We start from the raw sequence: 128,091 nt of genomic DNA, 5'->3' as shown, positions 1-128,091 counted from the left end.
AAAAACAGACCTTTGTTTTTAGAAATTTTATTTTCATGTTTTAATTAAATTGGCAAGTTGTCTAATCATTAACCACAACCACATCATTACATTAAATGACATTACCAAGTATCCGATTACACCAAGGTAATATATTAAATCACCTCCTGTCACCACAAGGAAAAAAAGCCTGCTCATGTTAGGGAGTGCAGTAGATTTGACAAACACGCTCAAAGCCATCATCGTTAGCTGCACAAATCTTTGGCACTTAAATTACTATTTTGTCTAGTCTTCTATGTTTCTCGATGTTTGACACATGGGTGAAGATTGCTAAAACTCTGCAAGATCTTTACCACAAGGGTGGGTCACTCAATGCAAATTAACTCTTCTTCTTTCTAATAAGGCATTTTTGTCCCCAAAAATAACCCAAAACTGCTCACACATTCTGGAGAACTTCACAAAAAAATAGCCCTTTGAAAAATTCTCTACCCCCACAACCCGGAAAATGCAAAAAGAAAATCACCTGACTTGGCAACACTGCATCGTAACATGATTGCCAGGGAAATTCATTTGTTTTTTATTAACATAAAAGTTCTTACGACAACCATATAAATTGTGTCAGTTGTGCTAGAAATAGTTGGGTAAAGCCTATAAAGATGCTCATTTTCATTTGAATCAACTTAAAGTAGCTGCGTGATGACAAATATTCCTAAAAAACACTTTTTAAATCAAAAACCATATTCCTTTTGAGAAAAGTCCACCTAAGAAAATTGGGTAAAGGCAACATTCCCTCAAAATGATTTCTGTAAATGGTGCTTCTCATTAAAGCAATGTAATCCATTCAAATTATACTTCTTAAAGTGACAGCCAATAAATTTGAGTCAGTTGTACTAGGAATGGATGCATAAAGCCTTAAAACCCTGGATCTTTAGTGTGTCGACATAGTTAAGAGGAATTTCTGTTCAGTGCAAACTTATATAGCTCAATCAAAGTAGTACAGGTGCTGGTCGTAAAATTAGAATATCATGACAAAGTTGATTTATTTCAGTAATTCCATTCAAAAAGTGAAACTTGTATATTAGATTCATTCATTACACACAGACTGATGTATTTCAAATGTTTATTTCTTTTAATGTTGATGATTATAACTCACAACAAATGAAAGTCCCAAATTCAGTATCTCGAAAAATTAGAATATCAATTAAGACCAATGCAAAAAAAAGGATTTGTAGAAATGTTGGCCAACTGAAAGGTATGAACATGAAAAGTATGAGCATGTACAGCACTCAATATTTAGTTGGGGCTCCTTTGGCCTGGATTACTGCAGCAATGCGGCGTGGCATGGAGTCGATCAGTCTGTGGCACTGCTCAGGTGTTATGAGAGCCCATGTTGCTCTGATAGTGGCCTTCAGCTCTTCTGAATTGTTGGTTCTGGCGTATTGCATGTTCCTCTTCACAATACCCCATAGATTTTCTATGGGTTTAAGGTCAGGCGAGTTTGCTGGCCAATCAAGAACAGGGATACCATGGTCCTTAAACCAGGTACTGGTAGCTTTGGGACTGTGTGCAGGTGCCAGGTCCTGTTGGAAAATGAAATCTGTATCTCCATAAAGTTCGTCAGCAGCAGGAATCATGAAGTGCTCTAAAACTTCCTGGTAGACGGCCGAGTTGACCTTGGACCTCAGAAAACACAATGAACCAACACCAGCAGATGACATGGCACCCCAAACCATCACTGACTGTGGAAACTTTACACTGGAGCTCACGCAACATGGATTCTGTGCCTCTCCTCTCTTCCTCCAGACTCTGGGACCTTGATTTCCAAAGGAAATGCAAAATTTACTTTCATCAGAGAACATAACTTTGGGCCACTCAGCAGCAGTCCAGTCCTTTTTGTCTTTAGCCCAGGCAAGACGCTTCTGACGCTGTCTCTTGTTCAAGAGTGGCTTGACACAAGGAATGCGACAGCTGAAACCCATGTCTTGCATACGTCTGTGCGTGGTGGTTCTTGAAGCACTGACTCTAGCTGCAGTCCACTCTTTGTGAATCTCCCCCACATTTTTGAACGGGTTTTGGTTCACAATCCTCTCCACGGTGAGGTTATCCCTATTGCTTGTACACTTTTTTCTACCACATCTTGTCCTTCCCTTCGCCTCTCTATTAATGTGCTTGGACACAGAGCTCTGTGAACAGCCAGCCTCTTTAACAATGACCTTTTGTGCCTTGCTCTCCTTGTGCAAGGTGTCAATGGTCGTCTTTTGGACAACTGTCAAGTCAGCAGTCTTCCCCGTGATTGTGTAGCCTACAGAACTAGACTGAGAGACCATTTAAAGGCTTTTGAGTTAATTAGCTGATTAGAGTGTGGCACCAGGTGTCTTCAATATTGAACCTTTTCACAATATTCTAATTTTCCGAGATACTGAATTTGGGACTTTCATTAGTTGTCAGTTATAATCATCAAAATTAAGAGAAATAAACATTTGAAATACATCAGTCTGTGTGTAATGAATGAATCTAATATACAAGTTTCACTTTTTGAATAGAATTACTGAAATAAATCAACTTTGTCATGATATTGTAATTTTATGACCAGCACCTGTATACAAACTACATTTTTTGGCCTAACAACCATATAGATGCTGCTAAGCGTACCTCTTGGGGGTTTTCTTGAATGCATCTTGTTCATTTTTCATGTTTGCTGCCTTTCAAAAGTAAACCTAATTGTAACTTAGTTATGTGTGACTTTCCCTTTTTTGATGGTGAACATTCGTGGAAACCTTTTTTTTTTTTTTTCTTTTTCACCCCCCCCTCTTCCTCCAGGTTTGGAGTAGTGCTGCTCTATTTGGTTCTTCTTCTCAGTATTGAATATATTTATGCATGCATGTATGTTTTAATATTCCTCCCCCCTCCTAAAATTGACCTGGTGCCATTCCACGAGTTACCTACCCTGAACAGAGTGACTGATCTTTGTATTTTTTTTTTTTTGTTTGACTTGCGGACAAATATTTGTTTAATTTTGCCTGTGAAATTCCCCCAGAGAATGCCACAGAGTTCTCAAGTGATCAGAATGCCTAGAAGTGCATTCCCTAACAGTATATTTATTTACTTAGCATTTAGGTTTTACTGGACATGTGGTACTGTGGCGGTTATAGAAAGATTTCTTCATGGGTTAACTTTACCTGTATCTGTGTGTTGTTTAGACTGTAGGTCATCTGTGTTCTATAAGATGTTCAGAATAAAACTAACTTTTGACATGACCCAAAAGTAGGCATCGTGTCGGTGTAGTGGTTGGATTAAAATCTGAGTTTAGGCACTGGCTTTATAGAGTTGGCATGTTTGCCTTTCATCTGTGCTTGTGCAGGTACTCTCCTATTCTGCCACATTTGAAATATGGTGCAACTCGAGGGAGTCAGACTCTGGTCTTGGATGGCTGCAGGTTTTCATTCTAGATATTTCAGTTAATCACCAATTACTGGGTACTGTTGGTTTGACTTTGTTTTGCTCATGGAGTCCCGAATGAGGCACATTACCTGCTTTGTGAGGGAGTGTCAGTTATGGCACTACGGCCATGTGGCGTGATTCCCCGAGGGTGATCCAGCTCATGGGATCCTCATTGTTGAGGACCCAAGCAGCTGGTCCAGGCCAAGGGGTCGCCTAGATAACACCTGTCTGTGGCAGATAGAGGGTCATTTCTGGAGGGTGGGACTGGACCATGTGTCTGCCTGGGGGGTTGCCAACCGGGATGCCGAGCTGTTTCGTCATGTGGTGGGTGTGGCAACACGCTGTACCATTGCATGCTCCCAAACATGACTTGACCAATTACTGCAGCTAATTAATAATGGTAGGTCTTAATAAGATTGAGACCCCTTCATTGTTTTCTTATTTCCTTAAGCGGCAGACAAACAATAAGGAGTTACAAAGAGAGAGAACAGATGACCTGCTGTCATTATCCCATTGTCTACTACTGAATGTGTCCATCATACAAGAACTGTTTCAGTAAAGTATTTGGATAGGAAAAAATTGTTTGAGAAATGTATGCTGTGGGCCATAAAACATCTGGCTGGCAATCTCAGAAAAGAGAGAACCAACAGTTTTTTTTATTAAAAATGTCTGAGTCAGTATGATGGCGTAATCTACACGATGAAAACAAAAGAACAGTCTAAGAAACTCAGTCAAAAGGTGAGTTAAAAACACAACTCAGGGAGGGAGACAGGAAATTATCTAAGTCAGGGGTCCCCAACCACCGGTCCGCGACCCACTACTGGGCCGCAGCCGTCTGACAGCCGGGCCGTGAGAGAACTGCCGGCAACAGCGACTCACTCAGACTTTTCAGAACACTTGGCGGGCGGGGCTTTGCAGCGGCGCAGAGAGAGGAGAGAGACCGAGGTGAGAGACTATTACAACAAAGTATTGTTACGGTCCCGACAGTTTCCCCATATGACACGAGTCTATAGAAATCGCGTTACTACGAAGTACATTCAGCAGATGCTTTCATTACAACGAAGTGACCTTGAAATGCCTGAATGAATCATCCACAGAGCAGTTAGATCTGTGGTCACAGCTCAGATGTGCACGTTTGCACAACGATCCCCAAACAGAAACATTGTAAAAAAAATTCTTTCTTCGAACTTTCCTCGTACTGTTTTTTTTTTTTTTTGCTGTTTTTGTTGTCTGTGGTTTTCATTGATTCCTTTTGCTTATTGCTTGTCAACATTTGAAAAACATCCATTGGAATTTAACTCATTGTCACCCTCCTACAGAAACGGCAGACACGAAAAAAACGATAACAGTGTTAATGTTTGTGATGTGCAATCTGTTGGAATGGCAAATGCAAAGCATATGTCTTTGTTATATGCAAAAAAAGAAGAAAAATCTCAGGTTGCAAACGTATGCGAACTGCTTAATAACTTAATAATAATAAAAATGTTATGTAAATTGTGTATAAAACTGCCCCCCGCCCCCCCACCCGACCGGTCCGTGGAAAAATTTGCATCTAATAAAGTGGCCCTTGCTGTCAAAAAGGTTGGGGACCACTGATCTAAGTCACTGAATTTTCTTTGGGAGTCCAGTGAAATCGGTCATTTAGAAATGGAAAAAGTATTGCAGAGCTGACTAGAGTGGGATGTTAACAAAAGTTAAGTGATCATGCAAGATGACGACTGGTGAAGGAGGTAACCAAGAGACCTCGGTGAATTCTTAAAGAATTACAAGCTACAGTGGCTGAGACTGGAGAAATTGTACAGGCAGTTAACTATTGGCCCTGGTGCTTCACCAGTTGAAGTTTTATGGGAGAGTGGCAAAGGGAAAAAAATGTACATGACATCTTGGCAAGAGTTTGTCAGATGGCATGTGGGATTTTCTGAAGTCAACTGGAAGAAGGTTCTACGGTCCAATGAGGCCAAAATTGAACTTTTCGTTTATCAAAATAAGCACAGTGTTTCAATACTGCACACTACCAAAAAGCATGAAGCAGGCGGGCAGCATCATGTCACTGGGGATGCTTTGCTGCAGCAGACCCTGGGTGGGAGGCTTGTGAGAGTAGAGGAGGAAACAAACTATCAAACGCAGGGAAGTCCTGCAAGAAACCAGCACCTTGGGAGACGTTTTTCTTCCCAGCTAGTCAACGACCCCAAAGTTTAAAGTCACGGCTACGTAGGGATGACTTCAAAACAACAATGTTAACATCCTGGAGTGGCAAAGTCAGAGTCCAGATCTCAATCCAACTGAGAATTTGTGGCTGGACATGAAAAAAGGCTGTTCAACCATGATCACCACGACACCTGTCTGAGCTTGAGCAGTTTCACAAAGAAGTTGGGGGGGAGATGGGAAGACAGAATCCAGATGTGCAAAGCTTGACGGAGAGAGACCGGTGCACACAGACTCAAGGCTGTCATGGTTGCCATCTACTAAATACTGACTTGAAGGGTTAATACAATTAATATTGATTTTTTTTGCATATATGCAATCAATTATTTTTCTTTGTATTTGTAATTAGTTTAGACCACTTTGCAGAGATCTGTTTTCACTTTGGCATTAAAAAGCCTTTTCCTGTTGACCAGTGTCAATAAAGGCAAATGAAAGCCACAGAGATTCAATGTGTTATAACAATAAAATGGGAAAACTTCCCTTAAGGGAGTGAATACTTTAAACAGACACTGTATTTTATTGCTGCATTTTACAATTTAACGTATTCTACTTTTGTTACTAACATTAGGATTTCTAAATCGTGCCAGAAGAACATAAGGTAAGACAGACTTGATGTCAGATTTATAAAAGGTTATGATTGTTGTTTCAGTTTACCACTTTGCAGTGGTATCTGCCTGACTTGTATGTTTTCTGAAGTAATGTTCTCTCACGGTTCAGCAGACTTGGCGTTGTGCACTTACAGAGAATTTAAATGTATGTGTCAATGTAATCTGAATCAAATTGAAGTAAAACATGTTGTAATAGATATCTTTAGGATATGTAAGAGTTCATCATTAAAGGCTCTCACCTCTACTGTTTTTATTCTTCTTCATCACTAGAAAACCACCAATATTTATCAGCTCAAGGCAGGGAATGTGAAAAGTAATTACGTGAATATGGAAAGGTGATGAAGTGATGGTCACTTTCTTGGCAATGTGGTAAGTGTGTCATCCTTCAAGTCAAAATAGTAGTAGCGAGAGATAGATAGAAAGTACTTGTGCCTAATGAGCTTAAGAAAATATTGTGTGTTAGGAGCTGGATAGATAGCAATGAAAAATGTGTAAAGCAAGGTTGTTTAGTGATAAGAATTGTAGTAAATTTGAGGCTCGCCCAGACTAAAGGGTTCACTTCGTTGAAGTGAGATGGCTTTGTGCTATTTACAATAAAGCCTCGTTCTGATTGTTCACCCTAAAAGGTTGCCACCCGCTGCCTGCGCTTGGGAAAGCAGATCATAACCTGGTTCTGCTTCAGCCTCACTACAAACCAAAAGTGAGGGTCCTACCTGCAACCACACGATCATTCAGGAAGTGGACCCCGGAGGCTGAGAATACTCTGAGAGAATGTTTTGGAACAACAGACTGGGATATCCTGCAGGGATCACATAGTGAGAACATTGAGGAAGTTGTTGACTGCACTACTGACTACATCAACTTCTGTGTGGACATTGTAGTTCTAGTAAGAACTGTACGCTGCTATGCTAACAAAAAGCCATGGATTACAAGTGACATCAAGGGCCTTTTGAACCAGAAGAAAAGGGCTTTTAAAGGTGGTGATCAGCATGAGCTCAAGTGCGTGCAGAAGGAACTCCGAGTTCAGCTCAGGGCGGTGAAGGAGCAGTACAGGAGAAAGCTGGAGCAGAAGTTGCAGAATAACAGCATGAAGGAAGTGTGGGATGGGATGAAGATCATCACTGGCTGCAGCTCGAAGCGGGGTACCACCATTGAGAGAGACGTGAAGAGAGCAAACCAAATGAACAACTTCTTTAACAGGTTTGACCACCCTAACCCACTCTCACTCTCACCTCGGAGTACTGCACCCTCCACACATCCTTCTGCTGATACCAGCATAGGAGAGACATCCCTACCCATAATTACAACAGCACAAGTGAGCAGAGAGCTGAGGAGACTTCGTGCCAGCAAAGCAGTGGGTCCAGATGGAGTATCGCCACGACTGTTGAAGGTCTGTGCATCGGAGCTGGGGGGTCCTCTACAGCGCATCTTCAACCTGAGCCTGGAACAGGGGAGAGTCCCGAGGCTTTGGAAAACATCTTGCATCACCCCAGTCCCAAAGGTATCACGCCCTAGTGAGTGGAATGACTTCCGGCCTGTTGCTCTGACATCACATGTGATGAAGACCATGGAGAGGCTGCTGCTTCACCACCTGAGGCCACAGGTTCAACACGCCCTTGACCCTCTGCAGTTTGCATATCAGGAGAAGGTGGGAGCGGAGGATGCCATAATCTATATGCTACATCGATCCCTCTCCCACTTGGACAGAGGAAGTGGTGCTGTAAGAATTATGTTTCTAGACTTCTCTAGCGCCTTCAGCGCAATCCAACCTCTGCTCCTTAGTGACAAGCTGACAGAGATGGGAGTAGATTCATACCTGGTGACATGGATCGTGGACTATCTTAAAGACAGACCTCAATATGTACGTCTTGGGAACTGCAGGTCTGACATTGTGGTCAGCAACACAGGAGCGCCACAAGGGACTGTACTTTCTCCAATCCTGTTCAGCCAATATACATCGGACTTACAATACTACTCGGAGTCCTGCCACATGCAAAAGTTCACTGATGACACTGCTGTCGTGGGCTGCATCAGGAGTGGGCAGGAGGAGGAGTATAGGGACCTAATCAATGACTTTGTTAAATGGTGCGACTCAAACCACCTACACCTGAACACCAGCAAAACCAAGGAGCTGGTGGTGGATTTTAGGAGGCCCAGACTCCTCATGGACCCCGTGATCATCAGAGGTGACTGTGTGCAGATGGTGCAGACCTATAAATACCTGGGAGTGCAGCTGGATGATAAACTGGACTGGACTGCCAATACTGATGCTCTGTGTAAGAGAGGACAGAGCCGGTTATACTTCCTTAGAAGGCTGGCGTCCTTCAACATCTGCAATAAGATGCTGCAGATGTTCTATCAGATGGTTGTGGCGAGCACCCTCTTCTACGCGGTGGTGTTCTGGGGAGGCAGCATTAAGAAGAAAGACGCCTCACGCCTGGACAAACTGGTGAGGAAGGCAGGCTCTATTGTTGGCATGGAGCTGGACAGTCTGACATCTGTGGCAGAGCGATGGGCGCTGAGCAGATTCCTGTCAATCATGGAGAATCCACTGCATCCACTAAACAGGATCATCTCCAGACAGAGGAGCAGCTTCAGCGACAGACTGCTGTCACCGTCCTGCTCCACTGACAGACTGAGGAGATCATTCCTCCCCCATACTATGCGACTCTTCAATTCCACCCGGGGGGGTAAACATTAACATTATACAAAGTTATTGTCTGTTTTTACCTGCATTATTATCAATCTTTAATTTAATATTGTTTTTTGTATCAGTATGCTGCTGCTGGAGTAAGTGAATTTCCCCTTGGGATTCATAAAGTATCTATCTATCTATCTATCTATCTATCTATCTATCTATCTATCTATCTATCTATCTATCTATCTATCTATCTATCTATCTATCTATCTATCTATCTATTATATAGTGCCTTTCATAATCTATCTATCTATCTATCTATCTATCTATCTATCTATCTATCTATCTATCTATCTATCTATCTATCTATGTAAAACTCTTATTTTTTCTTAGACATTAGAATGAGTTTTTCTCCACGACACAGTTGGCATGTTCGTCTTGTGTCGAGTGTATTTCCGCTTTCCTTGGACATCCCAAAGATGAGTTGGTAAGTTTAACAGATTTAATACTGAGAGTGCATTATGGACAGGCATCCCATCCAGGGGTGGGGTTCCTACCTTTTTACCTAATGTTCCCTGTGACCCTGTAATGGCCATGCTAGGTTCTGAAAGTCCCTCCTGTATTTTATGGCTCTCCGCTCATAGTTTTGAGAATTGGCCTTCAAGGTATCTTTAGGGGCTCCTTGCAAACCGCATTCCGTACTTCTAGAATGGCAGCCTGGGAGATCAGCATCTAAAGGCATTTGTGTGACTTATACAGGAGAGCTTATGAGGGTGGGAAATGCCACGTCGTGAGACCTCTGTGTTTGAGGAGACGTGTATACTTAAGAAGGTTTGGTATTTCTCACCAGTCTGGGGAACGCGGCCCTCTGAGATCAGCCTGACTCGGATGGTGAACTGAAGAGACGGATAACATCCTGTCCTCAGCTGGCCGCTTAGCTTGGATCTTGAGTGGGCTTCAGCATTTTGAAGGAAAGCAGAGCTCCAGTGGAGGGGATACCATGTCCTAAAGTCTCCTGAAGGCTGCACGAAATTGAGAATTTTTCCCCAGGGCAGGTGGCGTACATCAGCAGAGATCATGGTGGCATCAAGTGTAAAGGTAAGCCAAATCTGTGTTGTGTGTCTGGGAGTAGAAAGAGACTTTAATGTGGGAACGGTTGGCTGAGGTCCCAATTAAGGCTGATTTTTTAAGTCTGCTTCGGGACACCTCATTTAATTTTTTAGAAGCCTGGAAGGCTCCTCTTTAAGAATCGTTGGACTGAAAACTGCTGCACCTTTCTTAACTTCATGGGACAGGCCACGTCGTCTTTCACTTTGGTCTATTCCCGTTCTTTTCTTCAATTAAAGTTCTTAAATGCTAACGGGGTGGTCTAAAAGTGAAGGGTTAGGTTGACTTGCTTGGGTTCCATCTGCCTAACTGATTCGTTAGCCATTAAAAATGTTCAGCACTGCAGTGAGATGGCACCTATCATGAAAGTGAGTGGCACACTGGTTAGGGGGGTTGCCTTACAGCTACAAGACAGTGGGTTCAAACCACAGTGTGGGCAGTTGGCATTGTTCTCTCTTTGTCTAATAATCCTAAGTGTTCATTTCTTATGGTAAGACAACCAGATGACTCGTATTTTCCCGGACTGTCAGTTTGAATTCCATTGTGGTCAGAAGTTGCGTGCACTCCACATGTTCTCCTTTGGTCTAATATGCCTCAGTGTCTGCTGGTTATGATTGGAGGACCATATGACCCGTATTTGTCCTGCAGGGTCCTGTTTGGCTCCATGGTTGCAGGTTCAAATCTCAGCATGGTCAGGATCTGTGTGGAGTTTGCATGTTCTACCAAGGTTAAGCTTTACCTAACGTGCCAGGATTGTTATAAATGGGAAAGATCATAAGTTTGAGTAGAACATGTCAAATTAACAATGATGAAACTGTGACTGTGACTCAATGTCTGCTGGTTATGGTGGGATGACCAGATGGCCCGTATTTTCCCCTGCAGCATCCTGTTTGGCTCCATGGTTTTGTGTTCAAACCACAGTGTGGGCAGTTGGCATTGTTCTCTCTTTGTCTAATAATCCTTCACTTCCTATGGTAGGACAACCAGATGACTCGTATTTTCCCAGACTGTCAGTTTGAATTCCAGTGTGGTCAGAAGTTGCGTGCACTCTGCATGTTCTCCTTTGGTCTAATATGCCTCAATGTCTGCTGGTTATGGTGGGATGACCATATGACCCGTATTTGTCCCGCAGGGTCCTGTTTGACTTCATGGTTGTGGGTTCAAATCTCGGCATGGGCAGCGTCTGTGTGAGTCTGCATGTTCTCCTAGGCTTTAAGCTTTACCTAACATGCCAAGACAGTTGTAATGGGACGATTCATAAGTTTGAGTAAAAAATAAAAAATCAACGATGATGAAGCAGAATATTACCTCATACTCTTTAGTAGTGGTAGGGCTGCCAGATGGCCCCAATTTTCTCAGACAGTCCCATTTACCTCCTTCATGAATTTGGCTGCATCTGTGTGCAGCTTGCATGTTCTCCCATCATCTAATTTTCCTCAGCATTCACTGCTTATGGTAGGATGACCAGATGACCCTGAGTTCTGCAGGCAGTGCCATTTAGCTGCATGGCTCGGTTCGAATTCCAGTGTGGTCAGCATTTGTGTGCACTTTGCTTGTTATGGTGGGATGACCATATGACTCGTAATTTTCCCCCGCAGAGTCCTCTTTGATCCCATGGTTGTGGGTTCTCAGTGTGGAGTCTGCATGTTCTCCCTTTAACTAATATGCCTCAGTGTTGGCATGTTATGGTGGGGTGACCAGAAGACCCCCTATTTCTCCAGTCAGTTCCACTGACCTCCTTCATAAATTTGGGTTTAAATCTCAGGGGTGGGCAGCTCTCCCTGCATCTTGGTGGGATTCCATTATCCTTGCGCTTCCCAAGTCCATCTTAATTCGACTTGAGGATGTGAGTGTGACTGCCCTGTTGCTCGAATGACAGATGATGACTTGTCTACTGTCTTGGCACTTTGCGATCTGAGGGGTTAGTAGAGGGGGGTCTTTTTAGTTAGTCTTGTTGTACAGTCATGCACTGTAAATGACAGTGACATACCATGACGCTGTGAAACTCCCTCGTGCCATTTTAAAGTTGCCAATCAACCTGCACATCTTTGGGAATGGTGGGACGAAAAGCCAGACAGCCTGGCAGAGAGGGGACCACTAGATGTTGGATTTGAAGCCGGAGTGCTTACTGTAGTGTACTGTAGCAGAGGATTAGGAGCACTGATGCCCTCACGCTGTCGCTCTGCCCTAAGGACCCTTGTGGTCACCCAGCTTATGCATGAGGAGTGGACGGTGCTAATAATGATCAACCTCATCCATCTGTTCATTTTCTAAACCCATTTATCCAGAGCAGGGTCGTGAGGCAGTCGGAGTCTATCTCGGCAAGCATCGGGTACAAGGCAGGATCACTCTGTGGCCCAGGTGTCAGCCCATCACAGCGTGAACACATGCACAAATTGGGGATCCCATCACAGCATGAACACATGCACACATCAGGGGTCCCATCCCAGTGTGAACACACACATAAATCAGGGGTCCCATCCCAGCATGAACACACACACACAAATCGGGGGTCCCATCACAGCATGAACACATGCACACATCAGGGGTCCCATCCCAGTGTGAACACACACATAAATCAGGGGTCCCATCCCAGCATGAACACACACACAAATCGGGGGTCCCATCACAGCATGAACACATGCACACATCAGGGGTCCCATCCCAGTGTGAACACACACATAAATCAGGGGTCCCATCCCAGCATGAACACACACACAAATCGGGGGTCCCATCACAGCATGAACACACACATAAATCAGGGGTCCCATCCCAGCGTGAACACATGCACAAATCGGGGGTCCCATCACAGTGTGAACACACACATAAATCAGGGGTCCCATCCCAGCGTGAACACATGCACAAGTCAGGGGTCCCATCACAGTGTGAACACACACACACACACCAGAGGTTGAAAATTCATCTCACGTGCATGACTTTGGACTGTGGGAGGAAGCCCGACCACCCGGAGGAAATCCAGGCAATCTTGGGAAGAACATGCAACCTGGGGCTCGAAACACCACAACACCCCACCCAAACCAAACCCCAAAGGTGTCATTGTTGCAATGCACCCCACCCCACCCCCCGAAGTCTTAATGTTAAAGCAACTTGAAGAGAATCTGAGTATATGTAAGCAATTAACCAAATCAGACTTCTTGGTTCTACACCCAAAGTCCATCAACCACCGGGGTCTCAGTCAGATGGTGGGACTGTACGACAAAGAGTGGGGTAGAGGAATATGGAGAAACATCCCTTTGGTATACTCGCTGGAACACCACGTACATCAATCAAATGTAAATTTTGATTCCGACCATGGAATGCGTTAAACATTTAGTCCAGCTTGATTTAGCATTACAGCCATAACTTGGACCCTTTTCAAAGATTCATGTTTTTCTTCATCATCTGTCAAATTTTAGCTAAAACAAGAAACTTTCGGCGTGAACTCTAACTTCTCATTTTGCAGTTTCTAGTTGTTGAATTTAATTATTAAAGAGATTGTGTGCTGAAATCACAACTGTGCCCTTTCAAGCCGCGGTCTTTGTAATTGAGCGGGTAACAGCTGACCACCAGGCTGCAGCGCTCAGGCTTCTCCAGAGGTCCACCCTCAAGTCCCTTGAGGCCCGAGGGTCTGCGCTCTTTGAACGAGAGGAAGGAGTGACAGGAGCCTGCGCAAAGGCCCTGGGAGACGCTTCATTAGCAGATCCGGAGGCCTGTCAGTCTGGGAAAAGCGCAAAGAACAAACTCAACCTTTAGGTTAGTGTGTCCGTCCCACCATACAATTGGCAGTCAGGATACGAACAAACTCAAAAGCCGCCCCCGAAGAGTCGCCGTCATTCATTGCTTTACAGAAATTCATCATCACAGCACATTGGCACAAGCAGCACTGCCTCTCTGGACTACTTGAACCCGAGTTCGAATGCTGCTGCTCGAGTTTGTGTGGCTTTCAGGTGTGCTGACCACTCCGTGTCGGCCTGTGCATCGACTTTTGTGAATCTGCATGTGTGCCACTGAGCCTCATTACTGGACACAACACACCTTTTCCTTTTGGTTGGTGAAGTTTCAAAGAAAGCCGATGTTGTCCCCTTGAGGTTGACGGGCCGTCTGTGTTGTGACTTCATGGTCCGAGTTTCACCCTGCAGCTTTTACTCGTGCAGAGGACTCCAAAGCCAAGTGTGCACATTCCCGATCATGACGTTCTCTTTGGGCTCTTTAATTTTTATTTGTCTGTTGGTGTCTTCCTTCCATTTTCTATTATTTTAATTATATGTATTTGTATATATTTTTTGTGAATGGTGACACATTACAGAACCGGGCTTTGATGCTCTAATATGCTGACTCTAAAATAGAAAGAGAACAAGACTGGAACTGAAGCCAGGCTGCTGGAGACGTGAGGCCGTAGCGGTAATCACTGAGCCGCCCTCTTCAGGCCTTTCATATCTCGCTGTCCGCCCGCCTGATATAGCGCCTTTCATAGCCATCTGTCTATCTACCTAAATAGTACCTTTTAATATCTGTCAGTCTACTGCGTTTGACTTCTTTGGAGCCTTTCATATCTATATACCTATATAGTGCCTTTCATATCTGTTGTATCTGTCTAATATGGGGCCTTTCAGATCTATCAGTCTAGCTATATAGTGCCTTTCATATCTGTTGTATCTGTCTAATATGGGGCCTTTCAGATCTATCAGTCTAGCTATATAGTGCCTTTCATATCTATTGTATCTATCTGTCTAACAAGCCACCTATATCTTATCTATCAGTGTACTGTATATGTCTACTTTGGTACTTTTCCTATCTATCTGCCTATATAGTGCCTTTCATATCTGTTATATGTGACTAATATGGTGACTTTCATATCTATCAGTCTACCTATATAGTGCTTTTCATGCCTATTGTATTGGTCTGTTTAACAAACTGCCTGTCATATCTTACCTACTCACCTATATAGTGTCTATCATCTCTCTCAAATAGTCTACTCTGTCTAATTTGGAACCTTTCATATCTATCTACCTATATAGTGCCTTTCTTATCTATTGTATCTGTCTCTCTAATATAGTACCTTTCATATCTATCAGTCTACCTATATAGTCCCTTTCATACCTATTGTATCTATCTAACATGCTGCATTTCATATCTATCTATCTACCTATATAGGTTCTTTCACATCTATCAATTAATCTACTCAATCTGTCTAATTTGGTGTCTTTCATATCTATAATTTTACTATAGCTGTCCAATTTGGTGTCTTATATCTATTAATCTACCTATATAGTGCTTTTCATTATCAGTCTACCACATCTGTCTGTCTAATATGGTACTTTTAAAATTCAATCTACTTATGCAGTGCCTTTCATATCAATCAATCAATGTACTCTATGAATCTGTCTAATATGGTGCCTTTCATGTGTATCTATCTATCTCATGTAGTGCCTTTTATTATCTTGAATATGAATCATTTTCATCGCCATTACAGGTGGTTGATGAGTCTCATATCGTAGTGTATTTATGATCCAAATCTCCATCCTTGCAGGCTCGTCCAATGTCCTCTACAAGCTGCCATCCCCGTTATTCTAACTTCTATTTAAATAGGTCCCAACCTCATTTGGTTTTGTGTATCATTAAGTGTTTCCTTTGGGTCTTCGTGAAAATCGTTTAATGTCTCTAAAGTAAGCTCTCTAAATTTTGAGGTAGCGCTCTATGAAAAGATTCTATTCCTTATAAATGTGTGGGGGAAAAATCAAACCACCAGCTTCCCCCGTGTTAAAATTCCTCTACTGTAGACGCTCGTTTCACAGCTAGAAGTGAACAAACGGCTTTCTCTCCACTCGCCACAGTGGACTGTGTGACCTTTTTATTGGTCTTCCCAGAAGCAGCGCAGAATGAAAGCTCAGAGATCCTCCGAGAGTGTGGAATGTCCAGGCCGTGTGAGAAATCGCCGCAACCGATTGAGCTGGCCATCCCGCCCTCCTCGTCTCGTTATCTCTCGGCTGACGAGCCGCCTTTTTTAGTATCGATGTGGCAGAAACGAAAGGTTCTTTAATGGAACTGCAATAACGAGAGAGAGCAGCAAGAAACTTGGAGATGGTCATCTAACGCGCTCGCCTGCTATCCGTGTGGACTTTGCACGTCTGCCGGTGTGTGCGGAGGCTTCTTCACAAATTATTAAAGACGTGCAGATCCCCTTATAGTGGGCGTGTGCGCGTGCGCGACCGGACACCGCGAAGGAGAACTGCATTGTACCCTTGGCTGGCGTGTTAGGCTCCGGCTCCTTAGTGGATTAAGTTGGTCTTTGAACGCGAAGTGAAAATAAGAAAAACATAAAATGGAGAACTCAAATAGTACTGTATATAACACCTTAGGATAAATGACAATAGTAAAGAGAGGAATTGAACAGGAAGTGGGGAAAGTTGGAAGTTCTCTGAATCGTGAGGCCAACATGCGTAAAATGTCGAATATCGTCATCATTTAGCGGGCCGAAATGTTCAATGGAGGTACTCCCTATTTGTAGGCTTTGTTGATAGAAAGTAATTAAATGAACGTAAAAGAAGTTTGCCACAAAAGGGAAAAAAACTAACATATACCCGAGTGTGTGTGTGTGTTTGTGCGTGTGTATGTGCGCATCACTCTCTCCCTCTCTCATAGATATAGATAGATAGACCACACCAAAAAAATAAATTAGATTTATAAAATCTAGTGCACTCACATTTCTACACAATTTACCGTTTATAAATCACATTCAACTTGTAAATATGAGAGCGTGAACACACCTTGAATGCCGCCCTGAAACATCCATATATGGTCTATGCTAATCAGCCTCATACATATGCAATAAGAATGCTGCCGAACCTTATTGGCTGCTAGAGCAGCTCCCGCCTGATACACTGAGACCCCGCCCACTGTATTCAAGAGTATCAGGCTGCACTCCATAAGTGGGAGCACAAGATCATCCGCAGCATTATAGCGCCTCTCCTCTGTGTTCTGGTGGTCTGGTGTAAGGTGTCAGAATCTGAGCAGGGAGCCACCATCCCCTGGCACATGGAATGACATGATTGCTGGCACAATGATGGACCAGGCCATATGAAACATTGACGGTTCATCCAGTTACCTTACCAACAAGCTAGCCACCATGTCGGGCAGAGCTACTTTGCCTCAAAACAAATGAATCTCCAGCTTTACAGTATAAATGAGGCTCCAGGACCAGAGTTGGAGACCCTTACCCTACACACATCTTGTCCTCTTTGTTTAACTCACCCAGATGGCTAAACAAAGCTATCTGATCTAGCAGGATCATAAATGTGCTCAAAGCACAACTGGTGACACAGCATTCTTCCATTTAAACAATATAGCATTAAAGAGAGAATTTTACAAATAAGGACATACAAAATATTTATTGACCTACATGGTAGATGTTGCTCCTTTGTTTACACTCCACCACTCTCTTTTTAGCCTTTCCCTACATGAGGTTAACAGCTAAAAGCAATGTGGAATATCATGAACATATCCACGTATGAACCAAGCCTGATGCCAGTAAAAGATGAGACCAACAGAGATAACAGTTGGGGCACCACCGTGGTGACCCCGTATCACTGACGAAATAAAAACAACAAAAGGCACACAATAATTGTGGAGATGTCTTCTCAAACGCAAGTTCGTTATTGGACTGGGAACAAGATGGCCCGTTTCCGGGTTAAGTGGTCACGTGGCAGGAAGGGGTGGGTCCAGGTGGACGGACAACAGAAGTGGCTGTCAATCTTCTATTGTGCAGCGGTAATAGAAGAGACGGCATTAGACCACAGCGCCACCCCCTGGTCTGGCGGGTGATTACCGTCACCGGGGCCCTTAAGCTGTCTCCCATGTGCATGCGTTTTTTTGGGATTTCTCTGGTAATAAAGTCACAAGTTTCATGGTGTGATCGTTCTATTGGCCATCATGGTGTTGGAGAGCGGTGACATGTTGCATGTTAATTAGCACATTAAGCTTATTTTCTTTGACATTTTTGTACATTCCTTATGGTGGATTTGGGTTCTGTTTGTGGTTTTATATACTGGAGCACCCACATTTAGCATTTTAATTTTACTGTTAGTGTCTTTTTCTTAGTTATATTTAATTCAAACCACGTCAAGATGTTATTATTGTTTCCTGTGGGATCTTCTTTTTTGTGAAAATTTTGCTATGTTGTTGCTACCCAGGGATTGCTGGGAGTGTGCAGTGTGACGTCATCCGCACGACTGCATGAAGGTTGACACCGTGTACTTCCTTGTTGTCAGAGATTACAGATTGACACTACAAACTGTGGCCTGAGAGTTTGTGGTTGAAATTCCCAATAAAGACTTTAGCGCTACAAAATTGGGGCTATGATTTTCAGTTACGTTCCTTTGGGTTTGATAAGTGATAGGATTAACTCTATGGTGTAATACAGAAGGACGAGGCAAGATGAAGTGTTGGGGTGTCTCTGCAACAAATACAGTTTTAAACAAAGGAGAAAATGATCGTGAAGATGGGTGGGTATCCCAGATGGGATGGGGTACAAGGAAAGGAGATAGAAGAAGAAAGGCAGAATGGAAGTTGGCAGTTTGGTTATCCTGGCATCCCAGTATGGTTGGATCAAGGAACACTACCCAGCCCAGAGGTCAGTGTGGTAGAAGGGCTGGATGGAGACCACCGTTCAGGGCTACATGCTCCCCTGACACATGAGGTGGCAGCATCCCTGGGCAGTTCTACCAGTATGGACACCCAAAAGGCATGCTGGGAAATGTAGTCCTATGGAGCAGCATTGTTGGGATCCAGGGGGTACCGCCAGAGGATGCTGTGGGGATTTGTGATCCCTGATTTCGGAGACTTCTGCTCAACCTGGAAGTGCTTCCATCGGGCTGTGCCCTAGTGCCGGAAATACCCCCAGGTCTAAGATACAAGAAACCTCTCAGCTACATCCAGGCAAGTTAGATTTGGGAGAGGAGCTGGAAACACTCTCCAGGGAGGAGTGGAGGGATAAGAGAGAGAGAAGAGAACATTTGTGGTTACACAACATGTTAGAAGCATTTTGTAAAATATATGTGAAAATAAACCTTTTTTAATTGTACCAGGACTTGTGTTGTTGTGGTTGTATTTGTGGTTTGGGGGGCTGCAATGCTCCCTACTGGTTACAAAGGATAAAACAAAAAGGGTGGACCATCATGGTCTATCTTGGGGGAACCCTTCAGATGCCAGTTCTCTACTGAATGCCTCCTATTGAGTTGGCATGTCTTTAAATACTGGTGGAGATGAAGGGTAGAGGGCTTCAGGGTTCGGACAGGTAGAGATGTCAGTTGTCTTCCGGCTGTACTTTGTCAGATGTACAGGAAAATAAAGGGAGAAGGAGTTAACAAGTGCAGCCTATCTCACTCAGTCAGGTGAACACATGACAACCTCAGAGGACCCCAGAAAACGCTCCTTAATCCCACATGTCTGACAGTGGTTAGAAACTTAGCTAGGCTCTGACGTACGTCTCATCTTTTGGTCCGCTTCTCCTCTTGCTTCAGCTTGGCATTACACAAATAAGAAATTTTCTGTACTTGTGACAATAATGACTCTTGTGGTAGAAATTTAATCGATGTAAATAATCATCCTGAAGAACCAGGCAGGAGGAAGCTTGTCGTCCATCTTTAGTTTTGTGAAAAGGGACATCCCTGCAGCTAACGAGAATCGCAGAATGGATGGTCCCCAACCAAAGGCACAGAGACTTAGTCATATCCTCTCGGCACACATGACAGATTTGCATATCTCTGTTATCTCATACAAAAGAACACATCTTACTGGCTTTAAAAATAAGGCACCTTGATTGCACAGTATAAGGCTTCACTGATTTGTTAAATCACAAAAACTGTGCATTGGCCATGTGGTGCATGCCTCACATTCCTTCCTCTAGTTCAGTGGTTTTCAACCAGTGTGCTGTGGAAATAATAGTGTAGCGCACCTGAGTCTGAACCTGAGGGGGACGAGCTCCGCAGGTGGTCGAGACCTGCCTGAGGAGGACAGGACTACCTGGAAATGCTGGCATGGAAGCAGCTCTGCAATCTCTGTGCTGTAGACACAACACTTAGAGCACTTCAGACGTGTCTCCTGGGTGCTATATTCCATCCGTGTGGGTGTGTGGTTGCCGGCCAGTCTCATACGACTGAAGGATAGTGGGGATACGAGTTGCCTCTGGGGTGGACAAAGGGACGAAGCAGCTGGGAGATGCCAACAAAGTGCTTACTAAGTGCTGTGTCTGCGATTGGTGATCTTCGAGCTGCTTTTTTACCAGTGGCGGAGGGGGGCGGTCAGATTTTTGGGGGTGGCATTATTGGCCAAAAGGCTCAGTACAATTCGTTTTTTTAAGCAGCAGGGTTCGGAAAAATATCACTCATGAATGAAAAAAGTAAAATTCTTTGATTTTTATCCACAAATGCTTCAAAAATAATTTTCAGACTGTCCTTCTGTGACGGCATCAGACACAGCAGTTGAAATTTATGAGGCAATCACAAAAATAAATATAAACATTACACCGGTAATAATTTCTAGGAAGATAAACAACTAATTTACAATTTATAATTTCGTTTCATTATCTATCCGAATGCGTTCTTACTCTGCACAGATAACATCCACACCTATCACCTGTACACTACAGTGGTTCTGGCTTTTGTAGCATAAGTACAGTGCATCCGGAAAGTATTGACAGCGCATCACTTTTTCCACATTTTGTTATGTTACAGCCTTATTTCAAAATGGATTAAATTCATTTTTTTCTTCAGAATTCTACACACGACACCCCATAATAACAACGTGAAAAAAGTTTACTTGAGATTTTTGCAAATTTATTAAAAATAAAAAAAAAGAGAAAGCACATGTACATAAGTATTCACAGCCTTTGCCATGAAGCTCAAAATTGAGCTCAGGTGCATCCTGTTTCCCTTGATCATCCTTGAGATGTTTCTGCAGCTTCATTGGAGTCCACCTGTGGTAAATTCAGTTGACTGGACCTGATTTGGAAAGGCACACACCTGTCTATAGAAGGTCCCACAGTTGACAGTTCATGTCAGAGCACAAACCAAGCATGAAGTCAAAGGAATTGTCTGTAGACCTCCGAGGCAGGATTGTCTCAAGGCACAAATCTGGGAAAGGTTACAGAAAAATTTCTGCTGCTTTGAAGGTCCCAATGAGCACAGTGGCCTCCATCATCCGTAAGTGGAAAAAGTTCGAAACCACCAGGACTCTTCCTAGAGCTGGCCGGCCATCTAAACTGAGTGATCGGGGGAGAAGGGCCTTAGTCAGGGAGGTGACCAAGGACCCGATGGTCACTCTGTCAGAGCTCCAGAGGTCCTCTGTGGAGAGAGGAGAACCTTCCAGAAGGACAACCACCTCTGCAGCAATCCACCAATCAGGCCTGTATGGTAGAGTGGCCAGACGGAAGCCACTTCTTAGTAAAAGGCACATGGCAGCCCGCCTGGAGTTTGCCAAAAGGCACCTGAAGGACTCTCAGACCATGAGAAAGAAAATTCTCTGGTCTGATGAGACAAAGATTGAACTCTTTGGTGTGAATGCCAGGCGTCACGTTTGGAGGAAACCTGGCACCATCCCTACAGTGAAGCATGGTGGTGGCAGCATCGTGCTGTGGGGATGTTTTTCAGTGGCAGGGACTGGGAGACTAATTAGGATAAAGGGAAAGATGACTGCAGCAATGTACAGAGACATCCTGGATGAAAACCTGCTCCAGAGCGTTCTTGACCTCAGACTGGGACAGCGGTTCATCTTTCAGCAGGACAACGACCCTAAGCACACAGCCAAGATATCAAAGGAGTGGCTTCAGGACAACTCTGTGAATGTCCTTGAGTGGCCCAGCCAGAGCCCAGACTTGAATCCGATTGAACATCTCTGGAGAGATCTTAAAATGGCTGTGCACCTACGCTTCTCATCCAACCTGATGGAGCTTGAGAGGTGCTGCAAAGTGGAATGGGCGAAACTGGCCAAGGATAGGTGTGCCAAGCTTGTGGCATCATATTCAAAAAGACTTGAGGCTGGAATTGCTGCCAAAGGTGCATCGACAAAGTATTGAGCAAAGGCTGTGAATACTTATGTACATGGGATTTCTCAGTTTTTTTATTTTTAATAAATTTGCAAAAATCTCAAGTAAACTTTTTTCACGTTGTCATTATGGGGTGTTGTGTGTAGAATTCTGAGGAAAAAAATGAATTTAATCCATTTTGAAATAAGGCTGTAACATAACAAAATGTGGAAAAAGTGATGCACTGTGAATACTTTTCCGGATGCACTGTACGTATATTAAACTAATAATTAGAACACGGCTTATCAGTGTGTCTATACGATATTCTTGTCTAGTTGATGCTTATAAATAATTATAGGTGAAAAATTATTGCTTTTTCTCTATATATGAATAAATCTAAGCAAAAGTTATCTTAATATTTCTCTATGCATCATTTTAATTTTCCATTTAAATAGATTAACATATTCAGATATGTTGAAGGGCGGCAAATTGAAGGACCGGAGTGGCACGAACTCGAGCTATGTCACTGTTTTTTACTGATTGCTCTGGTAGCCCCACCCCTTCGGACAACTGAACACGTGAATGAGATGTGATGTGTTTGTGGTTAGTAGAACAGTGGTGTGTCTTGGGGTGTTTTTACTTAGAAAAAATGTGCCACCACAGAACAAAGGTTGGGTAACACTGCTCTAGTCAGTTAAAGCCTCATTCCCTCACCAACCGTCTGAGGGCAGAGCACGTGGGCACACGCAGCCGCTAGCAGTCACTTGGATGTACCAGTTTCGCTTTGCCTAGTCAGCTTGAAGGCCTGCATGTTTGAGATTTAAAGTCTGTTCTCTCGCTAGAGCTGTTTGAAGCTGTATGTATGTGTGTGTGTGCGCAGTGTCTGGCTTTGTCTGGTCAGACCCTCCTTTCTTTATTGAAGCATGGATTCTAGTCTATCTTTCTGTTTTTAGTCCATCCTGTATAGCTGGCCTCCTTCAGGCAGCCTGGGGCTTGTCATTTATTCCCAAGTGATTACAGAAACATTGACAATCTCTTCAGAGGACTGGGTTTGAATCCCACTGCTGCCACCAAAATGTGACAAACTGTGTTTGTGTTTTCTTTCATACTTTACAAACCTACATCGCTCTTCACCGAGTATAGCCTCTGAATCCTTGCATACTTTTCCAGCTAGAATACAGTCAGTCATGTCAGTCAGTCAGTCAGTCAGTCATTATCCAACCCGCTATATCCTAACACAGGGTCACGGGGGGTCTGCTGGAGCCATTTCCAGCCAGCACAGGGCGCAAGGCAAGAACCTATTCCTGGGCAGGGCACATACACACACCAAGCACACACTAGGGACAATTTAGGATTGCCAATGCACCTAACCTGCATGTCTTTGGACCGTGGGAGGAAACCGGAGCAAATTAGTCCAACACACCACCGTCATATTCTGGCATTTTTGGCGTGTTCCTGATTATTCTCATTCTTACTGTTGTAACCCACAGGCTTTACCGTCCATAAGAATAAGGGCCAGGTCTTGGTTCTACGTCTGGATGCTCACTGCTCTTTGGCCTCTTTCGGCCTACAGTCAAGACTACGTGGGGTACCACTCAGGTGAGTGCTATGAACGTTGGTGATCGTGGTCTGTACCTATGCTGGTGTTACTGGGGGCATCAGTGACAAAACACTTCCCACCTAAAGTAAAACTTTTGAGCAAACCCCAAAGTTGTAGCCATATTGGTCAGTGTCGTCACTAGAAAAGCTCAGTCACCACTGGACATCATCGCATCACAAGCAAACGGTAACATTTCTGCCTGTGGTTACTCTTGAACTTGCATGTTTTTCTCCCGAAGGAGATGATGGCGTGCACAGTCATGAAGGATCTGCAGTGGAAGATCTTAATGGAGAGCCGTCTGCATTTCATCCACCAGGTAACAGAATGAATGGCCCGTGAGAAAGAGAGAGACAGAGAATTTCACACTGTAACCGATTAAGTGCATGTAACTTTAACAACGCAAGGACACCTCCAGGGATTGTGAGGTGTTGGATCTACCAAAAAGTATAAATGCTGTGGCAGATGGCTGGGGATCCTGCCCAGCCGGGACGCCTAGAAGGACCGGGAGAGGGACAATACCTCCCCTGGACCACAAGAGGGCAACCACCACCCTGGTCTACATCGGGGGCCACGGGATCAGAGCTTAGAAGCTGAACCCTGTTGGGGCCCGTGGCCACCGGCAGGGAGCACCCGGAGGAATATGGAGCCCTGGACTGCAGCACGTCTGCCACTCCAAGAAGTGCCACCGGAAGATCATTGCGAAGCACCTGGAGCAATTCTGGGCTGTTATAAAAGGGGCCGCCTCACTCCATTAGGAGAGCCAGAGTCGGGAGGAAGAAGACAGAGCTTGTGAGAGGAGGAGTGAGCACAACAGAGAAAAAGAAAGAGAAAGGAAAGGACTGTGTACTGATTTGTGCAGTGTTTGGAGCTGTGTACAGGAGGCAGCAATAAACGTGTGTGTTTTCATCTGCTGTGCCGGGCCGTTCGCAAAATTATTTTTTCAACAGGTCCCTGCCTCTTAACTGGCAGAGTGTCCCATCTGGGATGCCATTGTGAACTTGAAGCCCAGACACAGACAGACACGGACACCAATTGTCCCAAAGCACACACGTTTATTTTCTTTTCCTTTTTACAGCACACACAGTACACCAATCACCACCTATCCTTTTCTTCTTATTTTTCTTTTCTTCTCCCTTCTGTTCTGCCGCCTCCAATCCTCTCTTGCAAGCTCTGTCTTCTGCCTCCCGACTCCGGCTCGACTAATGGAGTGAGATGGCCCCTTTTATAGTGCACCCGGAAGTGCTCCAGGTGCTTTCCGATTAACCCCTGGCAGCACTTCAGGGTGTGGTGGAAGTGCTGCAGATCTTGCTTCCGGAGCGGTCTGGGCGCCCCCTGGCAGTGGCCACGGATCCCAACAGGTTTGAGCTTCAGAGCCCCAATACTACCCAGGTTGGCTGCTCCCTCATGTCCCAGTGTATAAATTGCCCTCCTCCTGGTTCTCTGCTCCTCCAGGTCTCCTGGTAGGGCACAATCCCCAGCCATCCATCACAATGTCCAAAAGGAAGATTTCTTGGGAATTACAAACAGTAGGAGGGTTTACAAGTAAAGGAAGCCATGAGCGAGTAATTGACATCTCCAAGAAATACTTCTTCCAAGGGGAGCCGCCAGCCCAAGTTTAACTAAAAAATGTATTTGTCCACTCTATGAAGCCATGTCAAGAGTTTTGTCCTTTTTTTTCGTTTAACTTACACTCTAACTCCTTTTCTGTTATGTTTCAGAGGAATATCCTGCCAAACCCACACCCGAATACGAAGAGCCCACCGTTTCACCCTATGACCCCTATCCTCAGCCTACACCCATAGTTACCATGATCACTGAGGAGGTGTACGCCTACCCCACCACAACCGAGTCTTATGTCGCCGCCAAAGAAGAGACCACCATGACGACGAGGGTGCCCTACCGCTACCGGACCACCACGCCGAGTCCATATGAGGACATCTTTCCAGCTCCTGGCATCTCTGATGATGAAGGTGCCTGCTCTCTCTCAGTTTCATCATCGACACCTATTCAGACTTTGATTTGCACACTTTAAGCAGTGAATTGATTTGTATTTTATATATGCTAGGCATGAGGGGTTTTAAGTAAGTTTGTGTTTGAATATCCACAAGTTATATTCAGAGGATATTAAACTCCTTTACCCTCTTCACACTTTAAAAATTAGTTGTGTTACCCATCTAAGATGGGCTCAAATTTAAGTATTTAACGTAGACCCTAGAATTCACGATTACAGTGCACCATCTACTGGAATGGATTTTATAATGCATGTGGTAATGCAACGCATTGAATTTGCCATTCCAACAGATGACGCATCATAAACATTTGTAGCAATTAAATGCCTAAGTAGAAACTGTTAAGAATCCTAAGAAGTAAAAATTACACCATAATGCAATGTGTCTGATGCTTCTGTCTTGACATTCCTGTCAGACCTTCTGATTACTTTTACTTGGAAGCTTAGAGTATTATAAGACACATAAAATACTGCATCTTTACTGTCTTTACTGTCTTATCTTCATAGGGACAGACATCCTGGGAGAGATGAGGCTCCGCACCATGACGGGAGTGAATGTGGTGCCCGGTACTCAAAGAGAAAAGTCAGCTTACCGACTGGGACAGAGAGTGCAGGCCAGCCGGGAGACAAGGTAGGGCATTTAGGTGTCTCTATAATAATAAATAATAATTCATTACATTTATATAGCGCTTTTCTCAGTACTCAAAGCGCTATCTACACAGGGAGGAACCAGGAAGCGAACCCACAATCTTCCACAGTCTCCTTACTGCAAAGCAGCAACACTACCACTGCGCCACTATGGACCCTCAAAACGAAAGTCACTGTCACTTAGAAATGCATGTTGACCCCTAAGGTGTGGGTGTTTGTGAAATGTTTCTATCTATCTATCTATCTATCTATCTATCTATCTATCTATCTATCTATCTATCTATCTATCTATCTATCTATCTATCTATCTATCTATCTATCTATCTATCTATCTATCTATCTATGGTCTTCATCACTTCCACTGACAGACTGAGGAGATCGTTCCTCCCCCAAACAATGTGACTTTTCAATTCCACCCTTTGGGGTAAACGTTAACATTATTCAAAGTTATTGTCTGTTATACCTGCATTTTTATTACTCTTTAATTTAATATTGTTTATCATCAGTATGCTGCTGCTGCAGTATGTGTCTATCTATCTATCTATCTATCTATCTATCTATCTATCTATCTATCTATCTATCTATCTATCTATCTATCTATCTATCTATCTATCTATCTATCCATTTTCCAACCCGCTGAATCCGAACACAGGGTCACGGGGGTCTGCTGGAGCCAATCCCAGCCAACACAGGGCACAAGGCAGGGAACCAATCCCGGGCAGGGTGCCAACCCACCGCAGCCTATCTATCTATCTATCTATACTAATAAAAGGCAAAGCCCTCACTGACTGACTGACTGACTGACTCATCACTAATTCTCCAACTTCCCGTGTAGGTGGAAGGCTGAAATTTGGCAGGCTCATTCCTTACAGCTTACTTACAAAAGTTAGGCAGGTTTCATTTCGAAATTCAAAGCGTAACGGTCATAACTGGAACCTCTTATTTGTCCATATACTGTAATGGAATGCAGCTCGCTGGCCGTGGGAGGCGGAGTTGCGTATCGTGTCATCACGCCTCCCACGTAATCACGTGAACTGACTATGAACGCAGTACGTAGAAAACAAGGAAGAGCCCCAAAGAGCGCTGAAGAAAACATTCATTACACAATTGAGAAGGCAGCGAAACAATAAGAAGCGAGCGAGTGACGAATACAAGCATATTCATAAGTGCAGTTAAGGCGGAAACAAAGCACGGTGTAAACCGTAAGTTTAAATTAAGTTTGGCAAGATTGCTTTTCTCCTGTACAACTATACGTTGCATTCTCAACAGTAAGCTTGCACAACTTGGTCATATTACAACCGGAGTGCTGAACTGACAACGTGGTATACAAAGAGAACTATCCCATGGATTAAATAAAAACGCTGCTTCCTTGGCGAAAAAGGATGGCCTTATATGGCGTTCGTTTATAAAACAGCGGAGAGGCTGTGTAAAGACTGCTTCACAAAAAAACAGCAGAGCGCCTTATATGAGCAAGCAGTCAGCTAAAGAAGGGAATCAATAAATAACTATAATCGAAATAAACGAACAAAAAATAGCGGAGAATCCGCGGATTACATAAAGGAAATAGGTATCTGAACAGAAAAGTGAGTCTCAAGTACCTACACAATAACTATAACAATCGTAATAAACGAACAATAAAACAATACAGAACCGCTAAGCAAGGAGAAAGGACGGCCTTATATGGCGTTTGTTTATAAAACAGCGGACAGGCTGTGTAAAGGCAGCTTCACAAAAAAACAAATCCTTAACAAATTGTTATTGGTATATTTTCCCTCAATTTAAAAAGGTTTTCTTTTCTTCTTAATTAAAATTTAAAAGCAATACTTCACCAATGCGAAGCGCGGGAATTTGGCTATATGCAGTGAGTGTGTATGCCTGATGAGCCCAGAATTAGGGCGAAACACGTGTCGCGTACTCTTTGCATTATTTGACAGTAAACTATTTTCAACCATTCTATGATCTGCTTCTCAAAACTGAGGGCACCGTGGCGGATGTAGGCTGACTTGCTGGCCAACCACAAGTGTTACTTGGTAAGTAACCACCCATACAATCAGATTGTGATTCAGACTACGAATGGCGTGAATGTAATTACCCCGATCTACATGTTGTCAAATAAACGAACCACACGCCGTGGCGCAATGTTAGGGGCTTCGCCTCTAGCGCCGAGGTTCGATTCCTGTAAGGGAGTGCAGTGAGTGTGTACGCCTGATGAGCCAAGAATTAGGGCGAAACACGTGTCGCGTACTCTTTGCATTATTTGACAGTAAACTATTTTCAACCATTCTATGATCTGCTTCTCACAACTGAAGGCACCGTGGCGGATGTTAGCTGACTTGCTGGCCAACCATAAGCGTCACCTGGTAGGTAACCACCCATACAATCAGATTGTGATTCAGACTACGAATGCAGTGAATATATATATATGTATATATATATATATGTGAATGTATGTATGTATGTATATATGTATGTCTAGATTTATATTTATATATGTGCATATGTATATATATATGTGTATATATATATGTAGATATGTATATATTTATATGTATATATATATGTACATATGTGTATATATATATATATATATATATATATATATATATATATATATATATATATATATATATATATATATGTAGATATGTAAATTTGTATATGTGTATATATATATATATATATATATATATATATATATATATATATGTATATGTAGATGTGTATATGTATGTATATATATGTATATGTAGATATGTGTATATGTAGATATGTATATATATGTATATGTATATATATGTTTACATAACCTCTTTAACATACTACTTCTCCGCTGCGAAGCGCGGGTATTTTGCTAGTCTATAATATAGTGCTTTTCTTTATCAATCTATCTATGTAGGCCACCAGAGGGCACCCAAGAGCCTCAAATACAAGATACAATTCTGCTGAACACAATTTCATGCAAAATAAAATGATGGATAATGTGCAATAATTCACTTACAAGATTGCATCAGTCCAGTACAATTATAACACACACAATTGGTCACTCTCTTGAGTGTGTGTCATCCACCTCCCCCTGATTCTGATTCAATGATACAGATTAGATGGCGTCTTTTATGCATGACCCAGGAGTGCTTACACCTCAGAAGCACTTCTGGGCCAGACGGAAGACCCCCAAAATATGTATAGTGTTCCCCTGCAGCTCCCTCTGGACACACCTCTAGGGACTACATCTCCCAATATGCCCTGTGGATATGCAAATGGGAGTTCCACCAGAGAGATGCTGCCACCCTGTGTAATGGGGAAAGTACATGGCCCAGGAAAGCAGTCTCTATCTCTCCTTCCATTATGGCTTGCCAACCAGGAAAGGCACCAGCAGCCACTCCAGCAGGTATTTCCGTCCATCCTCATCCTTCTGTTATGGCCTCCTGGTCGGATATGGAATTTCTATCTATCTATCTGTTGGTTGGTCTTGTCTTGTCTTGTCTTACCTAAACCTAAAAAAAGATGGGCATTGTCACTTAGAAATGTATGTTAACTCCCTAATGTGTGGATATTTGTGAAACTTTTCTTGGCAGTTTCTGTCCCATTTGTCATATCCCCCTCAGTCTGTCTATTATTTCTTTGTCTGTCTTTCATGTCCCTTAAAATACACATGCTGTTCCTTTCAGTATCCCTCAATTTTAGGCTCACTTTGCCTCTTTTATTTTTAACGGAGTAAACTTACAGAGAGGTCTACTGCCTGCCACTACAGGTGTAAGATGCCCATTGTGTAGCCAGGGTGCACTAGTTATTAACTATCTAATTGCTATAAGAAGTTTAAATAAATACATAAACTACTATTTTTAGTGGCATTACATTGAAAGGGTTAGTTTTCTTCTTTTCTCTTTTTTATTTTGGATCTTTTTCCATTAAAATGGAATAAAATGAATGTTTCAGCTATGGCAGAAAACATGTGAGTTGTCTATTGTGTCTGTGCTGACTAAGCAGTCACCGCACATTGCCGATGGGAGGCCTAATGGATTTTCATCATAGGATGTTTGCAGTATCATCGGTTGCCTGTTATCAGCAAGGTGACACAAACAGGATTGGTGTGCTACTTCGGCCAGACTGCCAGCAGTTTTATCTGACACAGGGTACCGGCAGGACAGGGCAGCGTAACTCGGTCTTGTTGATGGTCCAGCATGGCGCTGATCCATATGCTACAAGTACTAAATGAGCAAAGCGTTGGTTTATTTGTTGAGTGTTGTAAGGATGAGATCCTGCCTTCAGGCTTTTATGACTTACATTATAGGCTGCTGAAGCGTGAATGATGGTGGACTGCCAGCCATAGCTGTTGTGCGTCCAGTCAGTCGAAACAGACAAACGCTTCTAAGCAATGACTTCTTGTCTGCTTATTATGCAAAAGTGTACAAAAAAGTAATACTAATAAGAGCCATGAGGTACTGTACTGTTTGTAATTTTTATTTTTACAACATAAATTGATAGCTGTTCCATTCTTTCTATAAATATGTTACAAGCTGTCATGTTCGCGCAATTATTCTAAAGCAACTTAGTTACATTTTTTCTTTTTTTGGTTATAAAATCAGGATCTTCTTAGAGACTTCAACATGACACAACCATCTTTAAGATGGAGGAAGAAAACGGAACACCAGACACAACAAGAACACGAGACAGACAGGCATCAGCAGGAGTTGAGCTCACGATGCCAGATCTGCAAGGCAGCAGTGCATGTGATGGCGTTACCTTTGAAAAAGGATTTTAGTGAGCCATTAATTGTGCTTTTTAAAAGAGCAGGCCACACATTCCCCATCCTGACTATGCGGTTGTGAGTGTTATAATGTTTTATAGGGCAGAACAGAACTTTAAAACGTGAGATTTCAGTTTTATATTATAGCTGCTGTAATGGACGACACACATGGACTGGCATTCCGACCAGGAATGAACAAGAATGCTTACCTGGCCCGCCAGTTCAATGGAAGGATTTGTTGGAGATGAGCACCACTAAATATTTTCTCCCCCAATACACAAGGTGGTAGCCACTTTGGGTTAGGATTCCAATATAGACACCTGCAGGGCATGCTGGGAGCTGTAGTCTGGTGAGGCAGCCTTGTTGGATTCCTTGGGGACCTGATGGGATTTACAGTCCCTACTTTGTGGGACGTCCGATTGAGCCGGAAGTGCTTCCACTGGGCTATGCCCTGGCACTGATAGTACTCCAGGGTCCAAGATAAAAAAGAACACTCAACCTCATCCAGGTGAGTTGGAGTCAGGTGTAAGGAGGGGAAGCTCATCTGGGAGGTGAGAAGGAGAGAAAACAAAGAGAAGAATTGTGTTGTGGTTGGTTTATGCCTTGTTTAAAGCCTTTGTGCAAAGTATTTTATTTAAATGAACCTTTTCTTTATACCAGAACTTATATCTGTAAAGTTGTGTCAGGGGTTTGGGGTGCTGCAACGCCCCTAGGTGGTCACACTGTGTATTGTTTGCTTTTCTTCTTAGAAGTAGTTACACAGAGATTTGGCATTCTGGGTTCAAATCCTGTGCCTTGATGGTTTTGTGTGTGGAGTCTGAATGCTTTCCCTGTGTCAAGGAACTTTTCTCCTGGTACTTCAGTTTTCCTCCGACATCTTAAAAACGTGTGTCTGGTTAATTGGTTCTAAGACAAAGTTATTTTTGTAAAAATACATTGATATGATGGGGATACAATGTGAATTAATACACAAAATATAATAACCATCAATTTGTGTTACACAAATAAACAACAAGAGCACAGGTAAAAGTGAGGTGGAAAGGACTCACCACGGACTTGCCTCCATTATTATGGAATGTTCAGTTGCTTTTAAATAAGTTGGACAAACTTGTATATGTTGTGGTGAGTCATGGAGAGCTTGTGTGCTGTGGATATTCAGCTTAAACATCTTATTTCAAACTCTGTTTTAATGTTGGACGGGTTTCATCAGATGTGATCAGACAGAATTAAAAAGGCAGGGCAGGGGAACTGAACTTCTATATGAAGTAACAATGGTCAGAAAAGGAACAAATTATAATTAAAACTAAAATGTGTAATCCAGACCTTGATCTGCTTTCTGAGTTTGTTCACGTCACTGTTCAGGGAGATAAGCTACATCATCCTTGTTGATCTTTAATAACTCAGTGACCGACACGACTCACTCTGTTACCGACACTCTAATGATGAATCATTCTGACCCTAGAATGCTGGTGACTTTAACCAGGGGAACATCAAAATGAACAAACATCTATTAGCGTGTTCCTCTGGTGGACATAACAAGCTGGGCCTGCTCTGTTCAAATGTTTAGGCATTTAAATGTAAACCTGTGGCACAACTGGGCAGATCTGACCATCTTACTGCCACCTACAAGTCTGTTATTGACAGCCATGGCTCTCTGTTCTTCATATTGTTATTATTTTTTTTAATTTATAATTTTCTTGAGCTTCTGTATCTAAGCCTATCCTTACATTTTTCACTAGATGTTTTATTGTATGTGACATATAAAATTTGTTGGCGCAGTGGTAGCGCTATTACCTCGTAGTAAGGAGATCAAGGTTCGTGTCTTGGGTTCTTCCCGTGTCTACGTGGGTTTCCTCCACGTGCCAAAGACACATTAGGTGGATTGGCAATGTTAAACTGGCCTGAGTGTGTGTTTGTCCTGTGATGGACTGGCGGCCTGTTCAGGGTTTGTTCCTACCTTGCACGCTATGCCAGCTTGGATAGGATCCAGCACCCCACACAACCCTGTTCAGGACTAAACAGGTTAGAAAATGACTGAATGATGAAATTTGATTTGACGACTATTACACCTGTAACAGACTGGTTCACTGTCCAGAGTTGTTTCTCCACAACAACAGTCATGCCACCTGCTCTTCAGAACAGGTTATCCACCTGAAGCTAAGCAGCACTTGAATGGGAGACCAGCTAGGAAATTTGGGTTGCTGCTGCAAGGGGTGACGGCGAGGCCAGCAGGGGGCGCTTACCCTGTGGTCTGAATGTGGACTCCAATACCACAGTGCAGTGACAGGGACACTTTGCTGTAAAAATGGCGCCGTCCTTTGAATGAGATGTAAAACCGAGGTCCCAACTCTTGGTGGTCATTAAAGATCCCTGGACCTCCTTCATAAAGTGCTGGGTGTATCTCGAAATCCTGGCTAAACTGCCCTCCATGGCCTAGTCATTCTGCCTCCCAAATCATCCCCTGTCTCTAAATGGCTCACCACTTAACAGTGGATGTGTGGTGAGCGTACTGGCACCAAAATGGCTGCCATCACAACATCCAGGTGGATGCTACACATTAGCAGTGGTGGAAGGGGCTCACCAATCACTTAGTAAAGCGCTTTGAGTAGTGAGAAAAGTGCGAAATACATGTAAAGAATTATTATTCTAACAATGAACTGGATCAAGTAGCTTTGAGAACGTATGTATGCAGTTGTATATTCAGACAGAAGCCCGCATGCACGCTAACCCAAGCCCATTATTTCACTTTCCCATCGCAGGCTTGTTCAGCCCCATGGCTTCCCTCAGGAATTCTCCATTGTGTCCACCTTGCGCATGAGAGACGAGACTCCTCAGGAGGTGTGGAACCTGTTGAAGGTCAAGGACAGGCAAGGGAGAGATCAGTTTCACCTGAGGCTGTACGGGGAGATCGATGCTGTCGATGTGTACCATGTGGGCGCCGCAGGAGACGAGAAGGTCACCACGTTTGAGAACGTGGAGCGCCTCTTCGATGGAGGCTGGCACAAGCTCGCACTGAGCGCTCAGAGGAATCGGCTCACACTGTTTGTGGACTGCAAGCAGGTGGGCAGCTCCCCCTTCTCCCAGTACGGAACAGTCAGAACAGATGGTCTGACATCCGTGGGTACAAGAACTCGTGATGACGTCACTGTTATGGTAAGTTGGTAGTATTATTATACTGTAGTCATTGTAAGCATGAATATTCATCACTAGTTAGGTTTTTGACAACAGTTGACATGAACCTGGAGTCTAGTTTGAAATGTATAAATCAATCTATGATATTATGAGTAATTTGTATCATTTTATTTTATAAATGTTAAATTCATGCTGTCTCATGGGTTCACATTTACTAATTTACACATTTATTGCTATATTTAACATTGCAGCATTTTTTTTATTACGGACACACTGTGACATTCATGTCTAGGGTGACTCTTCCTATGAAGTCATTTAATAGATTGGGAGAGCATGGGGGGGTCATGAGGTCACTGGAAAGGGGTGTGTGGTGCTCCCGATATCTCTACAAAAGGACGAAGGTCCAAGTCTTTAGAGTCCTGGTGCTTCCTGTCTTGCTATACGGTTGTGAGACATGGACACTATGCAGTGACCTGAGATGAATACTGGACTCGTTCATTACTGTGCCTCTTCGAAGAATCCTTGGGTACCGTTGGTTTGACTTTGTGTTGCTCATGGAGTCCCAAATGAGGCACATTACCTGCATTGTGAGGGAGCGTCAGTTACGACACTACAGCCATGTGGTGCGATTCACTGAGCGTGATCCAGCTCACAGGATCCTCATTGTTGAGGACCCGACTGCCTGGGCCAGGCCAAAAGGACGCCCACGTAACACCTGACTGCGGCAGATAGGAGGTCATTTCTGAAGGGTGGGACTGGGCTGCATGTCTGCCTTGGGGGGTTGCCAGCCAGGATCCCAAGCTGTTTTGTCATGTGGTGGGTGCAGCAACGTGCTGTACCAGTGCATGCTCCCCAACTTGACCTGACCTGGTACACACTGTCGTAAAATGTAAATATTGCAAACATAACATCCCCCCACTCCCCACCAAATATACAGAGTCTCAGAATAAACATAACATGAGTCTTGAACTTTTATAGAAATAATTGAAACCGTAGAGAACAGCCCTTTTTTCAATGTGTGCTTCTTCCAAAAGTCAAATATTATTCCAAAGTCTACTCCAGTGCCTTGGAGCCGCTGGCTGGAGTCTTTTGAAACTTACCTCCTGGCTGTTGATTTGGAAAATGTAAAGTGATGCGTGCAAGAGAGCTTTGCTCCTACACTGTCTGGAAATGGATGGACAGTGAGTGTTTAAGACTTTGGGGAACGCAGCCACAAACTCCGCTGCTGTGACTGGCTTGGAGACGCACTTCTCCTATTCACAAAGTGTTATCCTCTGGCAAATCCCGTCCTCGTCGCCAAAATGTTGCACACAATAAGAGAGCGGACTGGTGTAGTTTGTCTCAGAGAGGCGCTTATTATAGAATTCCCAATCCCGCCAAAAATTGCCCTCTAACACCAAGCACTTTACAGCAAACAAGCACATGCTATCGTAAAATGTAAATATTGGAAACATAACACAATCTTCATCTACAATAGCATTTTCACATTATTTATGAATGTATATCTATCCACACTAAAATGGCTGAAAACGCATACGAAGCCGACGTTCACCAACACTGGGCATGTGTACAGTGGTGGAAAAATCCTTGAAGGGATTGTAACGTTGCTGGCCATTGGATTTATTGCAGAACTGTAGGGACTGGAAAATGATTTGGCTTTTGTGCATTGTAAAATGATACCAGGAACACAGATGAAGAGTTGGGGTACCAGATTGTAAACCTGTTTAATTTGAAAGGTTTGAAGAAAATAAACACGCAATTAATTGTGGAGATGTCTCTGCAGACACAATTCTGAAACAGAACTGAAGTAGGTAGGTGGTTTTCTGGGTTATGAAGATAGACAACAGGAAGGGGCGGGCCCAGGGAGACAGACACCGTAGATGACATCAGGGATGAAAGAGCCATCAGTCAGCCAGTGTGCAGAGGGAGAAAAAGAGAAAGGATTGGAAAACGGGGCCAACCCCTGGCTCAGTGGGTAACTGCATTCACTAGAGACCTCAAGCTGCCCCGCCATGTGCACGTGGGTGACAGCATGCATGCAGCATTCAAACTGCCCATAAAGAAATTTAGATGCATACAAGTAAGTGACACAAGTGCCATGGAAGGCAACTCTTCTGTGCCCATGATGTTGGAATATGGCTTTAGTCAATAAAAGGCGACCAATCAGAGAATGAGATGTAATGAGCAGCAACCAATCGGGGAAGGGCAACGTAATAAGCACTAACAAATCAGAATGTGATTAGAGGCTGCTTTTTAAAAAGTGTTCGTTTTTCCTCGTCAACATTGCAACACCAAGCCAATATTTCTGTGAAATCTATGGCTCTGGAGAGTGGTTTTGAAAGTCTCCGTTTTCAGGGGTTAAAATGCAGGACTACTGTAGAGGAGATGAAAGGCAAAAATGGAGACTAATTTCTGCATTTTAAAACAAAAGTGTAATAGTGTGGATGAAGCCTAAAGTGTAAGTGAAAATAAGTTTCAGAAGACACGGCCAACATTAGGGCAGCCCAGGGGGGATCAACTGAGAAGATATTGTAAGTAATGCAGGACGTTTTCTTTTTCCTACAGGTTGACTTACAAGAACTCCAGATCCATAGCACTGCGGCCAAAGCTGCAGATGCTCTCTGTTGTGACATCCCCGGAGTGGTCAGTATCCCATCCATACATTAAGCCGGACATATTGCCATCTAATTAGACCATTAATGTGTATTTTTGTTAATTTCTTTTTATGCAGGAAGATGAAAGGGTAAGTTTCAACAACCTCCTCATCATCTACAGGGTTAAAGTCTAATGCTGCACTAATCACTTGTTGCCTTTTTGCGGATTCTCTTTCCTTCTAGTGTGCCCTGATGGGGTTGACGGCTGACCCAACCGATTGTGACTGTATGCCTGGGGAGCCTGGTTTTGCTGGTTTCACTGGGCCAAAGGTAATTCATCTATCGGTAGAATGCAGGATAGATGTTTATTACAAAAATGAGCATTTTGTGTAATAAGGATGTTGAAACCATTAGATACCTATAACGTAACCTGGCTTGGAGCTGATTTTTCCAACAGAGTGTAATTGCCGACCACAGAACCAATGAAGTCAGTCATGTAATGCCCCAACATCATGAAACACCCTCATTGTCAATGATGAAACACCCATCACTTAAGACTATGGTTAAGATTAGGGCCCCGTTACACTGTAGTTAAGATTAGGGCCCCGTTATAATATGGTTAAGATTAGGGTTATGGGCTTGTTTCCTCAGCTTTTATAGGAAATGATGGAAAAGGATACATACAAATAACATTATAAATTAAATTAATTAAAAAAAAATGCCAAGGGGCATTTCGTGACAGATATGGTTGGCATTACCTGACCTGTGTCCTAATTATTGCAGGCTTCAGTTAGACCCTTCTCAATTTTTCTGCCATAATGTCATACATTTCAGCGGTGCAGTTTGTTGCTGGCTGTGTTAAGTCCAAGTAAACTGAAACCCGAATTTATTCTAGATTGTAGAGTAAATTATGTGTATACGACTAATAACTCCAGCATGAAATTTAGGACATATGAGAGCAATGGTTAAGAAGGCTAAAAGACAACAGGAGATAAATAAAAAGTCAAAGATGACCCAAAGAGATTCTTTCAGTATTTTAGTAGTAAAACAACAGTCAAGGAGGACGTGAAGAGTATTCAGAACAGTAAAGGTGAGCTACAAAAGTGTATGTCAACCACTGGGTTATGACTCAAGTGGGTCGTGGGATGCCGCCAGTTGGCCACGAGTTGCTATTGAGTAACAGTCATGCTCGATGGTGGGTTGCGAAGACACTTATATGGGAAAAAGTGGGTCGTGGCACCAAAGAGGTTGAGAAACACTGAGCCAGAATATACGGACAGTGAAATAGCAGATGCTTTGAACTTGCTTATATGTGAGAAGAAGTCGGTAACCTTCCAAAAGTATAAGCGGCTACTAATAAGGTACCTAGTGACTGTGGAGGGAAGGAAAGCTCACTCAACCTACCACACCAACTCCAGCTGCTCCATTCACGACAGGGTCTTAGTAAAATAAACAGATATTCCAGGAAGGCCTTTTTCGAACAGTCACGAAAGAAGTAAAGACCAGACGCATCATTTTTAGTATCCTTTATTGAAGACTCGTGTTTGTATTCAGATTTAATAAACTTAATGTAACTTGGCCTTGCTGTGCTGCTCTACACCGCCCGCTAAAACCCCTGGCACACTTCCTGAACATCCATAGACCCACCAGAGCAGCAACCATTGTGCGCAAATTAGATTGGCTCTGTTTTTCTTACAGTGACTTAGAAATTATAGAGAGAGAAGTACTGTTTGGATTAAATAAGCTAAAAACTAGCAGGACCAGATAACATTTATCCTTGAGTGCTTAAGGAAGTTAGTGAGAACATATATAAACCCCTGAGATATATTTTTTCAAAAGTTTCTGCGCAGTAGGGCAATTCCTAAATAATGGAGGCCAGCAGATCTTATCCATCTATACTGAAATGGTGATCAAGCTGATTCATGTAAATATAGTCCAGTAAGCTCAACGTGCATCACCGATAAATAAATGGAAGGAATTATTAAGGAAAAAAAATTTGAGCAGCACATGTGTAGGCCAGGAGTGTTAGCAGATACTCAGCATGGGTTCAGACGAGGAAGGTCGTGTTTCATTAATATGCTGGAATGCTATGAGGAAGTAACAAAATAGAGAGGTGCATATGGCATTATTTTATTTATCTTGATTTTCAGAAGGCTTTTGGTAAGGTCCAACATGACAGGTTTGGCGTCAAATTAAAAGAAGTGGGAAGTGGTGGATGAAAAATTGGGTCAAGCACAGGAAGGAAAGGGGAATGGTGAGGAGAACATGTTCAGAATTAGGTGATGTTAAAAGTAGTGTCCCTTGGGGTCGGTGATGGTCCTGCTGCTCGTTTTTTGTATATATAAAAAGGATCCAGAGAAGAATTTAACCAATAAGGTGACAACATTTGCAGATGATACCAAACTAGGTGGAAGAGCAAATCAAGTAGAATCAGCTAAATTCTTGCAGTGGGACTTGCACCGCATACAGGATTGGGAAATGAAACTTAATGTAACTAAATATAAAGTATTACATGTAGGAATCTGAGTACGCAATGGGAGATCTGAAACTTTAAAGTACATGTTGTGAGGAGTACACAAGAGACATAGACATAGATAGATAGATAGATAGATAGATAGATAGATAGATAGATAGATAGATAGATAGATAGATAGATAGATAGACTAGATGTGACAGATAGGGGGCGCTATCACTCCCTTGAACCCTCTGATCAGACACCAGATAAAAGTACAATAATTATTTATTTTATAATAATACTGTGCACCAAGCACCTTCCACTCCACAATACTCATAAACACTACAATTCTCAATAACAATAAACAATCCTCCACTCCCAGACGCATTGCCACCCTCCCTTCTAACTCAGCTCCCCGTCTGGGATTTCCCACAGTCTTTTATAGTCCATGACCCGGAAGTGCTTCTGATCCTTCAGTCCATGTGATTACCCAGCACTTCCGGGTCAGATGAAAACTCTTCTTCTTTATCCCGGAAGTACGTCATTTCCTCTGTTGCTGTGACATATTTCTTAGGGTTATAGGGCAAATAACAGTCCCTGGGCCTCCCTGCAGCGACTCCTGGTGGCCCCCATGGTATCCAGCAGGGCTGGGCATTAAAACTCCATTGTCCGTGATTCCCTGCTGGCATTTGGGGCACCTCCATGCTGCAAGGAGGGCTCCATCTGGCGGCCTGGGGGTATTGGCCAGGATGAATGGCCGGCCATATCTCACAATAGATAGATAGATAGATAGATAGATAGATTTTCTCACAATAGATAGACAGATATATACTTTATAATCTATCTATCTATCTATCTATCTATCTATCTATCTATCTATCTATCTATCTATCTATCTATCTATCTATCTATCTATCTATCTATCTATCTATCTATCTATCTATCTATCTATCTATCTATCTATCTAGTGGAATGGTCATTGTCTATATCCAGTCAATATGCAGAAACGATCAAGAAAGTTAACAGGTTTTATATCACAATGTGTGAAGTACAATTTAATAGAGATTAAGTTGTATAACATACTAGTGAGGCCTCGCCTGGACAACTTTGTGCAGTCTTGGGTTTCCATATTACAATTAAAGGACATAGCAGCACTACAGAAAGTCCAGAAAAGAGTGATCAAGCTGACTCTGGGATTGAGTGGTATGAGCTATTATGAGAGACAAAAGAGCTGAGTCTTTTCAATTTAAACAAATGGAAATTAAGAGTGGACACGGTTGAAGAGTGTAAAATTATGAAAGGAATCAGTACAGTGGATACAGTTGTTACTTTAAAATAAACTCTGCTGGAAGAACATGAGGACACGGTTGAATAAAGACGTTAAGGGCAGATTTGCACAAATGTTAAAAAGTTTTTCTTCACACAAAGAATCACAGACACATGGAATAAGTGATCAGCTAGTGTGGTGGAGAGTAGGACTTTAGGGACCTTCAAGTCTCGACTTGATATTCTTTTGGACAATCCAGATCAGGGGTCTACACCTCTGGTCCTGGAGTGCTACTGTGGTGGTAGGTTTTTATTCTAACTCCTTTTCTTAATTAGTGACCAGTTTTTGCTGCTAATTAACTTCTTTCCCCTTCATTTTAATTGACTTGTTTTTTAAGACTCAGTCCTCTGAATTGCTTTATTGTTTTTCCTTCTATCATCCTCCAGTTTTGGAAGAGTTTTTGTGTTCCCATTTTCATTGTCTTGGCTGTCGGTATTGCACTCTTGTCACTAGCTCCATTGTACTGCGAGCCGATGACGATAAACTTGAACGTAACATTATAATCAGAGACATTTAAAACTGACGGTCTGTGCTTCTTGTATGGTTGCTGCTTATGAAACAGGGTTCACTTTCCAGTTTTAAGTGTTTATTTAGTACAAGAACTGTTCTTTGTGGTCTGCTTTATTTGTTAATTGAGCTCCATTTTCATGGTTGTATGACTTTTTAAAAGTATCAACTGCAAAAACATTTCAATGAGTTTGTGATTTTGGTGAATTGTGAATTTCAACCCATTTCATGGTATCCCAAGATTTTGGTATGGTACGATATAGTATAATATAGTACCATATAGTAATACAGTATAATTTTCAAGCAAATTTCATTAATTAAATTGATTTCTATACCTGTAAATTGGGAATTTAAATAAAAATTGTGCCATGTAGTCATTTTTGGAAAAATTGTCAGTTTTTGGCCCCTTTCTTTTAGTCCTGTTATTTATGTAACTTAGGACTTGAAGACAAATCTCAGCCACTTCTATAATTTTGGTGTATTAATATTTAAAGGCGTGTATGATGCACACTGTGATTCACATGGCGTGTGTAGGACAGGATAACAGTAGAACACTCTAGACGAGAACAGGTCATTCACCCCAACAAAGCTCACCAGTCCTATCCACTTATTTCTCCCAAAAAAACATCAAGTCGACTTTTGAAAGTCCCTAAATTCTTACTGTCTACCACACTACTTGGTCGTGTCTATCGTTCTTTGTGTAAAGAAAAGCTTCCTAATGTTTGTGCAAAATTTACCCTTAACAAGTTTCCAACTGTGTCCCCGTGTTCTTGATGAACTTATTTTAAAGTCACCGTTCCTAAGTACAAAGTCCTAAAATAAACTTAACAAAAAGCCCATTCAGCCTTCACCTTGGAGCAAAAAGTGTCAAACAAAGAATCTTTATAAGTAAAAATATTTATTTTCCAAAAATACTTTTGTATCAATCAAAGCTCTAAGGAGCACAAAAAGGCCCGGAAGAAGTTACCTGAAATAGGGAATCCAGTAGCAAACAAGTCCCAAAAAACACAAATTCAAAGACAGGTTGAAAAAACAGCAAGAGGTCAAAATCCATTAAATCCACAAAAAACAATCAATAATCAAAAATCATGCAAACTCCCCGGTGCCAGTGCATTCAATGAACCGCAAGGGACTGCTTGTTTCCTCAGCCTTTATAGGGCTGTATGGCAGGTCCTTGTTGGAAATGGACAGGTGGCCCCACCTCTTGGGGAACCACCCACAAAATACATGAAACATAGTAACACCGGTATGGATACATAGAAATAACATTATACATGAAATTAAAAAAAAAAACACCAAATAATGCAAATAAACAATAAAATTAACAATATTAACATAGATAAAAGAAATGGACAAAGAAGACATAAAACAGGAATTTGAACCCCCAGTCCAGTGGAGAAACCCTGGCTAAAACATTAAATGTTTGTGGGCTGAATATTTTTTCCAAAAAGCTTTCTGAAAATCACACAAAGCAATGGTTTCACATCTGAATCAACATAAACCACCTGTTGCTGTGTGCTGTGGCTGCTGTCGATGCCTGTTCCAGCTTCATGGCTGTCTTCACGCGGCAGATAAGCAGCAGCAGTGGTGGTTGCAATGCAACGCAATCTGGTCTGTACCTCTTGTCGTCGTAAGTGGTGGTCCTCCAAGGTGAATGTTACTGTAGGAGCATCAGCTACATGAACGTGTTCAGCACTATGATCAGCTGGGGACCGATCAGCTGATGCTCATACCTAACTTTCATTTTTGATCTCCATCTCCAGATCACTTGTATCAAAATTGGAAGTCCGACAAATCAGAGTCCGATTCAATGATAATACGCAAAATGTCCCTCACAGAGTATTGTGGTTTGCGCATTCGCTTTGGTCTCTCATCAGATGTCGATGCCATTTTAGAGGTTATTTGCACTTCGCTACTCATACATGCGTAGGAAATCTCAGTCAAACCAACGAAGCTGACTTTCCTTCTAGCAAAGAGACTCGAACTAAAACATAATTGTGAGTTTTATTGCAGTTTACAGCTGACTATCGTCCTCTACCCATGAATTTCGACCAAAGGTGACATGCGCCCTGAAAGAGTTAAGATCTTTGTTAAGTTGTCAGTTGTAGGCTAATTTGACTCAGCCTTAGCTTTTTGGTAAGTTATGAATTATGTTCATTAATTATACTTAATTTTGTCATACAGGGTGACAAGGGAGAACAAGGACCAGGTGGATTTCCTGGAACTCAAGGAAGACAGGTAATCACAGAAAGAATATGGAGATGCTGGCTAAAAGAAGGCTTGCCACTGGTGTGAATGGTGTGAATGTCTCTGACCAAACAATCAGAGACAAACTTCATGAGGGTGGCCTGAGGGCCTGATGTCCTCTAGTGGGCCCTGTGCTCATTACCTGCCTGGCACAGTGGAGCTCGATTGGCATTTGCTATAGAATACCAGAATTGGCAGGTCCACCACTGGTGTCCTGTGCTTTTCACAGATGAGAGCAGGTTCACCCTGAGCACATGTGACAGACGTGAAGGGGTCTGGAGAAGCCGTGGAGAACGTTATGCTGCCTGTAACATCGGTTTGGTGGTGGGTCAGTGATGGTCTGGGGAGGCATATCCATGGAGGGACACACAGACCTCTACAGGCTAGACAAAGGCACCTTGACTTCCATTAGGTTTCGGGATGAAATTCTTGGACCCATTGTCAGACCCTATGCTGGTGCAATTGGTCCTGGGTTACTGCTGGTGCACGACAATGCCCAGCCTCATGTGTCGAGAGCATACAGGCAGTTCCTGCTGGATGAAGGAATTGATACCATTGACTGGCCCCCATGCTCACCTGACCTAAATCCAATAGAACACCTCTGGGTGGGACATTATGTTTCGGTCTATCTGACACCGCCAGGCTGCACCTCAAACTGTCCAGTAGCTCAGTGATGCCCTGGTCCAGGTCTGGGAGGAGATCCCCCAGGACACCATCCAACTTCTCATTAGGACATTGTCAGGCATGCATACAAGCACATGGTGGGGGGCCATACAAACTACTGAATATGATTTGGAGTTACTGCAATGAAATTTCGGCAAAATAGACTAGCCAGCTGCATCATTTTTTCACTTTGATTTTCAGAGTGTCTTTTGAATTCATCCCTCTGAAGATTGATCATTTTCATTTCCATCAAACGATATGGCCTCCTTTCATTCCTAACACATTACCGTATCAGTCCATATCAGTAGAGATAGCCAGCAGGATTATTTTTCCTATTGAGATCTGATTTGTTTTCAAAGTGTTCCTTTAATTTTTTTGAGCAGTTTACATCTGTTTTATTCATTTTGAACAGCAAGCTTGTACTATGAAAGTAAAATTAAAAGCCAGTATGTTATTACAGCATATTGCACAAAGTTAACTATATTTTGAATGAGGATCTCAAATGTCAAATATGTATCAGCACAGCTGTTTGCTGTCTCTGTTTTACATTCTAGAAGGGTGCATATCGGGGAGTGAATGTCAGCCAAATCCAGTGGTGTGATTCTAACAACTTTATATTTTTCAGGGTTACAAGGGGATCAAAGGAGTCCTGGGAAGAGGAGGCGATCCCGGCCCAGTAGTAAGTTTGTGTTTTACAAATGCCAAAAGGCCTCATGAGGGCTGAAGGTCGAACTGCTAGTTAACCATTACCCTCAGTGCACTTACAGTATGTTTTAGTTGTGGGAGGCTAAATGGCGAGTAGGAACTGCCAAATCATTTAGCTGGCACAAGGACAAAGAGTGTTTTTGTTTAAGATGGAAATCTCTGCCACTGTGCAAATTAAACCTTAAATTACAACCATGTTTACAGCATTGCTCAGCACTACATCTTCATCCCGGGTCAAAAACTCAATAAACTGTCCAGGAATTCACATAAACCAAGCTACAACTCCCTCCATGTGTTTCATTGATAGGAAATCAATGTAATCGTTATGATGTGTTTAAAGAAAAATATAGTTTATGTTTCGCCGACACCGAATAATGTCAATTCTGTTTCATAAAGAGCCAGCTAACTCACAATGGTTATGATTACCACCTCCTCTCCAGACCCTCAGAAACCAAACTGACAGAGAGATACTTGAGATCCGCTCAGGCGTGCAGAGATACACCGAGAACCTGGAAGGCAGGACTCCTGGAAAATGGGGTCTGTTTCAGTCATGGCAGATATAATTCTTTTGGTTAAGTTCTTGTGGTTTTCTCCTGCAAAACGGCTTTGATTAAACCTAAAAACTTCTGAGTCTGCGGCCGACTTCAGTGTTATTCCTCTCGACCTTCTGTTTCTTGAGTTTTCAGAGCAACCACTCAGGCAGAGCTGCTGTTGCCTTAGGGGGATTATGTAGTTTAATTAAGTTTTAGTTCACCAGAGTTTTATTTATCCTGGGGACTATAAGAAGGATGTATGCTCAAAGTCGTAGTTAATGCCTTTTAAAAAAAATGCTAATAAGTTCTAAAGGGTAATAGGTGGGAAAGATATTTATAATTTTATTTGTTAAAATGAAGATTTTGATATTCTGCTCTAAACGTAACCAAACAGCAGACTGTTACGATGTGTATTTTTTTATTCTGCAGAATTTATTGATATGCTTATTTTTATTAGTCTATACAGTGCATCCGGAAAGTATTCACAGCGCATCACTTTTTCCACATTTTGTTATGTTACAGCCTTATTGCAAAATGGATTAAATTCTTTTTTTTCCTCAGAATTCTACACACAACACCCCATAATGACAACGTGAAAAAAGTTTACTTGAGGTTTTTGCAAATTTATTAAAAATAAAAAACTGAGAAATCCCATGTCCATAAGTATTCACAGCCTTTGCTCAATACTTTGGTGATGCACCTTTGGCAGCAATTACAGCCTCAAGTCTTTTTGAATATGATGCCACAAGCTTGGCACACCTATCCTTGGCCAGTTTCGCCCATTCCTCTTTGCAGCACCTCTCAAGCTCCATCAGGTTGGATGGGAAGCGTCGGTGCACAGCCATTTTAAGATCTCTCCAGAGATGTTCAATCGGATTCAAGTCTGGGCTCTGGCTGGGCCACTCAAGAACATTCACAGAGTTGTCCTGAAGCCACTCCTTTGATATCTTGGCTGTGTGCTTAGGGTCGTTGTCCTGATGAAAGATGAACCGTCGCCCCAGTCTGAGGTCAAGAGCGCTCTGGAGCAGGTTTTCATCCAGGATGTCTCTGTACATTGCTGCAGTCATCTTTCCCTTTATCCTGACTAGTCTTCCAGTCCCTGCCGCTGAAAAACATCCCCACAGCATGATGCTGCCACCACCATGCTTCACTGTAGGGATGGTATTGGCCTGGTGATGAGCGGTGCCTGGTTTCCTCCAAACGTGAGTTCAATCTTTGTCTCATCAGACCAGAGAATTGTCTTTCTCATGGTCTGAGAGTCCTTCAGGTGCCTTTTGGCAAACTCCAGGCGGGCTGCCATGTGCCTTTTACTAAGGAGTGACTTCCGTCTGGCCACTCTACCATACAGGTCTGATTGGTGGATTGCTACAGAGATGGTTGTCCTTCTGGAAGGTTCTCCTCTCTCCACAGAGGACCTCTGGAGCTATGACAGAGTGACCATCAGGTTCTTGGTCACCTCCCTGACTAAGGCCCTTCTCCCCCGATCGCTCAGTTTAGATGGCCGGCCAGCTCTAGGAAGAGTCCTGGTGGTTTCGAACTTCTTCCACATATGGATGATGGAGGCCACTGTGCTCATTGGGACCTTCAAAGCAGCAGAAATTTTTCTGTAACCTTCCCCAGATTTGTGCCTTGAGACAATCCTGTCTCAGAGGTCTACAGACAATTCCTTTGACTTCATGCTTGGTTTGTGCTCTGACATGAATTGTCAACTGTGGGACCTTATATAGACAGGTGTGTGCCTTTCCAAATCATGTCCAGTCAACTGAATTTATCACAGGTGGACTCCCATTAAGCTGCAGAAACATCTCAAGGATGATCAGGGGAAGCAGGATGCACCTGAGCTCAATTTTGAGCTTCATGGCAAAGGCTGTGAATACTTATGTACATGTGATTTCTCAATTTTTTTATTTTTAATAAATTTGCAAAAATCTCAAATAAACTTTTTTCACGTTGTCATTATGGGGTGTTGTGTGTAGAATTCTGAGGAAAAAAATGAATTTAATCCATTTTGGAATAAGGCTGTAACATAACAAAATGTGGAAAAAGTGATGCGCTGTGAAAACTTTCTGGATGCACTGTAATATTTTAATAATAATTTATTGTCATGTTCATAACATTATTGCATCTCCATTTTGTATGTTGACTTGTTTTCATGAGTGCCACCATTTGCATATTTTTGAATGGCCACCACTACCCTGTTTCTTATGGCGGGCTGTGTGATGTATTAAGTCATCAGTGCCTGCTTATATAAATAGTGGTGCCTTACTGTCAGTGTCCAAGTTTCCGGATAACCACAATAAATTCTCATTTGTTAGGTATTTCAATATCTTTTAGGGTGTTGAGACTTTTGCATATTAATTATGATTCTTTGATTCTGGTTTATGTACAGTATTGCTCTTTAGAGTTTGGTTTAATTTTTGTCTTTGATCAAAAGGGGCTTTGATTCCTTTTGTTTTTATGCTCTTAATAAAGTATGGACTTATTTTTATAAGCAGCCATGCAAATATATTGATTGAAGTAATTGTAAATCATATGCTCTCCTATGTAGCAAGCATTTTACTCTATCTATCTATCTATCTATCTATCTATCTATCTATCTATCTATCTATCTATCTATCTATCTATCTATCTATCTATCTATCTATCTATCTGTCTGTCTGTCTGTCTGTCTGTCTGTCTGTCTGTCTGTCTGTCTGTCTGTCTGTCTGTCTGTCTGTCTGTCTACAGTAATCCCTTGCTATATCACGCTTCTACTTCGTGGATTTTATATGTAAGCATATTTAAATATATATTGTGGATTTTTCGCTGGTGGAACAGTGGGTCTTTTAATTTCTGGTACATGCTTCCTCAGTTGATTTGCCCTTGTAGCGTTCATACAAGGGACGCTATTGGCAGATGGCTGAGAAGCTACCCAATCAGAGCACGTATTACATATTAAATAAAACTCCTCAAATATATTGTGAGCATGGGGGGCTGTTCGCAACCCTAGAGGATACGGCCGCTCCTCAAAAAACGCTGAAAGATTACCTTCACATTGCTCCCTTCCTTGCTGGGCTTACTTGTGGTTGCTTTGTTGCGTGATATGCTTCCCGCACGGTACTTCACATACTTAAAAGATCAAACAGCACCTATTGATTTTTGATTGTTTGCTTTTCTCTCTCTCTCGCTCTCTTGCTCTGACATTCTCTGCTCCTGACGGAGGGGGTGTGAGCAGGGGGGCTGTTCGCACCCATAGAGGATACAGACGCTCGTCTAAAAAATGTTGAAAGACTACCTTCACATTGCTTCCTTGCAGCTGCTTTATCAAGCGATATGCTTCCCGCACGGTGCTTCGCATACTTAAAAGCTTGAACAGCACCTATCGGTTTTTGATTGTTTGCTTTTCTCTCTCTCTCTCTCTCTGACATTCTCTGCTCCTGACGTGCACTCCTTTGAAGAGGAAGATATGTTTGCATTCTTTTACTTGTGATACTGAACTGTCATCTCTGTCTTGTCATGGAGCACAGTTTAAACTTTTGAAAAAGAGACAAATGTTTGTTTGCAGTGTTTGAATAAAATTCCTGTCTCTCTACAACCTCTTGTGTTTCTGTGCAAATCTGTGACCCAAGCATGACAATATAAAAATAACCATATAAACATATGGTTTCTATTTCGCGAATTTTCACCTTTCGCATGGGGTTCTGGAATGCAACCCCTACGATCGAGGAGGAATCACTGTATCCTGCCTACTATACTAAAATTAGGATCTATCTACCTCTCATTTAGTGCCTTTTCTATCTATCTATCTATCTATATCTGTCTGTCTGTCTGTCTGTCTATGTAAAAAATGTTGCGGTATCAAGAGGACATCCTATTTAGATTCTGTAGTCACAATTTTTGATGGACAAGCCAGTTTTAATTTTATCAGGAACCATAAAGACCAGGGCAGAGGAGAATAGTGAGGTGAGGTGAGGGGCCATACTTCTGAGATTTGGTCCTTTCTTCTGGCCAAGTGGCGGATTTTACATTTAAATTAATCTGAAGTGTGTGCTTTAAACTGGGCGCGATAAGAGGTACATTAAGCCCATGTATTGACAATATGTAAAGGATGTAAACTATGATTGCATTTCATAATCAGGCAGCATGGTGGTGCAGTGCAGTAAGGAGACCAGGGTGTGTGTCCTGCGTCCTTCCTGCATGGAGTTTGCATGTTCTCTCCATATCTGCGTGGGTTTCCTCTGGGTGCTCCGGTTTCCTCAAACTGTCCAAAAACGTGCAGGTTAAGTGGATTTGTGATGTTAAATTGGCCTGTGTGTGTGTGTTCACTGTGTAATGAGCTGGCGCCCTGTCCAGAGTGTATTTCCGCTTTGTGCCGTTTGCTATTAGGGATAGGCATCAGCACCCCCCACAACCCTGGTCTGGATTGAGTGGGTAAGAAAATGACATGACATTTCATTACCGATGGTCCAGTCCCCTTTGATTGATTAATAACCCTTGCTTGCTAACATCACAATCTGCCTCTTTACATTATTTAAGCACATTTTATGTGTTTTTGGTTAGAATTTGGAGCACATCATTGTGCCTGGTAGTCAGTTTTATGCCCAGCCTGTTAATTTCCCAGGCCGACAGCTCCAGGTATGCTCAGGTAACTTCTTACCACAGTTAAGATGGACGTTAAGTCCATAACGCACAGTTTGCTTTCTTGTATGTCACACCTTTGTTTAAAATGCTCCCAAATGGAGCTACGTTTAGCACGCTTCACTTTCACTGAATTTATTTTTATTTGACTCAGAGCTGGTCAACCCACTGGGTGACATAGGTGGCTTCCTAGGGCACCATCATCTGAGAAAGTTAAGGGGCGTGCTCTCCAAACGCAGAGGGGGACAAACAAAAGGTCTTTGAAATCTGGTGATACTGAGTGGCTGCTGCTATCTGCCGGGTGCCATTTCTGAAAGTGAAAGTGTGTACGCTCTGTACAGCAAGGGGCGCTCGGCCCTTAAAGTTCACAATGCGCACCACTTGTGCTACTGAAGGGGAGGGCACCTAGGACACCAAGGGGGACCCCCCCCAAAAATAGGTTATCAAAATCTAATAATACCGACTGTCTTACTATGGACAATCAGGGGAGACGTCTGACCACCCGACGTAGGGCACCAAATGGACTTCGACTGGCACTGATTTGACAGCCAGTTTAAGTTCTGCTCTGATGAGTCTGTATAAATGAACACTGCATCTCAACACAAGCATATCAGGCATTGCAACCCAAATGGAACTTAATCATAAAAAGATAACAGCGTTCATAATAATGATACAATAATGAACAACAACATCAAGGCAATTTACAGTAGTTGAAAAATGTTTGTTAACATTCATAATATAAATGCAGTCACCTAAAGTCAGAGTGTCAGGGAATGTAAGCCAATGCTCTCATTTGGCTTTAAACACGTAAACTATTGTACATTAGTCATAAACAGTATTTAGAACAGCACCTTATTTGTTGGTCAAATATTTGGAGTCACATAAAACTTTGAGGTAAAAAATAAATGTGTTAAATTCCACAATCTCGAGAGTCAGGCTAATTCTCTTTGACTTTTTCAGGGTGACTCTGGACCTACAGGCTCCGATGGTGAATCTGGCTTTTCTGGGGCCATGGTAAGAGGAGCACCGATTACATTCTCCTTCTTTCTTCTACTTCTTAGTTTTTTATTATTTGGAGAAAGTAACATGAGTTGTATACTTTGCTAGGGAATTCCAGGACCACCAGGAGACAGTGGAGTGGTTGGAGGCTCAGGTACCAAGGTGAGTTGAAAAAATTCATATGATAATCTTCTTCTTTGTAATGTCTATGATTTTTAGTGTTTTAGATCAGGAAGCAAAATGAAACCTTCAAAAGCATTCAGCAGATGTACCGTTCTGGTCTAAAATGCAGATCATCACTGGCTACAAAGGCTAACAGTGAACCCTGCAGCATTACACACTTCAGGATAAAAGAGCTGAAATTGTATTTAGTCACAATATTGCTTCGTGCCTCTTAGTGGATCAAAATGTTAAAGAGAGACTGGCAGCACAAGACCTCAAGAACAGAGACAAATGGCAGCCATATTAGCTGCAACATCATCACCTGCTAAGAGATGGTATGTCTTACATGCGTGTTAGGAGTCCACGAAAGAGACAAAGTGACAGGTGAGCAAGAAACATGGGGAAGAAGCAGCCCACATTTGCCCCAGGACAGTAGAAGACATGTGACAGAGCACTTACCAATTTTAAGGGACAAAGTATGGATAAGGAAGGTGTGCGAGATATTGCATGAGGCCGCTGACTAGACTTGGGTTCAGGGACACGTCCAAGGAAGACTGGCATGTGGCCAGCACTCTCCCATCCATAGATGCTAGAAGGGCATACAATCCCACAAAAAGAAAGTATACCACTCTGCTGTAACACTAAAGAAATATGGGCAGCTGGGAGGCATCATGCAAGATCTGACCTTTTTAAAAGCAACTGAAGCTTCACAGGCGGCAATGCACCAGCAGTCAATGTAGGGACTTTTAGTCTGGAATCTCTGCAGTAAATAAAGGAACTCCTAGGAGCTAGAAGTGACTGTAATGTTAACACATGGCTAGACAGTGGAGTTAGGAAGATGGTCTGGAACAAAGAGAGTGGAAGAAATGGTGGAAAAGGAAAAATAAACAGAAAGAGGGGATTATATAAGGTAGATAATTAGGTGGAAAATGAGCCACAGGACAGAGTAGATAGGTAGGAAAGGCACTATATAACAGATAGATAGATAGATAGATAGATAGATAGATAGATAGATAGATAGATAGATAGATAGATAGATAGATAGATAGATAGATAGATAGATAGATAGGAAGGACACTACATGATAGATAGATAGATAGATAGATAGATAGATAGATAGATAGATAGATAGATAGGAAGGACACTACATGATAGATAGATAGATAGATAGATAGATAGATAGATAGATAGATAGATAGATAGGAAGGACACTACATGATAGATAGATAGATAGATAGATAGATAGGAAGGACACTACATGATAGATAGATAGATAGATAGATAGATAGATAGATAGATAGATAGATAGATAGATAGGAAAGACACTATATAACAGATAGATATGAAAGGCACTATATAACATAGATAGATAGATATGAAAGGCACTATATAACATAGATAGATATTAATTTTAGTATAGTTGGCAGGATAAGATAGATAGATAGTGTAGAAGATAGCCCGGCTACAGACAGACACACAGACCCAGAATTTACAGAACACACACGTTTATTTATTTCAATGCCCTGCACGCAACACCGTGCTTCCAGTATACTCAACTCAAGTCAACTCAACTCGGTCCTTTCTTCTGCCACCTCCACTCCTCACTCGCAACCTCATCCTTCTCCACCCAACTCTGGCCGTCTTGCTGGAGTGAGGTGGCCCCTTTTATATGGCACCCGGAAGTGCTCCAGGTGCTCCTCGATCATGTTCCGGGTGTGACAGAAGTGCTGCAAGGGAATCCAGCTCCTCTAGTGGTAGCACTTCCAGGTGTGGCGGAAGTGCTGCAGACCACAGCTCTGGAACTGTCCAGGCGCCCCCAGTGGTGGTCAAGGGCCCGCGCAAGGTCGAGCATCTACGCTCCGGTCGCATGGCCCCGACATGCCCCAGGGGGGAAGCCCCCTCGTGTCCCAGGGGAGGTATTGCCGGTGATATGTCCACTCCCCCGCTCCTCTCCTCTAAAGGGCGTGCCAACTGGTCAAAGTTCCTGGCCATCTATCACACTAGATAGATAGATAGATATGAAAGGAAATATATAACAGACAGCTAGATAGATATGAAAGGCACTATATGATTGATAGATGGATGGATGGATGAGAGGTGTAAAATGTTTGCTGACACCCTGGAGGCCAAGTAGACAAGTCAGCTGCAACTGATAAATGGCAAAACTGGAGGAGGGCGGCCCAAAGAGGGTGTTGATCTATTTGCCTTGTTTCTCACATACTGTATGTAAACCCTCCATACAGTGTTTTATGAGTGTTTTAGATTAATAAATGTGCCATTTTTGCTTATGCTTGGCCTTCATTGGCTTCCATAAGGGTTCCCATAGCTTACATATGGGGGTCACTGCTCAAGACTCCTGACTGGAACTCTTAAAATAAGAATGTGTTCAATGCTGGGGATGAGGTGCTAGGATGGTGCGTATGGGGAGATGCCACCACCCTTGCTGGACTGAGTTGGCTTTAGTTTTTTTTTTTTTTTTGCTTTACTGTGGCAAACTAGACACAGAATGACATTGTCTTCACAAGTTAATGACCTCTAACTTGGCTGGAATTCCAGTTGTCTTAGAGACACTGACTTTCCTTTGTAAAATTCCTGTCAAATCAAATGCTAACTGTATAACATTTATCTTTATAAAATAACATCTTTATAAAATAATCCAAAATTTCAATTTGAGAAGGCGTTAAGCAGCAAGATAAATGATCTGGTGTAGCTTGGAAATTGACAGAATAGTAAATCAAAAGCCAAGTAGATCCAGCCTGATGGCCAAAAAGTGAAAAAAATGTCCACCATTGCAAGTCTTGATAGATGACTCTCTCCACCGGTAACCACCCAGCTGAGGAGACCACCTGTGACCTTCGGAGTTACGCAGTCACCCCATACACATCCACTTCACGAGACAATCGGAAGACTCTTCTGTAACAATGACCTATTGTTCATGACAGTGGGTGGGATCAGCCTGGAACGCCATTCTGCTACTTCTAAAATGTTTCATTTATGCATTCCCTCATACCCAATTACATCTTAAGCATTAATACATTCTTATTTGTCGTGGCTCTGGTGAGTTGGTTAGACTGTACTCTTCACCCTTGACAGTCTGCCACTAACACGACTACCAGTTATACTGCAGATACTCCATAAATATAAAAAAAACAGTCCAATGCTACAGAATTAAGAGAGTTAAAATAGAAGCAAGTAGAAAATGCTCACTAAATGTAAATGTGGACTTTACCTAATTATTAACATTTGTATTTCTTATTTTAGAAATATACTTTTGTGGAGATACACAATTAATCAGGTGCCATGATATCGAGTTTGTACATTTAACGCACTGCAGATTTTGTTTTTTTTCTCCATTCTTTTTGTTTTTTCTGTCGTCCTGGCCATCCAACCTTATCTTTTTCTTTGTTACATAGTGTATAATATTATTGCCTAATCTTGTTTTTTATTTTTTATACTAACTTTCTTAAAAATTCATCTTGTAGAGCACTTTGAGCTGTATTGTTTGTATGAAAATGTGCTGTATAAATAAATATTGTTTAATGCAATCAGTATTTTTCCAAGTTTACGTACGGTGCATACACTTCTCTTTACTTTCTCTGTGATCATTTGGTAAATAAGTTTGCATTTACAATGGGTATTTTGTTTTTCACGCCAGGGTGGAGTTGGACTGACTGGTCCGATTGGAGGTGTTGGACCCAAAGGAGAGACTGTAAGTGACATGTCAGCAAGTCACAAATGACATCTTTGGACTGCCTGTAGATTCATTTTATATTTTTCTGTAATCTGAAACAACGAGGAGATGTAGTCGGCCTACCTGGAAAGGCAGCACCCCTCCGGTGCAGATGACACGCTTTGTTATGACTTGTTCTCTGCCTTGCAGGCCACTATATAGAATAAGCATTGATACGTATTATTTTTTTAAATTTTACTTGATAACATCAGTTTGATATAGATATTGAACAGTTGCCATGTACATATTGCTTCATTTATAGGCCAGCAAAGTGAGAAGAAAATGTGAGCCAGGGATCAAACCCTATCTCTAGCATAGAAGATCCCTCGCTCTGCTTTCTTCTCCCACTCTTTAACTCCTGCTTCAGAACGTTTTTAACAATTGTTCAGCTCCTTAACCTATCATGGAAAATTTTGTTCATTTTGTTATTTATTTTGCCTTATATAATTTCTTGTATTAGGAATTTGTTATTTTTTGCATACCCCTTGGGTACAACACCCCTGGAGCAATTACAGGCCTTTCCCAAAGGCCCAACAGAGTAGGATCCCCTTTGGCAGTAACCGGGATTTGAACCAGCAGCCTTCTGAATACCAGAGCAGATCCTTAGCCTCAGAGCCGCCAATCCGCCCAATGAGCCTGACACTCTGTTGGATTAGCCAACACAGAAAGAGGCCTGACAAAAAGATAGTCAGTTTAGCTGTTTTAATAAACACTTCCATGTTCCATAGCAGGTACAAGGTAGTGTACGGTAGCAATAAGGGGCAAAAATACCAAGAAAGTGCAAAGACAGGTACAGGGTCAGAACAGGAAGAAAAGCACAACACAAAGCAAAATCTACTCATCCAAAGGAGCCAAAAAAAACCCCAAAAACATCCGAGGAACGCTAGGTGATGGTTGTCACAGAAGTAGAATAACTCGGTGCTCACGCAGCACCACCATTTAAACTCCATAGTTTTATGTCCCTTCATGTGAGTCTCGTTTAACAAACATAACAACAGACATGGATATGAGGAATAATGGCAAACAGCAGACAGAAGGATGTGCTAATGGCAAAGCGTCAGCTCCTGTCTAATATAAAAGCGGCAACTGCAATCATTGGCAAAAGCAAAGCATGTGACGTAATTTACTTACGCTTTGATAAAAGGCTTTAAAAATGGAAGATGTATTCTGAAACTAGAAGCTCTAGACATCAGAGGTAAACTACAAAACTGGAACTCAAGGCAAAGAGATAACAGATAAGAGGAGAATGAGGTCATTAGTGGAGGCCCTCCTGGGACCATTACTTGTTCTGATTTCTATTAATGACATAAATCTGGGTATAGATTAGTTAGTTAGTTAAAATTGGAGGAAAGGCAGATGAGAGGAGCATGGGTCCTGGCCATCCGCCACATTGCTTTAAAGGACTCATTTATACTTCACGTTCAGAACGCGTACGTGCCCGCATCATGGCCGCCACGCATTCTGAGTGTTCATCTGAGCAGGTCCTCAGAAATTAACGTGACGCGTACGCGTGTTGCAGTACCAGCAAAAAGTAAGGGGGCGCAGTGTGCTAAAAGTTGGAAAATGACGTCAGAGTCACTGTTTACTATTTACATGTGACAGAAAGCCGCTTTCCGGCTCCTATGAGATCGGTGTGCGCGCTTCGATATTTGATAAATGGTTCGATGTGGTGAAGCAAAATGCCGACATACAGATGTATTCACGGTGCTTTTATATTCAAGCGTCGCATATTCCCGATCGTAATGACATGATACGTTTTAAAATTTTCACATACCGTCTTCTGTGCCGTCTTTTTTTCTAGGGCTTCCTCTGCACCTGACAACAGCGAATTGCCAGCACTAGATCGCCACACTGAGCACATTAAATGTATGATATTCCAACTCTTTGCACATTTAGAATCCTTAGATTTATACTTTATCACTTTCATGATGAAAAGCATTAAAGTATGTAGATTACATTTTATAAATAAATCGGTAATTTCGTTTAAATAATGAATACAGTTAATAATCACACACATGGGGTGACACAGTGGCGGAGCGTTAGTGCTGCTGTCTTGCAGGGAGTCGCGTCGCTGATATTCCCTGCCTGGAGTTTACACGTTTTCCTGCTGGGTTTCCTCAGTGTGCTCCAGTTTCCTTCCAAAGATATGGAGATATGGGGATTTGGTGCCACTAAAATGACGTTAGTGTATGTGTGTGCTTATATTCACCTTGCCGAGGCATCTTCCAGGGATTGTTTCTCGCTTGTGCCCAATGCTTGCTGGAATGGACACATCCCTGGATTTAATCAATAAACATCCTTTTCAGAGATATTATGGTAAGGTGTCATCGGAATTTAATGGGTGTTCCAGGCAATTCACAACACAGAGAAGCTGAACATGTTCTCACCGTGATAATATCTCGCACTGCCACCTGGCGGATTCCTCCAGATTTACGTAAAGTACGCGCGCAAGTATAAACACTTCAACGCTTGCGTAGCAGGAGCGTCCGCTGCAGCATGCGTCGCGTCACGTGAAGTATAACTCTGGCCTAAGAATCTTCCAGAACCTTCCCGTATATGGAAGTGAGCTAAAGGTCCATAGTGTCCAACAAGATGAAATGGACTATTTCTAATTTTTAGCATTACAAAATATATTTTAATTTCTTAAGATCATGACAAAAATTAAATACATTAAAAAAAAAGAAATACAAGATGGGAGACAATGACAGGAAGTGACCTCTGAAAAGGATTTGGGGGATTATGTTGACACAATAGCTTTATCATCTAAGCCACAATGGCGGTCCTGGAGGGTTGCAGTGGCTGCATATTTTTGTTCCAACTCAGTTTCTTAATGAGACGTCAATTATTGCTGATGATGCACTTACTGCTCAAGTGACATTTTGATGCTTCATTTTAGTGGTCTCACTTGTTAAGGTTGCCCACCCTTAATTGCTCATTTCAGTCTTAATCAGCTGCATTCACTGTTTTTAATGGCTCCTTATTAGCAATGAGATGTAAATAACAAAGGAGCCAGTAGTTCTCCTCTAACTTGTTTCCATTTACATTTGTGTGGATTCATCACGCACTATTTGGTCCAATAAAACACTTAAGAGAAAAATGTGACAGACTGAAAATGATCCGTTTGAGGCTTCAAATCATTTGGATGATATCCTTGGAAAGGAAAAAATCTACGATATAAGAACCTAACATTGCAGACTAACAAGCCATAAAATTAAATAAGGTCTGAGGTTGGCAAGGATTGGTTTCAAATTATGTAACTGGGTTGGAACGAAAACCTACAGCCACTGCAGCCCTCCAGGACTGACATTGCCCACCCCTGATCTAAGCAATGCGCATAAATGATTTAAAAGTAAAATAAAATGTTAGGTTATATCATAAAAACTGTTTGAATTTAAATCGAGGGACGTTACGGTCGGACTGCATAAGGCATTAGTGAGATCTCATGTGGAGTATTGAGTGCAGTTCTGGTCACCACCTTACAAGAAAGACACTTGAAGCAACCATGTCCATCTCAGGACTTAAGGACATGTCCTACCCTGACAGAATCAGAAAAATAAACCTGTTTAGTCTCAAGCAGAGAAGACTGCATGGGGACCTGATTCAGGTCTTCAAAAATCTCAAAAGCATTGATAAGGTAGGTCTTGAAATATTCTTTTAACTTAATGGTGAATCGTGTCCTCAAAGACATCAATGGAAATTAAGGGGAAGTGCATTTAGGGCTGAAGCTAGGAAGCTCTGCTTTATGCAAAGAGTTGTTGAAATATGACACAAACTACCGAGACATGGAGTTGAAGCAGAAACCTTGACAACTTTTAAGAAGAATCTGGATGAGATACTGGAAGAGCTTAGCTTTTAGTTAAACAAATGAGCCTGATGGACTGAATGGTCTCCTCTTGTTTGTCAGATTTCTTATGTTCTGATGTAAGGCCTGTGGGCTGAACCCCTGCCTACTCTTGACAAGGTGAGGAGGGGAATGTGGACTAACTGATGAACTGCTAGCTTCATCTGAGGACCTAACTTTAGCTTTACCACCAGAATCTCTTTAAATTTGAAACTGTCAAATGGCATTTGGATGCACTAATTATTATTTTATTTTTCATTTAGGGGAAATTGGGCTTACCAGGAACAAGAGGAACTGGTGGAGTAAAGGGCTTGAAGGTACAAGAAGCAGTTGTTTAACCGATTTGATTTTACTAACTTCAGCATCCTAAATTGTTGCTGCCTGAATCCCATTCAGGTTGCTGCTACTATATCTTCCTCTGACCCCGCCTACATCCATGCTTCAGCCCCTCCCCCTTAATGCTGCCTGCAGCTGACCACACCCATCCCATTCTACCCTTCCTTGACTCCGCCTCTCTGTTGACATTAATTATCAGACTGTCTCATGATGTGGAAAGAAGGGTGTGCAGTTTAGATAGAAATTCTAAGTACTCTCACTGGCCCTGGTATTGTGCGTTAATCTCTGGTCAGTCCCTTGTGCTTTCATTTAGCTCTGCTTGTTCTTCTGTTTGAACTTTTGAACATTCTGTGCCTTCTCATTCTGCCTCTGTTTAGTGTTTGTGTCTCTCCTGTTAGCCTTACCATCTACAGTACATGTTTACTGGTTATGCTGCTGTCTTTTGAAAATAAGTTCTTTCCATTTTGCCTTAGAGTTTGCTTATTTTTAAAAACTGGTGCCCATTTCTTCTGTAGTGAGCATCCACACATTTGCACACACCCTTTAATCTTATCCCATTGGTTTATGCTATCACTGCATATATATATATATATATATATATATATATATATATATATATATATATATATATATATATATATATATATATATATATCAGCGGGGCGGCACGGTGGCGCAGTGGGTAGCGCTGCTGCCTCGCAGTTGGGGGACCTGGGTTCGCTTCCCAGGTCCTCCCTGCGTGGAGTTTGCATGTTCTCCCCGTGTCTGCGTGGGTTTCCTCCGGGCGCTCCGGTTTCCTCCCACAGTCCAAAGACATGCAGGTTAGGTGGATTGGCGATTCTAAATTGGCCCTAGTGTGTGCTTGGTGTGTGGGTGTGTTTGTGTGTGTCCTGCGGTGGGTTTGCACCCTGCCCAGGATTGGTTCCTGCCTTGTGCCCTGTGTTGGCTGGGATTGGCTCCAGCAGACCCCCGTGACCCTGTGTTCGGATTCAACGGGTTGGAAAATGGATGGATGGATATATATCAGCGCTTCCCGATTCATTTTACCCTCGCACCCCTTGTGACGGACAAGGCCGATTTCGCACCCCCTTGGGAAATGTTCACTGAACTTTGATGGCTTCAAGTTGGAATTGGAAAATATTGCATTGCAAAGCACGCACTGCAGTCTGTCTATTCCATCAATAATTGTTTTGGTAAAACCATACTCGGTGTAATCCTCCTTCCATTTTCTAATTTTTTCACGACTAGCCATGATTAAATGAATGGTAAAAAAGTAAGAGCGAAGCGACGGTGACTTATTGAGGCAGGCAGGCGAGAGCACAATAGCACGCGGGCTCGATGTAGTGTGCGTCTAGTCGAACTAAAATGCGCGGTCAGATTCGAAAAAATATATCTTTTCAAGTTCTATTTGGATATAAGTAGGTTCTATTTAGTCGACAGAAATCTCTTTGTTAGGAATGTAAGTTGAATTTAGTCTTTAAATTTCTATGGTGAAGAAAAATTTATGCAATGATGACTAAATTTAACTTACATTCCTACCAAAGATATTTCAGTCGATTAAATGAAACTTACTTATATTTAAAATTTAAATAGAACTTGAACAGATACGATAGTTCATAATACCCACGCAGCACTAAGTATGCATAAGAGCGGAAGTCATCCGTTTTAACAAGCAGCGTATTGCACTGATACAAAATGGCCTGCCCATTTAATTATTTAGGAATGGATAGATAAATTAAGATTTTGAACAAATAATGTTTTTCATTTTTCTTCCTCGATGGATTCTGGCACCCCCAGCAACAGTTGCGGATGCGCGCACCCCCAATCGGGAAGCGCTGATATATATATATTTATATATATATATATATATATATATTGTGGCAATCGGCTGGAGGTGGTACCCAGCCGGGACGCCCGGAAGGACCAGAGGAGGGATTACGCCTCCTCCAGACCACGAGGGAGTGACCGCCCTGGTGGCTATGGGGACCACGGGAATGGAGCTTGGAAGCTCCACCCTATAGGGGCCCGTGGTCACCGCCGGGGAGCGCCCAAATGCCAGAGGAGCCCTGGCCTTCAGCACTCCAGCCACACCCGGGTGCACAGCCGGCACTTCCGCCACACTGGGGAGTGCCGGCAGGCACTCATTGGGAGGCACCTGGAGCACGTCTGGGTGGGTTTAAAAGGGGCCACCTCCATCCATTCGATGGCTGGAGTCAGGAAGAAGAAAGACAGAGCTTGGGACCTGAAGAGAGGCATTGTAGAGAGGCCTGGACTTTGGGAGTGAAAGTGGGTTGCTGTATATAATAATGAATAAACGTGTGTTGAGTTTTGTACCTATGATGTCTGCCTGTCTGTGTCCGGGTCATCATCCACAATATATATATATGTTTATATAATATATACTAGCTGTCCCCTGTGGCTCCACCCGTGTAGAAGTGAAACAAGACAGTGAGGCAGGCCCTGCCCGGCTCCCCACTCCTGACATTACACTTCCTCCTCCTCTCAGCCCGCAGCCTCTGTCTTGAATTAGCACGAATATATCCCTCCTGTAAGTGAACTATGATTCTTAGTGTGATGAAAGAAGTCACAAAATCAACCCAAATGTTCAAGCAAATTCCTGAAAAACCCTGATCTAAATCTGTTAAGTAGTTCTCTCATTCGCTAGCTAAGCGGAGGTAAGGTACACCCCGAGGCTGGCGTGTAAGTGAGGAGGGCCCTGCCCCACTCCCCTTGGCCCGCTGCGTGTTTCTCAGATTCGCGCAAATAAATCGGTACCACAAGCGAACTATGATACTTAGTGTCATGAGAGAAGTCACAAAATCAACCCAGAATGTTCAAGTAAATTATAGAAAAAACCCCAATCTAAATCCGTTAAGTAGTTCTTTTGTGAAAAGCGGACAGACACACAGACATAGGATTTTATTTATATATATATATATATATATATATATATATATATATATATATATATATATATATATATATATATACACACACACACACACTTGTATAGCTGTGTTCTGCTTTGCACAACTGATAGGAAATGGCGGATGTTTGCCGACTGGCTGGCCAACCACAAGCGTTACCTGGTAGGTAACCATCCAAAATAATCAGATTACGACTCAGACCTAAGAATGTAATACTCCGATCTTCATCCTGTCAGTGAAGCAAACGAGCTGCTGTGGTGCAATGTCAGGGGTTTCGTCTCAGGTGCCGACATCCAAGATTCGATCCCCGTAAGGGGGAACAAAAGTGCGTACACCTGAGAAGCCCCACGTGTCGTGTACTCTTTGTATTATTTGGCAGGTACTTTATCAGTGATTTGACAGCTAGAATGTCAGGCACACTGTGAATTGTGACATGTACAGTAAATGATTTTGAAGTTCATGTTTTGTTTTGTTTTTTTAAAGAACTGCTCCAAATACAGGTGCTCACAAACTCCATCAACACCCCACCCTTAGGGTGCTGTTTCCACACTCAGAGCATTGAACTTGCGGTGTGCATATAATGCCACAGGCAAGACGTACTGTATGGTATATAAGCAAATAATTTCCCTGGCATTTAAAAGGTTTTCTCCATCTTAACGGACATTCAAAAAAACTCTTCCTAGCAACCCTGTGACTTGTTTTCAGAAATCCCAAGAGAAGCCTGTTCTCTCCATTTATAGCAGCCCTCTCTGAGTCACATAAAGTCAGATAGAGAACATGAAAGGTAAAGTGAACACCATGAGCGCACTGAACGTTTTCCTTTTCCTCCTCACTTTTTACAGTCTGATATCCGCTTAGGACATAAGGGTACAAAGGTTGCTGTTCATGAGTATTAATGATAAATTCATCTTTTAAATTCAAATTTATTATCTTGTGTACATAGTGAAAGATTAAGAGACGACTACTCAAGATGAAGTACTGGGAAGTGTAAAATTTAAAAACAGGAACGGCATTGACCTTTAGGTAATGAAAATGGAAATGCATGTAAAACAAATTGAAAAAGTCCAAGCCCTTGTGACGATGGCTGTGTGGCAAACATATTCAGTAGCATTTTATACAAAGATTTGGGAGTGCTAAGTCACCCTGAAACGTCACCTGCTCATCCAGGCATAGAAATAATAATAATATGTTTATTGTAGACCTCTGTTATGCTTGAATAGACACACTAATGACTTGGCAGTTACTTTGGATCAAAAGTCTAATAAATATTTGCAAAAAACTATACACATTACTTGAAATGAAAAATGAAAAAAATAAGGGGATCGGAGTTCATGTCCCAGGTCCTCCCTGTATGGAGTTTGCATGTTCTCCACATGTCTGTGTGGGTCTCATCTTGCAGTCCAAAGACATGCAGGTTACATGGATTGGCAGGACCAAAGCTCCAGAGTGTGTGTTCACCCTGTGATGAGCTGGCGCCCTGTCCGGGTTTTGCTCCTGCCTTGTTCCCTATGCTACCTGGGATAGGCTCCAGCACCCACCGTGACCCTGTACAGGACTGAGGGAGTTAGAAAATGACTTATTTTTTTTTATCTTATCCAAAAGGGTGGCCAAGGAAAAACAGGAATACAGGGACCCCAAGGACCTGATGGAGAAAAGGTAAAATAAAGAACGCCTCAGTTTTACAGAAATATTAGTATTGTTGTAAAATTTAAAAACATCACAGATAGGCCAGCCTTTCTAAAGTTTGAAATACCTTTATTTTTAATTCAGTTTTTTTTTTAATATTTATTATAATGTTTTCTCTTTTAGGGTCAAATTGGAGCCCCAGGATTCTCTGGAGACACTGGCGAGCGAGGATACATTGTAAGTTAGGGTTTGGCATTTGTTTTAAAAGTCTTTTAAAATGGCAAAACACACACACAAACACACACATATAAATAAACGAGTAAACAAATAAAAGCTATCAAGTACAATGTGAATAGACAAATAAATAAATAGATATAAGAAAACTGGCAGAAACCAGCATCTATTCATTTAACAGATGATTTGTAAATAGTATACAGAACAGTAAGTAGATATGGAAATAAATATATGAAAGGCACCATATAATGGGTATTACAGTAAATGCACTCCTATATACTATAGATAGATACATTTGCTGCTTTCAACAGGAATCTTAACATACTTTCAAACTGTATTCATCTGTTTTGGGAAACCTGACAAGGTGCTCGTAAATGGCTGTTAGCCTGGCAGCCCTACAACACTGAGAACCCTTCACTGTTGTCTGCAGGAAGTCCCTAAACCCACACAATTCCTTGAATATGCACTGGTAGACCCGCAACCACAGAAGCAAGCCATTTCCACTTACAGTAATCTTTGTGGGATGTGAGCTGGAAGTAAATAAAAGTACAATGCAACATCTGACTTGAGCAAACAAAGAAAGAAATTATTAAAAAAACAATATGCTGACAAACGTGCAGAAATTAAAAGAAAAACAAACAAGTAAACAGAAATGGACTGGTAGGTAAGTGGGAAGATAGATAGATAGATAGATAGATAGATAGATAGATAGATAGATAGATAGATAGATAGATAGATAGATAGATAGATAGATATTAATTTTAGTATAGTTGGCAGAGATAGATAGATAGATAGATAGATAGATAGATAGATAGATAGATAGATAGATAGATAGATAGATATTAATTTTAGTATAGTTGGCAGAGATAGATAGATAGATAGATAGATAGATAGATAGATAGATAGATAGATAGATAGATAGATACTAATTTTAGTATAGATAGATAGATAGACAGATAGATAGATATTAATTTTAGTATAGTTGGCAGAATAAGATGATTGATAGATAGATAGATAGATAGATAGATAGATAGATAGATAGATAGATAGATAGATAGATAGATAGATAGATAGATAGATAGATAGATAGATATTAATTTTAGTATAGTTGGCAGGATAAGATAATGGATAGATAGATAGAGGCATCATATAATTTATAGATGTGAAAGGCACAATATAAAATAGATGTGAAGGGAGCAATAAGATAGATATATAAAGAAAACTGAGCAAATAAACAAAAAATGGACTGGTAGGTAAGTGGGAAGATAAAGGAAGTGATGGATAAATAGATATAAAAGAGTTACATGGATGGATAGATATTAATTTTAGTATAGTTGGCTAGATAGATAGATAGATAGATAGATAGATAGATAGATAGATAGATAGATAGATAGATAGATATTAATTTTAGTATAGTTGGTATGATAGAAAGAAATAGATAAACAAATGGACCGATAGGTAAGTGGAAAAATAAAGGAAGTGATAGATACGTAGATAAATAGATATCAAGGAGTTAGATAGAAATATATAAAGGCACCTTATAATAAATAGAAAATAGATAGATAGATGTGAAAAATATAAAATGTATAAAACATACATAGATAGACAGGTGTGCCAAGTATTACATGACAGATTTAGATTTAGATTTATTTAAAAAAATATGAAGAATTTCAATTGTCCCATGGTTAGCAGGAGATTTTGACTAATACAGTAGCATTATAATTGCTGGGGCCAATGAGGGCCACTCCAACACCAATATTTGTGTATTTCAGACTGAGTGAATATTATTTGATTATATTCTCTTTTTTATTAGGGATATCCTGGTATTACAGGAGAAAGAGGAGATGCGGGAGAAAAGGTTTGTGTCCACTAATCCTATGTATCAGAAATTCCAGAGAGGATTGCTTTGTAAAAATGTTGTTATGTAAACCGCACTTAAAGTGAATTAAATTTGAAAATATCCCAGTATAGTCACTGGCTTCATTATGGTTGGTATTGTTCCTTGACTTAAAGCCTTGAGGTGTCCCTGACTGATTCTGAAGAGCTTCACGTGATAATCTAATAACCTTCAGCATTTTCTGGGTTTAATTTCATAGCCCATTCAAACAATCTAAAGCAGCCCCTATCACTGGGCCTAAACAGAGTAGAAAGCACAATTGCCACCTTGTTACCACTTCTGAGACTCTATTGGTTTCATTTTCACCAGGGTCCCCCCTGACTTTTGAGCCAGCTCTGCAGATTCATGGATCCAGTATCCTAGACTTGAACGCCGTATCCAGTTGTCATCTGTTTTTTCACATTTTCTTACCAAATTCATGAACATGGATGTTAGTTAATTAGTGATTCTTTGTGAGAGTGTGGGCGAGCAGCATGGATTTGACGCTGTGATGAGCTCAGATACTGTATATCACGTCCTGTTGTTTCATTTGAGAATGGGATAGCCATATTAAAGAGCCTCATTACATTAAAAACATTTGACTTCTCCCTAAGTATTTTGTTCCAGGGCACACAAACCACTAGTAGAGCCAACCAAAAATTAAGGTGGAGTGGTGACTCTGAGGCTAAGGATCTGTACTATTGTCCAGAAGGTTGCCAATTCAAATCCCATTACTACTTGAAGGGATGCTACTCCGTTGAGCCCTTGAGCAAGGCCTTTAACCTGAAAATGACTCCAGAGGCACCGTACGATGGCTGACACTGCGCTCTGACCCCCAAAGGTCATGCGAAAAGACAATTTCAATTCGGGAATTATTACAGTGTTCCAAATAGCACAAGAAAAAAAATAACCGATGTCAAGATTCAGGAAGACATTTTTGTTGGTCCACAAATCAGACATGTCATCGATGACAAATAGTTAAAATATCTGATAGTGTGGGCCAGAAGAAGTCCCACAGAAGGCTTTCAAAGATGTTGTCGAGAATTTTGTAGGCGGCAGCAGAGTGCAAAACTACACCCAGCTGGTTGACAACATGCTTCAAGCAGACAAAACCATGAAACACAACATGTTGCTAAAGATTCTCAATTCACACTTGGACTTCTTCCCTGCTAATTTTGATTTTGTCAGTGATGAACATGGTGAAAGGTTTCATCAGGGTGCTGCAACAATGGAAAAGCTGTTTCCCGGCAAGTGGAGTCACATCAACACTGGACAACTATTGATGGACACTGAAGCGAGAATCATCAGATGCTGAATACAAACGATAATCAGCAGCGAAACATTTTTTAGCTCAGTTGAACTAACACAATGTGTCAGCATCATTAAGTGATTAAACACACTAAATTCAATAAAAGCTCATTTCCTGTTTCTCCAAATTCCTATGTCATACCGTCAATCTGTGATTATATTTTTGTCCAGTTTGGACCCATCTACCATAATCACCAAGCATAACATTTGAAGAAATTTGTTGTCCCATGTGATTGTGAAACACAAACGACACTACAGCAGGTAGCAGTGTGGAAATGTCAACCTGATTGTTGCTTAATCCTTCCAAGTGGTTTGCTTAGAAAATTAGTTGAATATCATTGGTTTTGAAATTTCCACCACATTTTATTAATAATTAAAAAAAAATGACTTAGGGATTTCAGTTTTGTATATAACTTGTGTTTTTGGGGAACCTGAGTGGGATTGACCAAACATCCCATTGCCCAACAACAGAATTCAGGCTTCTCATAGGGGATTTCCAGGCCAGTGGCACAATATAATAATCCGTTAATGGTGCCCTAGGTTCTCCCTCCAGTGAACTGCATCTGCTAGATCTACAACAGGAGACACCCAAGAGGGACGCTCATTAAATTTCCAAACATCTCCATTTGGTCTAGTGGAGAAGTGGCTCCAACACTGGTAGCCTGCCCTTGGTTGGTTCCTGTCTTGTTCTATTTAATGCAGAAATAGGTTTTGGATTGATTCATTTTTTTGGAAGTTAATGTATGAATGAATACTTTCTTGGCATGAATATTGGGATAAGTGAGCTTTAGACATAATTAAAATACATTTTAACGTATAATGCACACCAGTTTTATAGTGTATGAAGTAGCTGAAGATCTTACAGCTCGTAGGGTTTGACTGTAAATGTGCTAATGTGAATTTATGTCATGTGCATGCAGGGAGATGAAGGCTTGGGTGGCATCCCCGGCATTGATGGTGAACCAGGAGAAGATGTAAGTGAACCAGCTGATAATACCTAAGATGATCAACTGCATGTGTGTGAATGTAAAGCTGAACAAGAACATGTTGATGTATTAAAATGTCTGTGTTTCCAGGGTCCAATAGGAGTACCTGGATTTGAGGGTGAACCTGGACCATTTGGACACAAGGTAGGTAAATTAGTCTATTTACTGTAAATATCACACACTGTAAGTTCACCAAATCTACTTTTGTCACCTAGTCAGATCTACTGAGCCTAGCTTTTTCATTTTTAAATTATGATGATTCCTTAAAAACATTAAGAATGTTTTTTGTAAATACTCCTTGTACGTCATATGAAAGAACGTCACTGAACCCACAATGAAGAGATGGAGACGTTTCCCAATCTGAAAGGAAGGAGGATGCTTCTTGTGTGAGATGGTTGTCTGATCATCGTTTTCTCTTGAAAATCTGCAGTGGTGCCCTGGAGAAAAGAAAAATCACCCAATTCATGTGTTAAATAAATGGCAGAAATACACACTCGATCAACACAGCACGATGTCTCTCGGCCAACTGATTAACCAGACTGTAGGCAAAAAATACAATAGTAGCATATTCAATAATTACACCCTACTCCCGAGCTATCAGAAGATTCTGAGAATTTTTGGTGTGTGGCGAACCGTGGTTTTAAATAAATAAGCATGAGTCCCAGAGTGTGTAGGGGCTCCCAACGTCTGAATGTGTATGCGCTGCTCTGAGGTTGATTGGGGTGCTTGGCTGATTCACATGCAAATATGAGTGGGTCAGTCAATTAGGTATTTCATTCATACCTTAGAGCAGGTGGAGGACAGCACCAGCATACAATCGGGGCTATCAAGGGAACTTACACGGCACAGAGGGGAGATAATTGGACGAGAAGAAAAAAAAGACGTCCTGGAGTAGAGCTGGAGGGGCGAATGGTTGAGAAGTAAACCAGATGGCAACAAAAGCATCAGAGAGCGTGAGAGAGGAGACTAAGGCCCCAAAGTGAATGGCACTCTGTGGGGTGTCCCCATTGATCAGTGTAAGAGCAGGGGTGGCAACAGACCTTGCAAGAAACCATGTTAGCACCGCACTGGTGTATGGGATGATGAAGGTTTGGCTGTGCGCGTCATGGAGGATGCCAGTTGAGGCAGGCAGAGCTAGAGTCAGGAGAGGCGGTCTTAGCTGTCGGCATCTCTGCCAGTTGGGTTGAGTTGGAGAGATGGGTGGTGAAGCATGCATTGGGCTTGCTGAGGAGGAACTTACTGACAATGTGGTTTTACTTGGAATTGAGCAACTGTTTAATCTGGATTTCCAAATTGGTTTTTAACTTCTATGTTACTCTGGATTTTATGAATTATTTATTGATGCCTGTGGTGGGTTGGCACCCTGCCTGGGATTGGTTCCTGCCTTGTGCCCTGTGTTGGCTGGGATTGGCTCCAGCAGACCCCTGTGACCCTGTGTTCGGATTCAGCGGGTTGGAAAATGGATGGATGGATGGATTTATTGATGCACAGCACTTTTTGGAACTCCTGTCTTTTGTTTGGTTTTTAATGAAAACACTGATTTGCTCTGCAGCAATCCCTTGCCGAACGTGTATGTCCTCATTCACCCGGCTCATCTCGGTTTATGACTAATTGCCAGTTTTGGGTTTTAGAGGCCTCTGGAAGCAACTAGGGAGTGTGGAGCTGACCCAGTACGTCACACATCTGGAATACATGAAAAGATTTACCTTGAAATTAGAAACAAACACAAAAATCCTAGGAAAAAATGAACCCTAATAAATTTCTGAGATGGTATAGAAATGAAACAGCAGCGAGACTAGACATTTTCTTCACAGTAATCAATGAAAACTTTGAAATTGTGACCGCCTCTTAGACCCGAATGCTTCTGGTTCATTTCACATCTTTATTCATGACTTCAATATTTAATATGATTGCAACTTGGAGAAACACTTAGAGTTTGAATCAAATACCTGAATATTTCCATTTCAGTCCTTAATTTAAATAATGAAAAGGGCTCATTTTTCAAAATGGGTTTTGGGTAAAGGGGATACTGATGGATTAATGCAGCTTCTTTTTTCTTAACAGGGTGAGAAGGGAGACCCAGGACTTAGAGGACCTCAGGGACGACAGGGTGCGCAGGTGAGCATTTCTTTTTTGTGCCTCATAGGCAGTCATTATACCTTTTTAGGTTACTGCTGGGGTGGTCACAGCTATTTTATAGCAGTTATCACCTCTGTCACACAGCTCTGGGGTCTTGGGTTTGTTGTCCTGCTAAGTCACTATGTACAGCAGGGGTCCCCAACTCTGGTTCTAGAGGGCTGCAGTGGCTGCAGGCTTTCATTTTAACCCTTTTCTTAATTATTGACCTGTTTTGCTGCTAATTAATTTCTTTTGAATTAATTTTGTTTGACTTGCTCTTGAAGACTCAGACACTTTAATTGTTTATTTTTCCTTAATCAGCTGCCCAACAATTATGAGATACAAAATGAGCCAAAAAATGACTAACAAACTGTGTCCATCATGCAATATCTGAAAATAAAGAAAGGTGAAGGTCTCAGCAATGCTGATCTGCTCAGGCCCATGAAACATTTTAACGGTGATATTAGAAAAGAGAAAAATCAGCAATTTTAGAGATGTATGCTATTGCATAATGAGAGCAGCAACAAGCCATGGAACTAAAGTAAAGGAACGGGTATAATGAACAACTAGAATAAACCTAATTGAGCAACTGGTTGGTGTGAAATTGGTTGGAGTTTGAGGCCCTGACTTAGTTGGTCTTCTGTTGGCTCACTCACTTCATGTTTCATTTCTGTTTGTGTGCCATTTAAGGAAAGAAATTAAGCAAGTCAGAGAAACGTTGAAGAAATTCAGTGGAACAAATCTTAAAAACCAAGTCAAAATTAAAGGAAAAGTAGTTAATTAGCAGCAAAAACAGGTCACTAATTAAAAAAATGGTTAGAATGAAAACCTGCAGCGACTGCAACCTTCCAGGACTGGAGTTGGAGGCCACTGATGTACAGGTTGGATGCTTTCTGCACATTCATCTGAGTCTTCTCTAGGTAGTTTTGGTTTACTCCCATAGCCTGCCTCTAGGTGAGTTCTTGAATTGGTTTGTCCTTTATCTAACAACAGATTCAATCTTCTCCTAGGGGATTTCTAGGCCAGTGGCACAATCTAATAATTCATCTTCACTGATACCTCTCCAAAGTCCAAGCTACTAACAGATCTGCAAGACGGCACCGGTGCTTGTGGTCAACCAATCAGCAGAAGTCATCACCCGAGCCCCACCCACAATAGTTCCTGGTTGAACAAAAAAGTGCATACCCTGGAGTAAGAGCTAAAAAATAAAAACCCAAACCTACCTACCAATAACTACAAATGACCCGAGTTCCTACAGTGGGAACCAAAAAGAACCCTAGTTCTAAAAAAGTTTTCCTACAGTGTGAAAGAGCCTAATAACATGACGATGAGTTAGTTAAGTTAGAGAGCCACACTTCCATCATCTTCGATGTTGTGTCCCTGCCTGTTTTCTAGTTAAAAATATAAACGCTAAACTAAACCACTAGGTGAATTTATTTTTCACAACATAAATGGATGTATCCTTTAATTTTAGGGACCTAAAGGAGACCCAGGAGATCCAGGCTTGGTTGGAAAACCGGGGACTTTAGGGTTGAAAGGTCAACCAGTAAGTATGCATCTCCTCTCCATGTCATTTGGGTTCAGTAACGTTTCTTTTGGGACTCAAATTTTTCTTTTTCATTTTTTAAACAGGGAGCCCAAGGAGAGACGGGACCAGATGGTGACAAGGTGAGTTTGCCATACATAGCGCATTTCATTGTCTTTTAGTTTGCTTTTATATCCCCTTTAAGCATAGCGGGAGCACAATTTGAAATGTCCATCTCAGAAATACTCCATGCCATCACTTTAGCTGATGTGCTTCGAAAGCTTTTTCCTTCTTCAGGACCTAATGGTCAAATCGCCTTTAAAAACAGGATGACATTTTTAACAAATCTATTACAAACAAATGCTTATAAAAGGTACTTACATTTCTAAATGTGCTCCCTGTGTACAACTTGATTTTTAAGCATTGAAATCTCTCCAGATGTTTGTGTCCCCAATGTGACAAGAAAATAATCTACCTTTCCTATGTGTTATGGAAGAAACCAAACAGACCCAGCCTGTGACGGCTCAAGGGTGCTGGGATTTTATGCGCCACTAGAGGGAGGCCTAGAGTAGCATGCAAGCAGCCAGACCTCAGTTAGGAACAGAGAAAGAGCCTGCAACTGTGAGAGAGATGGACGTGAGGTGAGAAGGTGGTGTGGTTTAGCGATAAGAGGTCCTGTTAGGTAGGCACCACGTGGAACCTTCAGTTTCATGCTGCCTTTTTGTGTTCTCCCTATGAGTGACCCTCCCTAATGTGTTTTATATAATAAAAAGATCATCTCTCTGTTATAAAACAAAAAACAACTTGGGATGAGACTGCAACAAGACGTGATCTTTTGAAGAGAGACAGAGACACTTTCATGTCCCGCGAGATGGTCAAGTCACATCATACTTACAACCTTTGGAAGCAAGTTACGTGATACACATGCAGAGCCTGCTGTACAGGCTTTTAAATGTTAGAAGCTCCGCACGAGATGCAGATCATGTAGCAGCAAGCCAGCAGCTGATCGAGCAAAGAGGAGGTAAAAAAAAAAAAAAAAAAAACACCTGTTATTTGTTTCCTATTGTATCACCGTTTTAAGAGGGGTTTTGTAGGAGTGAATACATCTCCTTGGGGTGCGTTCAGCCCCCCTCTTCACAACGGCACGTAGCCATAGAGTAAAGATCGCATTATCGCAAACAAACGGAAAATATTACTCGGTGAAATAACGGGACAGCATAAAGAGATCGCATAGTGTTTGAGGATGTCTGAGGGAGAAGAGAGACAAGGCAGTGACTTTAAAATGTTTGAAGTGCTGTACGAAATGCAGATCACACCGCACAGGAGCAGCAGCAAGCCAGCAGCTGATTGAGCAAAGAGGAGGTAAAAAAAAAAAGGAATTTGTTTCTCATTGTATCACCATTTAAGAGGGGGTTTGGAGGAGCGACCGCTTCTCCTTGGGGTGCCTCGTTCAGCCCCCCTCTTCACAACAGTGTGTAGCGCTTGGCAGGGGGAAGGGGTTGGCGAACAAAGCGAGCAGGGGGAAAAGCCCCCTAGTTCTATATACTTTAATCCGGGTGTGGAGAGATTCCACAGGAGTGTCCAAATCTGTTACCGTATAGCCATCACTGTAGATAATCAACAACTAACTGCCTGATAGTCCAGTTAACAGAAAGTCATGTATTATCTATTTTAAACAGCACCTTTCCTGTTCAATATCTTGACACGCCACTTCATCAAAAGGAAGTGGAAAGTGAAATAAACCATGTAGATCAAAGCGAAGATATCCATGAACCCTATAACTGTTGTGTTTTACTATGTGCAAATCTCCAAAGATTAGCAGGTCTTTGTAGGCTTCTAGTATGAACACAATGGCCACTGAGCATATCAGTGACAAGGACAATGAAGATGTCACTCAAACCTTTAAAAAAAAAAAGTAGAGGTAGTCAGTAAGACAGTCGGTCAGGCATAACCGTTAAGTGTGTAGGTGCAGAGTTTATCTTTGACTAAAGAACACCTCTGCCTTAGTCTGAAAAGTAATGACGTGCATTGTGTCTTCATGCATTTATATTTGGACAGTGTGATAACGTTCGGTAAACGTTGGAGTATTACACATAAAATAAAAATGTTAAATTTGAAGACCCAATGGGAGGCCTGAAACTTGAAAGTAACCCTAATGAGGAGGACCTGGGTGTCATATTGGAATTATCTGTTGGGATTCTTGAGAGTAATTCCCAAGGACATAACTTCCAAAAATAGGGGGGATTTGCCATTAAACCCCAGCTAGTAATAAGGGCAAACAGTATCTTTATAAAATACTAGCTGTGTAAGCCTGTGCTGTAAAAAGCCCAGGCTCCTAGAAACCATGGATTCTGGGACTTCAATCAATCAATCACATCACTTGTGTAGCAGCAGCTAAGCGAGTTTCTCTTTTGCCGGCAGTTTCACTTTGGCGACAGAGTCACTTTCTTTGAGCTTCATGCTGTAGCCTCGCACTTCCGGGCTGGACAGACAGACACACACACACTTCCACGTGTACACGTTTGTTTATATATATATATATATATATATATATATATATATATATATATATATATATATATACAAACTAGGGGGCTCTGCCCCCTACTCGCTTCACCTGCCAACCCCTGGGCGGGCGCTATGCACTACCCACTTTGCAGCTCTGCCACTCGTGTATGGGGAAGTGGATGTACAATTTAAACGGATTGTTATTTTCAGGGGAATTGTTACATATGCATAATAGACCTAACTATTTTACATTACAGCGAGTAATTAACCATAGTAAAAAATAGTAAAACGTAATAAATTGAAAGAAAACTATGTTTCATGTTGCGTTGGAGGTATTCGTTGCGTTATACATTTTCATTCTGTTTGGCTTTGAAATTAACACACAAATACTTTTTAAAGTTACACTTTCACTGTAAAACTTAAGTAAAAGCAATATTTGGAATTAACTTTTCATCAATATCACATTTAATTTTGATTCCGTGTTTGGAGTTATATCGTGACAATTCAACATATAACTGCCTGTGAGTGAATTTCGTTTCTTTCTCTCTAATAAATAAATCGACTTTTTCGAATGTTTGTCCCTGTGATTTGTTAATTGTCTTTGCAAAATCTATTCTAACGGGAAACTGTTAATGTTTTAATATGAATGGCATATCAAGATCTCCTTTGGTGTCTCATGTTATCCCCTGAAGATGTACTACATTACCTATCTTGTCGCCTGTTAAAATTTTACATGTCAGAATTGTTTGACCAATTTTGAATACAACTAATCTTGTCCTATTGCACAGCCCATCACTCAGACTTTAATTACGTCATAACATTACGATACATCCTTCTTTCAACAGTAATTCGGCTGGTGGGAGCCTGGACGGTGTTAATGGTTGTAGATATTCTTTGTGATATTGTAATTTGTTGTTTTCATCTTCCGCACCATCACCACCAACTGTTTCAGCCGAGTCTATTGCTACGCATTTTAACCAATTTGCCAATTTGATCATAAAAATTTATAAGAGCACAGGAACTGTGCCTGACAAAAGCATTCACACGAATGAGAGGTGAGAGGACCGCAGGCGTGGGCTGTTAACCTGAAATGGTTAAGAGGGGGACGGGACTTGAAAAAATCTCTTGGCAATAGTCTTGTCTCAAGATTTTCTTTTATAATAGAAATAAAACAAAATATACAATTTACAGAAAATGCTCTGAATAAAAAATAAGCTATAGTCATGGCCGAAATTATCGGCACCCCTGGAATTTTCCCAGAAAATGCACCATTTCTCCCAGAAAATTGTTGCAATTACAAATGTTGTTGTATATACATGTTTATTTCCTTTATGTGCATTGGAACAACATGAAAAAGCAGAGAAAAAAAGCCAAATCTGACATCATGTCACACAGAACTCCAAAAATGGGCCGGACAAAATTATTGGCACCCTTTCAAAATTGTGGGTAAATCGTTTTATTTCAAGCATATGATACTCGTTTGAACTCACCTGTGGCAAGAAACAGGTGCTGACAATATAGTAATCACACCTGAAGCCAGTTAAAATGGAGAAAAGTTGACTCAACCTTTCTGTTGTGTGTCTGAGTGTGCCACACTAAGCATGGAGAACAGAAAGAAGAGCAGAGAATTGTCTGAGGACTTGAGAACAAAAATTGTAGAAAAATATCAACAATCTTAACTCTACAAGTCCATCTCCAGAGATCTTCATGTTCCTTTGTCCACATAACATAATCAAGAAGTTCACAAAACATGGCACTGTAGCTAATCTACCTGGACGTGGACGGAAGAGAAAAATTGATAAAAGACTGCAACGAAGGATAGTCTGAATGGTGGATAATCAACCTCAATCAACTTCAAAACGTATTCAAGCTGTTCTGCAGACTCAGGTGCAACAGTGTCAGCTTGAACTATCCATCGACATCTGAACGAAATGAAACGCTATGGCAGGAGAGCCAGGAGGACCCCACTGCTGACACAGAAACATAAAAAGGCCAGACTGGAGTTTGCCAAAATGTACTTGAGGAAGCCAAAATCCTTCTGGGCGAACGTCTTGTGGACAGATGAGACCAAGGCAGAGCTTTTTGGTAAAGCTCATCATTCTGTTTACAGAAAACGGAATGAGCCTACGAAGAAAAGAACACAGTCAAACATGGTGGAGGTTCTAAGATGTTTTGGGGATGTTTTGCTGCCTCTGGCACTGGATGCCTTGACTGTGTGCAAAGCATCATGAAATCTGAAGACTACCAAAAGATATTGGGGCGCAATGTAGGGCCCAGTGTCGGAAAGCTGGGTCTGCATCAGAGGTCATGGGTGTTCCAGCAGGACAATGACCCCAAGCATACCTCTAAAAGCACTCAAATGGTTGAAGACAAAGTGCTGGAGAGTTCTGAAGTGACCAGCAATGAGTCCAGATCTAAATCCGATTGAACACTTATGGAGAGATCTCAAAATTGATTTTGGGAGAAGGCGCCCCTCAAATCTGAGAGACCTTGAGCAGTTTGCAAAAGAAGAGTGGTCGGAAATTCCAGTTGAGAGGTGTAACAAGCTTGTTGATGGTTATAGGAAGTGCTTGATTTCAGTTATTTTTTCCAAAGGGCGTGCAACCAAATATTAAGTAGAGGGTGCCAATAATTTTGTCCAGCCCGGTTTTTGAGTTTTGTGTGAAATTATATCAGATTTGGCTTTTTTTCTCTGTTTTTTTGTGTTGTTCCAATGCACATAAAGGAAATAAACATGTGTATACCAAAACATTTGTAATTGCAACAATTTTCTGGGAGAAATGGTGCATTTTCAAGGAAAATTCCAGGGGTGCCGATAATTTCGGCCATGACTGTATGTGCAGCACAAAAGGCAAAATTGAGATGTCTGACAAGCGAAAGGGCAATCCAAGTAAACTAAGTCTCAACACAGAATTCTGAAGGTGTGCGCTTTAATCACAATGTCTGAATTGTTTGTAATTTTAAACTGTGGAGCAGAGGGAGAAATCAAGGACAAAATGGGTCTTTGTCCCAAACATTATGGAAGGCGCTGAAAATTGTCCCCATGTCAATGTGAGTGTGGACCCTGTGATGGACTGGCACCCCGTCCAGAGTTGGTCCGTGCCCTGTGTATGATGCTGTCGAGATGTGGTCCAGTGCCCCCTAAGTGAGCCTGAATTGGATGAGTCAACCTTGCTATGTCATTTCATTCCTCTCATTAACGTATTGGAAGAAGTTGGGTGAAGGCAGGTCATTTAAGGCAGTATATACGAGGGGGGGGGGGGTGGTCAACCTAAAGTTAGAAAATGGAACAAACCTTAACAAAACTGATGCTGTCATTTCTCAATGTTGTCTCCAATCTTCTCAGTGCACCTGTGCCACCTGCCTGGATGCCAGCAGAATAAAAGGTTTTGTCTTGTCCTCGCCAACACTCGTGTACACGAGATTTATAGACGAACACTACATGCTGAGGGGTACTCCGGTCACTAGTGCACGTTACTGTGACTTCCTGGAGACCAATGTGAAACCTGCTATTCAATCTAACCGGTGGGAACTGCTGTCTCAAGGAGTCCGTTTGCTGCAAGACAATGAGCTAAGACCCTGCTAAGATCACCAAGGCTTGTCTGGGGAAACTGAATTCTGAGGTATTGCCACATCCTTCGTATTCGCCAGATTTGGCACCGTGTGATTTCCATCTTTTTGGACTGCTAAAAAAACATCTGGGTGGTATTCAAGACAGATGGTGACATGAAGAACGTGGTACACGAGTGTTGGCGAGGACGAGACAAAACCTTTTATTCTGCTGGAATCCAGGCCATTCCAGGCAGGTGGCGCAAGTGCATTGAGAAGGGTGGAAACGACATTGAGAAATGACAGTTTTGTTAAGGTTCATTCCATAATCTAATAAATCCCATTTTCTAACTTTAGCTTGACTCCCCCTCGTATAATAGTGAGGTTACATAAGAGGTTTATCCAAGGGGAGGCCGTTAAAATGAGGAAGTTATGAAAAAGAATTGTGTTGCTTGTTCTCCTTATAAGAGTCAACTGACGATTATATAACACCCTTGCAGAAATCAGTAACAGCCAGGGGCTACCTGCTGCCATTCTTATTTTGTTACTTGGCAAGTCAGTCCTGATGTTGTAGAGCAGTTTTAACTGAGAACACACTGGGCGTCAGGAACTGTGTAGGGATAAAACACATCGAAAAAAGGAGTTAATGAGGTCAGTTGAGATAAAGACCTCACTTAACGGATGTCATCCAGGCAGAGGTGGCTTTGACTAAAAAGTTTCTACTTCTGTAGTGACACATGAAGGAAATCGTTAGTTGAGAGCATGGGAAAGAGGTGCATGACTCGGTCTCAGGCCGCAGTGAGGGAGTGTGTGTTTCAACCACATATCACGTTTATGGCTTTGTTCACTTTTAGCGTTAGAATATTAGTGTACGCTGCTCCGCTTCACACTGCAGGGTCTCCTGCTGTTGGCATTGGGCTGGAAAGCAGCACTAAAATAAATGCTGTCATGCTACTGAAATTATCGATATAGCAACAGAAATGCCTGCAGACACGAAGACACCACGCTGACCCTGATGCCATCTCAGCTCCTGTATAGTAGTAGCCCCACTTGGCATAGGGCACCCCGTCAGCCCCTAGGCTCTGAGGCCACTTCTGTGAAGACCCTCATTAGGGGGAGCACCTCTGGATTCAGTGCGCAGGACTCTGTAAGGGGCCCGGACTCATATTTCATGTTCAAGTTATATACATTTTAGATTAAAATTGTTGCTTGCATGTCTCCCTCACACAAATGTAGGTGATATTATTTATCTTGATTTCCAGGGGGCATCTGATACGTTATCACATCAGGGGTTAGAAATCGAGGGCAATGGCTCAGACAAACAAAGCAAAAAGTTATGGTGAGATGTCCTTTTTCAGAATTAGGTGATGTTAAAAGTGTTGTCTATCAGGGTCAGTGCAGCCCCTCTGACCTTTTTTATATACATAAATGATCTGGACAAGAATATAATCAAGATGTTAATGTAACGTAACTAGATGGAAAGGCAGATCATGTAGAAGCAGCTAAATTGTTACAGAGGGGCTTGGATAGCATAGTGACTTGGCCAGATTTGTGCAGGATATGTAAAGTATGTGGCCACTAGGGGGCAGACCAGAGCCCCAAACTCTTGACACAATTGCTAACAACACAGACCCAGGTTCAAATAAACTCCTTTATTAAACAAATGCCTTACTACCAGGCTCCTTTAATGACCAGTTCTACTTCCAGGAATAACCCATGATTCTTCTCTGTTCATTATCTCCTCCTCCTCCCCTCTCTAGTGAGCTTTGCCTGACTCTTCTCCCAAGTCCCTGGGCCAAGTGGAGGGCTTTCGTTTAACACCCTGCCCAGGAGTGCTTCTGGTACTTAATTAATAACTTCCAGGTTGGGCAGGATCACACTGGTCCCTGGGCAGTCAATATCTGACACCTCCTCCTGGTGGCCCCCACAGAAACCGACAAGGAATCCCCAAGCGACCACAACTAATGTGGTCATCCATATTGGGGCACGCCAGATGGGATGCTGAGGCCTAGTGTACTGGGGGGGGGGGGGGTGCTCTGCTCATAAAGCAGGCGGTCTCCCACTGCTCTGTCCTCTTAGTTCCTCCCACGTCCAACCAGGGAGTCCCTTGGGGGCTGCTGAGACACCAGCCTTGATGTAATTGCTGCTGCATCATATTTCCATGTCCATATTTTGGCATGGAAGGGGAATATCACAGCTCACTTGTTGACTTTTATAATGGCCTCCTGGCCAGACAAGAGAACAGGGTCCATCCCTACTGGGACGCCTGTTCACCCCTCACAAATATTACATGTAGGAAGTAAAAATTGTAGATCTGAATACAAAGTGGGAGGTCAGAGACCTGAAAGTACACCTTCTGAGAAGGAGCTAGAAATCAAAATGGACTCATCACTATCTACATCAAGCCAGTGTACAGAAGCGACCAAGAAGGGCTAACGGGGTATTAGGTTATGATGTGTGGAGTACATGGCAGGGGAGGTCATACTTACAGTAGCCACCCCAAGGGCTACAACTTAACAAAAGAAAAAGGACTGTGACACCCCTAATTTAGTGGAGATAGGGGACCTCCTAAAAACCAAACTCTCTCCCCACACAGGTCTTAATCATCCATCCATTATCCAACCCGCTATATCCTAACTACAGGGTCACGGGGGTCTGCTGGAGCCAATCCCAGCCAACACAGGGTGCAAGGCAGGAAACAAACCCTGGGCACAGCATGCATGCACACACACACACACATATACACACACCAAGCACACACTAGGGACAGCTTAGGATCGCCAATGCACCTAACCTGCATGTCTTTGGACTGTGGGAGGAAACCGGAGCACCCGGAGGGAACCCACACAGACACGGGAAGAACATGCAAACTCCACGCAGGGAGGACCCGGGTCTCCTAACTGTGAGGCAGCAGCGCTACCCACTGCGCCACCGTGCCGCCCTAGGTCTTAATCAGTTCAGATAATTTTAATACAGATGCTTTAATTACTGGGTTGATTAAAATGCAATTACAATTTTCTAAAATGCACAAATAGTTTAGTTAAGCTAAGAAAAGTGTAGTCAATTATAACATGCTTGACCCCTACCCTTGGGGTCAGATCAGCCAGGGCTATTAGTATAATTAAATGTTTCGATCCCGACATCACCAGGCAAGCACAGACTAGGTGAATAAAAAAAGTGTTTAGCGAAATAGCAAAAAAACACAAACAAATGTAACAGTAAAAGAAAACCGAGAAAAACTTTGCAAACCACATAACATACCACACAACAGAATACTTGAAACAGTATGACCCATATTATGTTAGTAGGTCCGGAGGAGGGCGACCAGGCTGATTCTGTGTACTATTACTGTTACTGTTATTAACACTAAAAGAAGCTCTAGTTGAGGTCTTCTTACATGACAGTATGGGACTCATAGATGCATTATAGGTTGTGCCTAATATAAGATGTTAGGGTTGTGGCCTCCAGGCGGCACACCAGCTTTCCACTAGGCACAAGTCCATCAGTTCACACGGCTTTACTGTATTTACATGGGAAACACTTCCCCTTTCGTTCCCCACCAAGCACCATAAACAGAATCCATAGCACTTTGTCTTCTTCTCCTCTCTTTCTGCCACCACTCCTCATTCAGCAAGCTTCACCCTCCTCCTCCTGAGTCCAGCTCCCCGAATGAAGGCAGGCAGCTCCTTTTATGATGCACCTGGGAGTACTCCAGGTGGCTCGTGAGTGAGGTCCGGAAACCCGACCAAAGTAGGGCTCTCCAGCACCCCCAAGAGGGCTGTGTCAAACTCCAACTCCTATGGAGCCCTGTGGGTGTCCGAGGCACCACTGCAACCCATCTAGCACTCCGTGGGAGGCAGTGCTCTCTGCATGTGTGCGGGGGGGTCCTTCCTTTAAGAAGGCGTCCCAGACAAGTAAGGGGCCTGGCTGCCCATTACAGGGGTATATAGCTTGATGTGAAGAGTTCAAGTCAAGACAAGTTATATTCAACTTATCTAGCGAGGCCTAACCTGGAGTTCTGTGTTCAGTTTTAGTCTCCATATTACAAGATAAAAAGACATAGCAGCACTAGAGTAAACCCAGAGAAGAGCGACCAGGCTGATATTCCTTCTCAGGTTAAGAAAATGCACATTAAGAAGGGGGCAAAATTGTACTGTGGATTCAAGCTAATTAATTTAACAAGAACACACATGGAAACTTGTTAGGGGTAAAGTTTGCACAAACATTAGAATGTTTTTCTTCACATACAAAGTGACCAAGTATTGTGGTAGACAGTGGGACTTTAGGGACTTTCAAAACTCGACTTGATGTTGTTTTGGAGGAATTTGGTGGCTAGGATTGGCCTGTTCTCGTCAAAATTTTTCTAATTTTCTAATAAGCATTTTTCTGCCTCATTCCGCGCTGTCTGTGCAACGCGGTCGCAGAGAGCTTAAACAATAAAAAAATGACAAGGGTGAGCTTTCTTGAAGGCGTTTACTGGACGTACCTCGTTGTAAACTGACATATATACAAAAGGAACATACAGGCATTTACAGGTGTAGAACCAAAGACAATAAAGAATGATTTACAAAGCAATACATAGCAGACAGTATACATTAAACAATAAATCTTTAAAAGACACTTACAAGGTGAGTGATTTCCAAGGTTGGATCAAGACAAAGAGAAGCGCGTAGACAGAGGTTCAAATTGCTGCGTACCAGAACTAACCAGACCCAGGGGTTTATATACCTTAAAGATACGCTTCAGACGCGACCGAAACAAGAGATAAAAGGGTGCCTACATGAGACACATGGGGTGCATTGTATTTAAATGTTTATTATGTGACCTACATACTTTACGTGAGCTTCATAGACATTTATGACACCACTGGTACTGTGGGACGTGACTGACAGGTGTGTTAATAAATGACAAGACGTGTCTGCGTGGGTTTCCTCCCACAGTCCAAAGACATGCAGGTTATGTGCATTAGCGATCCTAAATTGTCCCTTGTGTGTGTGCTTGGTGTGTGGGTGTGTGTGTGTGTGTGTGCGCCCTGTGGTGGGCTGGTGCCCTGCCCAGAATTTGTTTCTGCCTTGGACACTTTGCTGGCTGGGTTTGGCTCCAGCAGACCCCCGTGACCCTGTGTTAGGTTATAGCGGGTTGGGTAATGACCGACTAACTGAATGACAAACGGGGGTTTACAGCTCAAAAAATAACAGTAACAGCTAACAGCATGTGGGGCAGAACAAGCATACAAGGCAGAACAGTGATGCTCGCAGCTCTCTGTTCAAACCCCATCCCAGCGGGTCACTATTTTTATAAAGTTTGACACGAGTGTGTCCTGCAGTGAATGGACACCACGTCCAAGTGTGGCTCCTGCTTTTCAACCAATGCTACTGAAACAGGTTGCAGCACTTCAGGATTGATAATGCATGGATAAACTGATGAATGCCCAGATAATTATGTCTGTGTGTTAATGAAGCAAAGCGTGGGTATAAAAAGGGCAAGCAATGCCAGCAGTAGAGTGAAGCTTGCAGTGCTGATCATTCTTGTAGTGGAAAAAGAGAGATGCAGTGGCAGATACATAGAAACCACAAACTAATTCATGTGTTAAAGACATAAACATATCATATGAAGAAAAGGTTTGACTTGACCCTTACTGTTAATTTTGGGACAAAGGGAGGCTTTTGCTTTGCATTACCTGCAGACATTCCTGAGAGATGTGAACTAACATGCCCTTCTCCTTCTTTATCTTACTGTGAGTTTGAAAGATACCAGCTTGTTAATAAACTGCCGTTTCAATTCTTTCTATCATAGGGTGAAATAGGCAGACAAGGTGTTAAAGGAGTACACGGGGACAAGGTAAGAGCACCGGCCTCGTGGACATCATTAGCTGTAATAATAATAATAATGAGCTTGTTACTGAACGTGTTTATTCTGTTTTATCATAGGGTGTGACGGGCTTCAGAGGAGACAAAGGAAAGGTTTGTAATTTTCTCAAGAGTTCTGTTCACTGCGGACATTTTATACGGATTGGGTCTTTAGACTGAGTGAGGAGTCTGAGTGTCTGGGCTTGCGAGTGTCCTGGATAAAAACCAACATCCAGGCCTTTAATGGGCACAGCCATCAGCAGTGTGTCTGTTTGCGGAGAGAGTGTCGACCTTGTCGTGAGGTTTACTTGCCTTGGCAGTGACATTCATGTCTCTGACGACTCTTCCTATGAAGTCAGTAGACGGATTGGGAGAACATGGGGGTTCCTGAGGTCACTGGGGTGTGTGGCGCTCCCTATATCTATGCAAAAGGACGAAGGTCCAAGTCTTTAGAGTCCTGGTGCTTCCTGTCTTGCTATATTGTTGCGAGACATGGACGCTACCCAGTGACCCGAGACAAAGAACGGACTCCTTTGGTACTGTGTCTCTCTGGAAAATCCTTGGGTACCATTGGTTTGATTTTGTGTTGAATGAGCGGTTGCTCATGGAGTCCCGAATGAGGCACATTACCTGCATTGTGAGGGAGCGTCAGTTATGGCACTACGGCCATGTGGCGCGTTTCTCCGAGGGTGATCCAGCTTGTAAGATCCTCATTGTTGGGGATCCGAGTGGCTGGACCAGACCAAGGGGTTGCCCACGTAACACCTGGCTGTGGCAGATAGAGGGTCATTTCTGAAGGGTGAGACTGGACCACATGTCTGCCTGGGGAGTTGCCAACTGTTGATCCCGAGTTGTTTCGTTGTGTAGTGGGTGCAGCAATGCACTGCACCAGTGCATGCTCCCCAACTTGACTTGACATGACTTTACTTGACTTGGGTCTTTAAGTTGAGCCTATATGGGTGAGTTTGGATGTGTGCGTGAAACTGGCCTGGATTGGCAACCTGGCCAGGGTGGGTTTCTCTCTTGCATCTAATGCTGCAGGCATGGGCTCCAGTCCTGAATTGGATTTAAGTGAGTTTTGTAATTAATGGAGGGCTGGGAGAAGTTTTGTCTGCCAGAGACAGACCTTTAATACATACATCTGGAGACAAATATAAGTGATTTGTGCTTAGAAGTGGGTGGGAACAATAGATGAGTCATTGAGTGTCACATTTCTAAACCAATCCAACACCTCATGAAGGCGACATCCAAAGTAGGGGAGGTGATTTTGCACTGCAAAGAGCCATGGCGACCTTGCTAACCTGGACTGACAGAGACCAAGCTTCTGACCACAATGAACTGTCTACAGTCACAAAGACCCCTATGAAACATACAAGCCGTATCACATGTGAAGAGAGTACATGGCATGTGTTAAAAAGAAAAATAACCTGTTTGTTGCAGGGGAAAAAACTTTAGGTAAAACCAGACTATACATTGGAATTTGAAGACATCAATGGAATAGTGGTAAAAGTGAATGATACGTTATTGCAGGTACTGTGCATGCTCTCTGTGGTGCACAGTTACGACAGCAGTGTAAGAGTTGACATAAGGCTGAATGAGTCGGTAGCTGTGCTCATGAAAATATGAATTGCAAAATATGCAGTTGAAATGGAAGTGAAAAGGACTGCCGTTAAGAGAGCTAACCACGAAAAGCCACAAGAGATGCAGATTTCAGTACTTAACACACGCAATGTGCCTAACGACACTGACATGACACTGCAGCTGAACTGACAACTGTGGCAACAACCGGCTGAATATATATATGTGCATGCGTGTGTGTGTATATGTATGTGTGTGTGTGTGTGTGTGTGTGTGTATATATATATATATATATATAATATGGAGGTAAATCAAAAAGTAAAGACAATTTGAAACTTACATGGTACCACAACAGATAAAAGCTGACGCACTCCAACATGCTCATGATGGCTTATGGGTAGCACTCCGCCGTTAGTCAGTTGAAGCCAAGGTCAAACGAATATGGACACTTCACTGCAGGATTGTACCATTGTTGAACAATGCACCATAGTGAGATGTCTCTGGGCACAGGGAGTGAAACCTACTGAAAAGTCACTGATGTTTTGGTAACCATCTTGCGCAAACTTTACGATCCCCCAAGTCATCATGCACTATGGCATGTGCAGATCCATAGCTGATATCTACATGTGCAGCAACAACATAATCTGTCAGCCTTCTCAGATGTATGTATTTTCCATGTAAATGTGGACTTGTGTGTGTGATGTTGAGGTCAACCAGTTCAAACTTTATTGGTTACACTTGATGTTCCCACCTTAAATCTTTCTACCCGTTCATTAACTTTTCAGTTCTGTACTGGGCCAACATCCTTCAGTGAATTTCTACAGGTTTCACTCCCTCTGCCCAAAGTAATCTCACTATGGCGTGGTGTTCAACAATGGTGCGATCCTGCAGTGGAGCATCCACGTTCCTTTGACCTTGGCTTCATCTACTCTAATGGCAGAGCACTGTACAGTTTGTATTCGAACTACCCATCAGCCATTGCAAATATGTTGTACTGCGTCAGTTGCTATCCATTGTGTATACAGTACTGAATAATTTTCAATTCGCCTTTACTTTTTGATTTACCCTTATGTGTATATGTGTGTGTTTGTGTAATATAAATATATACAGTACTGTGCAAAACTTTTAGGCAGGTGTGAAAAAATGCTGTAAACAAAGAATGCTTTCAGAAATATAAATAACGATTGTTTATTGTTATAAGTTTACAAAATGCAAAGTGAGCGAACAAAAGAAAAATCTAAATCAAATCAATATTTGGTGTTACTACCTTTTGCCTTCAAACCAGCATCAATTCTTAGAGGTCCACTTGCACAAAGTCAGGGATTTTGTAGGATTCTAGTCAGGTGTCTGATCAACCAAATCTACCAAACAGGTGCTAATGATCATCAATGTCACACGTAGGTTGAAACACAGTCATGAACTGAAACAGAAACAGCTGTGTAGGAGGCTTAAAACTGGGCGAGGAACAGCCAAACTCTGCTACCAAGGTGAGGTTGTGGAAGACAGTTTCATGTCATGGCAAGATTGAGCACAGCAACAAGACACAAGGTAGTTCTACTGCATCAGCAAGGTCTCTCCCAGACAAAGATTTCAAAGCAGACTGGGGTTTGAAGATGTGCTGTTCAAGCTCTTTTGAAGAAGCACAAAGAAACGGGCAACGTTGAGGATCGTAGACGCAGTGGTCGGCCAAGGAAACTTAGTGCAGCAGATGAAAGACACATCAAGCTTATTACCCTTCGAAATTGGAAGATGTCCAGCAGTGCCATCAGCTCAGAACTGGCAGAAACCAGTAGGACCCAGGTACACCCATCTACTGTCCGGAGAAGTCTGGTCTTCATGGAAGAGTTGCAGCCAAAAAGCCATACCTCCGAAGTGGAAACAAGGGAACAAGTGGAACTGGGGTGCAGAAAAATGGCAGCAGGTGCTCTGGACTGAGGAGTCAAAATTTGAAATATTTGGCTGTAGCAGAAGGCAGTTTGTTCATCGAAGGGCTGGAGAGCGGTACAATAATGAGTGTCTGCAGGCAACAGTGAAGCATGGTGGAGGTTCCTTGAACGTTTGGGGCTGCATTTCTGCAAATGGAGTTGGAGATTTGGTCAGGATTAATGGTGTTCTCAATGCTGAGAAATACAGGCAGATACTTATCCATCATGCAGTACCATCAGGGAGGCGTATGATTGGCCAAATTTATTCTGCAGCAGGACAACGACCCCAAACATACAGCCAAAGTCATTAAGAACTATCGTCAGCGTAAAGAAGAACAAGAAGTCCTGGAAGTGATGGTATGGCCCCCACAGATCCCTGATCTCCACATCATCGAGTGTGTCTGGGATTACATGAAGAGACAGAAGGATGTGAGGAAGCCTACATCCACAGAAGATCTGTGGTTAGTTCTCCAAGGTGTTAGGAACAACCTACCAGCCGAGTTCCTTCAAAAACTGTGTGCAAGTGTACCTAGAAGAATTGATGCTGTTGTGAAGGCAAAGGGTGGTCACACCAAATATTGATTTGATTTAGATTTCTCTTTTGTTCATTCACTGCATTTTGTTGTTTGATGAAAATAAATGATTAACACTTCCATTTTTGAAAGCATTCTTTGTTTACAGCATTTTTTCACACCTGCCTAAAACTTTTGCACAGTACTGTATATACAGTATGTGTATATATTTGATGGACTGTAGGGGTGGTCTTGAGCTGCCTCCAAATCCAAACACCAACACAAGAATTCAAAATGATAAAAAAAAAAAAAAATATTCTTTATTGACAAAAGACTGAATAAACAATACAGAGGAACACCAAAGTACAACAAAGCAGAAAATAACAAACACCTCTGCCCTGTGAGCCTAAATAGACACCAGTAACCTCAAGTTACTCTGTCACTTATTTCCCACCTCACCTTCCCATGTTCTGACCTTCCTTCCTCCATATGGCCAGGAGAGGCCGTGTCACCAGCTGCCCTCCCATCAATGAACCAAAAGAATCGAGGGCCTTTGATATTGTGCTCCAGAATTCTTCCATGGTTCCACCTGACATCATCAATCTCTAGTGTTGTATGGGTACCAGATATTCCTGCATGTTAGAATTTTTGCAGGGGAGTACAGGAGAGGACCAGATTAGTTGTCCTTCACAGTACTCTTGTGAAGCAACTCTGTCTCCACATGTAGCTAATTATATATAGGTTTCTGTGTAAATATATAGGCTATATACATACACTGTTGGATGTTTTCCTTCCGACCTCCAAAGATGGATAATTTTTATGGAATGACAGCTCTGCATGAGTGGATCCTGTAATGGACTGGTGCCACGTCCAAGGTTGGTTTTCAAATTGTGCCTAATGTTGACAAGATCAGCACCATCTCACCAGAGATCCTGACCCATATAAGCAGGTTTGAAGACAGAGAAACTAATAAATAGTATAATATTAAGAGTCTTACCGAAGGATGGAGCCCACTGAGGCTTTTCCAGGAGCGCCTCTTCTTAGGGGAGTCCAGGTGAGGGTCAATCCATGCCAAATTCAGTCAGTCTCCCCTCAGCAGGGTCTACTCTTAACAGTTCACTTGTGTGATTTATTTTTATATACTTTTTTTTTCATACATCATTAAAAGAGTTTGTGTGCCTACAGGTAGGTCAGATGTGACTGACGACTATGATAAATACTGTATAATCACTGAGTGCAAGCTTTCAACTTGTTAATATTATCCATTATAAAATGTGTTTATTTTTACTTCCAGCTTGGTGAACGTGGTTTTCGGGGAACAGATGGGGTAGTTGGACGGAGGGGACCTCCTGGAATTCCTGGCTCAAGAGGACCCACAGGTGCCTCAGGAGATGTTGGCGATACAGGAGCTCAAGGACCAAAGGGAGTCCAGGGACCTCCGGTAAGTGAGGAGAACAGATTTCAGACTTTGACCACATTCTAACTTCTGACTTGTTAGTGAGCAAACTTCAAGGGGGCAGGATGACAAAGTTTAAAGTGAACATGAACCTCAATGATAATCTAAGTAGGAAGAAAGGTGAAAAACAAACGTTGGAAGCCACAGTCACAGGTGGAGCTGCCAGACTGTGGGAAGGCTTGTGGCTGAAGACCTCCACCCTAACTTCTGAAAGTAAACAAATAAACCTCCAATCGTTGTGCGCCAGTTCCTTTTTTTGGGGTTTAATCTGATTTTGAAGTGGTAGGTGGAGTACAAATAGGTTAACCAACCTGTCTGGTAACGCCCAGGATGTTAAGAATCTGATGGCCGCTTCCACTGTCAGTTGTCAGCAGTTTAGTGTTGTTATTGTAGGCTGTGGTTTGACAGGGTTAAATTTTGATGTTTGTTAAAATAATTGCCCTTAATATATTTATAAAAAAGTTTCAACTTCTGTGGAATAGTTGATAGGAGCTACATTAATGTATAAGTCAATTTTTGTAAAATACTATAAAATGTGTAGGCCACTTCGGAGTCCCGGAGGCAGTTTTTGACCCGATCACTCTTTGTCATTAATTGCATGTTCTCAGTTGTCCTCAGATATCTCAGATATGTGGCTGACAGGTAATTAGCAACTCTAAATTGACCTGTGCTGTTGCCAAGATGGACAGACTGGCATCCCGACCAGGAGGAAGGGTGCTTCCTTACCTGGATGGGAGGCCATAAAGGAAGGATATGGGTGGACAGGGTAGTTGTGGATACATAAATATTTGGACAGAGACAACTTTTTTCTAATTTTGGTTCTGTACATTACCACAATGAATTTTAAATGAAACAACTCAGAAGCAGTTGAAGTGCAGACTTTCAGCTTTAATTCAGTGGGGTGAACAAAACGATTGCATAAAAATGTGAGGCAACTAAAGCATTTTTTGAACACAGTCCCTTCATTTCAGGGACTCAAAAGTAATTGGACAAATTAAATAACTGGAAATAAAATGTTCATTTCTAATACTTGGTTGAAAACCCTTTGCTGGCAAAGACAGCCTGAAGTCTTGAACTTCTGGACATCACCAGATGCTAGGTTTCCTCCTTTTTAATGCTCTGCCAGGCCTTTACTGCAGCGGCTTTCAGTTGCTGTTTGTTTGTGGGCCTTTCTGTCTGAAGTTTAGTCTTCAACAAGTGAACTGCATGCTCAGTTGGGTTAAGATCAGGTGACTGACTTGGCCATTCAAGAATTTTCCACTTCTTTGCTTTAATAAACTCCTGGGGTGCTTTGGCTGTATGTTTTGGGTCATTGTCCATCTGTATCATGAAACGCCGCCCAATCAATTTGACTGCTGTATTTAGCTGGATTTGAGCAGACAGTATGTCTCTGAACACCTCAGAATTCATTCAGCTGCTTCTGTCCTGTGTCACATCATCAATAAACACTAGTGTCCCAGTGCCACTGGCAGCCATGCACGCCCAAGCCATCACACTGCCTCCACCGTGTTTTACAGATGATGTGGTATGCTTTGGATAATGAGCTGTTCCACGCCTTCTCCGTACATTTTTCTTGCCATCATTCTGGTAGAGGTTGATCTTGGTTTCATCTGTCCAAAGAATGTTTCTCCAGAACTGTGCTGGCTTTTTTAGATGTTCTTTAGCAAAGTCCAATCTAGCCTTTCTATTCTTGAGGCTTATGAGTGGCTTGCACCTTGCAGTGCACCCTCTGTATTTACTTTCATGCAGTCTTCTCTTTATGGTAGACTTGGATATCGATACGCCTACCCCCTGGAGAGTGTTGTTCACTTGGTTGGCTGTTGTGAAGGGGTTTCTCTTAACCATGGAAATGATTCTGCGATCATCCACCACTGTTGTCTTCCTTGGACGTCCAGGTCCTTTTGCGTTGCTAAGTTCACCAGTGCTTGCTTTCTTTCTCAGGATGTACCAAACTGTAGATTTTGCCACTCTTAATATTGTAGCAATTTCTCGGATGGGTTTATTCTGTTTTCGCAGCTTAAGGATGGCTTCTTTCACCTTCATGGAGAGTTCCTTTGACCGCATGTTGTCTGTTCACAGCAAAATCTTCCACATGCAAGCACCACACCTCAAATCAACTCCATGCCTTTTATCTGCTTAATTGATAATGACATAACGACGGACTTGACCACACCTGCCCGTGAAATAGCCTTTGAGTCAATTGTCCAATTACTTTTGAGCCCCTGAAATGAAGGGATTGTGTTCAAAAATGCTTTAGTTGCCTCACATTTTTGTGCAATCGTTTTGTTCACCCCATTGAATTAAAGCTGAAAGTCTGCACTTCAACTGCATCTGAGTTGTTTCATTTAAAATTCATTGTGGTAATGTACAGAACCAAAATTAGAAAAAAGTTGTCTCTGTCCAAATATTTATGGACCTAACTGTACCTTTCCTAGCTGGGAACATATAACAGAAGGACAGGGAAGGGCTGTCTCTTGGGGCTATGGAGTACCCCAGTATGTCAAATGGCAGCATCACTCAGGTAGAGCTCCCGTTTGTACACCCGCAGGCCACCTTTGGAGTTGTGGTCCTGATGGACAGCCCTGTCAGGGTACACGGGTGCCACCAGAGGGAGCTGTGGGGAGAGGACTCAGACCCTTTAAGGAGGCTCCGTCTGACCCAGAGGTGCTTCCAGAGTGTAATCATGTGACACCGGAAGTACTCCTGGGACTGGCATAAAAGAACCGCTCAACCTCATCCAGGTGAGTTGGACTCAGTTGGTGGAAGACAATGCTTGTGTGGAGGAGAGTTGAGGAGATTTAATGTATGAACTGTGCTTGTGAGTATGTTTGCAACGAAAAGACCTGAAAAAGGTATTTGTTGTATAATAAAATTCACTTTATTTTTAACCCTTGGCTGTGTACATGCACTGTGTCTGGAATCTGGGGCTTAATAACACCCCCTTTTCTGTCATACCTGGGAATAATACAATGTAGGTGTTGGGGGTGAGAATCACCATTAATGGACTGGTGCCCCATCTGGGCTAGGCTCCTGTCTTGTGCCCAGTGCTACAGGGGTAGGCGCCAGGCTCCTGAACCTTGCATTATTGTTCTAAGTGACTTAGACAAAAAGGGAGATTAAATTGTGTCAATATTTATTCTTAACTTGCTGGAATGCCTGGCATTTCCTGGGCATATTTGTATAATGGGCTAAGTTAAGAAAGCAGATAGATAGATTTGAAAGATGGTATACAATAAATAGATACAGTGCCCTCCATAACGTATGGAATCAAAGACCCATTTTTCCTTGATTTCCCCCATTCTAACCCAAAGCTTAAAATTACAAATCAAACAATTCAGATGTGACCAATGTGTACATTGCAGACTTTAATTTAAGGGGATTTGCATATGTTTTGGTTACACCGTATAGAAATGGCAACACTTTTTCAACATGGTCCCCCCATTTCAGGGCAGCATAATGTTTGGACAAATGGCATCACAAGTGTTTGTGATTCCTCAGGTGGGTTTCATTGCTTCGTAAGATACCTCTGCCTGTTTCTACCCTTTGGAGTTTGTAGTTGCTGTTGTTCAACATGAGGACCAGAGCTGTGCCAATGAAAGTCAAAGAAGCCGTTAGGAGGCTGAAAAATGAGAATAAAACCATTTGAGACATCAGTAAAACCTTAGGATGACCAAAATCAACTGTCTGGAATATCTTGAAGAAGAAAGAACACACTGGTGAGCTCAGCAATTGCAAAGGGACTGGTAGGCCAAGGAAGACCTTCAGATGACAGAAGAATCCTCACTATGGTGAAGAAAAAGGCCCAAATGCCTGTGCAACAGATCAGAGACAGTCTTCAGGAGGCCGATGTGTGTGTGTCAGAAACAACTATCAGCAGAAGACTTCATGAACAGAAATACAGAGGCCACACTGCAAGATGTTAGCCACAAAAACAGGATGTCCAGATTGTTTGCTAAAAAGCCTGCAAAGGATCCTGCAGAATTCAGGAAGAAGGTCTTGTGGACAGATGAGACAAAGATGAACCTCATCAGGGTGATGGTGAGAGCAAAGTGTGGAGACGAAAATGAATTGCCCAAAGCAGATCACCTCATCTGTTAAACATGGTGCTGGAGGTGTTATGGCTTGGGCATGTATGGCTGCCACAGGTCCTGGCACACTTCTCTTCATTGATGATGGAATTGCTGACGGCACAATGAACTCTGAGGTGTAGAGAAACATCTGATCTGCTCAAGTTCAAACTCATTGGACGGCGCTTCAGCTTACAACAAGATAATGATCCAATCAGACTACAAAGGCAACACAGGAGTCTTTCAAAGCTAAAAAATGGAAAATTCATGAATGATCAAGCCAGTCACTCAATTTAAATTCAATTGAACAGGCCTTCCATGTGCTGAAGAGAAAATTTAAGGGGTCAAGCCCCCTGAAAGAAACAGGAACTGAAGATGGCTGCATTAGCCGCTTAGCAGAGCATCACCATAGAAGACCCTCAGCACCTGGTGATATCTGTGAATCGCAGACTACAAGAAGTCATCACAGGCAAGAGATACGTGACAAAGTCGTAAATATGGCAGCTTTAATAGACCTGCCATTGCTGTGCCCCAAACATTAACGTGGGAGACCATGTAGAAAAAATGCTGTGTGACCAAAATGTATGCAAATAACCTTAAATGAAAGTCTGCAATGCCCCTTTAATCACATCTGAACTGATTTGTAATTTTAAACTGTGGAACAGAGGGGGAAATCAAGGAAAAATGTGCATTTGTCTGAAATATTATGGAAGGTATCTTAGATTGATAGATATATAGAAAAGGCACTATATGATAGATAGATAGATAGATAGATAGATAGATAGATAGATAGATAGATAGATAGATAGATAGATAGATAGATAGATAGATAGAAAAGGTGCTATTTGATAGATAGATAGATAGATAGATAGATAGATAGATAGATAGATAGATAGATAGATAGATAGATAGATAGATAGATAGATAGATAGAGACTTTATTTGTCTAAAGAGAAAATGTATGTATTGTAAATATTTGACCCTTTTGAAATGCAAGTGTCCCATCTGTCTTCTACACTACCTTTCTGATCATCAGTGTCTCTGCTCTTATGAGTTGAGAATGTGTTCCTTTTGTGAATGATTGGATTCCATAATTGTTGTAACATCTTACTGGGTTGGAATCTTTGTATTGTGACTGTGGCTTCATCAGTAGATATTTAATGCCACTTTAATGAACTGGGTGGCTTGTTATGTAAGCAGGGCAAAACTACCGATTTTGTTGTTGTTCCCTTTATTGAACCCCTGTTTAGGATGGCATTTTTGTAACTCTGTATGTTAAATTGGATTAATTATAATATACATGCAAAATTTCATGAACATCCACGTGTGTGGCTTTTGTAGTGTTGGCTTTCCCATTAACTCCCATGCTGCATCTGGAGCCGTGATCTTGGAAGGACTGGAGGCCCTCATGTTTCCTAGTGTATTCATAAATGAGAGTAGTTCATTTTTTCTTGTATGTATTTATTTACTCATGTTACTTTATTTTGTCATCCAAGGGTATTTCAAAATTGTTCATACCATGTTTGGCATTTTTTTGATCATCAGCCTTTTTTGGTGCTGAACTTCCTGGCTTTGCTGTCTTCTTAAACTGTCAATTACTGGGACAATGTTCAGGTGTAATGAATTTTTGATAAAAAAAATTTAAATATTTAACAAAATTGTTTTTTTTTTTCCTCTTTCTTTTGATTCTGACCAGGGTCCAGGATTAAGTGATGCACAGATCTATGAATTGTGTCGTGGAGTTGTAACAGCCCAGATATCTCAGCATGCAGCTGCAATTCGATCCAAGTGTGCCAGTGGCTGCCCCATTAATAACATGACACTGATTGGACCTCCAGGCAAAAGGGGACTACCTGGTCCACCAGGAAAACCAGTAAGTCAAAGGAAGTCATAGCCCTGAAATCTTTAATTGCCTACATAGTATAAAACCAACTGTTTTTGGAGTATGGAACATAAAAAAGTGAAAATGATGATTGCTATGTCAGTGGAGGAAGGGCCTTAGTTGTTTGCTGTACTCATTACAACCATTTTACTCTTGTGCAATAGGTCAGACTTAAAGGAAGTAAGCAAAACTGTGGTGAATGAAATATAAATATAAAGTCAGGGTATCTTTTGTCAGGAAAATTGGTGGCACAGTCATTAATGCTGTGGCCTCACAACTCCAGAGTTCTGGATTCCTATTCCAGCCTAATCATCATCTGTCATATCTCAGCCAGGTTTTCTCCCATGGATGGGGATCAAAGGCTTATGTCTTTGTTGTACATTTTTGCTTTATTTGTATATGTTCTTTACGTTTTGTGTATCTGTATCTAAGCTTGTGTTATGTTCCAAGTGTTTTGTGTGTGGTCCCCAAAGAGGCGGAGCCACTTACTAATCACCGAAAGGGACTTCCCTCCACCCTTTAAATCTGGAGAGCCTTCCATAGTTCCTGGCAGTTCATTGTGAATGTGCTAGGGAGTTGGTGAGTTTACTTGTGTTTATTGTTCTTCTGTGTTTTATTGGATTTTATTGGCTCTGTGTTTTGACATTGCTGTTGGAATCAGTGTTGGTACGACTTTTTATAGGCAAATCCATTTTGCCTTTGCATTCCAGTGAGTTTTGTTATGATTGAGAAAACATTTTTTTTGTTGAGAGTAAATCTGTGTCTCACCTGGGTTTTTGATGGGATTTCCCCCTCTAGTCTGTATTTTTCCAAGTGTTTTCAGGACTCCAAGTTCACAGCACCATCTGTGGAGGTTGTTTGAGTATTTTTTTCTCTGATCTCCTACATTCCAAAGACATCCGAGTTAATTGGCTACTGTAAAATGGCACAGCATGAATGAGTATGTTGGGAGTACGTGCATGTGCGTGCCCTACAATGAAGTTACACCCCGTTCAGGGCTGATTCTCACATGTTGTCAACTCCCTGTGACCATGAATTGGCCACACTAAGTTAGAAGACACCATTAATTTCACTATCTTCAAATTAGGAGCTTTGTTAAACAGAACCTGCTCGATTTTCCTCATCTTGCACCCTTGTTCATGCTGGAAAAAATATTGCTCAATTTCAAGGACTTAGACACCATCGCTGCAATATATAAAATTATTTTACAGTACCTCCCTTTCAAAAATCCAAGAGGACAATGGGAAAAAGATCTCTTAATCAATATATCAGAAAGGGAGTGGAAAGTAGCAATGCAGAGACTTCACTCAAGCTCCATATTCAGAAAGCATACAATTATTCAACTCAAAATTATATATTGAGCACATCTGTCTCGCCTAAAACTGTCCAAAATGTTTCCAGGGCAAGATCCAACCTGCGAACGCTGCAATCAAGTCCCAGCCTCACTGGGTCACATGTTTTGGGCCTGCACCAAATTAACATCATTTTGGACCAAAATTTTTAAGTGCCTCTCAGACAGCCTTGGTGTCCCAATCCCTCCTAACCCATTAACAGCTGTGTTCGGTGTTCTTCCAGATGGACTTGAAGTGGAGAAGGAAAAGCAAACGATGATTGCATTCACTACACTTTTGGCACGCAGATTTATTTTGTTAAATTGGAAGAATCCTAACTCTCCTCTTTTAAGTCAGTGGGTAACCGATGTTTTATACTATTTGAAATTGGAAAAAATCAAATATTCAGTTAGAGGATCTGTACAGAATTTTTTTTAAACCTGACAGGATATAATCAATAAAATTTTAGAATAAGCTCTTAAAGCACAGAGGAGGTAATTATCTCCGCATTTCTTTTTATCTTCGCATCTCTACTGGCCTATTAAACTCATCAATTTAGGTATGTCTACAAGCCTTAAGCGTTACCCCGTTGGCCATGTTGTCTCTCTCAGGGGTGGGGGTCGACTTGTTTTTCAATCCTATTTTTTGTAAAAATTGATTGATTTGTATGAATGAATACAATAAAATTATAAAAAAAAAGACACCATTAATAACATATCAGTCAATAATTATATTTCATCGTGCAATTAAGAGCATGCAGCATCACACATTGATTTACGGAGCTAACAATTGCAACAAAGCAAGAAATATGTAAATTGAACAGTTTAAGCAAATCGACACAGCACAAACAAAGAATAACATTGCACCAACAGGAACCAGAAAAAAAAAAACACATAAAAGAAGGTGTTGAACCTTAATGAGATTTGACATCGAAAAGAAAATGAAGGTCCAATTTATGAAAGCAAGCCCTGTCAGGACTCCATCAATTCTCTCACCCTGTCCTAATTTTGTTTCTTGGTCCCTCACTTTGCTAATTTCTTCCAGTTTACATCATCTACAACATGCAGGGTAGGGGTCTCATACTAAATTAGGGTCCTCAGATGCCATGGTCATTAGCACTGCAGTTACCTGAAAGGGCTATAAAAGACTTTTTGCTATGGCATTTGTTAGGTTTGCAGGTCTGTTTTTTTCCCCCTGTTAATATTCTTCATTCCTGCAGACCAATAGTTTTGTTCCTTGTGCTTATCTCTCCCATGAGGCATGTAGTTTTGGTTCAAAGTGTCGTTCCTCTGAGTGTCTCTATATTGGTTTGAGGTTCTTGGCTATTTCTCAGCTTCTTTGTGGCTTGTCTCTCTGGAGACCCTTTGTATCCTGGATCGACTGGTTTTGATCCTAGCTTTAGTTTAGAGGAACACTTCTTTTGGATTTGTTATAATTTCTTAGTAATATTAGCTTCGCAGTTCGATCACGGCAGATCCTAGATGACCTCCCCAACTCCTGCTCTGACTATCGTGCTTGATTCAAACTAGTAGCTTCGCAGTTTGATCACGGCCGATCCTAGATAACCTCCCCAACACCTGCTGTGACGATCATGCTTGATTCAAACTAGTAGCTTCGCAGTTCGATCACGGCCGATCCTAGATGACCTCCCCAACTCCTGCTCTGGCGATCGTGCTTGATTCAAACTAGTAGCTTCGCAGTTTGATCACAGCCAATCCTAGATGACCTCCCCAACTCCTGCTCTGATGATCATGCTTGATTCAAACTAGTAGCTTCGCAGTTCGATCACAGCCAATTCTAAATGGCCTCCCCAACCCCTGCTCTGACGATCGTGCCCGATTCACCAAGGAGGGAAAGCATTGATGATTGTGCTTGAAATCCTCTAATGCTGTGACGCTCTGATGATCGCGCAGGATTCCCCCCCCTCCTTTGACAATCGTGCCTGTTTCATCAATGGAGACCACCCCACTACCCTGCTTAGATGGTCTCAGTAACTTCACAGAGGGGGGATGGGCCCATGTGGGTCCTGCTAAATTCACAGGGTGGGGATCCCCATGGGTCGTAAACACACTGCCAAGTGAAAAACTGGGTCCTGACACCACAAAGGTTGGGGAAAAAGTAGGTTAATATTTTGGACTAGTGTTTATTAATATCTTGTTTCTTTTTATTGTTATTAGCCTTACCCTACCTCCATATGTTTATTTTTTGTTCCTTCGTTAATTGGTTTTGATCACTCTTATTAATTTCATTGTTTTACATTTGTTTTTTGGTGTATTACAATTGAAGAGCTCAGTTCCAAAATCAGCTAAGTACAAAGGATACATTTTGGAGATAAATAGGAATATCTGGGTCCGTAAGCAAATTTTGAAACTAAATCCCTAAAACTATAGCGCTACACTGTTGCAATTAGCAGGTTTTGAAGCTCAAACATATTTTCGGCGCATGACCAACTGCATGAAAAGTCACAATCACGTGTTCACTAAATTTTACCAAATGGTGTAATCAGCAGATTTTGGAACTCACATCTTCAATTGTTGAAATTCTTTTAGTTATTTAGTCTTTGTTATTTAGATTAAAGTTTTGACAAATTTAATGAATTCATTTCTTGTTCCGTCTATTAAATGAGTTTCTTTCGGATGAATAATTCCTTGCTTTAAGTTATGTTGTGGAGTTTTTTGAGGATTCTTTTTCGGTTTTGGCATCCACTTAGGGGTTTTCACAGCCGCTTGCTCTAGTGGTTGGCTTCATCAGTGGTATTCTGAAGAAGTTTCTGGTACTACAAGAAAAAAAAAAACTTCCTTTTAAAAAGAAAAAAGAAACACATTTCCTCACCAAACCTTCAAATTCTTTTGTAATGCTGACTATAAACATTTTCTACAAGATGAATACAATGTTGTTAATTCTTAACAGGGCAAAGGTGGACTGTCTGGTGCTAAAGGAAAACAAGGTCCAAGAGGGCCATTAGGAGTAAAGGGGCAGAAAGGAGCAACGGGGGTACAAGGTAGGCATGACTTTTGAGTCTCTAATTCCTAAATTCTTGATTTGTCCAATAACATTGATATATTTTTTTTTCAAACTAGGCAAACACGGCAGAAAAGGACAGAGAGGAGACCCAGGAACTGGGCTGCGGGGTCATGATGGACCCCAAGGACCTCGAGGTATTCCATCTTTTTTTTTTTTTTGACAAAATCAGTGGGTCTGTTATTCTGTTTTGGAAACGCTTTCCAGATTCTTCAGGGTAATTTACAGAGATTCCCAGCCTTGTCATGTGGGTTCAGGTAGACCAAGAAGTTGGTTTTGTATTGGCAGGGAGCCGAGAGAAAGGGAAATTAATTAGGGGAATTCCCTCTGTGATGAAGATATACACATGGCAATTCGGTGGCTTTCAGTTCTCAAACAGACATTAACTTATCAAAAATTTCAAATCAGAAAGTAATTATCTTCACTGCACAATACGGCCGGCAAGTGAAGAGTTGCTGCCGATGCAAACAGAGTGTGTATTCAGCTTTACGGCTTCCTTTCCAAGTCAGCCATTGTCAAAATGAATTTACAGTTCTGAGAAACTTTCTGTGGGTGAAGTTCTGTTTTGTCTGGGAAATTCAGTCAGAAATACGAATCAGCTTGATCAAAGGCCATAAGTGGGCTGTTTGCGTGGATTAGGATAGTTTAATGTATACTTTACATCAACAACAACATTTACTCGTATAGCACATTTTCATACATTCAAAGTGCTTTACACTAAAGATAATGGCTAAACCGAGATACAAAAGACAGTAAAAACTAAAGAACAGTTATTTATAACTGGTTGCATAAAACAGTAGAGAATCAAAATGTCCATCCTAGTAACAAAAAGTATGGACAGATGGCCAGGAGAGGAGAAGAGACGAAACACTGCTGTTGGTGAGATGCTACAGAAAATAAACCTTCAGGGGATCCAAAGTGAAAAGACCACCGGGACATGAATGTGACACCATTAACAGGAAACCCTCAGGTGGCTACAGCATATTTAGGCAATGCCCACATTGCTGCATTGCCTTTTAAAAACACAAACAGTCTCTGCTTTTGCCTTTCATACACTCTACCCCGGTGTTTTTAACCTCTGAACATGGGGACTTTTGAAAATGCTCTTCAGAGCACATACAGTACTTCTAAAAAGTTTGACTCATTGTGGCAATGTGGACTCTCATTACACTCTGATTGGCTTGTGCTCATTGTGGCGTAGCCCTTCCCGGATTGGATGCCGCTCATTACAATGTCTAATTCCCTGATTGGTCAGCATTCACAGAAGAAAGCCGTATTCTGACATAGCGGACATCGAAGAGTTGCTTTCCATGGCACTTGTTGTATCACTTACCTGTATGTATCTGAAATATATTTTGCACAGTTTAAATGCTGCCTATACACACAAAAGCCAAATAATTTACTGGTTGCTACAGTTCTGGGATACATTCCATGCCTGGTTGGCATTGCCATCTTTCAAAAGGATTTTTCCACCGATGTGCGCAATCCCAGTGTAGGTAAGCATCCACGTCGCATGCATTTTTGGTTGTTTTATTGTGGACAGAGATACTTGTAAATGATGTGAAAACACAAGAATGGATGGCGATCATTTTTATTTAAAAATGCCGTTTTTATATGAAAATGTAGCTGTGTACATGTAGCCTTATTCCAGGGGACAGTGGAACATAGGGCCACCACAGTGCTTTGCTTCACCCCCCACACATGACAAAACAACTCGGGATCCTGGTTGGCAACTCCCAAGGCAGACCCACTCCCACTCTCTGGAAATGACCCTTTATCTGCTGCAGCCAGGTGTTATGTGGGCAACTCCTCTGCCAGGTCCAGCCACTTGGTGTCCCCAACAATGAGGATCCAGTAAGCCAGATCACCCTCGGCCACCCACATGGCCATAGTGCCGTAACTGACACTCCCTCACAATGCAGGTGATGTGTCTCATTTGGGACTCCGTGAGCAACCAGTCATTCGACACAAAATCAAACCAGCGGTACCCAAGGATTCTCCGGAGAGACACAGTACCAAAGGAGTCCAGTCTTAATCTCATGTCTCATGTCTCGCAACCATATAGAAAGACAGGAAGCACCAGGACTCTAAAGACTTGGACCTTCGTCCTTTTCCATAGTTATTGGGAGTGCCACACACTCCTTTCTAGCGACCTTATGACCACCCCATGCTCTCCCAATCTGTCTACTGACTTCATAGGAAGAGTCACCAGAGTCATGAGTGTCACTGCCGAGGTAAATAAACCTCTCAATGACGAGGTCGACACTCTCTCCGCAGACAGACACACTGCTGATGGCTGTGCCCAAGAGGTCATTAAAGGTCTGGCTGTTGGTTTTTATCACAAGCCCAGGCATTCAGACTCCTCACTCAGTCTCCTGAGAGCCCTGATCAGAGCCTCCATTGACTCTGCAAAGATCACAGCATCGTCAGCAAAGTCGAGATCAGGGAATCTCTCTTCACCAAAAGATGCCCCACAGTACGAAAAACACACAAAAGTATTGTGTGACGAGTCTATAAAACAACAAATACAGTCAAATTGCATTAGGCTGGCACTTTAACCTTAACCTAATCCTCCATTGATCACTGAAACAGGAACCTTTCAGACCTTTTTGAATCTGCAGTGCCTATAAAAAGTATTCATCCCGTGAACATTCTCACATTTTATTGTTATACTACATTGAAACACAGTGGATTTAATTTTTGACATTGGTCTCTGCCAAGGGATCTGCATTGACTAAAACTGTAAAACACAAAATAATTGATCTCATAAATATTTTCCCCCTTTAAAATGACACACCTAAATCATCACTGGTGCAGCAACTGGTTTTAGAATTCACAGAATTAGTTCAATGGAGACCACCTGTCTGTGGTTTCAATTGATTGTAGTCTTAATGCACCTGCATGTGGAAGGTCCAACTGGTGAGTCAGTATGGTGGTTTAACTGGCACAATGAACACCAAAGAGCACTCCAAGCAGCTCTATGAAAAGGGAATTGAAAAGAACAAGTCAGGGAGATGGAGATGAGAAAATATCCAAGTCATAAATCAGTCTTTAAGAAATGGCAGGAGTATGGCACGGTTGTCAATCTGTCTCAGAGCATCTCGGCTAGAGTTTACAATATGGCATATTAAAGACTCTGAAGTCATCTGGAAGAAGGTTCTTTGTTGTCTGATGTGACCAAAATCAAGCTTGTTGGCCATCAGACAGAACACCAGTTTAAAGTGCACATTACCAAAAACACAATGGCCACCGTGAAACACGATGATGGCAGAATCAGGCTGTGGGGGGGATGCCTCTCTGCAGCAGGTTCTGGAGGGCTTATGAGAGTAAAATGAATGCAGCAAAATTCATGGAAATCCTGAAGGAAAACCTGATGCTGTCTTCAAGAAACTTGAGCCTTTGGAGAAAATTTGTTTTCTAGCAAGACAACGACCTCAAGCATAAAGCCAAAGTTACACAGGAATGGCTTCAAAACAACAATGTGGGTCCCCTGGATGACTCAGAGTCCAGATCTCAAGCAACGTGAAAATTTGTGGCTTGAGTTGATCAAGGCTGCTCACTCCGGTCACCATTTAAACTGACAGAGCTTGTGCACTTTTACAAAGAAGAAGAATGGGGACCAATGGCAGAATGGATAGAGAAAAAGACCTGTACATACAGAATCAGGACTGTCATAGCTGCCAAAGGTGCATCTGCTAAATACTAATGTAAAGGAGACAAATACTTATGCAATCACATGAACAAGCTGTGGCGTTTGTCACATTCATGTTGACAAGCCACAGACCTTCCGATAGAATGTCCTTTGGACAGATAAACCAAAACAAGAGCTTTATGGTAAATCACACCAGCTATGTGGTCATAGTGAAAGAAAACAAAAGGAGCGCCCACCTTACTGTGAAACTTGGAGGAGGCTAAGTGATGTTTTGAGATTGCTTTGCTGCCTCTTTGAAGCGGTATGGAAAACAATAAAATCAGAAGATGGTCAGGGCATTCTGGGCATGAAACATCCATCCATCCATTTTCCCACCCACTATATCCTAACGCAGGGTCACGGGGGTCTGCTGGAGCCAATCCCAGCCAGCACAGGGCACAAGACAGGAACCAATCCCGGGTAGGGTGCCAACCCACCGCAGGACACACATCCACACACCAAGCACACAACTAGGGACAATTTAGAATCGCCAATTCACCTAACCTGCACATCTCTGGACCGTGGAAGGAAACCGGAGCACCCGGAGAAAACCCACGCAGACATGAGGAGAACATGCAAACTCCACGCAGGGAGGACCTGGGAAGCGGACCCGGGTCTCCTTACTGCGAGGCAGCAGCGCTACCCACTGTGCCGCCTGAAACAAACATCCCTGTTTTAGAAAGGTGGCAAGTCCTCCAGCTAGATAACAACCTGAAAACATACCTCAAAAAAAGCACCCATGAATGAAGGAGAGGAAAACATTAGACGGTTCTGAAGTGGCCAGCTATGAGTCCTGATCTGAAAATCCACTGAACATCTGTGGAAAGAGCTGAAAGTCACAGTTTGGGAAAGGCAGCCATTAAACCTGAGAGAACTGAAGAAGAGTGGGCCAAACATCCAGTCGAGAAGTGTCGAAATGTCACACAGAGCTACAGAAAGTGCTTGATGGCCGTCTCCAAAGGCAGTACTAAGAAATATTATATTAAGAGTACCAATGTTTTTCTCCGTGGCATTTTCTTTTGTTTAATTTTTTAAAAAAGAGATTCTTAAAGTTGCAGTTCGCCAGCTTTTGTGTTGCAGAGAGTTGCAAATTATCATTATATTCACCGGGACAGGGCTGTGTACGGTTTGTGAAATGTATCACGATGTGTCACTGCAGGCATTTTAAGCAGTCAACCCCTCTCCCCCCAGAAAAATATCAGCAGCGATTCTCTAAGGTGGACCTTCCACCCAAATGACTGTGGCCTGCAATTCTCTAAGGTGGACTTTTCCCCCTTGGATTACTGTCCATGGTGATTCTCCAAGATGGGGACCCCAGCCTCATCCAGGATGACTGTCAGTGGCGATTCTCCAAGGGAGGAAACCCTCTCCCGATAACTAGCTGTGGTGATTCTCCATATCATCATGGACTGGGTCTCAAAGACACAAAGCAGTGCAAGATTGGGTCGGAGGGGGAAATAAGTTTAAGATACACTAATTAAAGTAATATGTTCAGTTATAATTCAAAAGTAAAGTTCCTGTTCTGTTAAATGTGATATAAAGAATCACGGAAGCCAAATACTTTTATCAGTTTCAGCTCAGTTCATAGAAAACTGTGAGTTTTGTTTTTTGTTTCCTGAGTGGTAGGGTACCCATATTTTCAGTCACATCTGTTTGTTACGGTAGGTTTCATTCCACGCACACATTAAGAAGTAAGTCTACCAACATGAGAGATTTCCGCACCTAATTTATATTTTTGCATTTGCCTCTAGGATATCCTGGCTATGAAGGTGTTACAAAAGATGGCATTCCAGGGCTGGAAGGACCTCGTGGTTACTCTGGTGCTGTAGGACAACCGGGAATTGCTGGTCCTATTGGAGTACCTGGAGTATGTGAAGCTCGGGACTGCAGCATCCACGCTCCCGCACTACGAGCTGAACAGGGCTTAGTGAAAGGACCATTGATTAACTGAGTTGACAGTACCCATGGGGAACAAACTTCAAGCAATGGCGGCACAATTGGGAGTGGGTGCCCTCATTCATTCATGACTTTTGAAATTGCTTAAATGCATGAGCTTTTGGTCCAATGTCTTATATGTATTTATACAAGTGTCCAATTCTTAATTTGTTTACAAAAATATTTTTTTTATTGTATATCTGCAAATGTTCCATTTTTTTTTTTTTTATAGTCGAGTTCAGAAGATAAAATGAAACTCATCTCAGTCTAACGGCCAAAATCCCTGGAGTCCAAACTATGCCTTTGTTTCCCGATCCATTCTAGAAGAAACCAATTAATTTCTACTCTTTAAAAAGACAAGTGTCTTTGTAAGTCTAAACATCAGATGAATGTCTTAGTCTTAAGTCCATCAGCAGGAGAACATCTCCTTTTAGATCTACGCTGTACACAGAATATGTATTCCAAATCCAAACAAAAAATGTGAACTTCCAATGTCAAATAAATGTCTTTTTGATTTCCAAAACAGCTGGTGGACTTCTGATTTCAAATTAAAGCCCATATGAACTCAAATCCAAGTGTCAAATACCTGAACATTCACAAACTGGAGAAACTTCTACTTGCAGACTCAGACGTCTGGTTTTAACATCCCAAGGATTCTGTGATCATTCTAAATCCATCCATGCCATCCATTATCCAACCCGCTATGTCCTAACTAAAGGGTCACGGGGGTCTGCTGGAACCTTTAAATATCAAATATAGCAAACAGCGCCAGTACACCCAGGTTTCTCATTTCAAATACAAGCAACAAATAGATTCCTTCGTGCAAATTCAGACATAAAGACCAAACATAAAATAAATGGCACTTCAGGATCTAAACATCTAGCAGACTTCATATTGCAAATCCAAACATCTGGCCACCAAAAATCTGCACATAAAATGACCATAAATTAATGTTACTCCATGTATGTTATATGCTGGATGATGATAGTTTTTATTATGGAGAATCCACTTTGCGGGGTTTTCAACTCCCCTCAACCCACTGCGTGTGTCTCGGATTTGTGTAAATAAATCGGTACCACAAGCGAACTGTGATACTTACCGGAATGTTCAAGCAAATTATCTAAATCCGTTTAGTCGTTCTCTCGTGAAATGCGGACAGACAGGCAGACACTGGATTTTATATATAGAGAGGTGTAGCACACAGTTAGGTGTATTGTGACCTCGAGCAGCATTTCGATGACGTATGTGGAAATCCCACGATAAATACGGTAGCTCTGCAACGTTTTATAATCCCTTAGTGGATAAATTCAAAATCAAAAACAGTGATTAGTTTATTTATCACGTTGGGGTAGTGTTCGGCTTCATTGTGTTTCATTCCTTCTGTTTCGGACTTCACTTTCAATTCACTCTTGTGGTTTTTTCACCTTTGTTGATTAGATAGATAGATAGATAGATAGATAGATAGATAGATAGATAGATAGATAGATAGATAGATAGATAGATACTTTATTAATCCCAAGGGGAAATTCACATACTCCAGCAGCACCTTACTGATACAAAAAACAATATTAAATTAAAGATTGATAATAATGCAGGTAAAAACGGACAATAACTTTATATAATATTAACGTTTACCCCCCCGGGTGGAATTGAAGAATCGCATAGTTTGGGGGAGGAACGATCTCCTCAGTCTGTCAGTGGAGCAGGATGGTGACAGCAGTCTGTTGCTGAAGTTGCTCCTCTGTCTGGAGATGATACTATTAAGTGGATGCAGTGGATTTTCCATAATTGACAGGAGTCTGCTCAGCGCCCGTCGCTCTGCCACAGATGTCAAACTGTCTAGCTCCATGCCAACAACAGAGCCTGCCTTCCTCACCAGTTTGTCCAGGTGTGAGGTGTCCCTCTTCTTTATGCTGCCTCCCCAGCACACCACCGCGTAGAAGAGGGTGCTCGCCACAACCTTCTGATAGAACATCTGCAGCATCTTATTGCAGATGTTGAAGGACGCCAGCCTTCTACGGAAGTATAGTCGGCTCTGTCCTTTCTTACACAGCGCATCAGTATTGGCAGTCCAGTCTAATTTATCATCCAGCTGCACTCCCAGGTATTTATAGGTCTGCACCCTCTGCACACAGTCACCTCTGATGATCACGGGGTCCATGAGGAGTCTGGGCCTCCTAAAATCCACCACCAGCTCCTTGGTTTTGCTGGTGTTCAGTTGTAGGTGGTTTGAGTCGCACCATTTAACAAAGTCATTGATTAGGTTCCTATACTCCTCCTCCAGCCCATTTCTGATGCAGCCCACGATAGCAGTGTCATCAGCAAACTTTTGCACATGGCAGGACTCCGAGTTGTATTGGAAGTCCGATGTATATCGGCTGAACAGGACCGGAGAAAGTACAGTCCCTTGTGGCGCTCCTGCATTGCTGACCACAATGTCAGACCTGCAGTTCCCAAGACGCACATACTGAGGTCTGTCTGTAAGATAGTCCACAATCCATGCCACTAGGTATGAATCTAATCCCATCTCTATCAGCTTGTCCCTAAGGAGCAGAGGTTAGATTGTGTTGAAGGCGCTAGAGAAGTCTAGAAACATAATTCTTACAGCACCACTGCCTCTGTCCAAGTGGGAGAGGGATCGGTGTAGCATATACATGATGGCATCCTCCGCTCCCACCTTTTCTTGATATGCAAACTGCAGAGCGTCGAGGGCGTGTTGAACCTGTGGCTTCAGGTGGTGAAGCAGCAGCCTCTCCATGGTCTTCATCACATGTGATGTCAGAGCAACAGGCCGAAAGTCATTCAGCTCACAAGGACGTGATACATCTGCCTAAAACTTTTGCACAGTACTGTATTTCAAAGATAACAAAAAAAAAAATCTAAACATTTAGTTAAATGAAATGATTTTCTGGTGGTCTTAACATGTTGACATACTGTTCTTGCTCCTGTCTATGTCCATAATTATGACTTAATCGGTTATTAAAATATACGGTAAACTGCTGAGTGATGACGTTATGTCTTGATTTCTCAAGGCACTTTAAATTGTAAATTATTATATTTAAAAAAAATATCCCTTCTACTTTAAAGAAGTGTTATTTTACTTCTATTTTCACAGTCCTCATAAAACAATGGCCTGCTTTGTTTGACCAAAATGGAGAGATAGTACCTTTTATTCCCTAAATGACATAACTGGGATTTCTGTTTGATTTCAGTTCTTCTAATTTTCTGCTTTTGTTCTTCGCAATAGTGACCTGCTGGAAAATGAAAAAAAAAACACACAATAATTAAGTATAATTCAATAAGGAGTAGCAGTCTGAAAATGAAAACTACTGTACTGTGTAATCTATACAAGTAAAATCATAAGCTGTATGTTTTACAAATCACGTAAAAATGGCTGAACTGATTTTCATGACATTTTGCATGTGTGTTGCCGTTAAAATGTATGCTATGTGACATATCATAAAGAGGGGTTGTAAAGGTGGGGGGCACCCAAAAACCAATGGGGACATGGAGAGTGCAGTTCCCATCAGCCATCACGAATGCCCTGGGGCGATGGGAGGACACCACCATCAACATGCACAAAATTTTGTCTCAGCCAAAGTGGGATTTCATCTAAGGCCACCGGTATGGCATTTTAGCTCCTAACCAAAGTCAATGTCACATTACGTAACTTCTAGTCCTGGGGTTTGTCACATTAGCTAACCACAGTGGCTGATCTTGTCAAGTTTAACTGCCCATGTCAAATTTAGTGATTGCGTGACGACCATCCAGCACAGTCGTGTTTGCCTCGTTTTCTGATCGCTAATTGCATGTTGCTTGATTTTATTGTTGCGATTGGCAAACTAGTTGGTCTCAGTTGTTGGGGACATCACATTAAGGCAGTGTTTTTTAAACTCTGGGTCGCCATCCATTTTGGGTCACGTGATGTCTGAATTTTGGTCGTGCTGAGTCGTGAATCACAATAGTACTAAACGGGGAAGAAGTTCGCTAACAGCTTGCAGGATGTCTTGCAGTGGGTCACTGAGGGTTTGAAGTACAATGCAGTAATGAGGAATATGGAATGTCTGTGTTTGGACAGACTCATCTGTCTAGTGTCTCGTGTTTTATGTACAAAGATAGAATGGAAAATTGAATTAAAAAGAGCTGAGATTGCAGCTGAACTCTGAACTCTCCCCAACCTAGGACGGCAATTCTCCAAGGGAGATAGGGTCGATGATCAGCAGCGATTCTCCAAGGCGGACCTGGGGACGCCGATCATCGGCGATTCTACAATGGGGATGGATCCCCTGGATGACACTCTGTGGCATTTGTGGGTTGAGAAGTAAACTGTGATCACCGGTCATGTAATTTGACATCCCCTTTGACTCGGTCCAACCAGTCTGTGACAATTTAAATCAAGCCGTTAAATTTTGTCTTTGGTTGCTGGGGTGGGCTTGTGTGCATGTGGGAGCTAACAACCAATGACAATGCATTTAATGCAATAATGAGGAAATGGAACGTGGGTGTTTTGGACCAGGAAAAGAGAAGAAAGATTCATCTGTCCGATGTCTCGTGTTTTATGTACCACGATAGAATGAAAAATTGATCAAAAAAGAGCTGAGATTGCGGACCTTTGCACGGACACTGGCTCTGTCTGGCAGCACGTTGTTGACTGTCAAAAAAAAAGGGGTAAGCTAGCGTCACTTTGGAAATGTGAAACTGTGCCGGAAATTCATTAAACAGTCGTCTAATTTTACATACCGTGTAATCTGACACACTCTGGAGATGAGACAAGTCGTCAAGTTTGACATCCCCTCTGACTAGAAGTCGAGTAATGTGACATCAGCTTTAACCTTCATTCATAACAGCTGGTAGAAAGAGTTTTAAGGGAAACTAGCCAACCCGCAAACGCCGCATAATTATTTATTGATGGGTGAGCACTTCCTGAACGACACAGTTGTCCAGATGGGGTGGGTTTGAGGATACGACTGTGAGTGAATGAAAAGATGGAACTCTGGAGAGAGCAGCATACAATTGTCCGTGACTGAACACTGGTTTTGGCAGATACAGGTGTCAGAAGGGGACCTTGTTTTTCGATTTCCTGGATAATCCAGTTACTGATTGTGTCAGGGTTGTCTGTGTAGGTATTTGCTGTCTTGCAAAGGAGTCACCACTTTGAAGTCTGGGTGGTTGAGCATACAAACAATACCACGTGTGATAAAAGAACTGCTGCTTCCTTGGAGGATGTCTGTATTTACCTGAAATGAACATGTTTGACAATATTGGTTTCTAATCAGCAGATCTGTACTCATTAATGGTTGGTAACAATACATTTTGTTAACTTGTGTTTTCATTAATTGTTAAACCCAGGAAATTTAGATGTGCCATTGATTAAACTGATTGTCCAGGACTGACAACAGCAGGGACTGAAGGAAATTTAAACTCCTGGGCAGCAGAAGGCAGAGGGGACAGTCCACAGAAAATGCTACCAAGACATTTGGACAGAGCACAGGGGCTCGCAGGCAGACAAGGGTACGTGGTTGGCACGACGTGAGGCACAAGAATGGCAACACTTCCAGGGAGGAAGAGACAGCTCCACAAGGAGACGCCAGTTGTGGGTCCAGCGAGAGAGGGAAGCCGCATGAAAGGACCAAGCAAAGCTGACAGATGAGAAATGAGGCGTGTCGAGGTCACAGCAACACAAGGAGCCCAGAGTTGGAAAAAAAAGGAACGACGAAGAGACGCTGACAGGGATTCAATGTTTTGACAAAACTTCTGTTGGGAAACGAGTGTCCGGTGAACAGAGTGTATCCGTGAACAGTTGAACGATTAAGTGTTGGGGTAACACAGTGAGCAACTTGGACTCTGCACCACTAAAGGTTGTATCCTCCAATTCTTGTTTTTAACGGACTTTTAGAGTGTGGACTGTGTGTTTTCCTTTTTAAAAAAGGAAATTCGTTCCTGATATGTTTAGATTTTGTTATGTTTGTTTATCTTTTTAATGTACTTCATGATTGTCTTGTGTAATAGAACTTACTGTGTTTTTTTTTCTGAAATTACTGTTGTGTCTTTCATTGTGTGTTTACTCACCGCCCAATTTAAAGAAACCTGTGTGCTATTATCAGTAAATTTCAAGAGTTCCCAGTCTCTTGAATAAAACTGGGTGGCGTAGTCGGATATTTAAATGGTGTCTAAGTTAGATTACCTGTAAGTGTGACCAGACACCTGTTACATAGGCATATCTTTTTGAAAGTTTGGCCCTGTGCCTTATTAATTGTCATTGCAAAGGCCAATCTAACAGGAAATTGTCTGCGTGTAAAAGTAAAAGGCAAATTTGAATCTGATGGGGTCAGGGAAATCTGGGGAATAAGGACAGTTTGTGAGGTGGCAGCTGTGATAGTTTTACACTCCAGTACATTGCAGTGAATGCTGGTAACAGTCAGTCTAGTGCCTTTACAGAGACTTCTTGCTGGCATGATGTTTCTGAGAAGCATGACGACTGAGCCAATTTTAATTTTGAGGTTAGGCGGAGGCATGCCAGTGGGAGTAAGACTGTTAAGAAATTCTTCGGGGAATGAAACTTGATCTGCGGGATCGTCTGTGACGCTGGTGAAAGTTACTTCATCAGTAGGGATAAGTTTCAGTACTTGTTCATTAAGGTGTAGCGAGTCTTCGTTGGTGACGCTTAATATACTGTAGCTCGCGCACTGAGTTGTTCTGGAGTCACACTTTTTAATGAGTTTTAAGCACAGGGGAAAAAATGAACATTTGAAACATCCGTAATGTAATAAACCACCAAGAAAAGTAACATTGCAACAATGCACGCTACGAACCAATCGCTGTAAACAGAAGTGAAAACAAAATCAAGCCCAGTGCATTCTTTAACTGCCTTCTCTGCCTTATGCGTCCAGCCCCATCTCTCTCGCGCGCCTGTGTGTGTCGCTGTCTCTCTCTGACTCGCTCGCTCACCGCACAGGGACTGCACAGGGAGAGACTGAACACGTGCGGAAATCATCGGTGCGCACGGCTGCTTAGTGAATTATTGTTGGTGGGCGGAGCTCTGTGAGTTGCGCTGTCTTGTATGTGTCTTGCTTGCCATGGATGGTTTCTGAGAAGTATGACGACTGAACCAATTTTAATTTTGAGTTTATGCGGAGGCATGCCAGTGGGAGTAAGACTGTTAAGAAATTCTTCGGGGAATGAAACTTGATCTGCGGGATCGTCTGTGACGATGGAGGCAACGCTGGTGAAAGTTACTTCATCGGTAGGGATAAGTTTCAGTACTTGTTCATTACGGTGTAGCGAGTCTTCATTGGTGACGCTAAATATAGCTCGCGTACTGAGTTGTTCCGGAGTCACAGTTGAGAAGTCGATGTCGCCATATAGTTGTTGAACGGGATCAGAAATAAAAGGAAAACAATGTGAAGGTAATGGACGTGGGAGGAGTGTTAGAGTTGGCGGGCGGGGCTCTGTTGTGCGTGCCATGGTCGGCTGCTTAGTGAATTGTTGGTGGGCGAGGCTCTGTCTTGCGTGCGTCTTGCTTGCCATGGACTTACTGAATTATATATATAGATTATTAAGGTACGGCCCGACAGCTGGAGTTTATTCATCTGTCTATTTACTTTTTGTGTTGTCTCTGTAATTAGAGTTTGTTTAATTAAGACGCCATTTTAATTAATTTTTGCCTGTTTGGTGTTATCCTTGGTGTGGAGAACTCCCATATGGCTCCTTCCTTTAACAAGTTGTCATGTGTGTTGCACACAGAGCTGTGGAGTCAGAACACTAAACCTTTGATTCCAGATCTTCAATTTATGGGACCACCAACTCCCACTCCTCTATTTATAATTAGACCGATAGATTTACTATGTTGATTGAAAGCACACAACATACAAGATCCAGGACAATTTCATTACTGCCAACGTCCATCACCCAGCTACTTTTTAGCTCTGTAATCTGTTAAAGTTCGAGTTAAAGGTTGTAGCGATGATGCTGTTGCTTTTTATTAAAGAAGTTACAAACACTGAGTAGCATTAAACATAAGACAACACTTACGACATTAAAAAAGGGGCTATATTTTTATCAAAAGACCAGAAAAACAACAGTTTCATTGAATTAGTGTATGTTACGTCATGTCATTTTTCAACCCACTTAATCTCAACCAGGGTTGTAGGAAGTGCCGGGCCTGTCTCAGCTAGCATAGGGCGCAAGTCGGGAACAAAGCTAGTTAGTATATGTGGTGTGGCGGGTCCACAGCTCACGTCAAAAGGGCCAGTTTTAAATAAATAATCGTTTAGCGAGGGGGTGTGGTGTGTGTGTGGCCCGAGCAGTTCCTGGGGTGATTCGTGATGCGGACGATTCTCGCTTAAGTGCACCAGGTGAGGAGTCGTCCGCATCCGTAATTGTTCCCGGGAGCTGTTGATTGGCACAGCTGATCCACGTCCCCGTAATATACAGTAGCGCGAGGCGGCCCCGTTTGTACACGATCTCTCAAATACATAATGGCTTTTGATTTGTGTTCCAAGTGAATTCATTCCATTCTCCATTACTGTCTTCCCCACAGCCTCCATCATGAGGTAAGTATTGAATGGTTTAGTAAAGATTTGAGGATCACACGGTGTTATGGCCAGGGATAGAGAGGGCAATCTGATCAGTTGCATATCTGCTAGTTTACCTGATTTAAAGGGCATTCTAGAAAGATAATAACCAAATTCAGAAAATGTCAAACTTCAACACAATATGTGGTTAAATATAGTTTAAGGAAATAAGTCTGAGAAATCTCATGTCCATGTTGATGGTTTCAGTTCTGTTGTAGCTCAAATAAAAATAGACCTAAGCACATTTTATTTAAAGCACAAAGGCTACGCGTTTCAGTTGGGTGGCCTTCACATCATATGAGGAGTGCCAATGGTGGTCAGCTACAGTGGACTGGGTTCAAATCCTGGCCCGGTCACTATGCACATGGAGACACTGGAAGACATTGTCCTATGGGAAGCAACCTCTGAAGAGTATTTAAGGGTTCATGTTGACACGTTTTCATCATCTAAGAAGTGCATAGAAGCAATTAAAAAGGCAAATAAAATGTTAGGTTATATCATAAAAATGGCTGAATATAAATCAGGGGACTTTGTCAGACAGTCAGTCAGTTTATTTCCAACCAGCTATATCCTAACTACAGGGTCACGGGGGTCTACTGGAGCCAATCCCAGCCAGCACAGGGCGCAAGGCAGGAAACAAACCCCGGGCAGGGCGCCAGCCCACCGCAGTGGGACATTGTTCTCTCTCTATATAAAGCGCTAGTGAGACCACATCTGGAGTATTGTGTGCAGGTCTGGTCACCACGGTACAAGAAAGACAAAGCAGCACATGAAGCTGTGCAGATAGGGTTGCCAGATTAGAAAATTAGAAATACGGGACACTCTTAAAATCTCTCTCTATATTACTATATACAGTGTACTGTATATATATATAAATTTCTGTGGTGGGCTGGCGCCCTGCCCAGGGTTTGTTTCCTGCCTTGTGCCCTGTGTTGGCTGGGATTGGCTCCAGCAGACCTTCGTGATCGTCAGAGGTGACTGTGTGCAGAGGGTGCAGACCTATAAATACCTGGGAGTGCAGCTGGATGATAAACTGGACTGGACTGCCAATACTGATGCTCTGTGCAAGAGAGGACAGAGCTGACTATACTTCCTCAGAAGGCTGGCGTCCTTCAACATCTGCAATAAGATGCTGCAGATGTTCTATCAAACGGTTGTGACGAGCGCCCTCTTCTACGCGGTGGTGTGCTGAGGAGGCAGCATAAAGAAGAGGGACGCCTCACACCTGGACAAACTGGTGAGGAAGGCAGGCTCTATTGTAGGCAAGGAGCTGGACAGTTTGACATCTGTGGCGGAGCGATGGGTGCTGAGCAGACTCCTGTCAATCATGAAGAATCCACTGCATCCACTGAACAGGATCATCTCCAGACAGAGGAGCAGCTTCAGCGACAGACTGTTGGGGTAAACGTTAACATTATACAAAGTATTATTATATATTGTTTTTGTATTAGTATGCTGCTGCTGGAGTATGTGAATTTCCCCTTGGGATTAATAAAGTATCTATCTATCTATCTATCTATCTATCTATCTATCTATCTATCTATCTATCTATCTATCTATCTATCTATCTATCTATCTATCTATCTATCTATCTATCTATCTATCTATCTATCTGTCACCCCCCAGTGATGGATCCCTGTTCCAAACCGGTGAGAACTCCAGCCCATGCGTGCTGAGACGTCTTAGGAGCTCTAGATTATTCAGCAAGCTATTTGTCTTAGATGGTTATTTTATGTCTTCTGGATTAGTGTGTCAATAGAAAAGAGCTTGTTTTAGAGTTCCAGGTATTCATTTTGCAAAATGTAAGGCAATACAATAAGAAGTTTGAACATCCTTAAAAATAATAGAGCACCTGCTAGATAAAACCGTGAGATCTTTGTAGGCAAGCAGGCCAGAACTGATTAAGGGGCTAATGATCCATGACATCATGTGTAGGTTGAACCAAAGTGATGAACTGAAACAGAAACTGCGAAGAGGAATTACAACTAGGGAGGGACAACCCGACTGAAAAGGTGAGGCTGTAGTAAATGTGACAGTTTAATCTGCAAATCTTTCACCATGTCAGAAGTAAGGATGGGGACAAGATACAATTTCTATCATCAAGGTCTCTCCCAAGCTGACAGGTGTTTCCAGATGTGCTGTCCAAGCTCCTCTGAAGAAGTATAAACAAACTGGAAATGTTGAGGACCAGAAACGTGTTGGTTGGCTACAGAAACTGAGTGTAGAAAAGAAGAAATACATCAATCTTACATCCCTTCAGAATTGAAAGATGTTGTATATAGCACTGCTATCAGCTCAGAAGTGTCATAAACATTTTGGAACCCCGGTAAACCCATTTACAGTCTGCAGAAGTCTAATCAATTGTGGTTTGCGGGGAAGAGTTTTGACCAAATAGCCATTCCACTGAGGTGAAAATAAAGCCAAATGATCAGCCAATGCATTAAAACACAATGACTGGGGTGCAGAAAAACGGTAGATGGTGCTCTGGACTGATGAGTCAAAATTGGAAAGTTTCATCTCTAACAGTCTGTCCATCAGAGGTGCTGGATGAAGGTCTGCAGATAACGGTGAGGTATGGTGGAGGTTCCACGTAGGTTTGGTTTTGCATTCCAGTGTTGGGAGATTTGATCAAGACTGATGGTCCACTTAGAGGCAGATTTGTTTTCGTCATGAAGTCCCATCAAGGAAGTGTCTGATCTGCCCCAGCTTCATTGTGCACAATGGCAATGACCCCAAACACAGTGTAGGAGGAGAACGGGCATCCTGGATGAGACAGGGAAAAATACAATACCTGGACAATATGCTGGAGTGACGGCAAATTAGCCAGCGGAACAGAGAAATAACTTTGTGTCCAGAAGGCAATAGATAATAGATGGACCAACAGATGCTGAGAATCGGGAGAGGTTCCAGGCCCCATACGTAAGGTGGCAGTGGTCCTCATATCAGAGCCCAGTTGGGACACACGCAGGGGTGCTTGGGATACGGAGTCTGAAAGTGCAATCCTGTTGGGGTCCCTATGTTCCAACGGAGGGTGCTGTCAGGGGAGAACCTCCCTACTTTCATTATGTGCTTCCTGGAAGATGTGGCAGGACACTGGAAGCATTCCCCGGTCCGGCATAGAAGGAAGCCCAGTGCCACACACGGACAATTCAGAGTCAGGAAGCAGTGGGCGAAACTCAATGGAGGCAGAGAAGGAGGAAGAATTGGCATTTGATTACATTCATGTTTTGTATAATTGTGGCTTGCTATTGGGAGGATTGTGAAGAGGTGCCTGGGAAAGAAAGAAAAATCCTTTATGTTATCCTATCAACGTGTGGTGCGTTACTGTGTCTGTGGTTGGGGGCTTTCTGATGGCCCCTTGTGGTCACAACAGGAAGAGCAGGGAATCCAGGAACAGATGTTAATGGTCATCACAGAGCCCTGATCTCAACATCGTCGAGCAAGCCTGAAATTATTTGGAGAGACAGAAGCAAGTCAGACAGCCAAAGAGGCAGCCATGCAAGTTTCTTCAGAATCTGCAATGAGGGTCTCTCGATACATGTGTCAATGTGACATTTCAGGATTTTATTTTTTAAAAAATCTGCAAAAATGTCTAAAATTCAGTCTTTGCTCTGTCGTTCTGGGGCACTGAGTGTTGCTTGATGTGGGGAAAAAAATTAATTTTAAACATTTTAGCACAAGGCTGTCTTCTTCTTCTTCTTCTTTCGGCTGCTCCCGTTAGGGGTTTCCACAGCGGATCATCTTCTTCCATATCATTCTGCACTGGGCTGTAACATAACAAAATGTGAAAAAAGTGACGGGGTCTAAATACTTTATACTGTATGTTGTTCATAAGACAGCAGGCCTGCCCCAATTATAGCTGTGTAATGTGCTATTATATGCCACGGGTGGCAAACGCCAGTCCTGGTGGGCCGTAGTGGCTACAGGTTTTCATTCTAACCCTTTTTCTAATCAGTTTTCACTGCTAATTAACTTCTTTGTCCTTTCATTTTAATAGCCCTGTTTTTAAGGATTCAGTCCTCTGAATTAATTATTTTCTTCATTAAATGACAGTGTGATGGACGGCCGGGGATCCTGCCCGGACGGGATGCCCTTTTCAGGAGAAGACCGGGGGGATGGGCATACTACCAGGAGTACCTACCCCGGGACACGAGAGGGCAGCCCCCTTGGTTTACATCAGGGCCACAGAACTGGAGCTTAGAAGCTCAACCCGGTGGGGGTTCGTGGACACCGCCAGGGGGCACCTGGGCAGCTCTAGAGTCTGGACATGCAGCACTTCCGCCACACCGGATGTTAATCTAGGGACACCTGGAGCACTTCCGGGTGCACTATAAAGGAGGCCGCCTCACTCCATTCGAAAGCCAGAGTCGGGAGGAGGAGGACGAAGCTTGGGAAGAGAGGAGTAGAGGCGGCGAAAGAGAGAGAAGGACTGAATACTGTGTTGGAGCACTGTGTCGATGGCAGGACCGTTAGTGATAAAAACGTGTGCATTTTGGACATACGGTGTCTGTCTGTCTGTGTCTGCGGTCTATCTTCTACAACAGCCAAATAGAAATCAAATGTGAAACAAGTCAACAGTTGACCTGCTAAGTTGGGGCTTCAAACTCCAACTAATTTCACTCCAACCAGTTTCTTAATGAGAAGCCCATTCTCGCTGTTAATAAAACTCGTTATTTAATTCCATGGCCTGTTGCTCCTCTCATTCTGACACAGCAGACATTTCCATAACTGCTGATTTTCTGTTTTTTCTATGCACATTGTCAAAATGTTTTGGAGACCGGAGAGATCCACCTTACTGGGACCTTCAGCGTTCTTTATTTTCAGATATTGTGTGATGGGCACTGTGAGCTGGTGTTGTTTTGTGCCTCATTATTGTTTGGCAGCTAATTAAAGAAAAAGAAACAACTAAGGGGCCGGAATCAAGTTAATTAAAATTAAGGCAAAAGAAGTTAATTAGCAGCAAAAACTAATGAAGAAGATAGTTAGAATGAAAACCTGCAGCCACTGCGGCCCTCCAGGACTGGAGTTTGACACCCCTGGCGTAAGCCAACCTAACCCGGGGTGTTCATAAGATTTAACTGTTGTATCAGATATATGAAATATTAAAATATGTGCCTCAATTTAAATGTTTAAAGCCTAAATAGTCTTGATTGTCATAGAAACTGGTTATTTTTCACCCTTTGATAGAGAACCATAGAGGGTTAAACCCCTAGAAAAGGATTAAATATCAAAAATGACACCATATTCGTAATTGCTGACTGTGAAATAGTTTAAAACTAGCAAAATACCCGCGCTTCGCAGCGGAGAAGTAGTGTGTTAAAGAGGTTATGTAAACATATATATACATATACATATAAACATATATATACATATCTACATATACAAATTTACACATCTACATATATATATACATATGAACAAATATATACATATAAATATATACATATCTACATATATATACACATATATATACATATGCACATATATATATATATATATATATATATATATATATATATATATATATATATATAAATATAGACATACAATATATACATACATACATACATTCACATATATATATATATATACATATACATATCTACTTATATATATATATATATATATATATATATATTCACGGCATTCGTAGTCTGAATCACAATCTGATTGTATGGGTGGTTACCTACCAGGTAACGCTTATGGTTGGCCAGCAAGTCAGCTAACATCCGCCACGGTGCCTTCAGTTGTGAGAAGCAGATAATAGAATGGTTGAAAATAGTTTACTGTCAAATAATGCAAAGAGTACGCAACACGTGTTTCTCCCTAATTCTTGGCTCATCAGGCGTACACACTCACTGCACTCCCTTACGGGAATCGGACCTCGGACGTCAGCGCTAGAGGGGCTTCGCAGCGGCGAAGTACTGCTTTTAAATTTTAATTAAGAAGAAAAGAAAACCTTTTTAAATTGAGGGAAAATATACCAATAACAATTTGTTAAGGATCTGTTTTTTTGTGAAGCTGCCTTTACACAGCCTGTCCGCTGTTTTATAAATGAATGCCATATAAGGCCATCCTTTCTCCTTGCTTAGCAGTTCTGTATTGTTTTATTGTTCGTTTATTACGATTGTTATAGTTCTCTTTGTATACCACATTTTCAGTTCAGCACTCCGGTTGTAATATGACCAAGTCGTGCAAGTTTACTGTTGAGAATGCAACGTATAGTTGTACAGGAGAAAAGCAATCTTGCCAAACTTAATTTAAACTTACGGTTTACACCGTGCTTTGTTTCCGCCTTAGCTGCACTTATGAATATGCTTGTATGCGTCACTTGCTCGCTTCTTATTGTTTCGCTGCCTTCTCAGTTGTGTAATGAATGTTTTCTTCAGTGCTCTTTCAGGCTCTTCCTTGTTTTCTACGTACTGCGTTCACAGTCAGTTCACGTGATTACGTGGGAGGCGTGATGACGCGATACGCAACCCCGCCTCCCATGGCCAGCGAGCTGCAGTCCATTACAGTATATGGACAAAAAAGAGGTTCCAGTAATGACTGTTACGCTTTGAATTTCGAAATGAAACCTGCCTAACTTTTGTAAGTAAGCTGTAAGGAATGAGCCTGCCAAATTTCAGCCTTCCACCTACACGGGAAGTTGGAGAATTAGTGATGAGTGAGTGAGTGAGTCAGTCAGTCAGTCAGTGAGTGAGTGAGTGAGTGAGGGCTTTGCCTTTTATTAGTATAGATTATACCCCACATTCTCATGTTTAAAATGCTTAACCTTCTGGGAGTGGCTGTTAGAAGGCTAGGACCACCAGTAAAGAATCAAATACCAAAAATATTATCATAATCGTGATCAGCAACCTTGAAATACAACACAACGTCACTCCACCTGCCTATATTTCCAATCCCCAGGAGGGGAAAAGGAGTAACTTTGACTCCTCGTATTTCATTAAGGGGGTGAACTCATGGGATCAGTTGATGTGCCATGCTCAACTTTAAGTCCTGATCATTTTAGCTGAAGACACCTATCAACTTACTCTTTATCATGAGGGTTCAATTTCCTGCGCAAAACATGGCCATAAAATGATATAAAAATAAGGGTTTAGAGAGCCAAAAATGGAGAGGGCTGATCCCAAAAGCTCAATGTTTTGTATAACTGGGGGCTTTGCCCCCTGCTCACTTTGCTTGCCAACCCCCTGCCAAGCGCTACAAGTTAGCCTCTTTGCGGTTCTGCCACTCGCGTATGGGGATGTGGATGTACAATTTAAACAGATTTTAATTTTCATGTGAACTATTACATTCGCATCCACACGACGTATAACTGCCCGTGATTGAATTTCGTTTCTTTCGCTCTATTAAATGAAACGACTTTTTCGAATGTTTGGCTCTGAGATTTGTAAATTGTCTTTGCAAAAGCTATTCTAATGGAAAACTGTTAAGGTTTTAATACAAATGGCATATCAAAATCTCCTTTGTTGTGTAACATTATCTGCGGAAGATGTCCTACATTACCTTTCTTTGATATATCCTTCTTTCTACAGTAATTCGGCCGGTGGAAGACCAGATGGTGTTAACGGTTGTAGATATTCTTCGTGATATTGTAAGCTGATGTTTTCATCTTCCGCACAATCACGACCAACTGTTTCAGCAGAGTCTATTGAAATGCATTTAACCATTTTGCTGTGTTACCAATCAACATTTTTGGCGTTAATTCGTTTGACTTCCTTGTTTCTCGATGCTAGGATTGCCCGTGTACTCATTTTTTCCGTTGATAATCCTTTGTGATGAAATTCTTCAATAAGATTTGGACGTACAGTGGTACCTCTGGTCACGACCATAATTCGTTCCAAAACTCTGGACGCGACCCGATTGTAATTTCCCCATAAGATTGTATGTAAATACAATTAATCCGTTCCAGATCATATGAACTGTATGTAAATATATATATTTTTTAAGCACAAAAATAATTAATTATACCATAGAATGCACGGTGTAATAGTAAACTAAATGTAAAAACATTGAATAACACTGAGAAAACCTTGAACAACAGAGAAAAGTAACATTGTAAGAGTTGGCGCTAGACCTTTACGAACTGCTCGCTGTAAACACTTTTTAATAAGTTTTAAGCACAGGGAAAAAAAAATTAAATGCACTTCTCTTGCGAAACTTTTCACACCATCCTCTACTGGCTTTAAATTCCTCACCTTCGTCACTCGAAGAAGGATCTTTTAAGCAAATCACCATGAATCTTCCTGGCTTTCTCGCATATGATCGCCTCTCTTACGCCATCCCATGCAAGTTGCTTCTCGTTCAGCCACACTAGCAACAGTTTTTCCGCCTCTTCCAGCACTCGAGGCCTCTGCTTGGTTAACATTGTAACTTCTTTTGCAACATCAGCTGCGTTGTTAGGCCCTGTATACGCAAACAAAAAATGGGAAACGGAGAATGGCAAATCATTGGCGCACACAAACGCGCGTAGGGAAACTGGCCGCCAGTGTTTTTGTTCGCCACCAGAGCGTGTGGTCGTTAACAAAATTTTGGCAAACTTTTTGATTGTAACCCAATTTGTACGTGTTCGGAAACGTTTGTGACCAGAGGTTCTACTGTAATATGTCTTCTTTAATTGGGAACTTAAGGTGAGGAAAACGTTAAAATTTCTAAGAGCTGAGAGCGCAGGAAGTGTGTCTGACAAAAGCATTCACAAGACTGAGAGGTGAGAGTGGCGTGGTCTTGTTTGAAAATGGTTGTTAGGAGGGCGTGACTTTTAAAAATATCATGCCAATATTGTTGTCTCATGGGACTTGAAAAAATCTTTCCCAAAAGGTCTAGCCTCATAAAAAGTCTTGTCGCGTCAAAAGATTTTTTTTTATATAATAGAGAGACTAGACAGTACGACAAGTTGAACAGTATATCATACGTGGAGTTTTTCTCATACCGGTGAGTCAGGAGGTGCTGGAAACAAAAAAACTGATGTCATTTCAAACTATTCTTAAGTAACTCTTCTTCTTCTTCTTCTTCTTCTGAGTTTTTCTGGCAGTTGGCAGACCAATGTAAAGGTGTATTACTGCCACCTATTGAGCTGGAATGTGGAGCAGGGATTGAGGATGCATACTCATCCGGGACTCTGGGGTGGGTGGGGGGATTCTTATTAACACAATAAAGAAAATACTTGTTAGAGAATAACAAAACAAAAAGAAGAATAAATACAGAAAAGAAAAACCCACAACCTGAGTATAAGAAGTCCAAATGAGTCCCACGCCTCCAGAAGTGAAAGATTCACCTGAAGAAATCCAACAGAGCAAAACATAATACATGAAGCAGGACTTTAAGGATTAAAAAAAGGCAAAAATGACCTATCAACCTCTTCAAAAATCATCAGGTAAACAATTGATGGGATTATGATAGAAACGAAACGATTCCAATACAGACGAAGACCTCCAAATTGTTGCCTTTTATTTCACCTTCTGTCTCAGGCTTGTAATTAAGCACATACGATCAACTGATACTGAAAGGTATTAGGAACACACACGGATTGGACCAAATTCTAGTAAAACTATCTATATTACTCACCATTTCAAAATATTACATAAAGCAATGAAAACCAGCACACTAAACAAATTCTTATGAAAACCTTTGAAGAAAAAAATGAAAACTGTCTTAATGTTTTAATCTTCCAAAACAGGAATAGAAACTGGAAGTAAAACAAGATGCTGTCTGAGTCATCACCCCTCAGGAAATTACAGCAATTGTTTGTATCAAAATTAAAAAAAATTCCAAGCTGTTTGAAAAACAATATACTTTATAATTAACTTATAATGTTCATGGAAATATTTACAATTTGATTACCTCCTGAATGTATGAAATCAGGTTAGTAGTAGGGTAATATTTGATTCTACTTCATTGTCACCTCTCATCTTTTTAAATTATTGATATGCTATGTCACACCATAAAAATAAAAGAGGCTGTGTGTGTTTGTGGTAGTAGCACCTGAGAAAGTACTAAAAATATGATATACAAAATTGTGGCTATATTCAGAGAGATTGTGGGCAATAAAGAAGCTAAAGAGATGATAGCTGAGGTCACCCCAATCATTGGAAACTGAGTGTTCCAATGTCCTTTAAAGTTGTGTGTCACAATATTATCCATCTTACTAACCGAAGGTTGTAAACCGGATATGGACGCAGGGCGCATCGAGGCGCACGCGCACTGCCGCACTGCACAGAAAACACAGAAACGAGAAGGTTGTAAACCGGATATCACGCGCACTGCCGCACTGCAACGAGCCCGCAACCTGTAAACTAGACTTGCTCTAATCCACTGTGCCAGTAATGTAGATCACATAACGGTCATTCAGTTTGGCGCCCGCCCCAGAGTCCAGAGTCAAAACAAAGAGAGAAAACAAAAACGAGAGGATTCAGCGCATATGTGAATCACATTACAGTATTACAGTACAGAATCCCCAGACGTCCAAACTACATGGCGTAAACCGGATATGGACGCAGGGCGCAGGGCTGAACTTGCTGTGCTCCACTCTGCCAGCAGTCGGTGTCAGCAAAGGCAACGGAATCACGTCTCCACAAAACGAGACCGCTTTATTACAGATATGCGTATGTAATTAAATGACATTTCCCCAGACGCACGCACCCTCCATGATATGTCATCCATCCAGATATCGGACGGAACAGAAACTGATTGCCATTCTTGGATTTCCGATTCGCTGGCGAATCGCGGGCTTACTAGTAGGAAAGAATACGGTAGTCTTATCACTCAGTTAATTATTAATTTTGCCTTTGGCAATGACGGTAATTAATTAAAACAATTTACGAGACACCCACACCATTGATGCCAAATTAACATAGGCTGAGTGAAGGATCACTGTTTCACTTTCCAGTTGGCATGTGTGGCATTTGGGGGTGGCAAGTGGGGCGACCGCCCCAGGCCCTGGGCCTAAGGTGGTCCCGCTTTTGATGTCTGCGTGTCCCGTTCGAGCAGATTTGTCAAGTTATATTCTCCAATATAGATCAACCATGTCTCAAGACAGGCTTTGCGGTCTCGTGATCCTATCTATAGAAAAAGACAAGATATCCAGATTAGATTATGAAGATGTGATCAACGACTATTCCAATCGGAAGGCAAGAAAAGTGGATTTTGGTCTCTGAACCTGGAAACCGGCAAGAGATTTCATGATGATACCTCTACGTTAATTTCACACTTCCCATTGAAACACTGAAATTCACATTTTATTTGTAGGCCATAACCATGTCCAAATATAAAAGCACAAAAACAGGCGTTGCTAATGATAACCGGCTGACATGACATGAACGTGAGTTATGACGATGACATCCTGCATATTGAGACTCAAGAGTATACTTGCAATTTGGGCAATTTCTAGATTTCTAATTTCCGCATGACACCACATCGCATTTCGCACTGTCGTAGTATTGCCAGGAATTATGAATTGCACTTTTTTAATAGATTACTAGGGGGCTCTGCCCCCTGGTGGTTTCGCTTGCCCACCCCTGGGTTTGGTTTACTGGATTTACAATTTAAAGAGATTTTTACATATGCATTATTTTCACTTTTACTTTAAAACTTTTGTAAAAACAATACTTGTCTTTATTTCCGGCCCAGGGTGTGGTTACATTTCTTTCTCACAGAACGTATAGCGCTGCTCACGTTGTGAAGGGGGGGGCGGCTGAACGCACGCTAAGGAGAATCGATCGGATCATCTGCTGGCTTCTTGCTGGTGATGGGCTGCCTGTTCTGCTTGTCGCACTGCCCATCGATCATTTTAAAGCCTGTATAGCAGCTGTCCTTTTGCCACTTCACGTCTCTGCCGCTCGCGTTGTGGTGGGGGGGAGGTGGGTTGGGTTAGGGTGGCTGAACGCACGCAAGGAGAAGCGGTCGGATCATCTGCTGGTTTTCTGCTGCTGACGAGCTGCTTGTTTGTGATGATGCGGGTTCTGCTCCACGCCCCCATCTTGCTTTTGGGAGCCCTTGATCCCGACACCATCAGTAATGCCACCGATGAGCTTGGCAGTGAGGCATAACAATGAAACAAGGGGATGGTGTAAAAGTGACAAGTGCTTTTATTAAAACCAATAAAACAAAACAGTGTCCAAATAAATAAAGTGCAGTGCATCACAGTTTCTTAAATAAATAATCTCATAAAAATTAAAATGTGGAGGTTAAAAAAAAACAACAAATAAATCCTTTAAAATGAGGTTAAAACAATGGCTGGAAGCAGTCCTTTAAAAACACAAAGCTCAGTGTCTTCTTTTTACCTGGCGGCTTCCCTGCTTCTCCCATCGGGCTTTGCAACAGGAGAGTTGCCCTACCTGCAGCTGACCTTCTCTCTACTCGACGGATCTGGAGGCTTCCCGATCCCTGGCTTCGGTTCCGCTCTCTCCACACCGAGACCGACGACCAGGACGCTCACGTTGGGGAATCCATCTTCCAAGCCTCCCAACTCCCGCTGTCTTCTGCGGCGAGCCATCCTCCTTCCGGTCACTCCTGCTCCTCACAATGCTCAGCGGGAGTGACCACTACCAACGGCCCAAGGTGTCGGCCAAACACCCTGCTAGGGCTCACTGTCCAGCTGCCTGCGAGCACTCACTCGCTCTTTCTCTCTCTTACACACCGGCTTTCTCCACACTGCTTCCTGCTTTCTTCCTCTGCAACCTCTGTCTTTCTTTTCTTTGATTTCCCCCCCTGCTAGCCGCTTCATGCTTTTATATATCATGGGGACGTGGAACAGTGATGGCAATCAGCAGCTCCCGGTAACAATTACGGATGCGGACGACTCCTCACCTGTGCACTTAAATGAGAATCGCCCGCATCACAAATTCCCCTAGAACCGCTCGGCCACACACCACTACGCCCCCTCACTAAGCCACAAGTGTGGCGATTATTTATTTTTAAAACTGCCCTTTTGACATGAGCTGTGGACCCACTATACCACATTCCACCCCCCATAAGCCTCCAGCTGCATGGGAAGGGTCTATGCCACTGCCAACCCTGTGCAACTGGCGGCCCAGGTCCACAGCTCGGCCACACTACCCCGCACTAAAAAAAAAATAACCCTGCACTAAAACCAACCCAAGCCCCCCTTGCAAAAAATAAGGACACAAAAAAATAAGATCTTTTAAAAGACAATAAAACCAAACAATAAATAAATGTCCATTAAAAAGCTCTGTCCTTTAAAATGTCCTCCTCCGGCTTGGGTCTGTCAGTTCTTTTGTAAAAAAAAAGTCTGGCACCAATCCCACCTGCTGCTCTGTCTCCTCTTCTGACCCCACTGCCAGCTCATCCCACTGTTGCCTGAGAGGCTGGCAGCAAGTTAAAGTGTCTCTCGCGGGACTTCAAACTGTCTTCCGAGAAGATCACGTCTCGTCTCCCTGTCTCCCTCCCCAAGATATTGTTATATTTTGATAAAGTCCACATTATCTTGCAAAAATGTACCTGAATACTGTAATGAGAAGATACTGCAGCATCAGAGCCAGATCTGCCAGGCTGCTGGATAGTTCTTCCACACGGACTCAACCTCCTCTAAAAGCAGAACTTTTATAATGCGAGTCACTGTCCTGCAAAGATGAGTGTGCAGGTAGAGAAGAACTGAAAATCTCATACTGACCTTTAAGTATTTTGACACTCTTTGATATCCTTCTGCTGTGAAACATTCTGACCTGTCATTGTTTAAACACGTCTTAAACAACTATCATCATACACTGATCATTTCTGTATTATCTATATCTATTATTTATTTATTATATTACATACAGTTAGGTCCATAAATATTTGGACAGAGACAACTTTTTTCTCATTTTGGTTCTGTACATTACCACAATGAATTTTAAATGAAACAACTCAGATGCAGTTGAAGTGCAGACTTTCAGCTTTAATTCAGTGGGGTGAACAAAACGATTGCATAAAAATGTGAGGCAACTAAAGCATTTTGTTAACACAATCCCTTCATTTCAGGGGCTCAAAAGTAATTGGACAATTGACTCAAAGGCTATTTCATGGGCAGGTGTGGGCAAGTCTGTCGTTAAGTCATTATCAATTAAGCGGATAAAAGGCCTGGAGTTGATTTGAGGTGTGGTGCTTGCATGTGGAAGATTTTGCTGTGAACAGACAACATGCGGTCAAAGGAGCTCTCCATGCAGGTGAAAGAAGCCATCCTTAAGCTGCGAAAACAGAAAAAAACCCATCCGAGAAATTGCTACAATATTATGAGTTACAAAATCTACAGTTTGGTACATCCTGAGAAAGAAAGCAAGCACTGGTGAACTCAGAAACGCAAAAAGACCTGGACGTCCACGGAAGACAACAGTGGTGGATGATCGCAGAATCATTTCCATGGTGAAGAGAAACCCCTTCACAACAGCCAACCAAGTGAACAACACTCTCCAGGGGGTCGGCGTATCGATATCCAAGTCTACCATAAAGAGAAGACTGCTTGAAAGTAAATACAGAGGGTGCACTGCAAGGTGCAAGCCACTCATAAGCCTCAAGAATAGAAAGGCTAGATTGGACTTTGCTAAAGAACATCTAAAAAAGCCAGCACAGTTCTGGAAAAACATTCTTTGGATAGATGAAACCAAGATCAACCTCTACCAGAATGATGGCAAGAAAAAAGTATGGAGAAGGCGTGGAACAGCTCATTATCCAAAGCATAGCACATCATCTGTAAAACACGGTGGAGGGAGGCAGTGTGATGGCTTGGGCATGCATGGCTGCCAGTGGCACTGGGACACTAGTGTTTATTGAT

General features: G+C 42.2%; 2 protein-coding genes across 2 annotated transcripts; both read left to right on the top strand.

Moving 5' to 3' along the window:
* Positions 1–9,628: 9,628 nt before the first annotated feature.
* On the top strand, positions 9,629–58,850 carry LOC127530007 (collagen alpha-1(IX) chain-like). Its single transcript, XM_051935558.1, has 15 exons — positions 9,629–9,969; positions 23,488–23,596; positions 23,836–23,913; positions 25,316–25,567; positions 26,113–26,236; positions 33,760–34,153; positions 36,698–36,775; positions 36,864–36,875; positions 36,970–37,056; positions 43,200–43,253; positions 44,551–44,604; positions 50,741–50,794; positions 50,888–50,941; positions 54,597–54,650; positions 58,776–58,850. The coding sequence occupies exons 1-15, from the start codon at positions 9,949–9,951 to the stop codon at positions 58,848–58,850; spliced, it is 1,500 nt and encodes a 499-aa protein (XP_051791518.1). The 5' UTR covers positions 9,629–9,948.
* Positions 58,851–61,891: 3,041 nt separating this feature from the next.
* zgc:113232 (uncharacterized protein LOC541546 homolog) lies at positions 61,892–105,274 on the top strand. The gene is made up of 15 exons (XM_051935557.1): positions 61,892–61,900; positions 63,585–63,638; positions 65,449–65,493; positions 67,740–67,793; positions 67,896–67,949; positions 69,870–69,923; positions 71,398–71,469; positions 71,556–71,591; positions 83,302–83,346; positions 83,436–83,468; positions 88,664–88,810; positions 94,588–94,764; positions 99,015–99,105; positions 99,185–99,262; positions 104,568–105,274. The coding sequence occupies exons 1-15, from the start codon at positions 61,892–61,894 to the stop codon at positions 104,765–104,767; spliced, it is 1,149 nt and encodes a 382-aa protein (XP_051791517.1). The 3' UTR covers positions 104,768–105,274.
* Positions 105,275–128,091: the final 22,817 nt, after the last annotated feature.

This window comes from Erpetoichthys calabaricus, chromosome 13 (assembly GCF_900747795.2).
Source record: "Erpetoichthys calabaricus chromosome 13, fErpCal1.3, whole genome shotgun sequence".
Classification (NCBI taxonomy): Eukaryota; Metazoa; Chordata; class Cladistia; order Polypteriformes; family Polypteridae; genus Erpetoichthys; species Erpetoichthys calabaricus.
The sequence above is the reverse complement of the archived record's forward strand: the minus strand, read 5'-3'. Positions and strand labels throughout refer to the sequence as shown.

What these genes read in the sequence shown, in the direction of transcription:
- LOC127530007 (XM_051935558.1), top strand. Translation starts at nt 9,949, where the DNA reads ATGGTGGCATCAAGTGTAAAG. An exon ending in CTACGTGGGGTACCACTCAG is followed by an intron (nt 23,597 to 23,835) that starts GTGAGTGCTATG and finishes TTTCTCCCGAAG; the next exon opens with GAGATGATGGCGTGCACAGT. An exon ending in CTGGAACTCAAGGAAGACAG is followed by an intron (nt 43,254 to 44,550) that starts GTAATCACAGAA and finishes TATATTTTTCAG; the next exon opens with GGTTACAAGGGGATCAAAGG.
- zgc:113232 (XM_051935557.1), top strand. An exon ending in AGGGACGACAGGGTGCGCAG is followed by an intron (nt 69,924 to 71,397) that starts GTGAGCATTTCT and finishes CTTTAATTTTAG; the next exon opens with GGACCTAAAGGAGACCCAGG. An exon ending in CTGGTCCACCAGGAAAACCA is followed by an intron (nt 94,765 to 99,014) that starts GTAAGTCAAAGG and finishes AATTCTTAACAG; the next exon opens with GGCAAAGGTGGACTGTCTGG.